The 124,951-nt window shown below is 41.4% G+C and overlaps 7 protein-coding genes across 7 annotated transcripts; 2 read left to right on the top strand and 5 right to left on the bottom strand.

The window, feature by feature from the left end:
* Positions 1–1,404: 1,404 nt before the first annotated feature.
* On the top strand, positions 1,405–3,002 carry LOC128743902 (coiled-coil domain-containing protein 63). The gene is made up of 3 exons (XM_053840590.1): positions 1,405–2,470; positions 2,530–2,701; positions 2,777–3,002. Exons 1-3 carry the CDS (start codon positions 1,405–1,407, stop codon positions 3,000–3,002), a joined length of 1,464 nt encoding a protein of 487 aa, XP_053696565.1.
* A 78-nt stretch (positions 3,003–3,080) lies between these two features.
* On the bottom strand, positions 3,081–16,563 carry LOC128742294 (protein-S-isoprenylcysteine O-methyltransferase). The gene is made up of 5 exons (XM_053838622.1): positions 16,053–16,563; positions 15,405–15,666; positions 15,225–15,334; positions 15,054–15,161; positions 3,081–4,458 (listed from the first exon to the last, which is right to left on the bottom strand). The coding sequence occupies exons 1-5, from the start codon at positions 16,248–16,250 to the stop codon at positions 4,276–4,278; spliced, it is 861 nt and encodes a 286-aa protein (XP_053694597.1). The 5' UTR covers positions 16,251–16,563; the 3' UTR covers positions 3,081–4,275.
* Positions 16,564–23,057: 6,494 nt separating this feature from the next.
* On the top strand, positions 23,058–84,138 carry LOC128744706 (G-patch domain and KOW motifs-containing protein-like). The gene is made up of 4 exons (XM_053841890.1): positions 23,058–23,343; positions 23,407–23,950; positions 83,246–83,378; positions 83,446–84,138. The coding sequence occupies exons 1-4, from the start codon at positions 23,171–23,173 to the stop codon at positions 84,069–84,071; spliced, it is 1,476 nt and encodes a 491-aa protein (XP_053697865.1). The 5' UTR covers positions 23,058–23,170; the 3' UTR covers positions 84,072–84,138.
* On the bottom strand, positions 23,985–25,273 carry LOC128744707 (uncharacterized). Its single transcript, XM_053841891.1, has one exon. The coding sequence runs from the start codon at positions 25,255–25,257 to the stop codon at positions 23,995–23,997; it is 1,263 nt and encodes a 420-aa protein (XP_053697866.1). The 5' UTR covers positions 25,258–25,273; the 3' UTR covers positions 23,985–23,994.
* On the bottom strand, positions 48,249–73,570 carry LOC128744708 (uncharacterized). The gene is made up of 3 exons (XM_053841892.1): positions 73,317–73,570; positions 48,744–49,649; positions 48,249–48,686 (listed from the first exon to the last, which is right to left on the bottom strand). The coding sequence occupies exons 2-3, from the start codon at positions 49,554–49,556 to the stop codon at positions 48,267–48,269; spliced, it is 1,233 nt and encodes a 410-aa protein (XP_053697867.1). The 5' UTR covers positions 49,557–49,649; positions 73,317–73,570; the 3' UTR covers positions 48,249–48,266.
* LOC128744709 (uncharacterized) lies at positions 74,411–75,820 on the bottom strand. The gene is made up of 2 exons (XM_053841893.1): positions 74,911–75,820; positions 74,411–74,848 (listed from the first exon to the last, which is right to left on the bottom strand). Exons 1-2 carry the CDS (start codon positions 75,703–75,705, stop codon positions 74,414–74,416), a joined length of 1,230 nt encoding a protein of 409 aa, XP_053697868.1. The 5' UTR covers positions 75,706–75,820; the 3' UTR covers positions 74,411–74,413.
* Positions 84,139–95,502: 11,364 nt separating the features above from the next.
* On the bottom strand, positions 95,503–111,701 carry LOC128742685 (sodium-coupled monocarboxylate transporter 1). Its single transcript, XM_053839121.1, has 10 exons — positions 111,499–111,701; positions 97,582–97,741; positions 97,455–97,520; positions 97,336–97,387; positions 97,200–97,267; positions 96,831–96,985; positions 96,508–96,757; positions 96,070–96,450; positions 95,831–96,012; positions 95,503–95,764 (listed from the first exon to the last, which is right to left on the bottom strand). Exons 1-10 carry the CDS (start codon positions 111,699–111,701, stop codon positions 95,503–95,505), a joined length of 1,779 nt encoding a protein of 592 aa, XP_053695096.1.
* Positions 111,702–124,951: the final 13,250 nt, after the last annotated feature.

Genomic DNA, 124,951 nt, shown 5'->3' with positions numbered 1-124,951 from the left:
ATCGGAGAGAAAAGGGAAAGAAGGGAACCAAAAACTGAATAAACAGCACCGAAAAAATAGAAAACCGAAAAAATAGAAAAAATAGAGGCACCAAAAAGAGGTAAAACGAAACAGGTGAAGATGAAAAACTATCAAGAAAAGAACATAAAAAGAGTTAAAACCAAAAACCAGAAACGAAAAAAGGAAAAAAAAAGGAAAAATGACGAAAAACGGCGAAAATAATAACAAAAAACGAATAAAACCATGAGCAGGAAACACGGAAGAGAAAAAAAAGAAAAACGGGAGAAGAAGAAGTGGCATTTTCGAGAAGGGATATATGAAAAGCAGGCTTTGTTTTTTTTTCTAGCGATGAAAACAGATAATACACATGAAGATAAAAACACATAATTGCTACGTGACAAAAAGGATTGCCGACTGGGAGCAGGCCAACAGATGGGGAGGGACGAGGAACGTGAGTATAAATGTATGTTCCGCCATAATGCCGAAACGCCTGGACAGTGCTTCATCAAACTTGGCACACATGTTCCTTAACATAAGCTGGGGGGAGCTGACAAACAGAGTTGACTCATTCAAATGAAGAAAAAGGGTTTTGTTTCTTGCATTATGAGAATTTTCGATGCACAAGTGGCTGAGAGACAAAGCAGCCCCGAGTAAGATCGGGCAATCAGCTATATAGCTTAACAAAAAAAATCTGTTTTAAGTCCGATTTCGTGTCTAATTCCAAGTAAAACTTCCAGTCCAATTTCGTATCCAAGTTCAATATGAAGTAAGGCTTCAAGCTAGAATTAGTCCAAATTCAAGTCTAATTTAATGTCCTATATCTAGGCCGATGCAAATCCAATTTCAAGTCTAAATTCTAGTCCAATTTCAACTTTGATTTTAAGTCCTTTTGCTTTCGGGTGGATCCGGAGGTTTCTACTTATTCGCCGATATTTTTGTCATAAGTAATTGATTCGCCATCCTACGATTACTCCGTTTTACCGGGTCAAAACATTCTTCTGAAATGCCACATGCCACACCCTTTGTTTATGTCTGGGAACGCCAGTGAATTCGAAGTTAATGTTAAGTCCAAGTTCAAATCCGAATCCAAACTCAAATTTAAATCCAAATTCTAATCTATTGTCTAGCCCAATTTTAAGTCGAATTTCAAATCTTGGGTTGTGTTCCGTCTTCTCTATGAACCTTTAATCTAATCAGCCGGTATTGTAATATATTACATATAAATAGAATATAAATAGGTTTCACTTTCATTGAACAGCAATACAAAGTAAAATGGATAGAAAATTCAGTTTAAATAGTTGTCTCCCAACAAGGTTTAAATCTTTTTTCCTGTTAATCTTCTCTTGATTTCAGCTGAATTCCACTAATTTCCGGATAACACTCTAAACGCCAACCCCTTCCGGAATGTCCAGCCAACCGAAGATGGCCTCGGAGGTGGGAGCCGCCGAGCAGTACGAAATGGAACAGCTAGCCGAGGCGGAAACCCAACGCCTTCAGAAACTTCTACGGACGCTGGAAAACGAACGGGCCTCCTTTCTGGACGCCAAGAACAAAGCACTGCGCAAGTACCGGGCGAACGTGCGCCTGCTGGAGAAAGAGAAACAACAACTGCAGCTGCAGTTGGACTGCGAGGAGAACGGTGTCCACTCGAAGCGTGAAACCGAGCTGGAATCGGTGCTGGAAACTAGCTACGAAAAGCAGAAGCAGGTGAATCAAGCTCTCAAGGCGAAGAAGGAAGCTCTGCGGGAATTGGAAGGGCACATCAAAAAGATTCACCGGGAAATTGCGGAGATAAGGAAAAATGAGTTAACGGACGTGCGATACAATGAGACGATTGCGAAGGCTCAACACTCGGTGAAGAAGCTGGAGAACCGGCTGGATGTGGTGAACAAGAAGGCTGGTGTTGCGATGGCAGAGAACTCCCAGCTGAGGCAAACGATTGATCACATGCTGACGGAACGGGCCACCTTTAACATTATGTGGGATAAGTTGGTTAATAAGCTGAACGAGGGCAAACGCTACATGATGGAGCTGATCGATCAGGCTTCGTCGGCGTACGATACGAGGGAGGAACTGTGCACGAAGTTGCAGATTCTGAAGGACAAGGGACAGAGCGAAAAGATGACGCACGTGCAGGAGATGCGCGAGCTGCAGCGTAAGCTCGATCACGATGCTAAGCTGCAGGAGTTTCTCGGGATCAAGGGCCAGTGTCGATCGAATGCCGAGCTGGAGGAACGCGAGGAACAGAAACGGCAGAAGATGTTGGAGAATTTGGAAAAGCAGTACGCTGAGTATGAGCAAATTATGACGCGTATTATGTCGTTTTCCGGGGAGGACGATATCGATCGGTTGGTGGCGAAGTTTATTAAAAAAGAGGAGGAGAATTTTGCGCTGTTTAACTATGTGAATGAGTTGAGTCACGAGGTGGAGACGTTGACGGAAAGCGTGCAGGTGTTGCAGGATAAAATCAGTGAGTGTTTGACGGGGAACTGAAACAGGATTGAACTAATCTTGTTTGTGTTGTTTCAGCTGAGCAAATCGCTATTAATGAATCGAAGGAACACTCGCAGGATGACAATATAGACGCGCTACGTCAAGAGGAGCTGGACAGTAAAGAGGCGGCGGACGCCGCCTTAGAAATCAAGCAAGTTTGGGCTGTCAAGCTGGATGAACTACTGCGAACAGCGGAGCGTATTTATAAGTAAATCAAACCTTAAATTTAGAGTGTCACTTATAAATCTTACCACATTTTGTGCCGTCTTTCTTTCCGAAACAGGTTACTGCACTGCGACGAAGCACCGATTCTGAATCTTCTGAACACCGAGCGCCAGGTGACGCTGAACAATGCCAAGCTCTTCCTTGGCATCATCGAGCGTCGCGTTGCCAACATGATCAGCAACGTAAACTACGTGGAACCGACCAGCAAGATCCTGGGCCGAAAGGATCGAGTGCCCAACTTTAACGTTAAGGATTCGGCAAAGATTCGGATCGAAAGAGGCTAATTCGTGTGTCACATTTTGACGAAACATTTCTCGATTTTTGTTTTAATTAAGTTATTAACGTTTTCTTCTTTTGTTTCGTTTAGTTTTACATTAACGCGGCTGTATTTTTCTATTTACTAAATATGAATAATTGAAGACGAGTTCAAAACATCTGCAAACCTCTAAGAGACGATCGACAATAACTGGTATATTAAATTATTGAATATTATTATTATTAATTTTACCGTTAAGTTCTTTTTTTCAGAATTTGTGGAAGCTTTTCGACCCTGTTCTAACTTTGATCCCGTTTTTAATACGTTTTAAATGCCTCAAAAAAGGTTTAATTCGGAATTCTTGAATATCGGTGCAAACAATACTCGTGCCTTCAGTTCTAGTAAATGCATTTAACAAACTTAACACAATGACTAGCTAGAATTACATCGAAGGATGAACTCTACTTGAAGTTGAAGTAAGCGAGCGCATGCTTCAATCATTGTTCCATCGTTCTAACAATACTATTTTACTGCTTCCTACAGCAAACCTACCGATGTGCAAAAATGGCGATAAACTTCATCACATACCTGTAAATATTACCAATAGCAGGTGATATTGGTGATATTCTGTTTCTTTCATCAGAACAACCGACCGACGGAGGGTCAAAATACTCTAGAATACTTTAGAAAGGTAAACAATTTTGACTATCCTTTATTGTGTACTACTCAATAATGACTAAGTTTTAGTAAGAAGTAATCTGTGCTACGCTGTACAGAGGGTCCAACAAATTCTTGGTGGAACAAAAGCTGTATGAGTATAAAAAATGAACAAACACATATGATAGACGCACTCAAATAGGTACGTACATTCATGCACTCCCCTCGTTTCCTAATTAAACAATCGTTGACTCATCGTACACATTATCGTAGCTCCCTGAATAAGGTCTATTGCGTCCGTGGTAGAAGCTACCAGTCATATTCCCGCGATCATCCCGGTCTCGACCATAATCGTCCTCATCGTCGTCGTCGTCGACGTCCAACTCATCATCATCATCATCATCACCAACAACCAACGTCACGCTCGTACTGTCCCTGCTGGCGCACAACTTTCGCTTGTTCCTACTACTGCTGCCACCCCTCCACTCATCAGTCTCATCAATCGCACAGTCACCGGCACCGGCCTGACTGTGACCATCAATACCGTCGTCTCTCCCACCACTACAACTGCTGTCATCGTCGTCGTCGTGCTGCGCACCGCTCCCGTCGTCCCTGTCCCTGGCAGGATGATCCCGTTCGAAATATCACAGTTCCACCTTGAAGCCCCGGATGAAGGGCAGTCCCGTCGGCACCCGCTGCTGGTACTTGTAGTAGTCTTCGCCGAAAAAGTTCAACAGTGTGATCTCCTCCATGAAGATGCGGTCGTGGAAAAACTTCCAGCTGGCGATGGTGTAGATTACGAAGCAGACCGGATTGTCCATCACCACCTGTCAGAAAGGAACATGATAGGTGATGTTAAATAAAGAAAGACAACTAAAAGCAGTAACTAACTACTAGTACCTCAGATGTAATCAATTTACCAGTAAATTTTAATTAAATCCCGAAAACAGTTTCGAAAAACAGTAATTACAACCATAGAAAGCTATGTTGTTACATGAACAAATTCTTCGTTTCATACATCCAGCAGAAAAAATGGCAAGTGCAAGTTTAATTTTCGAAAATGAAAATGCAACACAGGAAACAAAGTGGAAAGTTGGATCATGGCACCATGGTTTGTATGTAAAGCGTTGGATTGTATTTTCGACATGCTTCTAATTATTGGACCTACTCTGTTTTCGTGTTACCTGTACCTGAAGAACCAATAATTGGTTTGAATTATTCATCTCCACGAAACGAATGTGCAACCAAAGTAGTGTATATTGATGAGAACTAGTGATCATTTTCCCCCTAGGATGCGGAGTGCAGAGCGTAGGCCCAAAATAGAAACAGGCTGAAAAACTGGTGCCGCTACCCTACATTAAAAGCCGAACATGACGTCTTTCAGATTGCGACTAAAAATTAGATGAGCGAAGATGAATCCTGTATATCTAAAAGAACTGTCAAAACGTACATCCAAAAGAGCGTCATTATAAATATCCTTTGCCATTCTTGAGAATTTTACAGTGGTACTGAAATCTGATTGTAGTTTTCTCAATTGTGAGGATCTGCTGCGGCCAACACTGGATGGAATATCAGTGTCTACAAGAACAAAGATTTTCAAGATTTTGATTGTTTATATAGCCTTCATTGATAACTGCAATGATAGAATAGATATAGGAGAATTGAAGTTTAACTTTGAAATTGCCATATAAAACCTTTGTGTACATATTTAATTTATGAAACAACTTGCAAATAAAAATCTAGCGATTAAAAAAAATAGATAGTACCTGAAGAACCAATAATTGGTTTGAATTATTCATCTCCACGAAACGAATGTGCAACCAAAGTAGTGTATATTGATGAGAACTAGTGATCATTTTCCCCCTAGGATGCGGAGTGCAGAGCGTAGGCCCAAAATAGAAACAGGCTGAAAAACTGGTGCCGCTACCCTACATTAAAAGCCGAACATGACGTCTTTCAGATTGCGACTAAAAATTAAGCAAAATTAAAATCGTCTAAGCGTACAAAATAAAAAAGATAACTCTGTTTTTAGAGAAAAAGTTTCATCTCTCTTAATTATAAGTTTTGGGACCAACTTATGTAACGCGCCTGGGAGAGGGGGAGTATGTAGCGACTATAGATAGTAGAGTAAGCATAGATGAGCGAAGATGAATCCTGTATATCTAAAAGAACTGTCAAAACGTACATCCAAAAGAGCGTCATTATAAATATCCTTTGCCATTCTTGAGAATTTTACAGTGGTACTGAAATCTGATTGTAGTTTTTTCGTTGCCAGTTCTGCGAAAAACTGCATCTACTTATCTATGTTTACTCTATACTATCTATTTTTTTTAATCGCTAGATTTTTATTTGCAAGTTGTTTCATAAATTAAATATGTACACAAAGGTTTTATATGGCAATTTCAAAGTTAAACTTCAATTCTCCTATATCTATTCTATCATTGCAGTTATCAATGAAGGCTATATAAACAATCAAAATCTTGAAAATCTTTGTTCTTGTAGACACTGATATTCCATCCAGTGTTGGCCGCAGCAGATCCTCACAATTGAAGGAACATTGAGCACCAGATAGTGAGCTTAGTTTTCGTTTGAGTGTAATGAAAGCATTCCGTACTCTCGGGCAGAGGAAGTATTTGTGCTGAATGGTTCCAATGGCCGTGCTCTCACAGTGAGTGCACTGGTCTCCATCTGTGCGTCCCATAATATTCATTAGTCGTCGATGGGGGACTTTTTGGCTCACCCACATGTAGAGCGCACTGCGTTGCGAAGGCAGAAGCTTCCGAGAAGCTATATTTCTCCATATTCGGGGCCAGTAGGTTCCTGGGTTTGCTATTTCCACTTTTGGTCTATCGGTGCTTTCCAGGAAGAAACGATGGATAAGAACAGCGGTAGGGCTTTGGCGGATTTGAAAGGGAAGGTTTGAATAGTTATTTAGGATTTGCTTGAGACAGGGAAGGTCGTTGATTAAGTTCAGTCTAGTGGGATTTTCCTGGGCAATGTAGGAACTATAGTAGGGAAGAGATCTAATCTCATGTAAAGGGCGATTTATAAGTAGCGCTTTGCACTTCATCGCCGGGATATGCAGTTTAAGGCCTCCATCTTCTCTATTGCGAGCTAACTGATGCATCGGAACAGTTGCGCAAGCACCTCGGAAAAGATAAGTCCTCATAGTAGCAGTAAGTTTTGCAACGTGTGCTGCCGTTGGTTGTAAGTTTGCTGCAATATACCACATCTTGGAGGACAAGAAAGTATTGAGTAATGTAACTTTTTGATGCAGTGATAAGCAGCGTAAAATTGGTCACAAGTGCATCCCAGTTTAGCTTTACCATCACTCGCACCGAGCTGGCAAACATCACACCAAGAATTTTTATTGTATTTTCTGTGCGAAGCCACGCCACTGCTAAGGGGTTATTAGTCAGGCCGACGTCGATTGCTGTTGTTTTTGCTTCATTCAATCGTGCTCCTGCTACATGCTCAAAACATCTAAGCATGTCCCTCATTGGGCGTAATTGATTAGCATTGGTTGCAACAACACTGATATCATCGGCATACGCGACTAGGAGATCATTTTCGCATACTTATTCCGAACGACGTAAGAGAGGATGCAGGTACAGGACAAATAGGTGCATTGAAAGTGGATCTCCTTGGCGGACCGACCGCTGAATCGGAAATGGTGATGAGAGGTGTCCATTTATCAGCTAGCGGGAAGACGAAAGTGCTGCAACACGAGACAGTGGTTCAACGAGCTCTGCATTCAATCCTAGCCTTCGCATTGTGTCAAACAAAAAACGCTGATCGACACGATTAAAAGCATGATGGAGATCAAAAGAGACCAATTGACCTTTCTGACCGTTCGCTTTAAGTTGTGCAATCTTGTCCTTTATTGCGAGCGTAGCTTGAAAAATATTTCGTCCAGCATTTGAACACTTTTGCGAGCTTGTGAGGATATTGTGGGTTCGAAGAACATTTTCAAGACGCTGTTTAACACTAGATATACCAGACCAGTCATTTTGACTGGTCATGCAATTTCAATTAGAAATTTCTACAACATCTAACATTTGATTTTGGAAACGATGTTATGACTTTTGTAGCTATAAGTAGAGAATACATTTTATGAACTTAATGTTATTATATATATATATTAGTAACACATATAATTTTTGTTTTTGCCATTTATACCAGCACCAGTCAAAAAGACTGGTGCAAGATTCTATGAAGAAATGTAGCATTTCGAGAGAACGGTGAGTCCGAAGCATGACATTATTCAGTAAAATGCCGTTCCTAATGGTTCTTGGCCATTTTCGTAGAGTTTTGTCGAGAGTCGGTCCTTTTCGGCGGTTCTATTCTTCAGCTGACCGATTTCTCGCCGGATCTCTTTGAGATCGGAAGTCGAAACGCCCTTAGGCTCTCCTACGGAGTCATACGTTGACTTTTGCTCCATTTCTTTTTGCTATATCAGCAATTGAGATCCCTATCAAAGAACTGCTTCCACTCACCAACCACTATGCGCTCGTTTGTGGCCAGGTTTCCCTGCTCGTTCCTATATATATCAGGCCTTGGTATGTATCCTTTACGAGATCGGTTCACCTTCTCATAGAACTTGCGCATCTCACTAGCCTGAAATAGTGGTTCTAGCTCTCCTTCTGGCGTTTTGCGGCCTCACTGATGGACGAACGTATCCTGCTACATTTATCTTCGAGGATCGAAGCACCTGGCCACAGAGGAAGGCGCATAGTATGCGCGTAGTTCTCATCACATTCCGGGTTGTCTAATTATCGATTTTTTAATCGAGGGTGGCTTTGTCGTGAGGTATATACCGTCGATAATTTTGAGCGCACGTCTACTGCTACTAGGTAATTATCTGAGTTGATATCCGTACCCGTAGGGAGCGTACGTTGGTGATGTTCGAGAAAACCCGACCTTCGACGAGAATATGGTCGATTAGGTTCAATTTTAGTTGGTCAGGTGATCTCCTGGTGGTTTTGTAGATCTATGTGGGGAAAGAATGGGTTTCTGATCCCCAGGCCCCGGGAAGCTGCAAAGTTGATGCATCGCTGGCCGTTATCACTATACATTGCTTCCCTGTCGATCTGATCGTTCATGTCCCCAATGACGATGATATCCCGTGGCGAGCACTCGAGCAGCTATCGTATGTTACCTCCAGTTGGACATAGAACGCTTTTTTCGCGTCGTCAGGTCTACCTTCGTGTGGCCGGTGCACGTTTATGATGGTGTAGTTGAAGAAGCGGCTATCCTAAACACACATATCCTCTCCCGATCCTGCATTCTGCCCATCACTACGAAGCCCGTTCCCAGCTCGTTGGTTGCTCCACCGTTCTGGCAAAATTGGGCCTTGGCGCCACGGATCCCTCAAACCTTCCCGCCTTTGCGACAGATGTCCTGTAGTGCCACAATGTCGAACTTTTGCGGTTCTAACTGAACGAGCAACATTCTGTCGCCATCCACGAAATTTGGTTTTACAGTTCCAGGTAGGAAGCATCAATTCCAAATCCTTGTTTCATCGCCTGTCCATGCTAAATGTTTCGAGTTGAATTTTCTTGATTTTTCGTAATATTTTAGATTTAAAAAGCTTGCCTTACTAGGGCTATGCTGCCGAGTCTCATGATGAGGCTGCCATCGTATAGTGCCTCCTTCCCTGTCGGTATACGACCTTAGTTACCACCAGGGTTGGTTACCACATCTCCGCTAAGATTGCACGTATTCCGGCTGGTAGGGTAATCAACCTATTTTGGACCCCATCTGTAGCTGTACGTAATTTGGACACTTACAGCAAAATCAAATGAAAGTGTCCAAATTATGTACAGCTGCAGATGAGGTCCAAAACAGGTTGGTTACCCTACCACGAGGAGGTGGAGATAGAAGTTGCTGGATAAGAGGCTAAGTTGCACATTATTCAGTCGTTCACCAACCGTTTTTTATCCACCAGTCATTTTGACTGCTTTTGGTATAAATAGGTATATTTAAAATGCTGGTACATCTAGTGTTAAGAATTCTAGAAAGAATTTTATAGTCAGCATTGATCAGGCTAATTGGTCTGTATGATCGAGTAGTGTTTCCCCCGTCCCGTTTTTTGACCAACACAATTACTCCGTCTACAAATTGTGCCGGGATGTTTGATCTGATTGCCTCATTCATGATGAGATTTATGCCGTTTTCGTTTTTGTGGTGTAGCTACACCGTTTGGTGCTACACTTTTCGCTGGATAAACGAACGCTCTAGGTGCAGCAGCAGTGATGTTGTATGGGAGGGTTGATATTTTCCGATCTGCACCAGCTGCACTCTCTTTTAACCTTTGTTTTCTGGTGTAGCTGGTGCAGAAAAAGTGTAGCAAGGTGTAGCACAAAAATCGGAAACGAACAGTTTTGGTGCAAAAAAGCTACACCGATGTAGCCTCGGTGTAGATACACCGCAAAAACGAAAACGACATTAGTTCACGATGAATCACATTGAACGTTCGCTGATAAAACTCTTTAGGCAGGCCATCAAGACCCGGAGATTTTCTCGATGCACTCGTTCGAATGGCAGTATCTCTGTGGTGGTGATCTCACTCATGATAGCAGCGAATGCAGCGTTCGTGGTTCGGGGATAATTCTCTCGTAGTGAAAGAGGCCAGTGTCGTTCGTTTTCGTCCAGGTGCTCACGAGCGTAGAGTTGAGTGAAGTATTGCACCATTTGATCTTGAACAGCAGTATGATCGATTTCCTCATCTCTCATTTCTTAAATTTTCGATGGCGGTTCTTCGGCGAACTCGCTCACCCAGCTGATATGTAGATAAAGGCTCTCCAGCGACGTGGGTTTCGTTGATTTGTGTAAACATTTCAGAAAATCATCGTTGATCGGAGAGCTTCTCGGCTTTTATCCGATTAAGGGGACATGAACGACTAAAACTTTCAAAAATTTTATCAATTTTTTATTTCAGATTTTGATTCTGCAGTCTTTTCCGCTTATTTTGATACTAATTTTGTAATGATCCGACTACGGGAAGTAGCCGAAAAACGATCATACACATAAGCATTCCAGTGCGGCGTGGAACAACATCGACGCAATAAAACGTCGCTCTTGAAAAATCACGAAACTTTTTTTCAAACTTTATGTACCTACCTTTTTCTCAGAAACTACAGAACGTGTTGGAACAAACTTAGGCGTAGGATTTCGTCTTTTTTTACTATACTGGGACTGGGTAGCACTTTGTGAAAACGAAAATAGAAGTGTAACGTTTGAATGAAAGATTTACTAATACTAATTTAGATTTACAAATACTAATAACTACTAAACTACTGAACGAAACTGAACAATTTATATGTCGTTGGATAGATAAAATGACCAGCAATTTTATGGAGAGGGTGAGAGCAATTTTAAGGAGGCCTAAGAGGGAGGCTCCCATACAAATGAAACACAAATTTCCTCATAACTCGAAAATTAATCAAGCAAATGAAACCAAACTTAGCATGTGGGGGTTTTAGAAGGCAGGAATTTTTTTCACGGTATGCTGAAACCCATCCATCTTTTAACAGGGGGGGGGGCTCCTATACAAATGAAACAAATTTCCTCATAATTCGAGAACTATTAAGCAAATGGACTGAAGTTTTTGGAGCGTCTTAGTAGAATACGAAACCTGGAAATTAAATAAAAAGAAAACTTATCCAATTTAATTCTACTATGTATATTTTATTCTTGACAGATACGTATTTCGCATACGACTTTCAGGCTCGGTTCGGTTCGAAAACAGACACTGAGGAAGCCAGCAAGCCGTAGGTGAAATACGTATAAAGGTGCGGTTGGTAACTGTCATATGCCTGCCGTAGTAGTCCGAAGAGGCGTTGCTGCTTATAGTTAAATGCATCGAATACGATTTTGGACTTCCATCGAAAGAAGGATTTTATTTTGGGCTTAGCGTATGACAGCCACCATTCCTTCCACGATGGATAGTATCGTCGTTGACGGGTTAGATATTGCCCTCGTATTTGGAACTCATCAATGTTTTCAGTGGTGAGGAGGTGGGGTCGAAGGGACCAGAAGCGTCGCCCGTGCGCTTTGTCGGGGAGAGGTAGGCAAATCCTAGCTGTAACGGCTTTGTGATCTGAGAAGTAACACACATGGGCACATGTCGATCTCAGTTGACTGCGGACACCGTTGCTTACGTAGAAGCGATCAAGTCTAGATGATGAGTTGTATGAGATGTATGTGTACTCTATTTCGCGCAGCCGGAGAAGTGGCCACACATCGTGTAGATGGAGTTGCTGAACGGTAGCTTGAAGAGCGGGACTCGAATTGTGTCCAGTTGCGTCGCTTTGCCGAATCACACAGTTAAAGTCGGCCCCGAGAATGATGTGATCGGTACAATGACGAAGATTACATTACACATCGTTGTGGACACGAAGTGCGATCAGTCTTCCGTCAAGACTCTTTTCTACATGGGAGAACTTAATGTGCTCTTTGAGCGCGATTGCAGTTCCTCTTTTAGTGTGGTCAACGTTGCAGAGAACATTGAAACCAGGAAAGAAGAGTTCTCGGGTAATTTCTCAAATAGACCTAAGTGACAATGAGAGATTCTCTTCAATATTCCCTTTGCCAAATCAAGAATTTTCTCGCAAACTTATCTGAAAAAACGAATCTGCTAGGAACTTTGCCGCAAGTAGGAGCCTTGTAGAATTTAATTTTCGGGATTTGGTTGAAATCTACTTTCGTTTTTAATTTTGCTCGTTTCGTAAAAAGCTGATCGTACTGCTTACGAACCCGGATACTGGCCGCCGTTCATTTTTTGAGGCTTCGGTTGGGTTGTCTGCTTGATCTGACTAGTTGATCCGAGAGTGAACGAGATCCGAGTCATTCGCAGTCGATTATCAAAGGTTCCAGTCCAATGCGATGCTTGATTTGCACTTTACGGCTAGTCATGAGAAATTCTTTAAACTTTTCAATAACTCGTGTCACAAATTTTTTAGGATAATTCAGCAGTATCACCAGCTCCCGAATTGACGCTGGTGGAATCAATGGTAGTTTTAAGCTGCGAAAAAATAGACCGAGCAGAGCTTTTTTACATCAACAAAATGCTCTCTAAAGCTTATACATCCGAACACTGGGGACGCCGTTATCGCTACTTGATAAAGAGCGCCTTAAGGAGCATGTATGATTGTAGCTGTAACTTGAATAAAATGATAAACTTGGAAAGAATACAGAATACTGAATTAGGAAACAAACTTTTCGACAATAAAATATAACCCTAATAATATAAGCTTTCGGCATATTTGTTTCATTCAACTTCAATACCATGACCGTATTGCTCGTACCTTACGCTTAACTCCACCCAAAAAGTTTTGTACAACATCTGGCTGCAGCTTCTTCTGTACGGAAACACACTTTTCCTTCATGTCTTCCTCAGATTTGATCCCCGTGGGATGCTTCCGAAGTGCCTGCTTCATAATAGGCCAGTATTTTTCATTGAGCCTTAGTTCCGTTGGTGCGTTGGGGGGTTTCATGTCCTTGGATACGAAAGTAACCCCGTTGGCTTCGTACCACTCCATTTACAGTCCCGGTAATCACGAACGGCGCACTCTGTTTGCCACATGAGCAGATCGTTTGCCAAATCATGTATTTCTTGGCAAACATTGAAAGTGTCTGCATGCTTACTTCATCAAACTTGTGCTGGGCGGTATTGGGAGTACAGTAGCTGCCGGAAGTCCGACTTGATGTAAGTTTTATCATCCATGATGAGACAATGAGGCTTCGTCAACATCTGATGAGAGTGTTGAGGATTTTAAAAGTGTTTGCGCAAAATAAATTCGCGACGTTACTTTTCGGGTGACGCCATTTTGTCCAATTTGCGAAAAAAGAAAGATTTTGAGCGCTAATAGCTTAGTGGTTTCCAGATCGATTTTGAATATTTTTACGCCAATCGATCGGAAAATCTTCTACGCATCCACACCAATAATGAAACTTATTGATTTCAAAGTACGTACTATTGAAAAATTGAAAACAATGAAGCATTGTGGTTGGAAAAGACGCATCCGATTTAACGTGATTTAAGAAAAAAAATTTGAAATTTGAAAATTTGATATCTGTGCTTGGGAAGTAAGCCAAAACAAGTGTCAAACCGCGATACAACTGCAATACTAAAATTTAGATTTTCTGGTTTGTGGCTCGATAAACTATTAATTTTGCAGCGTGTTTCTGGTGAAAAATAATTGATTTGGTGAATTTTCAAATACTAAATTACTATAGTAATATATGGGCGGTTTTTGCGGTTATCTTTTGGTGATTTGGTTTAACTACCAAGATAACCGCAATCTGTAATATCCTGGTGTTGTATTCCGCACTTCGTTCTATTTGCAGTATAGCTATGGAGTGAGCGAACTACTTGTTATCTGTGCTTAAGTGTCGGTGTTTTCCAACCATTTTTTTCCTTTCATGCTTCTTACTACTTTTGAACCAATCTTGTTCCTAAAACCAGGCCGAGGAAGTTATAATTTGTCCTTGAACAAGAGGCTTCATTCGCATCTCAAGCAAGTACCGTCATCCGGGGATTCTAGCAACACTTTTAAACTTTAACTTGGCCCCTTGCCGTCCTAAGACAAAGCCTGTTGAACAACGTTTCTTCAGTTAACTCGAACTGAAAAATCGTGATCGATGCGACTATCTCTAGGACGGCGATTCGTCCAAACCTATCATATCATGAATTGCCACCGATTCTAACATCGTCACACATCGGAATCCTTCCGTAATACCAACAATCCATATAAGCGGATCGGCAATACTGCTTCTGTTCAAAATTTAACAATAAGCGCAGGCAAAGGACCGATATTTAGATGCGACAAAATCGGTTAAAGGCTGTCTAGAGTCGGTTTGTAATCGGTTTCCAGTTCAAACTTTGCACCAAAAGTACGGTAAAATTCCCTTCTTTTGACCAAAACTACTAAACACAGACGCGTGCCGTCCCCACTGTGCAGCACAGGCGTACGACGCAGGTGTGCATTCGAAATTATCTTTTTCGGCCAAGTAGGCTATGACTGCAAGTGTGATCAGGAGTCGATTTTTTTCGCGAAAGTTTTCGTTTCATGATTTTTGTTCCAAAAAGCCAAAAATCGTTTGCAAATTGCATATTTTCAGTTTAGCCAAGTGATATCGTGGAACTAGGTACAAAAGAAGCAAATATATAAATGTGAGTCGAAGAGAACCTCGTCGGAGGAATTAATTATGCTAGGTATGTATTCAAGGTTTACAAGTGTTTTGGATTGACAGGAATATTTATTTGTGAACTTCCGGAAATCGCCACTCGCCGGACAATTAGTTTCAGCTAGGCCCCTTTTATCCAGAAATGAATCACAGCTAGTTAATTCACGACTGTTTTTAAATTATGTTCTTCAACAATTTTTTACAATATGGGAAAACCCATCAGTAAACTCACCTGTGTTCCTATAGACCACCAAAACCATCCTACATACGACGGATGCCTCATCAAACTATAGACCCCAGTGGTAACCAGCTCATGCCCTTGATGTCGTTCAAACTGAACCTGAAATTATCCAATTTTTTGTAGTATTAGTAGGTTCTTAGCCCCCCGTAGCGATGTACTCACGATATGGCTAAAATTTTTGCTAGCTGTGATCATGGCTAGTTTTCGCAGGGCCTCCCCAGCCAAGCATAAACCCAGGCCAATTAGCCACAGTATTCGGTGTGTTTTCATATCTAAAACAAAAAAAAGCACAAGAATATTGCAACGTTTTCCGCCTTTATATCATCTATTACGACAACAAACCTGGAAAATAGTGCACCTCGATGAAGAACTCCAGCCAACTGGCAACCGCAGCCAGGGCATAGTGAATCGAATGATTCAGTATGAACGAATCCGGCGACAGCGTCTTCGGATTGCAGAACGCTATTCCCAGATACTCGGAATAGTGGAAGGTGGCCATCAGAGCGACATAGATTCCAAACGACTTGTACCGTTCTTCGCAGCATTGGAAAATTATGATGCCAAGCGAAAACACTGCGCCCAGGAAAGTAGCCCGCACTGCAACCTAAAACAAGATCGTGCATAAAAATGAGAAAGCGAAAGTTTTACGAGTTCAGGGTAGTTCAGAGGGAATCCGCACAGGAAGATGTGGTTCGCTAGTAAACAATCTAATTATAGAATCACATCTGTCTACCGATCGTTTATCCCCATTCTACTGCGTTGAGAGCGTGTCAATGACGCGATCAAAACGGTCATGCATGTTGTAATTGAATAGGAAATATAAACAAAGACGCATTTTGACTTGTTTTTATCGAATATATTAAGTAGTGCTACACCAAGCACAAGCAATGTGATCATCGTGCATTCCGCTTCTACGCTGGGCGGTATTTACATTGAGTCATCGTCAAACAATAAACAACTTCCGAAATTATTCCAACTGCGCAAACTTACCTGATAGTCTTTGGAGGCAAACTTCAGCCGAATCACAACGTTAAGCACCAGATAGTAGGTGGCCAGCAGAGAAGCCCGGCCCCAGAACTCGATTGGTTCGGCGAAGACTCCCAGATCAAAGAACACCCACAGCAGTGCAAGGCAGAAGACCGCACTGAGAAAGCAGTACAAGCTTAATTTGCCCTCGTAGCAAAGCATTTTTGTTTGATTTTTCCTCTGCTAAGATTGGCAATATCTCACAATGCAACTAGAAAACTTGAATTCTAAAAAACACCATGAAAAACCTCTTCATATACTGATTTTTCGAAACACTATTGACGACCTAAACAATAATTACTCATGTCGTTTGTTATGATTATACAACTCAATATTTTTGATTAACTGTCGAATTTTCCACTTCTAGCGAGCTAAACTGCAGCAATATTTCCACAACAATACAGAGTTTTCACTTGAAAACCAGCGCGAATTAAGCAGCTGTTTATCTCTTCTCTGCAGAATCCAGTTTAAATTTGGCTGACCGCGCAATCACTTCGTGACGGTGCCTGCCTGGCCTGGAATGAGAAATATTTTTTTCTGTTTCTCTTTCGCTCCGATCTTTTGATGCAATTTGACAGCTTTTTGTTTTGCTTCCTTAAATTTGCTTCTGCTTCTGCATCCAACGGCGGGCATTAATCTAAGAGGCGGGATTCGTAAATATACACGGAGAAGAAAAACTCCAGTTTGTTTCAAAATTTAATTTGTTTATTGCCAGATTGCAGGGAAATGACTAATAGCGAATTCATAAATTAACCTGGGTTCGTGCTAACTCGAACCCGAAATTTATGAACGATATGGGTAGTTTGACAGATCGACCCGTAAACCGTAATGTTAGACAGTTTTTACTTGCGCTGCAAACTGAATGCTGTGCCGAGATTGCATCTCGGTTAATTTTTGAACGCTTTGACAGCAATTCGATTAAAACTGAGTGCTAATCGACCTGAACCAGGTTAATTTATGAATTCGTTATAAGGCCGTTACCAACGCAAAGTTTCAACAATGTTATACACTGCTCGACAGTTTTATGATTTGCAACTGTCAAAAATAAAACTACATCATGTCATACGCAATGCATGTTTTATTATGGACGAATAACGAAAATGATGTTTCTTGAACAGTGGTTTATTAGTAACTAAGGAAAAATATCTAGGTAACAGACCTTAAGAACAAATGAATATTAAATCGACTGCTACTTAGATTTGTTCTTCAACACCCCCCCTCAGTTGATTTCAGCTAATCCTATTTTATCCCGCAAGTTTAGGAATTGAGGTGATGATAAAGTCTTTGTTAAGAGATCTGCTTCTTGTTGTTGTGTTGTAATGTATTGTGTTATGTTATGTATGTATATCAGTTGAATCTGCTTTTTAGCGACAGCCTCTCGTACAAAATGATATTTAACATCTATGTGTTTAGCCCTTTTTGTTTCTTCCTTCTGCGCCATTGCTATTGCACCTTGGTTGTCCTCGAAAACCGGTACGGGATATATATTTTCAGCTTCCATTGCATCGGTCATTAGTCCACACAGCCATAATGTTTCGCTTACACAGCTGCTCATAGCAATATATTCTGCTTCTTTTGACGGCATAGTACAGCGTTTTGCTTCTTCGAAGACCAAGCTACGGTAGAGTTGAAAACCTTTTTATCATTAGCAAAATGCGCATCGACGAAACCAACTACAGGTGGTGAATGGGCATTGCCTTTGTATACTAGTGTAAAACGTTTAGTATCGTGAAGGTATGGTAACACTCGTTTTGCGTGCTTCCAGTGCTCCGGTCCTGCTGCATCCTGGAATCTCGATAAATAGCCAACAATATAACATAAATCCGGCCTTGTTCCCAGCATAAGATACATCAGGCCATATCACCCAAGCAGCACCATTTGTTGCATGAAGGGTTACGCAACTCTAATTGAAACATTCAAATATGGTAAAAGTTCACATCAGTTACCTTTATCGAACTGTTATGTGAATGAAAAAGCGCAAGAGGTGGAGCCTATATGCAACCAATTGTTACACAGATGTTTTATGGAACATCAATGCGCGTTATCTATCCATTCGCGACTACGATACTAAAAGAGATTTTAAGCCTGTTCGCACTCCCACGAAATCCTATACCGCGTTGTCAAAACTTGCGTGAAAACATAAACAAAAATACTTCCTTCTCTTTTTTTCTCGCACAAAAACCAATGCGCGTTATCTAAATACAAGCAGGTATTCGCGACTACGATACTAAAAGAGATTTTATGCCTGTTCGCACTCACACGAAATCCTATGTCGCGTTATCAAAACTTGCGACTACGATACTAAAAGAGATTTTAAGCCTGTTCGCACTCCCACGAAATCCTATGCCGCGTTGTCAAAACTTGCGTGAAAACAAAAACAAAAATACTTTCTTCTCTTTTTTCCTCGCACAAAAACCAAACAATTATGAGCAACTTCATCACGAATTATGTTTAGCGGGAACCGGGATTTCCTCTCAGGGCTCCAAGACGAAAATTATTTATATTAATATTCTTAATGCGACTTTAGTTTTTTGGGCCTATTATGAGCTAATCTCCATGCCATTCAAAATTTATCGTGCAAAATATAATTTTGCTTTGTATTATTTGATGCGCCTCGTGAAAGTTATTAATTTATTTATTTTCAAGTTTAAAGAATTAACCCAGATTAAGAATTCGTTTACGATGGAAAAATGCGGTGTAAAATCGAACTACATACTGCAATCAAATAATATTTTAGTAAATGCCATGGATTCCTGATGAATGTTCGTGTAATTATTGTTAAAATAAAAACATTCCTTCGTTGAAAAATATTTTTTCATAAAAATATGGCAGAATATGATGTTACATTGGTTGTATTTGTTTGGTTACATTTTATTTAACCATATGCCGTAATCAACATGATGCAACATCATGTGACATTATTGTTTAGCAATGGCATTATAATAACACGATGTTGCGATGAAGTTTCATGTTACTAGATATAGACTAATATATTTGTGACAGCCAGTATAAGTATTGGATTACCTGAATCCAACATATTAATAACATGAAGTTGCTTATTTGTTGCGTGTTTCAATACTGTAACCGGTGAAGTTTTTTGCAATTTAAACAAGACTTAATAGCCACATGGAAGATGTTGCAAGTGCTGCTTGGGCAGCCATATCGAAACTATTCGTGAATATGCTTTTAATTTCCGCAATATTTCTGACACTCTTGGCTGCAATCAAAAGATCGTCTACATATACAACGATGTATGCAGTATCACCATCTTGCTGTCTGGTGTATAAACAATAATCGTATCGTGAACGAGTAAAACCATGGATCTCTAAGACTTCATTAAAACGACTATTCCAGCAACGTGGGGACTGTTTCACAAGCAAACCTCATTTTCATCAGCCTTTACACCATCCGGTATTGCCATGTATACTTGCTCTTCCAGCACACCGTTCAGAAACGCCGTGCGAACGTCCATTTGATGTATTTCGTAACAGCGATTATTTGCTATAGCCAATACAGTTCGAATTGTGTTCAATCTTGCAACCGGCGCGAATGTCTCTTCATAATCAACGTGTTTCCTCTGCATAAGCCCTTGGCTACCAAACGAGCTTTAAAACGCACAGGATTACCATCAGCATTTTCAACGTAAAAACCCATTTACTAGGGACTGGAACAACAGACGCAGGCTTCTTCACCAGCACCCACGTGTGATTTTTATTCAACGCCAATAGTTCTTCTTCGACTGCCTGTAGCCACTGCGCACGATCTGGATGATTGTTGATATCATCGTAACTGTTTGGTACCTGAGAAAATTCAACAGCAGAATTTGCTCCGTATGACGTTAAGAATTCTTTAAACCAACCTGGTCTCCTGCACTCTATAAAAGATCCTGCACGTAACTACAAAAGATACAGCAATACTTTTTTCAGCAAAATTGTAGATAAGAACTAGTTCTACAAATGTCCTATATATAATTTTGTCATATTTTGCTCGGCTGAGACGGTACTGTCAAATGAATCAAAATTGACTCAAAGTGATCGAACCCTCCCTGCCGCCCAGTTAACTTCAAGGTACGATGCTGGTCTAACAAGCACATCATCGTATGTTCGAATCTCGGCTAGGCGGTGCTGCAAGATAGAATTAGTAGGATTTTTGCACTAGCACCGTAACTGTCTTGTAGTCTAACAACCGGCCGCGAAGTTTGTCGATAGGGAAGGGTCAAGTTTTAGAAAGACGAAAGAAAGACTGCTTTTTTGATATCTCGGTTGTGCGGTCAGTAAACGACCCGAGCTCTATATTCGGTAGACTCCACAGAACACTGCTAGTGTACAGAGACCAGTCCCAAATTCACTATCTTAAAAGAAAAACCCAATAAAGTGATACACAGCGACAGACTTGCCTTGCAAATATTAACGGAAAATGAGCAGTCATTAATTTTTCGTCAGAAAGCACAATTTCGAAAGCAGTTTTTAGGTCCAAAACAAAGGCTCTGTTTTCAAAAATATATTCATTGCATTCTTATTGTCAATCTGAACACAGTGAATATATTTTCATGAACTGAATTTTTATTTCAAACAAAAAACTGCTTTTGAAATTTACAATAACGACTCATTTCACCTTAATGCAATGTGATGCTCCAAAGTTATGTATTTGCGAAAGAACTTCATCCTTCCGTGGGTTAACAAAGGCTCCCATACAAAAAATAACAGGAAGCTCTGAAAACTAAATTAAAGTATTTGATAAAATTTATTTAATTTAATCTCGGATTTGATTTAATCTCGGATACTTTTGACGTAGGACTACGTCTTACGGCAAGTTTTGAGATAGGGTGTCATTCCAAAAAATCGCACTTGAGCTTCGTTTTGAGCGCTAATGGCTTTCGGTTTTCCGATCGATTTTCAATATTCTTACACCAATCGATTGGAAAATCTTCTAAGAATTGGCCCAAATAAAGAAAAGTATGGATTCTTGATGTTAAACTATTGAAAAATTGAAAATAATAAACCTATGTTTTACCAGAATTCTCGCTTCGTGATTGGTTGTTGGAAATGACGTCATCAAAGCAGAAATGCATTTTCACACTTCGGCTTTTAATTCAGTCAATTTTCAATAGATTTCCAAGATATTCACACCAATTGATCGGAAAATCGATTTGGAAAATATAGCAAAGAGAACAGATTAACAGGCTCGAAGAAAGTAATCGGTCTTTTGTGTGTAAAATCCGCCGGTGGCGCCCTCCAGAAATAGTTTGCCAAACTTTTTACACACTTTTCGGCAATTGCCTGGTAGTCTGTTCAATGGCAATATAGAAAACTATTGACACAGATAAACAGACAAACTCTTGGAAAAAAATCAACAAAAATTATCGTATCACACATTTTACCTGAACACCAGTGCCATCTATGAACGATATTCCCAAATATCAAAGAGCAACAGGAGTATCCCTCGAACTAGCAAGTATTTTATGGGGGACATCCCCTTCTTTCGTTAAAAAAGCGCCACTTTGACCAAAACGGAGACATTCCCAACTAAGCCCAAATTTCAAATGACGGTTTAACCGGTTCGAAGAATGGAAAACGAGTGTTATGTCTGTTTGTCTATGCTATTGATTTTCAATGCACGTCATTGGAAAATTGAATTATTTTTTTTGGCTGCCCACGTCAGTGCTTCCATAGCACGGATGACAGGAATATATACGATATAAGCTATGGGTTAAGCTTCCTTATGATTGTATTTAATTTACGCTCTATAGAATCCGATCGAAAATTGTTGAGCTTCAGCTGTTGCTGCTTCGCCGGATAAGGCAACGAAGACTTCCAAATTCACCAAGCGAAACGCCAACAGATCGAAGAATCCATCGACTCTTCCACCAATGAACGATATGGTTTTAGCTGCTATGCCTTTTACTGCGCATCGTCAATCGGTCAGCGGCTTTCGTTGGCGACACATCAGACAGGCAGCTTTCGAGTCATATCCGTGGTATTATTTTAAAGGTTGTATTTGAAACATTGTTTGCCTTACGGTGCACATCGTCATCAGTTGGTCATTTTCATCGGCTGCTGAGGAAAGGAAAGTATGATGAGCTCAAACACAGATCTGGAGCACTAGTCTCGCTGCCGTGAAGGAATATCTGGCTGCTGAAGTTCTGGAATTGGCAGGAAATATGCTGCTTGCGACAACAAAACGACCAGAATTATGTCACGTCACTTGCAGTTGGCCACCTGGACTGGTATTTTATCGTGGCTCATGACCATACGCGAACGGCTTCGTCGATCGCAAAGCTGCTGAGCCTTTCCGGCTGGTCCGTTTCAACAAGCCGTGCCTGGTTAGCGGTTATCGGTACTTCAATTTACCGAAAAGAGAATTACGTTAGGTGCGTTAGTGCAAGTTTATTGCAATTAGAAATGATCATCAGGCTACATGTGAGGTACGATAATTTTTGTTGATTTTTCCTGCAAACAAGGGGTCGGTTACTCGGCAAAGCCGTTTTTGTGTTAGGTGAATTGAGACGAGCCGAACTGTGCCGATACTGTACCGAACGTGCCGAACTGCAATATTTGTTAAATTCGTTATAATCTGATAGATCTGGCAACCGTGCGAGATGATTTTGACAACTGGCAGTGCTCCTATTTCATATGTAAAATTGAATCGGAGGTTTGCCACTTGATATCTCTGGAGTGCCGCGGCACAATGTGCTGAGTGTCCGACCCCTTGCCTGCAAGAGTTATGCCTTTTTGTATGTGGCTAAACGTTGAGAAAAAGTCCGAAGCTTGAAGTCGTCCGAAATTTGAATCAGAACGGTACTGCATATTATTGGCCTTCTTCGGCGGGCTAACATTCAATCAATTTTCATCGATACTAAACCCACCCTGAGTGCATTCGGCTGTCAAATTGAATTGCGTTCGGTTTTTGGCTTGGTCCATGGTGTTTGTTTACGTGCTGTTTTCTGCGGTCGTCGTCGGCATTGTACGTTTATTTTCGTTCGGTTTCTTTTTTGATCCGTGCGTGCGTGCCGTTAACGCGAATCCCCGCGGATTTTCATCGCGAAAGCTTTTTTTTTATTGTGATTGCGTGTAATTGACAAAATGGCAGAAAAGAAAATCAGCTTTGGTTTCAGTAAAATTGCGAAAAAGGTAAACCTCCAAGCCGGACCAGCCGCAATTAGTTCCGATGCCGCAAGCGGCTCGGATAAGGGGAAAGACGGAGAGAAGATCGAAATGATTGCTTGCCTGGAAGGCCAAGCAATCAGAATTGTAGGGTAAGAAACCATGATTTGAGTTTTTTTACCGTTTCGCTAATAAAATTTTCAATATTCCAACAGAAAAGAAAACGGCGAAGAAGAACCGGCTCCGCTGGTTATCCCTCTGCGCGAGCAAGACAAGACAACAATCCCTGTGCGGTTAGCGAAATTGCAAAAAATTAAAGATGAACGCGAAACCGATCGAAGTGTTCCGGCCGGGGAGGAAACTCTCGAGCAGAAAGCCGCTCGGGAATTGCTGGAAGCAGCCAGGGAACATAAGAACAGTTCAGTGGCAAAAAATGACATGGTAATTGCACTAAAACCGGAAGACTTACCGCTCGAGGGTGGGCAGCCGTCTTCGTTGGCTGATTACGAGGCGATGCCACCGGAAAAGTTCGGTCTGGCCTTGCTACGCGGAATGGGTTTCAAGGAGGATCCTAATGCACCGAAACCGGTGGATAAATTGCCCGAGGTGCGACCGAAAGGTATGGGCCTAGGGGCGGAACGGGCCCCCAAAGGGGGCAGCCGACAGTTGATCCCTCCCGGCAAGGATGAAGTGCTAGTGATGGCGAAGGGTGCCTTTGTGAAGGTGTTGGCAGGGAAGCATAAGGATTCCTACGGAACGGTGAGTACATAAAAACTTTTGAATAGTGCTGGGTAGATGATTTATTATAATTCGTCAAATTTGCCACAATCTGAAATGAAATCTTTCATCATATTTGTATATACTGTAAGTTGGGGCTTAAATTCCTGTTTGTAGCGATTGTCGTTTTCGAAAAACTCCTCCGGTAGTTTAGTCATAATGGGCATAGCAAACGTTCCTAGTGCCAGAACTTGTGCACCAAACTTTTGAACATGAAGAAGTACTGTTTCCAAAGGTAACGACCGGCTCGGTTGGCCACCTAACTTTTCCAAGGTCGTGGAAAACGCTCCGTAAAAAGTTTTTATTAAATCATTAAACTTTTCTCTTCTTAAGCTAATCTGCCCGCAAAGATAGATAAAGTTCGTAAAATCTAGCGCTGGAGAACTGTAGCGAGCCATCTGCCAGTCCAACATAACGATTTCCTTTACTTTCCCGGTCGTTTGATCATATCCGTACATAACGTTGTTAATCCAACAATCTCCGTGATTCAGGGCAGCGTATGGTTCTGCCCTCTGACCTGCAATGCGAGTGCGTGTTTTGTCCCACAGTGAATCCTTCAGCGACAGAAATTTGTCTCTCCAGTATTTATCGGTTTCATTGTCACCGGTATAAATCGAGGCCGCCAGCTCGCAATTTCTGCGCGCCAACGTTTTTGTCTGCTCCGTTGTCATGACCGTACACAGAAGATCGTCAAGTTTTTTAACCTTTTCGAATATGTCTGGACGTTGCTCTTTCAATGCGAACGAACAAGCATTCAGCTTACCCAATGCAATCATCAACGTTTCAACATGCTCGTAGTCGGATGGCACATTTTTATCTTTCATCTCCAGGCCACGTGCTTTCAAATCTTCCAAAATCAATATCGACTCCTGTTGCTCCTTGTCGAACATCCCCCAATAACAGTGCGGGAAGCTCCAGAACCCCACATCATCGCCTTGCTTTAATCCATGATCCAGCTGAATTTTTGTCAACTCCGGTAGAACTTCACGATAAACGTACACTTCCCGTTCAAACAGCAACATCGAGTTAAACTTTTCCCGCTGCTGGTGATCGTCAAAGGGAAACTTGCAAATCAGCGATAACTCCTGATCGGCCTTCGCAACTCCGTCCTTACACCGTTGGCCACGGATCGTAACGCGGACAATCCGCGCTATGTAACCATCGCCATCGTTGGAACCGGGTGTACAATCTATCTGGTAGGCATCCGGTAGGAAACCATGCTCGCCGGCAATCTGTGCCAGCTTAGCAAGGGCAAATTTCGGTAACACATCTAGCAACAGCGAAGCCATTTCACAACCTGACTTAAATCGGTTAGTTTGCTAACTGCGGTAAATTCGCTTCTGGTGACTGCTGTAACTATATAGGCTGTAAACGGAATCAGCAGCGTAGTTGTGTTGAGCTTGTGCCTGTGAAAAAGCGAGATTGTGTCGATGTGTGCGGCCATGCGTTCGTTCATTCGGTTGTTCATTTCGCATGAGCCAACAGTGCCGAGTGTCGCTCTCGCTCCCAGCAGATAAACGTGCAGCAGCTTATGATCATATTTCTCTTCCACAAATGCTTCATGGTGTTATCACGTTGCATTTATATTGCGGGATCTTCCATATGCATACGTCGGAGACACGTTAGTTGGATATTACAGGTATGCGTCATTCTAGTAATTAAATCTGTCGAGAAACACCGTAATAAGCACTGGTATTAAAATACTTTAAAAATATCATGGGTAAATTCTTTTTTCCGTTAGTTCAAAACTGTTCAACAGTTATGATGGAAAATATTTTAAAAACTTCAAATTCGGTCATCCGCCTTGGAATAAAAATTGTTTAACAAAAATGGAAGCAATTTTTCACAAAATTTTCCAACACCGTCATTAGTCGTCGTAGTCTCAGAAATAAGAAATAAATCCTGTCGTAAAATTTTAATTTGTACTAAAAAGCGAGAGCGAAAAATTGAAAACTTAACATAAGGCAATTTATTTTAACTTTTGTTTGAGGTTTTCCTGCCACCGTTATTTTAAGGGAGGACCCTACTTTGGAAAGTAGGAAAAATCGAATTTAATTTATTTTTTTTGCATTTTCGAGAAGCTTATATCTTCTGCAATGTCACGTCAAAAGGATTCTTTGATATCTGATTCCTTTGAAAAGTTACGGCAAAAACTGTGGGGTCACCTCAAGGGAAGGAGCCCCCCTTAAATCGAACTGTCAAAATGCGTACCAAATCGAAGCGTGTATGAGTGTTTTATTTAATCATCAATTTTTGAAAAAAAAACTGAAATTAGAGGGATTAGAAGGCTATTTCATTTTATCGTTTCTTGATTTTTTTTTTGTGGATTCGTAATTTTTATTTTTAAAATTAGCTGGCCCGACAAACTTTGTATTGCCACAAATTAAACTGTGCTATGCATAACTCGTGAGTCTCGGATGACCTTTGTCACAATCTCGAATTTTGCAAGTTTCAGAGGAGTTCAACCTTAGGTAAATTAGGTGGCAGTTACATAACTATGGATAGCATGGCTAATATTAATACACAAATTTTCAAGTTTTCCTCACAGTGAAATAGAAAACAACTCCTCCCCATTGTTTAGCCAGATAAAATAAAGCAGATGGCATTTAAATACTCGCTGTGATTTTAAAAAATTTCGTCGAATACTATTTTGCGGAAAACCAATTCTCGTTTGATCATAACACGGAATATAGTGATGATGATGATTTAGCAGCCGAGAGAGCCGGGGTGGCTCTTGCCGTATCAAGAATTCCTCTCCATTGTACTCGGCCCTGGGCTACTTACTTTACTTTTGCGGCAACGATCCGTTACCGATCCTGTGCCGAACGAATTATGGTCCTCCAGTACCGTCGGTCCTGGGCTGCCGTTCTCCAATCCCCACGAACATCAGCTGAACGTGCATCGTCTTCGACAGCACTCACCCACCGGGTGCGGGGTCTGCCTCGGAGTCTACGGTCTCTTCCTGGTTCTCTGCTGAAAATAGTTTTGGCTACTCTTCCGTCGGGCATTCTAGCCACGTGTCCAGCCCAGTGCAGCCTGCCACATTGCACTACCTTCACTATATCAGCATATTTGTATACTTGGTACACACTCCATTTTTCTTTTTGCCACCAAGTATAAATCGCAGAATTTTACGCCCAAAATCCCCAAGTACTCACCGATCAGCTTCCTTTAGCGTCCATGATTCGTGTCCGTAAAGGGCCACCGCACCGAGAGGATTAGTGTTCTATAGAGCGCCAGTTTTGTGCGAATTTGCAAACTACGGGACTTCAGCTGGCTACGTAAACCGTAGAAAGCCCGATTCGCGGCTACAACTTGTCGTTTTACTTCGCGGCTTACATCGTTGTACGCTTACACATGTCACGAGTGTACCAAGGTATATAAATACCTCCACTACTTCATATCGTTTCCCATCTAACTCCACCTCCACCAACACCACTTGGTCTCCCACGTTCCCTTCCAGCAACCAGGTACTTCCTTTTTTCGGTATTAATGGTAAGTCCCAATCTCGCCGCTTCCCTTTTAAAACGCCTGAAGGCCTCTTCCACTGCTCTACGGTTGATTCCGATGATATCGACGTCATCCGCAAATCCAAGAAGCATGTGAGATTTCGTGATGATAGTTCCATTCCTTTCCACGTCTACCCTTCGTAATGCACCTTCCAAGGCAATGTTGAATAGCAGGTTAGAGAGTGCATCCCCTTGCTTCAGTCCATCCAACGTCACGAAAGCAGCTGAGGTCTCACCCGCTATTCTAACGCATGATTTGGATCCGTCCAGCGTCGCACGAATCAGCGTAACTAGTTTCGTCGGAAAACCATGTTCTAGCATTACCTGCCACAGCTCATTTCGTTTAACTGAGTCGTACGCCGCTTTAAAGTCCACAAACAAATGGTGTGTCTACAAGTTGTACTCCCAGAATTTGTCTAGCAACTAACGCAGGGTAAACATCTGATCCGTCGTGGAGCGACCCTCACGAAAACCCGCTTGGTACTCGCCGACGAAGGACTCCGCTAACGGTCTTAGTCTGCAGAACAGGATACAGGAAAGCACCTTGTAATCAGAATTGAGCAATGTAATTCCTCGATAGTTTTTACACTCCAGTCGATGACCCTTTTTGAAAATTGGGTAAATGAGGCCATCCAACCACTCCTCCGGCATTTGCTCTTCCTCCCAGATGCTGACAATGATCCGATGGATTGCTTCGTACAGCCGCTCGCTCCCCGCTTTTAGAAGTTCAGCTGGGATACCGTCCTTCCCAGCAGCCTCGCCGTTTTTCAGTTCACTGATTGCCTTTTTAACCTGCTCCTGTGTTGGTGGCTCCACAGCTTGACCATCGCTTACAATTCCTATCCTGTCCCTGCTAATCTCCGCATTTACGTCTCCATTCAATAGTGTCTGGAAGTGCTCCTTCCACCTAGCTGCTACCGCCGTTTTGTCGGTAAGCAGGTTGCCAGCACTATCATTGCATATCACAGGCGTGGCAATAGTTTTATAGAAACTCCGTGTGTCGTTGCTGGCGTATCGCTCCTCTGCACCGGCGAGCACGTGCTCCTCGTACTCGCGTTTCTTTAGACGATGGACTCTTTTTTCCGTAGCACTAGTGGCTAGTCTCTCTGTATCTCTCTCTGTTTTGACGCGTTGCCGCAGTGAGCATGCGACTCCTGGCCTGGTTTATTTATTTATTTACTAGCTGACCCGACAAACTTCGTATTGCCACAAATTAACCTGTGTTGTACATAAATCATGAATCTCGGATGATCTTTGTCACAATCTCGAGTTTTGCAAGCCCCCCAGTGGGCGGCGCTTCCGACGGCGGGTCACCGGCAACACTCGCGACCGTCTCGTCCTGAATGATCTAGTGTTACTATAGGTAATTTTTGTGGTCTTGTATTGACTAATGTTTTATGGAAGAGTCTCGAATTTCTCGTATTTATTTATTTATTTATTTTATTTTATACATTCATCTGACAATGTCTTAATGAAGGTCACACAAACTCTTACAAAGCATCAGTTCTTGACAATTTTTAAACAAAAATTCGAGTAGGCTCTCCAAATTCGTGCAGTTCTTCAACCCGAGTAAACATCCGGATGCATGACGTCACTGGTTCGTGGTACCCAAACGTGGTTCGGTGAAACTCCGTGTGCAATAAAGCCGTAGTTCGCAGAGATCTTTGAGATGCTCGGAAATTTACTTTTGAAAGCAGCGTCGGCGAGTCAATGTCGTTGTTCAACATTTTTGCTACAAACGTTGCATGCTAAACTTTTCTGCGCCGTTCTAGTGTGTCCAAACCGAGCAGAAGACAACGTGCACGATGAGGAGGAAGATTCTCTGGGTCTCTCCAAGGCAACTCTCTGAGGGCAATACGGATAATTGTCTTTGGATGCGTTCGATTCTTAGAATTCAGGTGAGCTGGTGTGGTTGCCAAATCACGCAGGCGTTTTCAAGCAAAGAACGGACTAGTGGTTAGTATAAAGATTTCAAGCAGTGAGGGTCCTTAAAATCTCTTCCGATTTTGGAGATAAATCCTAGCTGTCAGGATGCTTTAATAATAGCAGAACGATGAGCGTTAAACATAAGTTTAGAGTCGAGTAAGAAGCCGAAGTCGCTAACTTGCTCTACCCTCCGGAGAGTATTTCCATTTATATTGTAGTCAAAGATGATAGAGTTTTGAGTGCGATGAAACGTTATAACCTCACATTTTGCTGTGCTCACTATCAAGTAGTTGATCTTGCACCAATTCACGAAGCCATCTAACAATCTTTGGAGCCGACAACAGTCGTCGATGGAGCGCACGGTAAGAAACAGTTTAAGATTGTCAGCGTAGATAAGTGCGCATCCAGTTTCTAGTACCATAACTACATCGTTAAAAAACAATATGAACAGCAAGGGCCCATATTGCTTCCTTGAGGAACACCAGACTTATTTGTAAACACAGATGAAACAGTAGATTCTAACTTGACTTGCAAGACTCTATCGCGTAAATATGATTCAAGCCAAGCCAATAGCTGCTCTGAGGCTCCCAAACGATGCAATTTCCGCAGAAGGATGCGATGATCGATCCGGTCGAATGCAGCTTTTATGTCAGTGTAAACAGCGTCGACTTGTGCTTTTTCTTCAAGTTGCATGATGCAGAAGGAGGTAAAGTCGAGTAGATTGGTGGAAACCGATCGGCCAGGCATGAACCCTTGCTGGTGGGCAGAGATATATATTTCAAAAAGTTTGGAAGCTGCAGACAAGCTGGTAATTCCTCTGTAGTTCCTAACATCGCCACTCTTATGAACGGGAAACATAAAGGATCGTTTCCAAATACTAGGAAATTTTCCTTGTGCAAAAGACTTGTTGAAAATACAACAAAGCGGTACGGATAACTCAAATGCGCAGCGACAAAAAATAGCGGCTGGGATTCCATCAGGTCCGGGGGAATATGATTGCTTCAATCTACGAGCTGCTTCAACAATCATCACTGGAGTAATTTCGAAAGCTCGACGAGTCCTTCGGGAACATTCATTGCAGCCAAACCAGCTTCTACGTCGGAGGCGAACTCATTTGCAAATACCGAAGAGAAGAAGGATGCAAACATTTCGCAGGAGTCTGTAGTGGAGCACGATTCTGAGCCATCAAGATATACGTTGGCGGGAATAGAATTGCATTTGCGTTTCGAGTTTACAAAACTCCAAAAATCTTTCGGGTTTCTTCGCAGGTTAGTTTGCACACGGAGAACATATGACTTATACAGGGAGGCGTTGAGCTGACGATACTCGTCACTGGTACGTTTATATTCACGTTTTAATTCTGCGGGTTTACGGCGTCGGTATTTACGTACAAGTATTGCGCGAACGTTTTAAGGCTCGTAAACGATTAGTACTTCAGAGCGGTGTGGAACGTTGCCTAACAAAAGGCAAATTTGATTGAAGCCACCGGTTAATAGCGTTACAAAATAAATTGGCCATGTCATCCACTTCGCTCATTTCAAGAAGATTCTCCCAGTCATAGTTAAGTAAATGTTCAGAGAGCAGGCCAAAATCTATTTTGCGGTAGTTTAATTTTCGTCGTTCATTTTCTGAAGGTGTATGATTCTCGGAGTGGTCATTAAAAGCGGGTAACGAAATCAACAATGGGGGGTGATGAGAGTCAACAGAAAGTAATGGTGCAACGCACTCGTCAACGGATACAACGTGGTCAGCAGAATAAAAAACTAAATCAAGCACCCTTCCGAGATCATTACGTTTCAAGTTGGCTTGTTGGAGGTTGAGGCAATCCATCCCGTCAACTAAAACCGCACTCGCAGTGGGAAGCTGCGATGTATTAGTGTGATTTATCATGTCGTCATTGTATTCCCAAACAATGCGTGGTTGATTATAATCACCGCAAATGAGTATAGCATCAGTTGAGGGTTTTTTTTTCGCACAATTCACGAATAGAAGAAACGTGCGATTCAATAACAACAGGATCCTGGCTTTTGTCGGGAGGAATGTACACAGCACCAAATAAAATTTTCAACCCATGAATATTCGCGGTAATACAGACTTGCTCTAACCTACTTGCTTGTGCTGACGTGAGGGCAACGCATGGGTACTGCCGGGCGACAGCGATCAATACACCTCCAAAGCTCCGCTTATCACTATTACGGGACGAACGGTCGCAGCGAAAAACGTTGAACCTTTCGCCGAACAGCTGCACAGAATTAATGGAGTCGTTGAGTCCGGTTTCCGTCAATATGATGACATCAAAACAGCAATCACGAGAAGCCAAGAAGATATCGTGGTTCTTTTCATCTGTCACTCTCTGGCATTCGGCATCAAACCTGCTGTTACGCTGTCTTCCACGCGTCGTGCCTACCACCTCTCTCGCAGCTGTTTCGATGGCACCATGGATGTTTCTCCACAGCCCATTTATATCTTCTCCTTCTACCTGCTGTTCTGCGATTCGTTGGTCAAGATTCCCAAAATACAGTTTATAAAAACCGATTTCTCGAAAGCCGCTTCCCCGGAAAGCATGTTTTTAAAACTAAGCCATTACTTCAACTGTGCAGCATTATAGAATGCGTGATGCAGTTTCATGCTGCAAATCTGATAAGTTTAAAGTTCAGTTGAAGTTGGTGATTGTTTCAATTGCCGACGGCAGAAAGTCAGGCACGATTTGTCGTCATTGACTAGGTTACCTTCAATATGCGTTGCATTCTAGGAAATGTTACTCAAATTCAATTTATTTGTACTCAAAGTTGCTGGCCTTCTTCTGAATATTTGATAAAAAGTACAGATGAAAAGTTGAAACCGATAGTCATGACGAAGTGAAATCCGTTTCGCTGACGCTAACTGAAGCCAGTTTGAAACTGAAGAGGTGCTGCTTCTGTTGAAACCGAAGCTCATTAGACCGCTCATTAGACGACGCACAACTTCTTCAATTACGGTCTAGGCCAGCAAAGTTGCTGATGACTGCTTCCTTCTCTCATCTTCAGTCATAGAATTTAACTCTTGCAGTAGGGAAATATCGAGTGTATGTCAAAACATTTGTAGCCTTCGGTCTACTTAAGTAATTCTCACGTAACCTTTCAAAAGGACCTATCTAACAAAAAGCTTTTCGGGAGTCAAGTGTGCGCGAAGATTGATGAAATATTATTTGAAATTGTTTAAAACTGAAGCATTTTTTTTTCTATTCTGTCCTCTCCACAGTCAGGATGCATAAGTGTACTTTGTAATAATAATGAGATCTTGCATTTTTAAGCAGAATTTACATTGAATAAGCCCAAAAAGTTACATAGGACATTTTTTCAACCGGAATGTACGTTGGACATATTACATAGGTCATTTTGATTAAGTTATTGTTGGATTGGTCATTTTGAATTTTCTTATTTCATCGTCCCCGTAATGCGATATTTCTATAATACGATTTCAATATCACGATATTTAGCAAAGTATGGACCAATAACTGATTCAGGTGATGTGACGGGCTACAGAGAATCCAGGTAAAGCTAACAAAGAAAAAGGCAAGAGAAAGGTAAGCGAACCAGCGATATTCATAATTTATAATGTTTTCTAATAGGTTTAAATATTACTAAGTTTATTATTATTTCTTTAGCGAAAAACATAACATAGTTGCATACTAAATGAGAATTTGCCTAGAAGCGGGTGTTAGATTGGTCGACAGTAACTCAAAAATTCATTAATACATTTGTCAATCAATTGAGTTTTATTAAAGTTTTCAGAAGTATTAAGCGAACAAAGTTTAGATTTACGTGAATGCAATGCATATACTGCCATTATGCACATATCAAGTATGTACACTGTTGATGGAGATATGCGCATGATGTTAGTAGAACAATATTTTAGTGGGTGACATTACCTCTAAAGACTCAAAAAGACAAGATTTAAAAATTCTGAAATCCTACAAAGTATCTTAAAATTGATGAGGCACTACCAAATTCAAATCCGTTTCCCGACTTGTTTCTTAGTTAAGAAAGGAGAAACGTTCGACGTGACGTACCTACTCATCTGACCTTATCACTCGTCTTCAGACTCATATTCAGCCACCATGCACAACTACATCGCACTACAGTAAACTTATTTTATTTTCGAAACCTATCTAAAGACAGTACTGGCCAACCAGTGTTCAACCGGCCAACATAGGCTAGTCCGTCTGGAGTACTGCTCTGCAAGATAGAAGTTAAAATTTAGTTTTTGGGTTGAGCCTTGAAAATCAAGCTGCCAGGCAGCTCCACCTCAACACCCCACAAAAAAAAAAAAAAAAAAAAAATATCACGATATTTAGCAAAGTGACTGCTTCTAGCGTCCAAGAACATAGGACATTCGGTCAAATCGCTATGTGTAATCAATAAATAATTTGTCATCTTCTGACGATTAGTTAAACATTCTTTACAGATCTGATTTTTATGTTTAACAGATCTGATTCATTAGTCGACTGCACAAACAAATTTAACAGATACCGGCCAACTATCAGTTGTGTGTTGTGCGCTATTCTCAATGTAAGCAACATTGGTACCCTTTTGCTCGCCGCTAGGAAAGATGTTACTCTGTAATCGACTGCTGAGAGATCAAATTCTTGTGATTAGACCGCAGATCCACTGTTTGCCATAAGCTATACAGATCACGACTTGTACAGTTGGCGATATCGTCCAATATCGTTCATTTTCCATCCCTCCATACGATATAGCAAAACATATAGGGGAATGTCCCCGGTTGTGAAAGAGGTTTTGTTTTTTGGTCGTAGTTTTTTAATCGGATCATCCCATCTCGAATCTTTTTAAAGCATTTGAAAGTCTTAAGACATACGTATCCTTTTGCTAAAGACCGCGTATTTTTTCGCTTAAAACAAAAAAAGTTATAGTAAAATTAGCAAACAGGGTATTTTTTGGCCAACAAAAGCGTCCCCGATTGTAAAACACTTTGCGAAATCCATTAAACATAAAAGAAAACAAAGGAATACAGATGGAAAATATTATATAAAAATCATTTATTAACGAAAACTCCCTAAATACATTCATAAATAAGTCATTTATCAGTTTCTTAATTTAACTCATCCAAATCTGAATTGCGCTTAATGTATGTAAAAACAGGAAGATCAAGATTCCAAATAAACAAATTTCGTAAATCGTATGTCTGATTAGTATTTCAAATATGATTATGATGGTTGAAGTATTAAATAATTTATTTTCTGGGTATTTTAGAATAGGAGAACTTTACTGTTTCACACCTGGAGCCCTTTCACAACTGGGGTCAATCATATTCAATCATCATTTTCTTTAATTTAGCAAAGTGAAACGATCAACATCTGGATGAGTTAGGTTTGTTCAAGGTCCTTGACTCAGAAGGATTCCGTAAGCTGAAGAGTATATTAAAATTAGTTTATAAGTCATAATACATCACTATTATATTTCACATAATTACCGTTCAATTGGTTAAACAGCGCTTGTTGTTTGCTTATTATATGAATAATAAACACTAACTGAAGAACCAATGGGCATCCTTTTGAATAAGCAACCGCCTTCGGTGCCTTCAAGATCAGATTTTTGGAATTTCATGTGCAATACACGTAACACAATACAAATACAAATAACAACCAAAGTACAGATTGAAGTTTTTTGATTTGTTTTGTTACTTTGGGTGTTGTCTTGGTTACCAAAGCAAATGTCCAATGTAACAGTGGAACATGAATAAATCAAAATTGTACAATAGCAGAGCGTAATGAAACTATTTTAGCTTCACATTACTTTTAAAGGGAGTACTCTTAAAGAACACAGAAGCTCATCTTTGCGTAAGTTTCATATCCTGTCAAAATACATTCATTATACTTAGCTAGAAGATAGAACTTGCTTCCTTGTACGGTTTTCGGAAACCAAACTTTGCCTCAGCGTCCTGTTGGGTTAGATTCTAGGACTCCTTTAGACTGCCCTAACGATCGTCGCAAACATTGGTTTTTAACTTTAGTGGGAATAATTTATTCATTGTATTTGAATTTTTCATTACTGAATAAGCGTTGTTTTCCTATCAAAACCCTATCATTGGGTTATCGTAACGACAACTAGAGGCTCTACTGTAATGACACTCTGCTATGTGTATTTCACGGACCCATTAGATAGAGTGGTGTTTTCGTGATTTCATTTTAAGCTGTTCGCCGAATTGGATTACTATTAAGCTTCGATATCAAGTTCAACTTTGGCGCAATAGTCTTAAGAATGGTTCATCACCGGGTAAATCACATTCGTTCGTTTACAGTTTCAAATGAATTGAAACGCGTTTTGGCGCTATTGCTTCTTCATCCGCAAGACTGGAACAAGCTACCGGAACTTTATTTTTTGTCTGATTTTTTAATATTTTAATAAGTTTGGTTTTTATGAAAGTTATTTTCATGGTACCAGATTTTACGACAAATTTATTTGCAACCAAAATAAGCAACAATTATCAATAAGTTACAGCCAAAACGAACAAATTAACATCACAGACGTGACATCGGGCAATGATTTGGAACCCAACATAAACATCTGAACGTCTTTAGTCATGGAAACAAACTTGACAATTAAATAGTATTTCGAATGAGATTTTTTTTTTTTTAGCATTTTATGCAAGGTTTATCTCTAGAAGAGAAAATTTCATAGTCTAAAGAAAATTGGTTTACTGGATAATGAATCTGTTTTGATTGGAAATGGAAGCTATGCAATGCAGAACTCTAAACTCAAAAAAAAAGTCGAATTCCATATAACCCATCACTTCGTATGAGTTTAGTTAACGTAAAATGAAATTAAAAATAGTTTCGCATCCAGGCAAATTCACAGAAAAAAGACAATCTTTAATAATGCATTCATTCGATGAAAGACGAACAGTTTTGGACAAATTGAGCGAGACAGTCATCAAATCTTTCTTTTTCATCTCTTTGACCAATATTCATTTAAATAACGAAACTTTCAACATATCAACTCAATGAATCAATATTTATATCTCGGCAGGTTTACACTTTGCTTCGTACAAGCATAGCATATTTTTCGAACGCTATTGTTTTTCTTTTCCTCGAATTTTTGCCATAATCAAACCCCCATCGCCTACAGATAACCGTATCTTATCACGTCCCTAATGACGGCGCTCATACGTTTTCGCAGCTTGACTTCGGCCCGTTCGTTCACGACAAACATCATATCGACCTTTTGGGTTTCCTTGAACTTTTCCGCCTCGACGTTCAAATCGGGCAGGTCCTGATTTTCGATGCACATCATCGGCACCAGGAACGTAGCCATCAGCAAACCGAACTTGCCGAACATTTTCAGCTGTCTCAGCAGCGCGGTGTAGGGAAACTGGCGGCTAGCGTCGCCGCCTAGCTTTTCCAGAAGTTTTTTCAGCGAATCGTAGTAGATGCGAATCATCTCGTCGTAGTGTGCAGCTCGGAACTCACCGTCCGTGCAGCAGAACATAAAGTACAGCAGGTCCAGTACCGGCGATGTGTAGCGACAAATCTGCCAATCCAGTAGAATTATTTCCGATGGAACGCCGTTCTGTAATAGTATAAGATAATGACTTAATTAAATAGGTACTTTCTAAGTGACGCTGGGACTGACCTTGTAGGCATAGATAAAGTTGTTAATCCAACAATCGCCATGGCCTAAAACAGCGTACGGCTCCGCCTTTGCTGACTGAGTAAGAGCGGGCAAATCCTCAATCATAGTGCTTTTTAGTTTCAACATTTTTTGTCGCAATTTTTCTTCTTCAGGTTCGAGAGTCTGGATAGCCCGATCCATAGTCATGTTCATCATTTCCACAAACGGATTGTTGTTCATGAACGAATCAGCCATCGGATCGCGAACCTTGAACATTTCGAACACTTCCGGCCGCTGTTCTTTCAACGCAAAAGAAACTGCGTGTAATCTTCCCAGCTGGATCATCAGCAGTTTGCTGTGTTCGTAGTTAACCGGAATTAGCTTGTTCCACATGCGATAGTTCTTCAAACGCAGATCTTCCATCACAATGACCGATTGCTCTTTGGCCGCGTCAATTTGTGCTGAGTAGCACTTCGGAGTATTGAAAAACCCAATCCCAAGCTCTTCCGTTACTCCTTTCTCACGCTGAAACTCATACATCGTCGGAAGAAATTTTGCATAAGCCATCACTTCTCTTTCAAATATCATCATTGAGTTAAACTGCTGACGACGGGCATCGTTGGTGGGAGGAATTTTGCACAGAACTATCAATTCTCTGCTGCCTTCCGTAATTTTGGCACGAAACATTTCCCCCACGAAACCATCACCTTTGGCAGATCCGACTTCGAAAGTTATTTGAAATTGACCCGGTGTGAAACCTTCCTGCGGTGCAATTCCAGCGATTGCATCGTGCAGATATTGTGGAGCTCCGCTGGATGCTGCTGCCTCAGCAATTCTTGACGCCGTTTCAACCGAGGCCGACGAGGGTGGATCAGCAGGTTTCACAGCCGCTGCGTCAATCACAACCTCCCGTGTGGCTTCTTCCAGTTCGGAATTTTGCACCTGCGTTTCGGCACCCATGGCGATGGTTTTTTTCCTTCTTCTGCTATCCGATTAGAGCTTCGAACGCGACTAACGCACGAACGGCGCAAGACCATTGTTTTCCGTAATGATGGGATCATTACGCCCGCTTGCGGTTATCTAATCATCGAAGAATAGGGTCCCTTATCATTGGGGACCGATTTCTTAGTGTAGCCGCAATAGGCTGCGGATGTGCTGCCTGATGACGCTGCGCTCTTCTGTGGAATATTGACGGCATGTTTATCGGGGCAATAAGATTTCGAGCAATCAATAACTGACGTTACCCGCAAGTCATTGGCATCATCTGAGAATTCCGGGAAAATCTGCTGGATTTAGGCGAGTCACGTAGCTTAAAAAATTAGAGCATGATTTTTAAGCTACGTGACTCGCATGAATCCAGTAGATTTTGCCAGAATTGGTTAACCCTTAATAAGCCCCATGATGAATTCAGAGGTGAAAAAAATTAAAACAGTGTCAAAATTGGGAATTTGCTCTATTTTTTTTTTTGTTGAACATTTCCGTTGTGATGAAAAATTGCGTGAGATTCTCCGCAATCATCCACGATACACCAAATCTTGAAACAATATTGATCACTATGCTCGTTTAGACAGACCCAGCACAATTTCGATGATCGTATCGTTGGCACGCTCTACACAGCTTCTGCTTGTTTCGATCGTTCCGACCGTTGCACAATGGGTAAAAATGAGCTCGTAATTCCAATAATTAGAAGCTGCTGATATAAAATCTTACAAGATATCTATCCCTAAGTAAAAAAGGCAAAGAATCGATTGGTGATAGTCCTATTTTATGCAGATCTTGGAAAGATGTCCATTTTACCCTATTATCCCCAAAAATAATTAAACCGTAAAAAACTTATTTGTCGCCCGTGGAATGAACTCAAATAACTTTTTTAAATGTTGTCAAAACATTAGAAAAACCAAATCCCATCGATTTCATACTGTGCGAAATGCAATAATAGTCCATTCTGCCCAATTCACCCCTAAATACACAGTGAAACCTAATTAAAGCGATTAAAACTCGATCCAATTTATTTATTGAAAAACAGTCTTCAGAAAAAATGTGTATTTTAACATACGGAATAACTTTGGAGAACAGTTGAAAACAATAGTAAATTTGGATGCAAAGTTATTGTACAGAATTGATTTTGAAGTGTCATTTTTAAACAAATTATATCTCGCAACTAGTAGAAGATTTATAGTTACTATATTCAGCAAAGTAGCCCATTTTTGTGTTCTAGAATTTTTCTGAAGAAATATTTTGTTTGTTCAAAAAGAATAAAAGTTTGTATCACCTTAATAGGTGAATTTATTATCCCCCTAATAGTGTAAGAAGATGCGCTCTATTTTATTAATAAACTTCTCCAAAGACACCATCGTTGAAAAATTACGGATTTTTTGTACAATAGGAAATGAACGTGGTTTTGCGAATCTAGAAGAGAACCAGGCAAAATGGGCCGTTTGTGAATTCTTCACGGTACGAAATCGATGACATTCAACTCTCCAAACTGGTTTTTCAACCAGTTCAGATGCTATTCTTGTGCTGATTTGACTCAAGCACATTTACCTTCCGATCCGTGCACTTTGAATTCACTAAAAAGCGATTAGTAAAGCATTTTATTGAAATTACGCAACTGACTTTATTTCTTAAAATCGTTGTACCGTTTTAAAATCCGTCCATCATCATCATCAAATTTTTCATCGTCCGAACTAAAAATCACAATAATGTTTACGAAGCTTGCGCGCATGGCTTTGTGTAGGACGGCATGACAAATGTTATTCTGCAAAATTTCTGCAGGTCAGGCAAGTTTTCCTGGCTGTAGAATAACAACAATGCCTTGCGTGAGTTACTATTTTCATTTATGAATGACGGAAATTGAAACGATTAGTCGACATTTTCTTCTTCGTAGCACGAAAAAACGTAGGAAATTTGGCTGCTAGGAATTCTTTAATGAAAAAAAAAAGCATTTTAATAAAACTCAGCTCACTTCGATTGATCGCGTATGATAGTCAACAAACTAAAATATTAGGGAATAACTAATTTTGCATTGTGTGTCATAAAAATCGCAGATATTTTCACGAATTTGTGTTGGATAGGACGGGAATAGGCAATTACGACGAAACAGCAACATACCCTATTTGAGTTCATTTCATGTTGCCGCCCATAAGTTTTTATACTGTTTAATCACTTTTTGCCATGATTTTTGGGGATAATGAGGCAAAATGGACATTTTCCCAGGGTCTGCACGAGATTAGACTATCGCCAATCGGTTCCATGTATTTTTTTTTGCATTGAAGTAGCTATCTTGTAAGATTCCAAACCAGTACACAGTGGGCTGAGTCGACCGAAAAACAGAACTTTTTGTCGCTGATGTTTTAGGGGGTAAAAAGTGACTTTTCGTATTGAAAAAATCACGAGAAATCGATTGGTGATGGTCTCTACGCGCGGAAATGACGAGAAGTAGCCCCTTTTGGCTCATTCACTCCTATTTTTTAATAGTTTTGGAAGAATCATGTTCAAACTCTCTCTAATTTGAGATTCTATGGTAAGGAAAGAAGATGAATTTTAAGAAAAAGGTATATGAATAATTTTATTTTAATATAACATATTCTAGAAGTCTTTTTTTACGAGTTGGGAAATCTGCTGAGCACCTTAGAAGACACGGTACTATCAGACACCTGAGCAGATAACTCAGGGAGTGAGGTTTAGGTATCCCGACCCACTAAAACCCTACTCGAGTCTCCAGCCTCAATCCCCCCTGGCACCACCTTATCGGTATTACTTCAGGGAGGGGCTATTGTGCTTAATGCACTCGCTTAGATAACTACTGGACTATGGCAGTTAGGCTGTTTATTCGCCGTTGATCGGCTCTCCAGTGCACTATGGGCCAGAAATTGTAATTTCGGGACAAATATATTTGCGGTTAAACGGCGTGTCTCAGCTCAATGTAGTCTTCGGCAACTTTTTGAATGAAAAAATGATGCATCTTTTGAAAGGGTCGTCCAATATTTACGTGTTACTTTAATAACAATTTAAGTAATAACTTTTTGAGTAAATTTTTTTTCACCTTTTTGGTTTCAGAATATTAAAGATAAACCAATCTCAAGTATTTTTTCTGAAGATATCAAACTTCTACCTTTTACCCATTTTCAGCAATAGACCTTTGTTTATAAACGACCCCTCAAGTCACATTTCTTCTTGACACATGTTTATTTCAACAGACAGCTCAATGTGATGTTCTAGACAACATTTCGCACATTAAAGAGGCATATTTTTGTTGGAGACTGTTTCGCTATTTCTGCATTAATTAATAAGATATAACTGTTTTTAGGCTAAAAACCGTTTGATGAAAAATGTGTATTTTTTCAAGGGTGGTGTCTTCGGAGAAGTAAAATAGTAAAATATAGCGCATCTTCCTGCACTATTACGGTGACCATGAATTCATCTATTAGGGTGATACAAACTTTTGTTTTCTTAAATAATTAAAAAAATGGTTTTTTTCTCTAAAAGTTGCAGAAAATACTAAAATAAGCAACTTTGCTGAATAAAGTAACTATCTATCTCTTACCTGTTACGAAATATAATGATGTGTTAAAAAAGAGCATTTAAAAATCAATTACACTCAATAACTTTGCACACGATTATTTTATTGCTTACAAATGTTATACAAAGTTATTTAGTATGTTGAAATACATATTTTCTGTGAAGACTGTTTGACGCTGGAACGCATATTTATTTAGTTATAAAATGTATGAAAAAAAATCCGCACTATTCCCAGGTATTTCCAGCCATGGTATTCCCAGGTATTCTCTGAAATACACATTTGGGCAGATAGCTTTAATAATTCCCTACAAATTGGTATGCAAACTAATTGCAGATACTTGCAGATGGCTAAGATATTCGGATTTTTCATCAAACGGTTTTTAACCTAAAATCAGTTATATCTTATTAATTAATGCATATAAAGTAAAACAGTCTTCAGCAAAAATATTCCTCTTTTATGTGCAAAATATTTTCTAGAACATCACATTGAGCTGTCTGTTGAAATAAACATGATACAAGAAGAATTGTGATTTGAGGGGTCGTTTATAAACAAAGGTCTATTGCTGAAAATGGGTAAAAGGTAGAAGTTTGATATCTTCACAAAAATTACTTGAAATTGGTTTATCTTTATTATTTTGAAACCAAAAAGGTAAAAAAAAGTTTACTCAAAAAGTTATTACTTAAATTGTTGTTTAAGTAACGTTCAAATATTGGACGACCCCTTCAACCCCTGAACCCTGACCATCTTGATACGTGAGTCTAACTTTGAAATTGGATGGATTAATAACGTTTAATCTCACTGACTTGGTCGTCGCGACGTTGAATATGAGACCGACTATCTTGGAGTTGTCATCAAGGTTATTCTGCATATTATATTGTCGTCAGCAGAGCAAGAGAATGTCGTCGGCCAAAGTCAAAAGTCCAGGGTAATCCTCGGTTCACTGTCAATGGTTCCAATTAAAATATCGTCCATCACAACGAGGAACAGTTGCAGTTGACAGTACATATGTAGCCTTATATCATTCCTGCAGTAACACATATGGGTCCGATAGGAGGCCATCATGCAGCATTTGCACTAAAACAATGAGATAGACTACTTTATCAGGAACTCTTCTACACCTTAGTGCGCCCCAGATGTTTTCGTGTTTCAGTCGATGCTTTCTCGAAATCAACAAGTACCAGAAGAGAACAGGTCGGAATTTCGATGACTTGCTCCAACATAATACGGAGAGTCATGTTATGATCCACACATCGATTGGCAGGGAAACTAGTTTACTATTGTCGGAGAGCAGCGTTGATTTTCTCCCGGATCCGGTTGCGGATTACCTTACAGAGTACTTTGAGAGTAATGCAAAGCAACGTGATGCCACGCAAGTTACCGCATTCAGTTCTTTTTTAGGGACTTCGACCAATATACCTTGCATCCAGTCCATCGGAAAAGTTGCGGTTTCCTTATTGCTAAAAAGTTGATGCATCATCTGGGCTGACAAAGACGGGTCTGCCACTAGCAGAAGGCTGCAAAAAGTAACGTCGTCATTCATCAGCTATATGGTTGACCCTGGCTCTCTAGTCCTGCTTACAAGACTTCTTAACAGCCCTCCCCAGCTTGGCGTATCGTTGACGGGCTGCTGTCTGAGCTGATCATTGTTTCGCTAAACTGTCAGCAAGCTCATTACTCTCGTTTCCGCAGGGTCCAGGCACCCTGAATAATGAAACTTTGTTTTGGCGGGAAAGTTCTCTTAGTTGTGCTGCACTCTTGAACTAATTTGGATGGACAGTGGATTTGAGAGCCAGTCGTGCCCAGGCTGTCCATAGAGATACCTGCTTTTCGGCTACTACATTATTTGAACTTCCACTTCTGTTTCGTGGCAGAATCGACGAATGCACTCCGTGGACTCATAGTAGAGTGATAGTTTCGATCCTTGAACTTTGCTCTGCAATATACACAGCATATGTTACCTTTATTTTAAAACGGAAAAACGAAGGAACTTTCTGTCGGGAAAAACTTGAATCCGGTCGGGAAAATATCGGGAAAAAGCCGGGAATTTTTTTCAAGAAATTCTGTGGCCACCCTGCACATTGCTCACTGTGCTCGTTCAGACAGATCCAGCACAATCTTCATCCTGTCTGTTTTTGAAGTCCTGGCTGAATCTTAGCCGATGACCGTCTCGTTGGCACACTCTACACGGCTTTTCCACCGCATTTCCGAAAGGGATGAAACTGGCCAACCGATCGGCACTCAAGGAATCCAGCTTCCTAATTCTCGCGGGATGGCTTTGCAGCAGTTTCTCAGGTCGGCCGTAAAGTTGTCGGAGCGTACTGATAACCCTAGGAACCGGTTTCTATGTCCGAATAGCCGCACGCTTCATAGAATGCTTGGAATTCTCCGAAGAACATTGGTGCTTCTTCCGGCTTTCTTGTAACTATTAACTGGGCCTCCCTCGACCCGACAAGCTGATGTCCTTACGCGTTTTGAGAGCTAATATGGCTTTTATTTACGTGGTCGTTGTCGTCTCCGTCAGCCGTTTTTCCATTGTCGCTGGCATCGGACTCACCATCGGAGCTCTCGTCTTCTTCATCTTCAAAGCGATCGAGATTCTCCTTCGTCAGCTTGGCCGGTCTTCATTCCTTCACCTAGGCACGACAAGTGAGCCAATACACTACGGTGCCAACTCGGTTGGACAGTAGAGATGGTCGGGTATGAAAATTTGAATACCCGAATCCGACCCGTACCCGACCCGAACCCGCAAGTTTTTTTTATACCCGAACCCGATCGGAACCCGTCGGGAACGGACCCTGGTACACGACCATCTTTAGTATTAAATGTGGTCAATAGAGATGCCCGACCCGACCCAAAACAAAAATTAAGTACCCGTACCCAAACCGAACCGGCAATTTTTTTTTTCAATACTCGAACCCGACACGAACAGGGTACAGGTACGGGTGTGGGTTTCGGGTAAATTTTCCACTACCTGACCATCTCTACTGGATAGTGACGAGCCACAATAATCATGTCATGACTCGCAGGGCAATTATTTAGGCTACCACCACCAGCTCTCCAACGTAGATCTTCATGATCACCGAACCATTACGCACTCAAAGAATCTGTATTCCGAGTGCAACAGGAATCGGCCGAAGACAAGAAGACTTGGTCGATCCTAGCGCGGACTACGAGACGCGTAAGGGGCCATTTCGAGACGGGACTCCTCTGGATTAACCGCCCAGTTAGCTTCGAGGTACGATGCTGGTCTAACAAAAGCCAGTCGTCGTATGTTCGAATCTCGGCTAGGCGGTGCTACTAGCATTAGTAGGATTGTTGCACTAGCCCCGTAATTGTCCTATACTCTAACACTCTGCTGTGAAGTTTGTCGATAAAGAAGTATCGAGTCTTAGAAAGATGAAGGCTTTGCTTTCATCTTCTGGATCAAGGACGATATAAGCTTCCCGAACAGTTACCCCATGACGCTGAAGCGGCTCAATCAGTTGAAGATCAAAGATTACCAAGTGAAAGGATATGCCCATGAAGTCACCGAAGAAGAGATACGCACTTTGAATTTCGATAAGTTGTGGTATCTTCCGCTAAATGTGGTGCTAAATCCGAAGACATCTGACAAAGTCAGACTCATCTGAGACACTGCTGTGGTGGTCCAAGGAATCTCCCTTAACTCGATGTTGCTGAAGGGGTTGGACCTACTGGTGCCGCTGGTGCCAGTAGTTCTCAACTTCCGGTAGCGGCGGGTTGCTTTCGGTGGTAACTTCCGCGAGATGTATCACCAAATGAAAATGATTGCCAAGGAAAAATCCGCCCAATGTGGTTTCTGTTCCGGAAAAACAGCACAGAAAATCCGAAAGTACTCACCCGCATCCGCACAGTACGTCAAGCACCAGATTACGGAGAAGCATACCGGGTAGTTCCCGGAAGCAGCGGTGGCCTTCATCAAATGGCACTATGTCGATGACTACTTCGACAGTGACGACACGGTTCAGAAACGTAGAGGTAGAACGAGCGAAACAGGTAGGGTTTATCCATAAGCAAGCCGGGTTTGACATTCTAAACTACGGTATCAAATTCGCCGGAAGTTTCAACAGCGTTAGGGGGCACCAAACCTAGCGTTGAGAAAACTATCATTAACTACTGATAGTTATCAGTAAGCAATAATATCACTAAGTATCAGTATGGTTTCGCTGTTATTGATTTTTACCGATATAGTTACGACGTCCCGTTAGAAAAACCAGCTAGATCAAACTTATTGGTCGGTAGTTGCGCACAGTAGACGAGAATGACACAATATGTCGCCGTTGCCGGCTGCCTAGAGCCGGGGTGGCTCGTGCTGTTTCAAGCAGTCGTCTTCATTCAACTTGATCTTGGACCACTCGTCGGCGTCATTTCCCAGTCGCCTCAGACATCGCAAATTACTTTCGACTTGGTCGAGCCATCTTGCACGTTGAGGTGAGCCCCTCTGTTCCCGGCGCCCAAGGGGTTGTTAAAGACAACTGGTTTCTCGTCGCACTGTTGTCCAGTAACCTTACGACGTGCCCGGCCCACCGTAGCCTACCGACTTTTGCCAGATGTACGATGGGAATCTCTCCAGGCAGTATGAGTAGATCGTGATTCACACGCCTCCGCCACTCTCCGCTTTCAGTTTGTGCTCCGCCAAATAACGTCCGCAGTACCTTCTGCTCGAACACGCCTTCAAGTCCATAAAGAACTACTAGACTAATAAGGGTTTCGTACATTGTAAGCTTCATGCGCCGCTGGATCTCCTTACTAGTACATGAACTCGTTTACCACTTCTACTTCGTCGCCGTCAATGGTTACCGTCTGTAGGAGGCATGCGTTTGTTTTGAGCCTCGTCCATTCATGTATTTTGTCTTCGATGCATTTATTTTTAACCCAATCCATCTAGACTCCGCTTTCAGTGTGGCGTAGATTGCCTCCGCCGTCGCAAGGCTCCTGGTTATGATATTAAAGTCATCTGCAAGCTTAGCAGTTTACTACCCTTGATTAAAATCACGCCTCTAGTTTCGATGCCCACTCGTCGGATCACTGCCTCAAGTGCGATGTTGAACAGCTTGCTGGATAAGCCGTCGCCTTGTCTCAATCCTCGCCGCGTCTTGAAGGGACTCGAATGTGTCTCAAGGGACTCGTGAAACGTTCTCCCTGGTTCTAATGTAGCTCTGATCAGTCCCGTCAGTTTATCCGGAAAACCGGTTTCGTGCATTATATGCCACAGCTGGTCTCGATCGACGGTATCATATGCTGCTTTGAAATCAATAAAAATGTGATTCGTGGGCACGTTGTACTCTCGAATCTGGTAAATCTGGTCCGTATAGTGTATAGTTTCCTGGATAATTCTGGAGCTCGTGTACGGCTTCCACTCTTGTTAACTGTTTACGAAGTTTTTTGCTTCTGTTTTCGCGGATAAAACCGCGTCCGATGCCTGGTTGATCCGTTCTGTTCGAGTTTACTTCGACGTGTATTTTGCAATTGAAGAAAGGAAACAGGTTAATGTCATCTAGACCGATCTAAAAGCGGTTTTCGGTCGGATTGACCATGCAATGCTTTTGCGAAAACTTCAATGACTTGATACATCCCAGGAAATAATTGATTGGCTTCACTCATATGTTATCAATAGCACACTTCGCGTGAAATTAGGATTCAGTACATCGTCAGTGTTTAGCAAGTTCCCCAAGGTAGTAACTTAGGGCCTTTCCTATTCTCATTGTTCTTTAGTGATGTTGCGATTCTGCTGGAACTCGGCTGCAAGTTAGTTCATATTGATAATCTGAAACTATTTACTACGATAGGTAATGAAGACGACTCTCGCCGCTTGCAGGATTTGCTCAATTTATTTGCCGAATGGTGCAGAATGAATCGGCTTATTATAAGCATAGTAAAGTGTGAAGTTATTAACTTTCACTGGATTAAAAACCTAATTTGCTTCAATTATACAATCGATGATATTGAACTACGCAAAGCGTGCGAGTGTTTTGCTGGACACTAAATTGACTTCCAATTTCCACCGTGAATCAATTATTTCTAAGACGACGAGACAACTTGGGTTTATTGCTAAGATTGGGCGTCACTTTAGAGATGTTCACTGCCTTAAAACATTGTATTGCGCCTTGGTGGCTCGACGATTCGATCAGCTCAGTGCCAAGACTGCAACATAAAAGAGTGGTTGAAGCTCTCGAAAAGGTTCTACGTTTGACACATAATTGAAAAGTGACGGTTCCGTGACTTCAAAAATCAAGAACCAGTAAAACCAGTAAAGCAGTATCCGGCTGGCTTTATGGGAGCCCATACTACTACGGATACAATTTTCACTAACGACAAATCCTTTAGAAATGTCGGGAGTAAAACATGGCTACGCGTCAAATTTCCGTGGGTTTCAAGACAGCATACGATACAGTCGAACGTGAATAGCTATGGCAGATAACGCACGAGAACGGGTTTCTCGATACACTGACGTAGTTGTGACCGTGGCCTTAAATTTCTACATCTGAATCATATAATCGTGAGCTTTTCTCGTAAATAATTCGTAAAGAATGTTTCGACATAGTTTCTACTACTGCTTTCAATGAATTTGAAAACCAAAAATTGAATCAAAAAATCCCAAACCCTTCCTAACTAGAGCTCGATAAAAACCCCTAAGTTATCAGCCTGAAGCATAAAAATTAAAAGTCACGAGTTTTATTACTCAATAAGCATTTATTTCAATTGCCACTTATCTATAGATAACCGTATTCTATCGCGTCGTGAATCAATCCTAGCATTCGGCCGGCGTACCTTCGCTGCGCTGCCGGGGAGGTCGCAAAAGCTTCCGAAATGTCCCCACCCAGGTCGGGCATATCAGCTGGATCGGTGCACAGAATGGGAATATCAAACGAGCCCATGATTAGGATAAACTTTCCGAACCGAACCAGCTGCTCCTCGAGGGCAGCGAAAGGAAATAATTTGGCGGCATCACAACCGAGTCGTTCGAGCATTATCGTCAAAGATGTATGATAAATGCGTAACATTTCACCGTAGTGTTTCTGTCGGAATGATTGATCGCTGCAGCAGAACAGAAAGTACAGCACGTCCAAGGCGGGCGACACGTAGCGGGCCAACTGCCAGTCTATGAGGACCAATTCGTTCGGTGAATCGCCCTAAAATTAAGTTCTAATAATTTCAAACGAAATCAATCACATTCTAAAAGCAGTTACCTTATATCCGTACAAAATGTTATTGACCCAACAATCTCCGTGATTCAGCACAGTGTACGGCTCCGCTTGGTTCCCGTCAAGGCAAGTCTCCACTACGGACATATAATTTTGCTTCAGTTTGTCCATTTTCGACCTAGCCTCTGTCTCGTGCAAATCCAGCAAAGAAGCAGCGTTATCGAGTGCAGCTTCAAACATTCCAACCATCTGCTCGTTCTCCTTAACAGCCGCAAGCATAACGTCCGGCAGTTTAAACTGCTCGAACAGTTCCGGTTGCTGATCCTTCAAGGCTAGTGAAATTGCGTGAAAGCGTCCCAGTGCGATCATCAACAAACGAGCGTGATCATAATCGATGGGCTCCAGTTTGTTCCACGAACGAAGATTTCTAGTCCGTAGGTTCTCCATTAAAACTAACGAATTTTCCGTTTCCATATCCAGATAGGTGGAATAGCACTTAGCAATACTGTAGAAACCATCCTCTTCCGAAACACCCTTTTCCCGTTGAAATTCCAACATTGCCGGTAGGACGGTGGAATACAATTTCACCTCCCGTTGGAACAACCCCATCGAATTGAACTGCTCGCGGCGTGCCGGATCAAGCGGTGGAATTTTACAGAAAAGTACCACCTCGCGGGCACCTTCCGTCACGGTTGCCTGGTAGATTTCACCGATCAACCCATCGCAGCTGGATCCGGGTTCGAAGCTGACCGTAAACTGGCCGGCAGTGAATCCCAACTCGCGTGCTGTCTTCGCAACCGCTGCTTCGACAAACTCCGGGAGCCCGGCGCTTGGTTCGGCCGGTGGCTTTTGGCTCATTCTTTATTATGGTGATGATGAAATCCGCTGAGGCAGAGGAACGTTGTCTAATGTGACTTACCGTGTGCAGCGTGTACGATGGGACTGTTGTTACTAGAAAAACAAAGAAGAAAAGAAAGCGGTGTAAAATCAGCTAATGCTTATCTAATCAGTTCGCTTCGAATGGGAGCAAATTAGTGAATGGGTGTCAAGCCAACTTTAGAATTTGATTTTGATAAGTTTGATAGCGTGGGAGCTTTTTTCGAAGGTGCCATAAAGTGCCATCTGTTGCGGAAATGAGAATTTCGAAATTATCCAACCATCCCTAAAATCACACCTAATCTTATTCTATAGTCCAAAAAGAAGTCATGACGATTGAGCATTTTCAAAGACCAGAATGAAAATTCCAATATAGTCCAAAATGTCTAAGAAGCGAACCAGCTGCTGGTTGAAAGCCTTTCAAATAAAGAATGAAATCGATTCTTAAAAAATAGTTCAAAATTGTGCTTAAAGTCACGGAAACACATTTTCTGGAGCTAAAAACAAAAATAAACTAAATTTATTTCGATTGTTCGAAAAGATTAAGGTTCAAAAGACAGAAGTGTGACGGTTAGACGTAATGGTTTTTCAACACTTTTTGAAACTTTCCTTCATAAAAACTTTGGGCCTATTGCGCAGAGTCTGTTAAGCTGACCTAGAATGAAAGTTTTTGTGGAAAAAATCTATTCTCTATTCTCGATTCTATAAAATACACAGTAAATGTTAAGTTTTGATTGTTAAACGTTTTTAGCTAGTTAACCTTCTCTAAAAATACAAAAATAAAAGCATCTAAAAAGTCGATCTCAAAATGTTTGTGTTTGTACGGAGGGCTGAGTAAAAAAAGCTCTCTTATTCTCTATAACTTGTCCATACTATTCCAGTTAGCACTGTAAGCAAAAAGCGGCGAATGCGTGTCATTTCTGTACTGTGACATTTTCTGCGACTGGTCACAGTGCAAATAAGAATGTTTGCTTACTATCATGTACGTAATCGAAAAATAGCCTCTCTCGATACAGAAACAACGAAGAAGCGACGGTATTGGCTGAGATTCTGACATGCCACTGCATATTGGCAAATGTATAGAAAAAATGTAACCGTTTTGGTCTCTGTTTCCTCCTATCAAGATATAGTGTCCTATACGCTTCAAACGGAAATCGATTTTGTAAAGTCGAAAAACTCCATTCCTATACCCCCTAAAAGAAAGACGAAGATAAGTAGAGCTCGGAGGGTGTGACCTAGAGAGAGCAGGCTTCATTTTGCTCATCTCATGCATGCAGAGGCAGAGCAATCTGCTTCTCACAACGATCAAGTTGCTTTCGTTTTCTCTTCAACCGCTTCCTCTCCCTTCGGACGATGCCTGAATACTGTTTTCTCCTACGACCACTCATCATGCGCAGAAGGAGCACAACGACAAGCCGAGCTAATATTTTCGTCGCACACTGGAGACCCGAGACTATTCGCTCCGTGTCACAAAGAGAATATGCGATAGGCAATTTTTTTGGACTGGAACGATTTGCTCCGTGACCTTGAGAGCATACATTCGGTAGCGCTCCGGCAGAAAAAGAAAGAAAGAAATTAAGAGACCAAACTGATGCTCACTCGCCGACAGAGCAAAGCAGCAAAGCACTGCAAAACAACACTCGTCGCGTCGGAGAAGATAACAAATGCTTAATACGAGAAATGTAGATTCAGGTAAACTGAAAATTCTTGATATTAGGCTAAAAATATAGACTTAGCGAAGGTGAGAGTCGAACTCACAGCTCCCAATCTCTAGTTGAGCGTAAGACCACAGAGTATAGACGGCTTAGTGGTGTAATTGGTTAAACAACACGCTCAACTAGAGATTGGGAGCTGTGAGTTCGACTCTCACCTTCGCTAAGTCTATATTTTTGGCCTAATATCAAGAATTTTCAGTTTGCCTGAATCTACATTTCTCGCATTAAGCATTTATTCTTCCCCAACAGAAAAGTAAAGCCGACTGCTATACGTCGTTGAAAAGAAAAGAAAAAAGGAGAAGATAACATCCGACTGAGAAAGAGAGGAAATAGATTCGTCTTCTGTGCTTTGCCAATAAAACGCCGAGAATTGAGATATTTTGCAGAGCACGACAGAAGCCTGAGAGAAAGAGAGAGAACGAGAGACAGAATGACAGAGAACAATAGACAGAATGAGAGAGAACGAGAAATAGAATGAGAGGTAATGAGAGACAGAGGTAGGGAGAACGAGAGATAGAATGAGAGGGAACGAGAGATAGAATATGGGGATATGTGGTGGGACCATCATCACCATCATCTTGGTAGAGAACGAGAGAGAGAGACGACATCGAAATTGCAAGATTGAAAAATTGACAAAGTGATCGAAAGATTAACGGCGAAATTGAAAGGTTGAAAGTTCAGATCGAGGGAGAGATTGAAAAATCGACAAAATCGTAATATCGAAGGCAAGATCAAAAGTTCAAGGGCGAGAGCAAAAGTTCAATGATGCATGCGAAAGATCGAGGACGAGAATATTATATTAAACAAAATATTAAAGTCAAAAAATTTAAAGCCGAGATTTAAAGTTAGGTCGCAGGCACGATCGATAAATCAGCTGCGATATCGAAAGACCGATGACGAGAACGAAAAATCGACGGTGAGGTTGAAGGATTGATTACAAGTTCGAATAATAGATAGCGAGATCGAAACATCGACACGAAAGACCGACACGAGATTGAAAGACCGACAACGCGATCGAAAGATCGACGGCAAGATTGAAAGGTCGACGAAGAGATCTAAAGATAGACGGCTAAATCGAATGATAGACGCGACTTCGAAAAGTCGACGGCTTAATCCAAAAATCGGAACCGAGATTGAAAGCTCAATTGTTTGATCAAAGGATCGGGAGCGAGATCAAAACAAAAGATCGAAAAATAGAGTGTGAGATCGAAAACTCGAACGATCGGTGAATCGGAATTCCTGTCGTGAAAATCGGAATTGAGGAAGAACTCGAAAGATCGAGGAAATCCAGATCAGGAGATCGGAAGTATAACCTTTACGTCCCCGACATCAAAAATGATGGTACTTGCAGTTACACTTTTGGCTCTATCTCCACTTATTTTCATTCGATTTTTATGCAATTAGTCTTAAAAGAACCACATTAGATTGGCCTTTAATTAAAAAATAAGTTAATAAATTTTGGTTCCATTTCCCCGGACATATTCCAGATCGCAGTGGGATTTTTTGACATCATAAGTACCATGAGAAATAAAGCTCTGAAATCTGCTTAACAGAGTGTACAAAAGTTATCCATTTCATTTGTGGTCAATAAGAATGAATCTTACGCTATCCTGTAGAGCGCAAGCTCATGTTCCACATTCCGGAACATCCGGAATCGTTCGAAACCATCTTATGACTCTGGCTGTTTGCAACATTTATGTAATCTGATTAGAGTAAAATATTGCTTAGAAAATTCTTGATCGTTTGCTGTCATAAACTCATTTTTTTAAATTTTTCGACTTGGTCCGGTCTGATTTTTTTTAATTATTATTCAGTCTTCGACTCAAGTTTGTCATACAGACAGTTCGTATCTTAAAAGTCTTAATCTAAACACTGACTTTACACCGACCATATGATATCGCGACAAGCAATCGAGTTGAGCAGGTGAGTCGAGCAGTTAAATCAAACTGTTCAGTCAAGCAGTCAATTCGAGCAGTCGAATCAAGCAGTTTAGTCGAGCAATCAGGTCAAGTGTTTCAGTCGAGCAGTTAAGTTTCGCAGTGAAATCGAGCAGTTGAGTAGCAGAATCGTACAGTTCAGTCGAGCAGTGGAATCGAGCAGTTCAGTCGCGTAGTCCAGTCAAGCAGCTGAATAATCGAGCAGTTGAATCGAGCAATCGAGTACAGCAGTTGAGTCGAGCAGTCAATCCGAATAGTCCAATCGAGTAGTTGAGTCAAGCAGTTGAGTTGAGTCGAGTAGTCCAGTCTGTCTAGCTGTGTAGTCGAGCAGTCAGGTCGAGTGTTTAAGTCGAGCAGTGAAATCAAGCTACTCAGTCGAGCAGTCCAGTAGAACAGTTTAATCGAGCAGTTGAGTCGAGTAGTCCAGTCGAGTAATCCAGTCGAGCAGTTGAATCGAGTAGTTTAGTCGAGCAGTTGAGTCGAGCAGTCGAGTCATCTAGTTCAGTCAACCAGTCTAGGCGGGCAGTCGGGTCAAGTGGCTCAGTCGAGCAGTTAAGTCTCGCAGTGAAATCGAGCAGTTAAGCAGTAAAATCGAGCAGTTTAGTCGAGCGGTAAAATAGAGCAGCTGAGTCGAATCGAGCAGTAAAGTCAAGCAGTTGAGGTCGAGTGGCTAAGTCTAGCAGTTAAGTCGGACAGTCTAGTTGAGCAGATGAATTAAGCTGTCCAGTCGTCAGTTGAATCGAGCTGTCAGGTCGAGCAGTTAAATCGAGTAGTCTAGTCGAGCAGTTTAATCCAGCAATCGAACTGAGCAGTTGAGTCGAGCAGCCGATTCGAATAGTCGAGTCGAGTTGTTGAGTCGAGTAGTTTAGTCAGGCAGTTGAGTCAAGTAGTCTAGTCTAGCAGTTGAATCGAGCAGTTGAGTCGAGCAGTCGAGTCGAACAGTTAAGTTAAGCAGTTGAGTCGAGCAATCAGGTCGAGTGTTTAAGTCGAACAGTTGAGTCGAGCATTTAAAAATCAAGCAGTCCAGTCAAGCAGTCCACTCGAGCAGTCGAGTGGAGCTGTCAAGTCGAGCAATCGAATCGAATAGTCCAGTCGAGCAGTTCAATCGTGCAGTTAAATCGAGTAGTATGTCGAACAAATGTTTCAAGCAGTCGAATCGAGCATTCAAGTCGAGTAGTCCACTCGAGCAGTTAAATTGAGCTCTTCAGTCAAGCAGTCAAGTCGATTTGTCCAATCAAGCAGTTGATTCGAGCAGTCGGATCTAAGGGTTCAGTCGAACAGTTTAGTCGAGCAATCAGATCGAGCAGTCAATCGACCAGTCCAGTCGAACAGTCTAGTCAACCAGTTGAGCAATCTAGCAATCCAGCAGTCGACCAGTGAGGTGACAGAGAATAGAACTCATTGCTACGAAAACATGATGTCTTGTCAGGGGCCCGTTTTTAATTACCGAATCGCCTCGAATGACGTCCTGTCAAAGACCTGGTTTTGTGGTCTTCTTTAATCACCGTACGTTATTCTTTTTGGATTTAAATTGATTTTCCTCGGTGAACCCATTAAATTATAACATCGTTAACGTTTCAGCTTACTCTATTCAGCCATCCTAATTTATTTAAAAAGAAAGTACAATTAACAATCTTGGCATAAAATTCAAATTACAAAATTCACTTACAAATAAGTTATAAACATTCAAATTCAAACTCAAACCATTTGTTGCCGTTGTCAGTTCACTGTTTCAGCCAAGATTGTTAATTGTACTTTCTTTTTAAATAAATTAGTTTGGAGCGAACCAACCAACGGCCCCATCTATTAGTAAAGAATAATAATAATAAATAATTTAGTTCTGAGGATGGCTGAATACAGTAAGCTGAAACGTTAACGATAAGTTATAATTTAATGGTTTCACCGAGAAAAATCAATTTAAACCCGAAAAGAAGACCTGGTTTTGGGTACATACAAGCCTCCTATATAAATAGATTAATTCCAGATTTCTTCTAACTTCTATTCTTTTTATGAAAAAAAAAATTGTCCACGTGGACATTTTCAATACCCCCCTTCCGTGGACAAGCGTGGACATTTTCATATCCCCCACCCCCTTCCAAGCCGTCCACGTGGTATATGGATGGCCCCCTATAAAATTCACAGTAAATATTAAGTTTTGATTATTAATCGTTTTTTAGCTAGTTAACCTTCTTTAAAAATACAAAAGTTAAAACATTTAAAAAGTCGATTTCGAATGTGTTTGTGCTGAGAAAAAAGCTATTGAAACTTGTATTCACTCACGCCACGATCGGCACAGACCACTGCCACTTCTTTAATTTTTCGAATTTATCCTAACGGCAACAGAAACACATTCATTAACATGTTATGTTAATCTTTTGAAATGATGCAAAAGAGAATCGATTTTGTAAAGCCGAAAAACTCCCCTCCTAGGTTCCATAAGAGAATGACACTGATTAGGAGAGCACGGGAGATAAAGAGAACGACGGAGTTCGAGAGGGCGACGAAGATCGAGGGATCGACGGAAATCGGAGCTGTGACCTAGATCGTGGGTTTGGATTGGATCGAGAGTGTGACCAAGATCGAGAGTGGCGAGATCAAAAAAGTGGTTGTGTAATCGAAATAAAATTTCAAAAATCGACGCGAAAAATCCACGATCTTATCGCGAGATTGACGCCAGATCAAAAGACAGAGATCGAAAGTTGAATTGTGCGATTGAAGAGTGGTTGTGTAATCGAAATCAAATTTCAAAAATTGACGGCTAGATCGCAAGATCGGTGCCAGATCAAAGAAAGACAATGAAATTTAATGATAGAGACGTCGTTGAAAGACCGAGTGCTAGATCCAAAAATTGAGGTGGAGATTTAAAAATCACTGGCGTATTCGAAATATACGCTGCAAAATCGAAAGATCGTACGAGAGATCGAAAGGTCACTGGAGAGATCGGCAAATCGATTGCGAGATCAAAAGCCCCACTTTGCCACCTTGGAAAATATTTAAGCTCAAAGAAGTACTGTTTTTTACCAAAATAGCTCAAAATCTCCGAAACTTTATAAAATAACATATAATAATGTTCTACAGAAACGTTCATTTTAGCAAGATAAACAACTTTCTAGAACACTATGAACACGTAAAAATTGACCAGAATAAGTAAGGGTTTAAAAACTTTTTTAAAGGGTTTGTCCACAAATAACGCTTTATAGATAATTTCCATGAAGAGATAGAAGTATAGTGTCTTTGACAAAGTTGTGTGTATTGATATTTACTACAACTTTGCTGAAAGTACGTATCTCACTTTTAAGGGAATTAATCACCCAAAGATTTCTCTCACAAGAAGGGGCTTGTTATATCAAGAAATATTCCTAAAGACACAATATGCGAAAAACTTCATGTTTCGGCGCTATATCAAACGATGACGTATTTTGCTGTTTGGACCACTGTGCACCGAATGTCGACCTATTTTGAGCCTCACGTGTCTTTCCTTTTTGTTCATGCACTAAGCATACATGCAAAATAGGCAACACTGGAAGAAAATATACTCCTTGTTTTCGCGCTTTTCTTTCTACATCCTTCACACTTCTGCCCTATTTGCCTCCCACAGAAGCCGAATGTTTTCAAAGTTAGTCAGTATAAGTTGATTCGTTTTGATATTCAACAAGAATAAGAAGTGCCATTGTAGCGGCCGACACCTTATACTTACCATTGTGGCCAACCCATCTGGCGGGCCAACGAATCTGAAAAATAGAAATACTTACCTTGATGGTCAACCACGTTGGTTGACCAATGCATAGCACCAATCAGACACCCGATCAGACGGGCATCCTAGAGCAGACTAAATTTCAATACCAAGCCGCTATCAAGCGGCGATCAGATAGATCCCTTTGTCTATTACTTGCTATAAAATTCATCCGATCAGGCGATTTCCCATTTGGGGAGAAACAATAAGACACCCAACAATCGAATCAATAGTCTATTGTCAAAAATTATTAGGCTGTGTGCTGTACGTTATTCGGCAGCGCGAATCTATTGTGATTTGCACACGGCACTACAATAAGCTGACCTATAAATAGGGCCAGCAGTTCGATCCCGAGGATCAGTTTTGAAAATAAATTCAAAGTGAAATAATCTCCCGCGTTTTTTTCTAATTCGATTATCGTTATTTTGAACCACGTGGTTCCCGCGAAAACATTTTGGCGCTGTAGACAGGATACCAGTGATCCACGATAGACTATGGATAGATTTGTACGACGACGGTCCGCCACAGAAGGACGGATGAACGCCATTGTGATTCGAGTCAATCAACTAGACGTAGCCACCGTGCGGATAGACGAGCTGGATATTGAAATGGACAGTTTACTAGAAGCTTGGCAGGAGTTTCGGACGGTACACCACGAGAGTCTGGACGCTTTGGAAGACAACGACGCTGCGAAACTGGCTATCCAACAAGCAAACGAGTTAGAAGGCTTGTACAACCGTGCTAGAGCTGCAATTTCGGACTTCCGTCGTAAAATCGTCAGACGGGACAGTGTCATCATGGGAACACCATCAACGACGGCCTCTCAGCCAGGGCCAGACGCTGCATACCCTAGTGCAACTGTTCCAGAACTGCAGTTACCCAAAGGAATTCTTCCAACCTTCTCGGGCGACTACGGAGAGTGGAATTCCTTCTACGATCTTTTTTTGAGCTCGGTTCACAACAACACTCGCCTGACGAAGGCTCAGAAACTATTCTACTTAAAAACCTACACCACCGGACGTGCAGCAGCAGTGCTCAAACACATGAAAGTGGAGGATAGTGCTTACGACGGAGCGTTAGAAGCGTTACGGAAACGTTTCGATAGAAAGGACCAGATAGTTAATCATCACTTACAACGTTTTCTCGACATCCCATCGATTCCCGCTGCATCGGCTGGTGCCCTTCGACGAGTATACGAAACGGCCGACGACGTGGTGCGAGCTTTGCGTGCACTGCAACGAGAGGAACGAGACTGCTGGCTAATTTATTTGCTACTCACTCGAATCGATCCGGATACTCGTCAACAGTGGTTCAATCAAGCAACCACGCTCGAGGAACAACCTACCTTCGAAATGTTTCTCACATTCCTGGAACAGCGATCATATGCCATGGAAACGTCTCACTCTTCCCTGGCAAACAATGGTCAACGAACAAACAGAGCAGGACTACAAAGGAACTGTAACAGCTTTGTGTCCGTGAATTCTATCGAACACAATAGATGCCAAATCTGCAACGAACATACGCATCCCGTATTCTTCTGTAAATGTTTTAAAGAAGCGACACCGGCTGAGCGTCTTCAATTAGTGGAAAAGCATCAAATCTGCAAGAACTGCCTTCGATCCAAACATGGCGATTGTCAAGCTGGCTCTTGCAAAACTTGTAAAGAACGACATCACACGCTGCTTCATGAAGGACTGAAGGGCAACGCTCGTCTTTCTTTCCCGATTATCAGCAATCTTTCTATCAACGAAGCTTTTTCATCGGTCTTCCTTGCCACTGCAGTCGTCAACGTGCGCGACATTCGAGGCAAGCTGCATTCGGCGCGAGCACTACTAGACTCAGCCTCACAAGCAAGCTTCATCACATCCGATCTCTCAAAGCTACTCGGATTAATCCCACAAGCCGTGCACATGCCACTGCGCGGGATATCCGGACTTACCACGGACATCAATAACGCCGTCGAGATCACCTTCCAATCCAGGAAATCCAGTTTTATAAAACAAGTAAATTGTGCCATCTTACCAAAAATCTCAGAACGCTTACCACATGCCTTTGTGGATACTTCGTCTTGGAGATTACAGGAAGACTTTCCGCTGGCGGACGAACGCTTTAATTCTCCGGGAGAAATCGATTTGCTCTTGGGAGCGAGTATTTTCTACCAACTGCTCAATCCAGAGCAAATCTCACTGGGACCAGCTAAACCTGTTCTTCAAAGCACTACTCTCGGATGGGTGGTGGCTGGTTTTTGCGACACAGCTGTGGACAACAAAGGTGAAGCTACATGTTTCTACAGCAGCTTAGTAGTAGAAGCAGCCGGAGGTGAAAGTTCTCTCAATCAACTAGTTAGTAAATTCTGGGAATTGGAAAACGTTACACCCATCAAGCATCTCACCGAGGAGGAACAATTATGCGAAAAGCACTATCGGAATACCACCACGCGCGATACATGTGGTCGGTACATCGTCAAGCTACCATTTCGTCAAGATCCTGCCACTCTGGGAGAAACCGGATACACAGCGTTGCACCAATTCAATTCCCTACAAAGACGAATGCAAAGGAATCCAGACCAATGGAACCGTTATTCAGACTACATTTCACAGTATATCCAAGCGGGATACGCATCTTGCATAGCACCTGCCAAGGATCCAGAGAAAATAATATATCTCCCGCATCACGGCGTTCTTAAGGAAGACAGCAGCACAACTAAACTTCGGGTCGTGTTCAATGCCTCGCAGAAGTCTACCAACGGCTTGGCACTCAACGATATCCTGATGACTGGACCAGTAGTTCAGGATACTTTGTACAATATTCTTTTGAACTTCCGAACGCATTGCATTGCGTTGACAGGGGATATCGAGAAAATGTACCTTCAAATAAAGGTCACCAGTGAGGACAGCAAACTCATTCGGATGCTGTGGCAGGAACCGGGTCAACCGGTGGCAGAGTATGGTATGAACACCGTTACGTTTGGTACCACTTGTGCCCCTTATCTGGCTACCCGAACCTTGCAACAGTTAGCAGAGGATGAGGGAAGCGAGCTTCTCATAGCGAAAGAATCCATCAAGGATTTTTATGTCGACGATTGCCTGACTGGGGCCAACAGCGTCGAGGAGGCAATAACAAAACGGCGGCAGATTACAGCGTTGATGCAGAAAGGATGTTTCAAAATCCGAAAGTGGGCATCCAACAACCGGACTGTTATGGCGGACATTCCAGCAGCTGAACGAGCACTAGAACGAGTTCATTATTTCGATCCAGAGTCAACATTAAAAACCCTTGGCGTGAGGTGGCAGGTAGTAGAGGACTTGTTCACATTCAACGTAGATGTTGACCCTACGCAGACATGCTTCATCAAGCGAGCGGTACTTTCTACGATTGCAAAAATTTTCGATCCTCTTGGACTGATCGGTCCTGTTTCGGTCATGGCAAAGGTATTCATGCAAGAGCTATGGAAAATCGATATCGACTGGGATGAAGCTCTTCCGGAAACGTTCAACCAACGTTGGCGAACCTTTCTGGTGCATCTGCAAGAATCCTGGCGCATCAAAATTCCGCGTCGTTGCATCGGACTGGACAATCCAACACGTATCTATTTGCATGGTTATTGTGACGCTTCCGAACTTGCATACGGTGCAGTTCTCTACCTGCGGGCCATCGACGATACCGGTAAGACTAGCTCTCGACTTCTGTGCTCCAAGGCAAGGGTAGCACCTATTAATCGGCCCACGATACCCAGACTGGAATTATGCGCAGCTGCGTTGCTTGCCCAACTAGTGAAAACGGTGAAGGCAACACTACGAGTAAACCTGCGAGGAACGGTGGCATGGAGCGATTCGACTACTACTCTAGCATGGATTGCAGGAGATCCGAGCAGATGGAAAACTTTCGTTGCCAACAAAGTGGCAGAAATTAACACCGTAATCCCTGCGGTTAATTGGAGGCACATTGCAAGTGAGATGAATCCGGCAGATCTGCTCAGTCGAGGAGCAGCTCCTTCAACACTAGCATCTTGTCAGCTATGGTGGAATGGACCAAATTGGAATCCTGGCGAGACAAACGAGCAGTCAGAATCAACATTATCAGTGGCAGAATCTCACATAGTGAAAAAGGAGCAACGAAAGCCAGCGTTATCAGCTTATCCGGTCATCATCGAAAACAAATTGGACATGGCATTTTTGTTGGACAAGATCTCATCATTCCCGCGTATGATCCGAGTACTGGCATGGATTGTGCGATTTATCTCAAACTGCCAACTGAGAAGGAGTGAGCGACGTCGCGGATACCTTGTACCGATTGAGCTGACTGCGGCGCAAAATTTACTAGTCCGGGACGCGCAACAAACGTACGGAGCAGAAATTAATGCCATTCAGCACGCATGTGCCCTGCCGTCCAAAAGTTCGCTTCTACCGTTATCTCCATTTATAGATGGCGATCTCCTCAGGGTGGGCGGCAGGTTGGCGTTATCCAATTTGGAGTACGAAGCAAGGCATCCTATCATCTTACCAGCGGACAGTCGGTTGGCTGAATTATTATTTCGCTACGAACATATCAGAAATCATCATTTAGGCGCCCAATCGCTGTTAGCTACAGTTAGGCGTACTTATTGGATTCCACGTGGCAGGAATTTGGCTCGAAAAACGGTTTGGAATTGTGTTCCGTGTCATAGAGCAAATCCAAACAGAGGAATGCTTCAGCAAATTATGGGGCATCTTCCCGTCGAAAGAACGCAACCATCACCTCCATTTTACATTACTGGTGTGGACTACGGAGGACCCATCACGCTAGTACAACGAAGAGCACCGGGTTCACCGACAACAAAGGGCTACATAGCATTATTCATTTGCTTCGCAACACGGGCAGTCCATTTGGAAGCAGTTAGCCAGCTGACCACTAAGGCGTTTCTAGCTGCTTTGAGACGGTTCGTCTCTCGGCGAGGCCATTGCGGACATATTTATAGCGACAATGGCACCAATTTTGTCGGAGCGGCGCAGGAGATGAAGCAGTGGTTTCAAAAGGCACGAACAAACGACCACAACAGGCGAGTTTCGGACTACTTGGCAATGGGCGGAACGTGCTGGCATTTCAACCCACCAGGTACACCACACATGGGTGGCCTGTGGGAAGCCGCTATAAAATCAGCGAAAAAACATTTGACGACTATTACCCAAGGAGCAAAACTGACGTTTGAAGAATTCGCAACGCTATTGGCGGAAATTGAGGCAGTACTCAACTCTCGCCCCATCTCTCCAGAATCTAGTGATCCGAATGATTTGCGGCCATTGACTCCCGGACATTTCCTCGTAGGAAGACCTCTAACGACGAAAAATAGTGCAGACTACACACCAAGCGAAGATCACCCGTATGAAGTGCGATTCAAATATCTTCACGAGCTAAAACAACACTTTTGGGACCGATGGCGACGAGAATACCTACCAGAGTAGGGATGCTATACCGGTTTTACTGAAACCGGTTTTACCGGTATTACCGGGCTATTTTCCAATACCGAATTACCGGTTTTTCCTCGATCAAAAACCGGTATTTTCGGTATTTTTTTTGCATGATCAAATAATAACTCAAGAAGCCTAAATCGCTGGTAAAACTTTTGAAACAAAGGGTAAACTTAATTTCATGATTGAAGATTCTACAAATAATAACTCAATTATGTAGTTCTTCCAAAGGGAACATCCCGAAATACCTCACCGCTGCTAGCATAGAACCAGAGTGCCTTGTTTTTCAAGCAGTCGTCTACATTCAACTCGTTCCACTTCATGGGCTACTCGTCGCCAATTTCCCATTTGTCTCAGAAGTCGCAAATTTGATCGAGCCATCTTGCACGTTGAGCCCCTCTGTTCCTGGTGCCGATAGCGTCGTTGAAGAGAACTGTCTTCTGGCATCTTCGACGTGTCCATCCCACCGTAGCCTACCGACTTTCGTCAGCTGTATAATGAATCTCCCCGAGCAATGCCTTTAGTACGTGATTTATGCGCCTCTGCCACTCTCTGCTTTCAGTTTGTACTCCACCAAATATCTTCTGTAGCATCTTCCGTTCAAACACGACAAAGGCGTGCATTTCCACCGTGAACGATGTCACAGCTTCAAGTCCGTAAAGAACTACCGGTTAAATAAGGGTTTTGTACATTGTCTACTTCGTACGGCGGCATATGCTCCTTGATCGTAGCGTTTTGCGAAGAGCAAAGTAGGTCCGATTTCTTGCTTGTATGCGTCAAATAATTAAGAATATTGCGTGACAGAAGAAATGTGCGATATCAGTGAAGCTGTTCAGAAAATCTTCAGTGAAAATACTCTGTTAACTCTAGAGAAACGTCAGAACACAACACGGAAAAGAAATTCTTTCGGTTGCTAGGACAAACTGGAATAGAAATAACTTTATGTTTAGTTAGAATAACCTGTTAGCAGGGCTGAGACAATTCTGCGGGCTTCAATCATCGCTTCGATCGTTTCTGTCCGATCTGAGAAGCAACGATACGCTTTACTTAAGCGATAAGGAATTCATGAAGAAAGAAGATTTTGTCGCAGTGCCTGGTTCTAGTCTGCTGCTGTCGAATTGCTGTACCGGAAAAATTGCAAACTTTACGAACTACGAACTCTAAAATTACTCTCGGAACACCTTTCAGTTACCGCACAACTGCTGTTCGAGTTACTGTATCGGAATAATTTCAGAGAGAGCTCGTATATTTAAATTTATTCGTTTTATAATTAACCACACTATTCGGGATGACTTTCTAATATTCTTCAAGGCTTCAAGGATGTTTTGAAAACAACATTCTGCAAGATTTTATTATTTTAAAAGTCAATGGAATAAATTCAGAAACCGAGTAGGCAGAGGAACCAGGTCAACTGAACTTTCAGTTATAATTTATCATAAATGTCAGTATTCAGTAACCTCTTGAACAAGGGTTTTCCTAGACACATTTCTAATTTACCACTAGGAATGGTTCTTTCTTTCTCTGTGGACACCGAATGAAGATTCTCTGCCTCCGGAAGATTTTCATTAAAATTTGTTCTCGTTTAAAAGATGACACGGTAAATGCTCTTCGCATTGTTAAATATTATTATTTTAATGAACTAGCTCAATTAAAATAATTGAGTACCATTGATAATGGAAAGATTCTCTTCAAATCATATAATTTTTAAATGCTGTTTTCAAATGTTAACTTTCACCGGTTTTTTACCGGTTTTACCGGTATTGCATTTATCAATACCGAAAAACCGGTTTTCAAAATACCCCCCGGTATTGGCATTTCTATACCAGAGCAACAGATCCGGGGAAAATGGCACACCACTTCCAAGGACCTGCAGCTAAACGACATGGTGCTGATCAGAAAGCAAAAACTTCCCGGGTACCAATGGACGGTAGGGCGAATCATCAAAATACACAGCAGCCCAGATGGGCATTCCAGACTAGCAACTGTTAAGACACAACAAAGTGAACTCGTACAATCAGTACCTAATCTCAGTAAACTGCCTATTTAAACAAAATTTATAAAAATATAAATCTGTAGAAATAAAATTGAATATACAATTTGGTGGGCGGAATGTAGCGGCCGACACCTTATACTTACCATTGTGGCCAACCCATCTGGCGGGCCAACGAATCTGAAAAATAGAAATACTTACCTTGATGGTCAACCACGTTGGTTGACCAATGCATAGCACCAATCAGACACCCGATCAGACGGGCATCCTAGAGCAGACTAAATTTCAATACCAAGCCGCTATCAAGCGGCGATCAGATAGATCCCTTTGTCTATTACTTGCTATAAAATTCATCCGATCAGGCGATTTCCCATTTGGGGAGAAACAATAAGACACCCAACAATCGAATCAATAGTCTATTGTCAAAAATTATTAGGCTGTGTGCTGTACGTTATTCGGCAGCGCGAATCTATTGTGATTTGCACACGGCACTACAATAAGCTGACCTATAAATAGGGCCAGCAGTTCGATCCCGAGGATCAGTTTTGAAAATAAATTCAAAGTGAAATAATCTCCCGCGTTTTTTTCTAATTCGATTATCGTTATTTTGAACCACGTGGTTCCCGCGAAAACAGCCATATTATTGCAAATTCTCAATTGCTTGTAAATTTTTTACGGGATCAGAGGGTTTTGTTTATGAATAAAGGAATTAATTTGCATAACTCTATACAGGCTGTTATTGAATAGGATTAGATTGTGTACTATACGTAATCCGTGATCCAAATTCACCATCAAATAGCGTAAGCAAACAATGAGTCATAAACTAAAATAAAACAGCCTTACTCTTCCGTTCGCTATATTCCAACTTAAGCTCTTAGGAGTTTTCAATCGCGACCCCCTAGGTCTTTCGATTCGTGGGTTGTCGCCTGTTGATGGCTTCCAGAATGTGGTAATCCCTTAGATCTTTCGACTCATGGGCTATCACTCGAAGGCTTAAGCCCCACCCTACGCTTAAGGCCAATAGTTGGCTAAGTAAGTCCGCGCGTATGTTAATATTTTATGATACGAAGCAAAACACAAGTTCCATTAGAATTGCGTACATTTTCCCTGGCAATTTCGTTGAAAATAGATGACTGGCAGTGCCAACTCTCTACTATATCCGGCAGTTTACGCCCAGGCTGGCGGGGAAGCACAAAGAGCAAAAATCCGCAAATTCCACCGGCATCGGTTGGTTTTGGTTGGTTGGTTGGCTGGTTGTTGCATTTACATGTGTGTCCATGATTGTTATCGCCTGCAAGCGGTGATTAGATACCGAAATCGCAAATCGCATCAGGCTTCGGGTGGGTATTATCGGGATTTTAACTTTAAGAATCTAGCTCGCGTCATTTGCTGGCCTCAGTCGTGCGAAATTTGTGACATTTGTCGGTTAAGACAGAGTTCATTCGAGAGCGATGGCCGAAACAACCGCGGTGCCCATAATGGCAATGGAACCAACCTCGATGGTTTCGTCGGAAGTTCAACCACCGGAGTGGGATGCACCGGATGCCACGAGTGGATCGTTCGATTTGAACCCCGAAGCGGACGCCCCTTCGGCAACTGGTTCCTTTGTGCTGACTGAAGAGGTTCCAATAGTCGATACGGACGGCGGAAATGGATCGTTCGTGCTCAAAGAAGAGGTTCCAATAGTCGATACGGACAGCGGAAATGGATCGTTCGTGCTTAAGGAAGAAGTTCCGATTGTCGATACGGATCCCGTGGCCATTCCAAGGTTCGTCGAAATATGCGTTGCCAGTATTGCCCCAGAACAGGGATTTACTCCTGGTCAGTTTGAGATAGTAATCGACAAGAATTCCGATTGTGAGGGGTTGATTGGTGAGATTCACAAAGCTACCATTATGGAGGGGGAGCGGGAGCTAAGTCTTCTCTGCAAGATTCCCCCGTTAGATCTGGTTCGGAGAATGCAGTTCAACTCTATTAACCTGTTCGCCAGGGAGATAGATGTTTACGCCAACCTTTTGCCGACCATGTTCGAATTCCAACGGCAGAAAGGTGTAACGGACGAACTGGACACCGGTTTCTTCAATGTGCCCAGATGTTTGTTGACACGCTTCGACAGTGCCAGCGAAGAAGCATTGATCCTCATGGAAGACTTACGCACTCGAGAATTCGTACGCTGGGCCAAGCTCGAACCTGTCAACTACGAACACGTACGACTGCTGATGATACAGTTGGGTCGCTTCCATGCTCTTTCACTGGCAATGAAAGACCAGCGACCGGATTTGTTTGAGATGTGCAAGGTCCCGGATCAAATGGTACCGGCAATGCAGGAAAACGAACAACTTAGGGAGATGTTCGCAACTGCACTGGATGCTGCTATTTCTGTTTTGGATCCGGAGGATGCGAAAGCTAACTTTAAAATGAGTGGACTGCGGAACGATTTTCTGGCGGTTCTGCAAAACTGTGTGGACGCTGAACGAGCTGAACCTTATGCCGTGTTAAATCACGGCGATTGCTGGATAAATAATCTTCTCTTCAGATATCGGGTAAAACACAAGTTAGACTGTTTTCGTTTTTGTTGGATAACTTCTTGATTTGTATTTTTTAGGATGGTGTTCCACGGGACGTTATTCTGTTGGACTGGCAGTTAGCTCGATACGGATCTCCGGCATTGGATTTGCTGTACTTCCTGTTCTGCTGCACCGACAAACCATTCCGTGACAATCACTACGACGAAATGGTACGGATTTACTACACCGCACTGAAAGACCTTCTGGAGGAACTGGGCAGCGAAGCGACGGATGTCTTCCCGCTGACGGCACTGCTGAGACAGCTGAAAACTTTCGGCAAGTTTGCCGTTATAATGACTGCATTGGATATACCGATTCTGTGTACCGATCCGGATGATGTACACAGCCACGGTGATGCGGCGGCTGCTTTCTCCTCGTCGACGGAGGCCCAGCAGCGGTACGCCGATCGGATGGGCGGCGTGATAAAGGATGCGATTAAATATGGCTATCTGTAGAATCGCGGTTGGACACGAGGAGACAGACAGTTGTTAACCTTTGAGCAACTTTCGGTGCATTATCTGCCGATGCTATCTAATCAACATAGTTTTAGATTCTCGGCTTTACCGGGTAGTCCGCTGATAGAATCGATTTGCGACATACCTTGCTATGATTAAGAGACGAAATAAAAATAGAAGTGATAGATAAACACTCGACGGACGGGTATATTGTGGGACTAGATTTTCTTTGTTCAAAACTCTATCACTCTGCCTTCAAATTTGATTTTCTAAAAGTGGCAGTTACTTTTAGCTTAGATTTAGCTTCCGTTGGTTTTTTGTCCTTGCAGTTCAAACAAATAAAAACCCGAATTAATCCACCTAGCGGTGTGACATAGCCTTTCTACTGCAACAATAAAAGAAAACTTTCCAATTAAATTCTACTGTTTATTAGTAGTAGTAGATAGTAGAATTTAATTGGAAAATTTTCTTTTTAATTTAATTTCAGGCTTCGTATTCTACTAAGACGCTCCAAAAACTTCAGTTGATCACAGCGTTTTTACGATGTTGCCCGTTAGAGGGTTAATAAAACGAGATTAGGTCAAAGAAATAGTGCAAAAGCAGCTCCATAAGTATGCTTGAGTTTGGGAAATATGATAATTTTTCAGCGCTTGTCTTTTTCAATCCAACCATGCGCAAAATTGGGAAAATCAACTCATTACCATTTTAAATCCTATACACCACTATACCTATATGCTCAAATCAACTGGTTTTCTTCGCTATTCTGCTTTTCTTGTCTGATTGGGAGTATCAGCAAGTGAAGAAAATTACTATGAAATAATAAAATGTTTCTCACTTTTTCTTGTATTTCAAGCGAGTTGCCATTGTCCGTCAAATACAAATTTCCTCATAACTCAAGAAGTAATCAAGCAAAATGGAAGCAAATTTGGTATGTGGAGGTTTTAGGAGACAGAAATTCAATCGACCCTTGATTAATATATTTTGGTTTTACACGTTTTGAGCGGTTTAATGCAAGGTACTTAAATGTTTAAGTTTGAATAACGTTTGAACAAATCGTCCGATTTTCAACAACTCGGTTTTGTTTGACAGATCTTAATATGGGCTTAGCGGCGGAGGGTTCAGAGAAATCTGGGAACGTTTCTGGGAACCAACGTTTTGCTTATCCGCTTTTATTCCCCACGGCCATCTAATGGTGGAAGCTAATTCGGCCCACTTCTGAAGTTGTGGTAGCGGAAATTTTGAACAGAAAACACTATGGAGGACGAAAAACTAAATAACGGAAACACTCTTAGCATGCAAACTGAACTTTATTGCGTCCTCCTCCAACAATGGCACAATACGGAATTAATCTTTCATGTCCTATCATGTCGGTTATAATAATCTTTCGTACACACACACACTGAAGAATTTTGGCGCGTACTGATATGACAAGTTAGGCAGTGCGCCCAAAATAACGGAAATATGTCTAACGGAACATGAGTGAAGCGGAATAGGGTAGACAAACATATTACATAACGTTACGTAACCTAAATCATACTACAGTTCAAGATATTAACTTTGACCCTAAGAAAGAAAGAAAGATTCGGAAAAAATCTAATCGATCTGTTTTTGCCCAAAGCTTAGATGTTACATATAACAAAATTACAGCCATGTAAACATAACGTGCCTTGTTAATTCAGCGAAGGCGAAATCGCTGTAAACGAGACCTCTCCGGAACGACAAATCTATGTAAAAACTGCATACCACCCCCTACTCTTTGCAAGTCTCTGCGCTTGGATTTTTTCAGCGTACCGTTGCGGGACATAGAGACGAAATGAAAAATTGAAATTAAATTAAAAATACATCTCTGCGGTTTATTCTTAGTTGATCTAAAACAAAACTTTCTTACAAGTTTCAGCTTTTTATCTCTGCTGGAAAATGTGAGGAGCTTAATGGGTAAAAAAATTAAAAAAATGTCGCTTGAGACTTGGTCAAGCCATTTCGCTCGTTAAACCTCTCTATTTTGCGTAACCACGGAGTTGTTGAATAGAACTGAAAACGGCTCTGCGACCTGTTCACCGTAGCTAACCGGCTTCTGCCAAATGTACGTTGGTAATCTCCCCAAGCTGTGAATATTACCCTTGATTTATGTTACCCGCCACCACTCCACTATGGGCCAGAAATTGAAATTTCGGGACAAAAATATTTGCGGGTAAACGGCATGTCTCAGCTCAATGTGATCTTCTGCAACTTTTTGAATAAAAAATTGATGCATATTTTGAAGGGGTCGTCCAATATTTAAGCGTTACTTTAACAACAATTTAAGTAATAACTTTTTGAGTAAACTTTTTTTCACCTTTTTGGTTTCAAAATATTAAAGACAAACCTTTTTCTAGTATTTTTTCTGAAGATATCAAACTTCTACCTTTTACCCATTTTCAGCCATAGACCTTTGTTTATAAACGACCCCTCAAATCACATTTCTTCTTGTAACATGTTTAGTTCAACAGACAGCTCAATGTGATGTTCTAGAAAATATTTTGCTCATAAAAAAGGAATATTTTTGCTGAAGACTGTTTTGCTTTATATGCATTAATTAATACGATATAACTGATTTTAGAGTAAAAACCATCTGATGAAAAATCTGAATATCTTTGCCATCTGCAAGTATCTGTAACTATTTTGAATACCAATTTGTAGGGAGTTATTAAATTTATCTGCCCAAATATGTATTTCAGAGAATGCCTGGGAAAACCATGGCTGGGAATACCTAGGAATAGTACGGATTTTTATTCATACATTTTATAACTTAATAAATATGCGTCCTAGCGTCAAACAGTCTTCACAGAAAATATGTATTTCAACATACTGAATAACTTTGTAGAACACTTGAAAGCAATAAAATAATCGTGTGCAAAGTTATTGAGTGTAATTGATTTTTAAGTGCTCTTTTTTAACACATCATTATATTTCGCAACCGGTAAGAGATAGATAGTTACTTTATTCAGCAAAGTTGCTTATTTTTGTATGTTCTGCAACTTTTGGAGAAAATTTTTTTTTAGAATCATTTAATCAACAAAAGTTTGTATCATCCTAATAGGTGAATTCATAGTCACCCTAATAGTGCAGGATGATGCGCTATATTTTATTATTTTACTTCTCCAAAGACACCGCCCTTGAAAAAATACACATTTTTCGTCAGACGGGTTTAGCCTAATAACAGTTATATCTTATTAATTAATGCAGAAAAAGCAAAATAGTCTTCAGCAAAAATATTCGTCTTTTATGTGCAAAATGTTGTCTAGAACATCACATTGAGCTGTCTGTTGAAATGTTACACGAAACATGTTACAAGAAGAAATGTGATTTGAGGGGTAGTTATAAGGTCTATTGCTGAAAATGGGTAAAAGGTAGAAGTTTGATATCTTCAGAAAAATTACTTGAAATTGATTTACCTTTAATAATTTGAAACCAAAAAGATGAAAAAAAGTTTACTCAAAATATTATTACTTAAATTGTTGTTTGAGTAACGCTTAAATATTGGATGTCTCCTTCAAAATATGCATCAATTTTTTATTCAAAAAGTTGCCGAAGACTACATTGTGCTGAGACATGCCGTTTAACCGTAAATATTTTTGTCACGAAATTTTAATTTCTGGCCCATAGTGACAGAGGGCTTGTTGTTGAAGAAACGAGAAAGAGAATGATGTCCTTCTGCGTCCATAATTTTGGCTGGTCTTTCACTACCTTGCTTGCGAATAGTAGTTAGGCATCTTAGGATATGGTAAACAGTCGAAATCGCGATTTATTTGCTACGGTGGTTTTACAATTGATCAAGGGACGATTGGGGAAAGTAATGAATTTTTTTGGAAAATGGAGGCGAAAGATTGGAAATGTTTGTGGAAGTGGGCTTGAATCCGGTTATAATCTTTGATTATAGCTTGGTTCGACCCATGCACCTTCCAGCATTGGACAAAAGATAGGAGTCACAACGGCAACTTGTTAAGCGCAGCTACCTATTACCTTCCCCCCCCCCTTTCCTCTACACTCCCCTCCATTTTCCAGAAAAATTTCATTACTTTCCCGTACCATCCCTTCATCAGTTGTAGAACCACCGTTTCAAAAAATATTAATAAAATATATTTGACCGCATTTTTCATTTCGCTGCGCATCTGATAAAAAGATTGACACGGTAGAAACAATGCACTTAGAACTTTCTCCATGCAAATTTTCAGTTTATTTTACCCAAAGGTTCAAAAGTTAGAGTAATTTAAGTTAAACCGCTTAGCTAGTTTCGAGGTACGATGCTGGTCTAACAAGCCAGTCGTCGTATTTTCAAATCTCGGCTAAGCGGTGCTGCTAGATAGAGTCAGTAGGATTGTTGCACTAGCCTCGTAATTATTCTGTACTCTAATAGCCGACTGTGAAGTCTGTCGATAAAGAAGGGTCAGCTCGTAGAAAAACGTACGCATAAATCATAAACGAACCAATAGATAAGACAAATTTCGGAGCATTAGTGGTTATCAACTTATCAGGGCAAATTTAACCTTTCATCCTCTTAGCATTCATGCACTGTCCCACGATACAAAGTAAATTGAGCGCAGCACAAGCTGGACATTCGCGATAGTCGACAGAAGTTTCAAAATATTTGACTCGCCCGCCTTCCAACCCTCGAGACCAAAGAGCTAGTGCTGTAAAGCTCTGGGCTTAAACGTCTCTCTAAGACTCGACCCCTTCCCATCGACAGACCCCGCGGGCGGCCATCAGAGCACAGGACAGCCACGGGGCCAATGTAAACATCCCACTCTATCTAGCAGCACCGCCTAGCCGAAACTCGGACTAAGAAGTGCTATTACCCGTAATCATTACAGAGTGCTCCTTCGGCATCCAACCGGATCTGGCATCCCGCTTACATCCCCTTACTAACCCTAAGCCCCCGACCAACTCAATCAATCCGACATTTTTCGGAGATATTTGTGACAGTTGTGATAAATAGGGATGAATCCCAGAAAACTTCATCTATTAATTATCAGAGATCCCCATACTGGCCTAATTCTTAAACGGAATAAAAGCACTTTCTGAACAACGCAACAATCACATTTGGTAAATTTTTACCCCGATCATCACGAATCACATAAGTATTTTGATATATACCCACATTCAGAAGTAAACGTGACCGCTGTTCATTTACTGATTAGTTAAAAAGCCCTACACCACGATAAGGTTCAGTTTTATCCTAGGGAGATAAAAACAGACACATTTTCGGGATATAATTCAACTGTTAGACAACGCTGTGCTAGTTGGTTCATATCGCTTCTACCAACAGATAAAAAGATATAAAGAATTTATTATACCTTTCATTTGGTATCAAAATCATGAAAATCGGTTCAGTCGTTCAAAAGTTTTGTAAGCTTTGGTAGCATTTAGCACAGACACGGTTGCTGTGAGCGGCTGGAATGACGTGAAAGTTTGAATCAACTGATAATTCAAAACAAGTACACGTGCGCACTGTATCAACAAGCCGGACAAACAATGAACGTTGCCGCTTTCATGTTTCTCGAGGCAATACTCATGTAACTTTTCCATCTGCTTTATCTGTTTGTCTGTTTTCTTGCTAAAAAATGAAAGTTTCACTAAAATGTAAGGTTAAATCACACAGCTCTGCTGAAATGCAGATAGTTTTTTGACAGTTTTGTTAAATAAAGTTGAGTTTCTAAAAATGTTTATTTTCGTTTTTGAACTAGTAGTGTAGTCTTACTCCATTTCTCGACTAAATTTTATATTTGCGCAAATGAATAAATTAACAACACTGACACCAAACTGTTCCATCGAACTCTAAAGCTACCACTCACTTTGTTTATCACAAAAACCAAATCATAACAAAATCATAAGTCGATGATAATTATATGTTACACCTACGTTTTACACCTGCTTATTATTGGAGGCTTCGATCACTACCGCGGCGAGCTTCTGTATTTCACACCCCTTCACGGCCGACTGCGTCGTTTCTGGCTGGGGGCCCGTTAAATGGTTCAATGTGTCAGCAACGGCGCGGAAAGCGTAAATTAGGCATAACCTGTTAACAAAGTGCCTACAACATAAGTCAACCGCATTACAATTTATGACTGACAAGACGCGTCGTTTCCACCGTTCGTTCTAAGCGATACTGGCCGGGCGTACGGTGGCGTACTTCCAATCCAATCTCTCCAGCCAGCGCACTGGAGCATGATGATGATTACCACCGTTTTCGTACAATTAGCCCCGCGGTTGGGATGTTCAAATTGTCTCAGTGAAGTTTTGTTTCCGCAACATAGTTTTGAAAAATTTCTCGGTATGATCGTAATTTTAAATTAATAAATTGTGATTGGAACATCCCTAGTACGCAAAAGGAAAACAATCCCCATCAGTGCAGTGGTGTAGCGTGTGCGGCCTTCCTACGCTTGCTTTGTCTCTTGGTTTCGATCTTCTCTTCAATTGACGACGCGAGGAAGCTTTCTTCGAGCAAATTTGCCAATTGACGATTGGTCTATTTGAGGCGGTTTGTTGCTTGGTTGCCGAAGCCTGTACTCAACGTTCCCCACAGTGCGTTCAAGTACACTCCAGTTGACGGTGTAAAATTAGAACACCGTTTGTTCGTTCGTTTGAACGATCTACATAGGTACACTTGTTGATAGTCACCTCTATTACGCACGATAGAGCCGTGTAGTGAATGGGAATTTATTTCCAACGGCATTGTGTGTAATTTGATTCACTGCTCGCTCCAATTGGATGGGGCAATGTCAGAGATCAGAGCAAGAATAGGAGAAATTCTATTGACACGATTGGTTGAAGGTTGACAGCCAATCAATGGGCGCCTTGTCGTGAGGCGATGATTTTCTCGATCGATCAATTGATATCCGAGGCAGGATGCAAAAATAGAAATCGAAAACTATCTTAACAACCTTTAGAGCTGAGCCTGAGTTTTTCTATTTGGAATTAAATCAATTGAAACCACTCATTGATATACTAAGTTTATTCTACATATAGCCCAATCGGAAAATGTCTTTCAATAAACCGTGCATCCGTTCCTGATACACGGCATCGTACGATCCACTGCCCCGGGTTCCATTTTCCCTGGCAACCTTTCCGTCGGGGGCTTCCTCCTCTTCCTCACCGGCACAGGTTATCATGAGCGGTATGTGCAACACTGCCAGCGTCACAGCATACTTGGCCTGTGATCGAATCAATCGCATCAGCGTCGTCAGCGGAAACCGTTCCGTCGCGTTGTCTCCCCCAAGGCGTTCCATATGGTCGCGTAGTGCATTCTGGTAGGTCTGTAGCATGTTGTCGTAGTGAAGTCTTCGAAACGATTCGTCCGTGCTGATAAACATGTAGTGTAGAAAGTCCAAGGCCGGCGAACCATACTTCGCCAGCTGCCAGTCCAGCATGACCAATCTGTGCGGAAATCCTCCCTGCGAACGTAAATAATACCTTGTAAACCAATTACCACTATCCAAAATTTCCCAAAACCTACATTATAGCTGTACATAATATTACTCGCACTGTAGTCTCCATGACAGATGACGCAAAACGGTTCCGACAGCTCACTATCCGCAATTGTTTTCAACTCTTCCACGAACGTATCCTTCAGCTTGTTCAACTTTTCCTTCTTCACCGTTTCGTGCACGCTCAGCGTCCCAATCGCATGCCGAAACGAAAGATCCATCGTTTCCCTAAATCCGTCGGACGCCATCACCCGATCACCCGTAACATCCTCCAGCCGCTGGAAGCGTTCGAAAATCTCCGGATGTTGTTCCCTCATAGCAAGCGAAACGGCATGAAACCGGCCGAGCTGAATCATCGCCAGCCGGCCATGATCGTAGTCAATCGGCTTGTACTTGTTCCGGTTGCCAAACATCCGCCTACCGGCATCCTCCATAATCAGTATACCCTCACGTTTTCGCGTATCACAGTAGGCATAATAGCAAACCGGTGCAAACACAAACTCCGCCGAAGCAGGCGCGATGTCACGTTCCTGCTGAAACTGTGCAAACGTTGGCAACAGCTGCTGGTAGAGGAACACTTCTCGCTCGAACAGCGCCAGCAGCGTATCGTCCGCATCCGGTGGCGGCACCTTGCAGAGCAGTGTCAATTCGCGAAGCTCCTCCCGCAGGGTAATCTGGTAGCGCGCGGAAACGGCAGCCGAACTGTAATGACTGTCGCTGCGGAAATCGTAGTCTACGGTGAACTGGTTTCCGAACTGCAGGATACGGGCCACCTTACGGATGCCGTCCTGCACGTAGCCGGGAATGTCGCGATTCGGTTTCATCGCCGCTGCACTGCCGCCGTCGACCAGTGACGGTGAAAAATATACTGATATGATTAATGTTCGATAAAAGTACACCCGCTTTGCCGCTGCCAACGCCGCCGTGCGATAAGATTGTAATGCCTCGAAACGCATAAAAGATAACGAGTGATTAGCACAATTTTAGTAGTCAGATGTGTTTTCGTGATGGTTCTGCGAAAGAAATTTATTGTCGTGTCTAATTGCTGGGAAAGTGTTCTTATTCTCAATGAATTCAAATGCACCTCTCATTAGCATAGCATGCCATGATTTTTATCATTATTACAGTTGTCATTTTTAATCACAAAACTGTTGTTTTTCCCAAAACCTTTTTTTAACGGAGTATACTGAATCGACGCTGAAAACATGGTTACACGTGCCATTTTACAATATCTGATAAACAAAGAGCAGCTGATTCAGAGCATTTAGTCGATAGCTATCCGGTGCGCACAGTTGCTCAGTTGTTGGTCGATGCATACTATTGCAGCAGGGTAATTACCCAGAATTAAATGCAACAGAGCCTTTGTCAGCAGCGCGTTTTGAAACGAATTATGAATAATTTGCAGGGGATCATCAGAAAAGAACTGAACGCAAATAAGAATAATCAAAAGAGCTGTATTCTGCTGATCCCGTAAAAATGCTTTAGTTTCGTTGGTATTGCTTACCCAAAATTGCATTCATTTGTTGACTTTGAGGCTCTTATTTTGATTCTATGAGAAGTTTATTTTACTGAAAGATAACCCTAATCATCATGTAAGACTAGTATTACTTGACCAATCGGAAGATCCGAGACTTGTTTGAAAGTGATTAAAGGCCAAATAGCCCAGATCGGTAGTGCACATTGATAAACAACTACATCAAATATGTAAACTGAATCACCGACCATTGTTTACTATGCATACAAATCCCGCGTAACTTTTCAAAAGGTCCAATCTAACGAAATACAATTCATTGTGTCGCAGAAGGGTTCGATCTACTATGAGCAGCTCAAACCTGGCGTTACTAGTAAACGCTACCAACAACAAATGATCAATTTTAATTGTGCTTTTTGGTAAAAAACGACCAGATTACATGCAGAATGTAATCAAAAAAGACTACAACAAATTTTGTTGCACGATAATGCTTCATCACACACCGCAAAATCGGTGAAACAATCGATTTCAGTATGCGTTAACAAATGGACTAATTTTGGAACCTCAGCCTTTGCCGATGAAAGGATAGATGCCAGCACGTTCTTTAGATTTTTCGTGACCTTGTCCATTAATTGCTTCTCGGTTTCGGCCACGAAATTATTGGACTAGATCCTCCGTATGAGGTTCGTCAAAAAAAATTCTATCGATCGTAGAACGTTTATCTTCAACCGGTTCGTCTCCTCCAGGGACCACATAAGACCACACCCCTCTTACCGTGATATTTCTTGTTGGAAGCGGCAACTTCCGGCTAGCACTTCGTACTGTATATCTCCCCATTCACCACAAGCCCCAAGGGAATGAACAATGGAATAAACATTCTCTTCTCGCTGATTGTCAGCCAAAGAAGGACCTCCTTACCTTCTTAGTGGAGGACGTAAAAAAGTACCCGGTTCCCTGCCAGTCCTAACCATTTAGCGTCTAGCAGGACTCATCAGGGCCCGACAACGTCAACTTCAATTGCATAGCGTCACTCAACAATGAAGCAGTGAAGCTTCGGTTTCAACAGAAGCAGCACCGTTTCAGTTTCCAACTGGCTTCAGTCATCGTCAGCGAAACGGGTTTCACTTCACCATGACTATCGGTTTCAACTTTTCATTTGTACTTTTCTCTTAAATATTCAGAAGAAGGTCAGCAACTTTGAATGCAAATAAATTGAATTTGAGTAACATTTCCTAGTCAATGTCGACTCGACAAATCGTACCTGACACTCTGCCGTCGTCAATTGAAACAACCACCAACTTCAACTGAAGCTTGCTTAAAACGTTGTGTTCAACAAATGAAGCAAGTCACTTCATGTATGAAGCGAAGGTAAGAGAAAGTCAGTTTCATTTATTTGTTTCGACGATGCCAGGTCCTGGGACTGATCATCCATTATGACCATGACGTAGCACTTCGCTGGAAAAATGTTTTTCACCAGCATCTTTAGCAGCTCTTTCTTTATGATTGCCTGCTGCTCAGACACGGTCGGCCTTTTTACTTTTTCACCGATTGGCCGATTGCTCCGATCTCTCGGGCCAAGAGGCGGAGCGATAAGACCACCCTGCTCTCGGTCTTCAGTTTCAGTAGCACAGCACCGTCGGGCGGCCGGAGCCAGGCTTACGTTTAACGCTGTCATCTTTTTCTGGAAGGGAGATAATGTCGTAAATGCCTTTCATTACTTTACTTTTTCGGCGACAATCCGCTTATCGAATCCGTTACGAATTCAGGAGCCGTCTCCACGTTTGTCGGTCTTGGGTTGCCGCTCTCCAGTCGCCCAAATACCCGCTGCTTTAGTACCCAAGTAACAATTTGGGTTTTATTACAGTCTTATGATGGCACTTAAGACCAAAATTGGTCTTGAAAACCGTCATAAGAGTACAATAAAACTCCCATTGTTACTTGGGTATCCTCGTATCCATCTGCCGGTCAGCGAGTCTGCCTCGAAGTTGTCGGGTTCTCTGCTAAATATTGTTTCCGCTGGTCTATTAGGCGATTGTCGTTTATGGTAGGGCTTTCTCTTCCAATAACGAAACGAAAGGACTCTTCACGTCCGACCTGTGCATTTGCAGCCCCGATTACATAACGCTAAGCATTTTCGAATGCACTGCAATCAGTTTTCATCGTAAAAAGCAGCCTATGGGGTATGACTATCGCATTGACGGGATACCTCTGCAATGCTGCGAAATATAGAATCCATTTTACGATAATTGAATAAAGCTAATCGATCGCGTACAGAAACACTTAGCTTTGTTTCAAGGATTTGCCGTACACTACCGTGAAGAAATTATGATAACTTACCTCCCTATGCTGACCTATGCCTCCTAATAGGAATTACACTTCTCGAACAGTGACGTAAAGATGTAAACATTGTCCTCTACGCCCACAACGCCATCAACGCCTTCTTCGATTGAACGCGCATCGCGCAAATTACGGTCAGCAATGAACCCATTCGTCGATTGGCTCTAAAGGGTGTTAGACATAAAATTGCACCACGGAAGAAACGCTGTAGAAAATTACCTAATTGATAGATCGTTTTCAAACTTAACTTTCAGACAATAAAATCTAAAGCATTAGTAAGTTTTTGGCATATTTAGTTTATTCATCTTCAATACCATAACTGTATGCTTGTACCTTACACTTAACTCCACTCATAAGGCTCTGTACAACATTTGGCTGCAGCTTCTTCTGTACGAAATCCCACTTTTTCTTCATGTCTTCCTCAGATTTGACATCCTTAAGATGCTTCCGTAGTGCCTGCTTCATAATAGCCCAGTATTTTGCAATGAGCCTAAGTTCGGGTACGGTGGGGGGGGGGGGGTTCATGTTGTTGGGTACAAAAGTAACCCCGTTGGTTTCGTACCACTTCAAGACATCCTTTGAATAGTGCCACGAAGCTAGATTCGGCCAGAAGATCGTAGGGCCCTCGTGTTGCTTCAAGACAGGAAGTAGACGCTTCTGTGGACACTTCTTGAGGTAGATCCGCCCGTTTACAGTCCCGGTAGCCACGAACGGTGCACTCCGTTTGCCACATGAGCAGATCGCTTGCCAAATCATGTATTTCTCGGCAAACTTTGAAAGTTTCTACATCCTTATCTCCTCTGGAACACCAAACTTGTGCTGGGCGGTGAAGTACAGTAGCCCCAGAAGCTGCCGGAAGTCCGCCTTGGCGTAAGTCTCATCATCCATGATGGGACAATGAGGCTTCGTCAGCATCGGGGTGTACAGTTTCCGGTCCCGTGACTTTCCCACTGTATTTTGCCGTTCGACACGATTTGGAGTCTTCTGCACTTTGTATGTATGCAGTCCCTCCCGGTCTTTGGCTCTCTGAACGAAAGACTTGAAGAGATTCAACTTTTTCGCAACATCCCTGACCATTGGGATCCCCCCCAAAACGCTTCGACACCACGCTTGTAATCCTGATCACTAACAGAACACACGACTCACCATTAACTGCATGATTCCGAGTTGTTTTCCTATGTCCCGATGAAATAGTTGAGGATTTTCCAGGTGCTTGCGCAAAATAAATTCGCAACGTTGCTTTTCGGGTGACGCCATTTTTTGCAATTTTCGAAAAACTGACCGCGATAAAACTATGGTGTAAACGATACACTCTAAACTACTTCTACCCAAATTTTCAAGAGAAAATATCCAAAGGGTAATTTTCTAGTGTTTCCTCCGTGGTGCAATTTGATGTGGGACACCCTTTACAACCAGGCTGACTTTAACTTTTAATGTTTGAATTTCGGTGGATTTAGTTAATGCTCAAAAATTGCAACTTTCTGTTGAGTGTTGAGTATTGAGTATTTTTTCATCGTTTTGCCCTTTTTTATTGTCTTTTCGACCCTTCTTTGCCATTTTTACGGCCTCCTTTGCTATCAAAACAAGAAAAATATTACATCCCAAGTAACAATCTGGGTTTTATTACACTCTTATGGTGGCATTTAAAGCCCAAATTAGTCTTGAAGACCACCATAAGAGTATAATAAAACTCACATTGTTGCTTGGGATTTACTTTTAAACCATAGGTAAAACAAAGTACAACAGAGAGATAACAAATACGAATAAAGACAACAAAAAGATGATAAAAAGACAACGAAAGTGCGCCGAAACAACCGGAACAATGCAAATAGAGCATACAGCCGACAGAGAGCTATCCTGCAAGAACAATTTTTTTGAGAATTCGTGGATAAAATTCGAATTAAAATCTCCCAATATACTAGCATCACCACTACTATAGTTTTCCAATTAAATGATTCTTTCCTTGACTAAATGATTTGCTCACTGACAGCAGCTTGCCTCTGGCGCTAGTATATATGGACTACAAACAATACACTAGTGCCTGACGCTAGGTGTTGTGAGTTTATTTTAGAATTTCATGCGTCTTTAGCGACATCATCTGCGTAGTTTCCCAACTAATTTTCTTTAGGTTCTATCCTAAGTTCTTTCTTTTCTCAGTAAACTTACAAATCAGCTCTTAAACAATAATGTTGCCGTATATATCCAGGACGCATTGTCTGCTACTGCGAGGGAGTCCCTGAGCCACCCAACCAAATGGCACTTCCTGATGGTTCCTGTCAATATAATCGTCCCGCTTCTCGTGTTCGTTCCTGCCAACAAAGCCGTCCTGGCGCTTCGGTCGTGGTTGAAGACGGGATCTCCCGTAAACCTTTCTCAGACAAGTATCTGATTTCCGATACCGTCCACCTGCCTGATTTCTTCTTAAGTTACAGCTGTAACGAACCTGTAATTAGTGAAGTTCACAGTTCACATTGCCCACAGTACTAAGGGAGTCCCTGAGTCACCCGATCAAGTCGAGCTTCCTGATACTTCCTGTCTGCATATTCATCAAGTTCCGGATGGTTCCTGCTAACAGAGTCGACGGAATCTCCCGACAACCACCCTCAGGCAAGTAGGGTGCCGTTTTGAACGTGATTCCTCCTGATCTTTCGAACGCTTTCAGCTCGTCTCAACTATCTCCTGGACGATCATTACCTGAAGGTCATGCGAGGCGCATTAAAGCTGACATTATAGAAGCCTTCGAGTTCCGGCCCGCGTTTAGCAGTCGTATTGTTTGTTTTACTATTTAGGAACTCTCAAAACACACCAGTTACACGGATGGCAAGTTGTCTCGAACAAGTCTGCGTTTCTGCTGTTATCAGAGGCACAAAGTTTTTGCTTGTAGCAGTTTACATCCCTCCCGATAGAAGCAAGGTAGTCAGGTTCGTAGACGAGCATATTCACTCGATCCGTGAGCTACGTGAGAAAGAGGTTTCTGACCACAGAACTATAGAGGCATTACAACTCTTTCTGTTGGATCAAAGCTTTTTGAAATCATCGTCAGTAGTGTAATCCTGAACCGCACCAGAAACTATATTTCAGTTGACCAGCATGGATGTATGCCGGTCCGTTCTGGGTCGACTAACTTGATCGAATTCACCAGTACCTGCATCTCACAAATGGAAGCCGGAACGCAAATCGATGCTGTGTACACAGATAATAGGGCCGCATTCGACACAGTAGATCATCAAATACTCTTGCACAAGCTCTCTAAACTGCGTGTTTCTGATGGACTGACTTCGTGGTTGAGCTCATATCTTAGAGATCGTACTTTACGTGTCAAGCTGAATTCGACAGTTTCGCGAGAATTTTGTAATTCTTCTGGCGTCCCACAAGGTAATAACTTGAGGCCTTTGCTTTTCGTCTTGTACTTTAACGGTATTGCTATTCTGCTGGGTTCCGGATGCGTACTGGTATATGTCGACGATCTAAAGATCTATCTAGTTGAGAAATCTGTTGACGATTGCCGCCGATTGCAACCACTACTGGACATCATCGCTGATTGGTGTAACAGAAACAAGCTAACAGTAAGCATTGCTAAATGGGTTGCTATATTATTTCATCGTTGTAATGTGCCTATCTCATTTGACTATCAGATAAACGGAGTTGTTCTAGAACGCGTCGATCAGATTACTGATCTTGGAGTTCTGTTGGATAACAAGCTCACATCTCAAGAGCTTCGCAGCAACTGGGATTCATCACAAAAATCGCACGTGACTTTAAAGATCCGCATTGCTTGAAAGCATTGTGCTGCGCATTAGTGCGACCAATACTTGAAAACGCCTGTATCATCTGTAATCCCCATAACTTGTGCTGGACAGCTAGAATAGAACGTGTGCAATGAAGATTTGTCCGTATGTTCTAAGATATTTACCGTGGCGTCTTCCTTGCTACCGTTAGACCGTTGCCAGCTTTTAGATTTGGGTACGCTAGAGAGCTGACTTCAATCGTGTTGACCACGCAATATTGTTGAATCGGATGGAGAATCTTGGGAATTAGTGTTTGGAAAACCGTCTTTGGCCTTTCCTAAAGCAACACGATTGTTCCGTGCTGTTTTGGCCGGGACGAGTAGGCATCCTCCTCCCAACGCCTCAGAACTCCGCCCAGCGAGAAGCAAACTTTAACGCAAACTGGCATTCTGCGACGAATACGGAGGATGAGAAGGTTGTCGTACAGAATCGGATGACAGGAGTTGAACGGAAGACCCGGCAATTCAGATTCAGGCAAATGAAAACTTTGCTGAATATTTTTTCTGTGTCTTGTACCAGTTAAACTTCAAAAACAACATTATTTTTATTTTGTTCTTCAGCGTTTGAACATAACTATTATTTGGGAAGTTTTCACTAAAGAAAAAGTCAGAAATACTATGTCCTATTATAGGTATTATAATAATACCTCATCTAGAATTTCTTTAGTTGCTAGTCTTTCAGTGCTTAAAAACTTCACCGATATGATAATTTTATTATAATGCAATAAATTCAGATATTAATATTCACTTTTTTCTGTTCTCCTTTCAGGTCGAAAGCCTCAACGAAGACACATCGCGTGTACTGATTCGCTTCGCACTTGGCGGCAACCAGGAATCGCTAAACGAGTACCTGCTCCAGCTTGTCTCGAAAGCAGAATACAGCAAATACTCCAAAGTGTTGAGTAAGTTCATCCGCTGCTTCTTCTTTGAAGATAATCAAAATCTAAAGCATATAATTTCTCTCTGCAGATAACGCTAAATATGAAGAATTCAAGAATCGTGCTTCCGCCACCAACCCCACTGCTTCTATCAAAAAGGAAGAAGAACGCGACGAACGGAAGATAAAACGTGAACCGTCGGATTCGCCTCCTCCAAAGCCGCAGTCTTCCGCGTCCTCCAATCGACAAAAGACGGAAGAGTACAGCCAACACCGGCACCGGCATCGTGATAAATCTCCATCACCGTCTCGACACGACCATCGAGACAGAAGGGACGATCGCGGCAATAATCGCGATTCACGGCGCTACGAACGCAGCGATCGGAGTGACAAACGAGATCGCTACGAATCGCGCCGGGCGCGACCCGCAGACAGCAGTCAAAGCGAGCACCGCTCGACGGACGATAACTCGCCGGCGGATCGCAACCGATCGCGGCACCGGCATAAATCGTCCTCCTCCTCGTACGGGGGAAGAACCTCCTCCGGTACGAAAAAGAAATCCCACAAGTACAAGCAACGCCGAGACCATTCCCGGGAACGGCTGGCGGCGGCGGCGGCCGGTGGCGGTCATTCCGGGTCCGACGAGGACGATCGGCATCACAAGAAGAAAACGAAGAAAAGCAAGAAACAACGCAGCCGATCACGCAGCCGACGGTAGGACGTTCGTTTCCGTTTTTTCGGTGTTAAATTTGACTGTGTGTCGAGTTTCGTGATAGCAAGCTGTAAGAGAGATGTAATGATATTGAATTTGAATGCAAGTGACGAATTATTTCCAAACACTCTGAACGAAAGTTATGTCATCCGAAAATTTTCGCTCTCTACTGTGTACAGCATGCTTGGGCTTGTTGAGAGGGTATTCGATTTGCCAAAATCGGCTAATTAGCATAGTTGGCAGCTTTCCAATTCGATGGAATGTGATGGAAATTCCGTTTGATCGATTAAGTCATTTAATTGGCAGGTCAACATCTGTAGATTTTTTTTTAGCATATGTTTATCTAGAGTCATGTGCTCAGCAGCACCGCCACTGGCGTGCCTAGGTTGGGACACGTGCCCCACCTTCTGTTTTTGTCTGGTGGGTAGCTTTTTCTGAAGTCTACCAACTGGACACTATTTTTTAAAATTATGCTACAGTTTGGATCGAAAGATCAAAGAAAGCTGAGAAAATTTTGTACTAAAGATGGCCCTTCATTTACTTACTTCATGAAATTTAGTAACTTTCCACAAGCAATAAACTAAGACAAGTATTTCTCAAGGCGTTTTCATCAAATTTCTCCTGAAAATAATGTTGATTGCTTTTATCTACCAATTAAGAGCTTTGGTGTCGTTTTACAATTCGTTCTTTGGCATGAAATAGCCGTTTTGAACGTATCGTTTTGAGTGTTAGATTAGTATTTGTAAACTACACGAATTTATATACCACGCATAGCACACTAGATCACCGCGTGCGATCTGACACGGTCTGAGGCGTATGGAAAACAACAACGAAAAAGACTTCTCGGGTCTCTCTAGGACATTTCTAAAAACGATTGCAGCATTAAAATATATTCTTCGGAAGAAATCGCATTCACCTTTATTATGGCGTAGCTAATTGTTAAGCAACGACAGCCTAGCAGGAGTATGGTTGCAGAGTTTCTAACCGTCGACTACCTATAATGCAAGTGTGTAAACACAAATCCAGATCTGTTCGTTTTATTACACAAGCATTTTAATTCAGGAGCTGCTACGACAACGCGTCGTCTCTTCCGAGAAGGAACGTTGTTTTCAACGATGCTTCGAGGAGAGCAGCTTCAGCAAGTGTCGTCAGCGATTGACCATGAAATTTTGCGGATTGCGGAAAATTATCCCAGTACAAACATATAGGTACCAAGTTGCGCCACGGCATCGCGTCACACTGGAAGGTATGGAGCGTACTGATCCGGTATAAATGCATCCTTCCCACTCTATAGATTCTAGATCTGCTCTCAGCAGAATTGTTGCCAGTTCACGCCAATAAATGGTACCAGAGCTTCAAATCACAGAGAAATCGACTTTATAACTCTTTTAAAGGAAATTTGCTAAAAATTCCGGTACGAAATTTTCTCAGCTTTCGAATGAAAGTAACGGAATTGAGCTAACTAGCATACTTTTTGCACTAGAGCTCATTTAAGGCAAACAGCACCGAAAACTAAAAATGTTTAATAAGCCTGTAATGATTCAGATTTGACCATATGCGTAGAAGGATTTTTTCGTCAAATGTGGTGCTCTATCACCCCCTTAAAATATTTGCTACCTATTACTTTGTATAGGGTAAAAAAATAATAGAAAAATGATTTAAAAACAATACATGAATCTAAGATTAAAAAAAAGAATTTTTTCTAAATTAAATTTCACTATTAATATTTACTCGCGACAGATACGTATTTCGCCTACGACTTGCAGGCTTCATCAGAGTCTGTTTTCGAACTTCAGTCTTCAGTCAATACATAAATTATACAAAAATGACATAAAGTGGTGAGGGCTATTTTGATCAAGCTATTGTATAGTTCTAGAAAAAGTCAATTTTTAGTTGGTCATAATAAAGTACGCACTACTAATATAATGACTGCACAACGCCGCCTACTGCATACGAATAGTTTCCTCGCCATCACACTGCAGCGAAGTGTCAAAACAAATTGTTTGTGATTGATTCTTCATTACTGGTGCGCGTTTTTATCTGGTACGATGGCAAAAAAGCAAATTTGTGAAGATATCCGTAAACTTATCGTTAAAAATCGTAAGAAAGGTTTCTCGAATAGAGAAATTGCTCGAAGATATGAAATTAGTGAGGCATGAGTACGAAAAACATTGAAAAAATATGAGGAACTTGGAAGCGTGAAAGACCGGACTGAAAGAGGAAGAAAGCGGAGGACTACAACCAGTGATGATCGCCTGATTCGTCGAAAAGTGGCTAAAGATCCGTTCTCTACCAGCCGAGTAATCCGAGAAAATACGAACTTAAATATTTCCGAACGAACTGTTCGTAGAAGACTGAAGGAAATATAATTTAAAAATGGATTTGCTCAACGAAGGCCATTTATCCGAAATGTTACAGGTTTGTTTATTTCATATTCAATATTTGTTTCTAAGTAATATTAATTTGTATAGGATCAAACGTATTAAATTTGCTCAAAAATATATCGACAAACCTGTGGAGTATAAAGCCTCTGTATAAAACATCTTCTGAAAGTACATCCCCAAGAAACATTTATGCGCTGAATAAACTTTTTAGCAACCATAATTATTCAGCCATAGCTGAATATGCTTCGCATAAAATTTATGTAAACAACTGTACAATACTTATTCAGCCGAAATTGGAGAACTTATTCAACCTATTTTATTCGAGGCGGAAAAAACACTTGTTCAGCCGTTATATCGCCTCTGTGCACCTTGTTTCCAGCTTTGCGCAAATTGGTTATTTAAAAACGCGCATAAGCTTCTATTAAGCTACATTACAGCTTCAAAGCAGCTATTAGCAAGCCCGAAGCTTGACTTAGATGTTTAAGAGCTGAAAAAAGGTTTTTATTTCTAATGCTAAACCATAGTTCAGCCACAGGTTGAATAAATTCAGCTAAAAACGTTTGATCAGCCTGGAATTGTTACTTGGGTAGATGCTTTCAAAGCTGCAATGGAGCTTAATAGAGGCTTTTGCGTGTTTTTAAATAACCAATTTGCGCAATGCTGTCAATTCTATTTTTAGAACGAGAAATAGTTTTACAATTCTTTTTTAGTCGCTTAATCAACGTCTTATCAACCTTTAGGCAGCCAAAAAATGATCTATTTTCAAATTTAAAAAAGAATAAAACGCGTCATATTTATTTTGCTATGGCGTCGTATGCTATGTTTTAAATTTCGAATAACTTGAATTCGTCTATGCAAGCTAATTAAAATTGCATGTCGTCATCTTTCGGGAATTGAACCGCCATCTTCTGATCCATAAGCATTCATCGTATGATCCGCCCCATCTGCATCTGAGGAACAGGCAGTGAAAATATCTTTACACTTGAAGCAGTCGATAATGTTGATAACTGACATATTTTTGCTGCCAGTCGAATTGCAAAACTCTATGATCTGACAGTATGTGTGCTGTGAACCGAATGAAAGCTTGGTATTAGTTTGTAAAGCCACTGTAACACCCTTAAACTGCTTTAAAGAAGTTTGAAAGCTGTGAGCCTAATGAAAGCGTCTACTGGTTTATAAAGCCACTTTAACACCTTTAAGCAACCGTAAAACGGTTCTATGTTTATGGCTGTTTAGAAGCGGATTGATTAGCAGAAAAATCCGCTATTAAGCTTGTTTATCAGCTTTGGAGGAAAGCGGGTTTGGAAATTCAAAGTAGCTTAAACATCGCTTGGTCAAACACCATTTGAGTGCTTACTTTATGCAGCTTGGACCGCCTTAAACCAACTCGTAAACAGCAATTTCTCTTGCTATTTACGGGTTGGTTTAGGCGATCCAGTGTACAAGATTTTTCGAAAACAGACACTGGTGAAGCCTGCATGTCGTAGGCGAAATACGAATGAATATAAATAGCAGAATTTAATTGATAAGTTTTTAATTTCAGAAGATGGTTCAATTCCCGAAAGATGACGGCTTGCATTTTAATTAGCTTGCATATACGAATTCAAGTTATTCGAAATTTAAAATATAGCTTATGACGCCAAAGCAAAATAAATTTAGATAAAAATAAAAATAGATCATTTTTTGGCTGCATAAAGGTTGATGAGACGTTGATTAAGCGGCTGAAAAAGCATTGCAAAACTATTTCTCGTTCTAAAAATAGAATTGACAGCATTGCGCAAATTGGTTATTTAAAAACACGCAAAAGCCTCTATTAAGCTCCATTGCAGCTTTGAAAGCAGCTACCCAAGTAACAATTCCAGGCTGATCAAACGTTTTTTAGCTGAATTTATTCAACCTGTGGCTGAGCTATGGTTTAGTATTAGAAATTAAAGCCTTTTTTTAGCTCTTAAACATCTAAGTCAAGCTTCGGGCTTACTAATAGCTGCTTTGAAGTTGTAATGTAGCTTAATAGAGGCTTATGCGCGTTTTTAAATAACCAATTTGCGCAAAGCTGGAAGCAAGGCGCACAGAGGCGATATAACGGCTAAATAAGTGTTTTATTCCGCCTCGAATAAAATAGGTTGAATAAGTTCTCCAATTTCGGCTGAATAAGTATTGTACAGTTGTTTACATAAATTTTATTCGAAGCATATTTAGCTATGGCTAAATAATAATGGCTGCTAAAATCTTTAATCAGCGCATAAATGTTTCGTGGGAGGGCTGTTTATTAAAATGGCAAATCGCTTATTCAGCTAGTATAGCACAATTATTGAGAATATTGACGGGTTGTGGAGAGGTTGAAGATGCGCCTAATCTGCTTGTAACACTATTATGTGAAGCAGCTGATTTACAGCGCATTCGTTCGCTGCTTAATCACTTATAGAATACAGAGGCCTTTACTTCAATTTATTCAGCGTCTACCACCTGTATTCAGAGTTAAATCAGCTGTGACCAAATCAGTAGCATTTTAATTCAGCTTCGGTGTTTGTTGGGTCTATAAAGCTAATTTTTGTTTGATCACTATGAATACCCAGATAACCAATAAGCATTTCCAATGCAATTTAAAAGCAAGCCAATAAGCATTTAAGTTGCCTTAAATGCTACTTAAATGCTATTTTGGCAAAATATGCGACTACTTTACTGCTAGTCCTCTTCTAGTGCTGACAATGCTTATTTGCAGCTAGTTACCAACAAGAAGAATTTAAATAGAATTGTGGATGCCAATTTACAACAGTTATGCAGTCAAAAAGCTGATAAACAACAACCTGCAGTATAAAACGCCAGGGATGCTAATAAACGACTGATTTACTGCTTATTTTAATGCTTATTGGTTACCTGGGTAGTTATCTACTATAAATAATGAGAAAAGCATGAAAGTTTCAAGATGTGGTAAGTGCGTACTTTATTTTGTCCAGTACTGTATATAAATGGGAATGTTATGCGAGTAGCGGCACCGTAATTGTACTCTATTTCTGTACTCTAACAACCTTCTGCGAAGTCTGTCGATAGGGAAGGGTCAAGTATTAAAGAAGGTTCCCAAGGCTTTGTTTTAATGTTTCTTTGACATTTTTCGGCATCTTTTCATCGTTTTTTGTTATATTACCTCATTTTTCTTCGTCTGTTCGACTACTTACCCGTATTAACTGGAACCATATTCAATCTAGAACCATTTGTGAAATGTTTGGGTTTCGTATCCAAACTGTTGCCTGGTATAATAGTATATTAGTTATGGTTGTTTTTCAGGTAACCATTAAAACAATGGGTCGTTGAGCATGTTCACCATACAAAATCGAGCGACTTTCCACACATATTTTTGAAGGGACATGATGAACATAATGATAATGGTTAAACCATAATATAGATGGTAAAACTGTTGAAAAATTCTGGTTTTGGAATGTATTGTAACCTTTGATCTTATGACTTCGCTTATCTTATCTTATCTTAAAGATTATAATAGTGATATGATTCTGACTATTTACGCAATTGTTTTCATTTATGCAGGTACTTCCTTATCGTGGTGCGATGACCTTGACGATTTCACCTGCATAACAATGTTCCATCAACAAACTCAATGGCTGTCCGTCTCCAACTTCTCGAATGTTCCACATTTTCCAGGTCTTGCTCCACTTGGTCTAACCGATATTCGAGGTGAACACTATTTACATCACCAAAGATGGCCCTAAGTACGCAACGTTTAAAACCGGCCAGTGCTTTAAAGTCCCCGTTGAGCGTTGTCCTCGTTTCGTGCCCGTAGAGGACTACCGGTTTTATTAGCATATTATACATGATACGGGAGTGAAGCTTCCCAAGTAGCACACTGTAGGTCCATTCAGTTGAAGCAACCGAATTACAACTGAAATTAGTCATATTTCGGTTACCACAACAACTTTGTGACAACCGTACTAGTAGGGTTATCATACGTTAGAGTCTTGTGGAGTCCGTGGTAAGCACAATTTCCGGCAAGAATACGTCTGGTTGTTTCTCTGCTGCAGTTGTCACCCTACCTCATCAATAAACCAAGGTATAAAAATTCGTCCATCACCTCGAACTCTTCCCTGTCGACTACCACACTTTTGCCTATGCGAGCTCGATTGCGCTCGGTTCCTCCTGCTAACAGGTATTTGGTTTTGGATGTCGTCATCGTTGTCAGCAGCATAGAGCTGGGGTGCTCGCAAATCGCTTTCGACATGGTCGAGCCACCTTACACGTTGAGCCCCTCTGTTCCTGGCAGCGGTGAGATTGTTGAAGATAACTGTATTCATCGCAGTGTCATCCAGCATCCTTACAACGTGTCCACCTCCGTATGTCCTCCGTAAGTAGTGTTACAGCTTCAAGTCCATATAGAACTGCCGTTCTGATAATGGTTTTGTAGATTGCCAGTTTCGTACAGCGGCAGGATAAGCTGTCACCTTGTTTCAATGTTTCATTAAAGGTGTGATGCGTGGGCACGTTGTACTCCCGACATTTCTGCAAGATCTGTCGGATGGTGAAAATTTAGTCCGAAATGGCGCGAGCCCAAATGAAGCCGGCGTAGCAGGAATTGGGGGAGAACCTACTTTGTAGACGGCGCTTACTAGTGTTATGCCGGGCTAGGAGTGTAGAGTCGTTGCCAGCACTTCTTGGCCATGTTTATAAAGCTCTGCCGATTTCTCGTTTGACTTCTTGGGGATCAGGTGCTAGGACATTAGTATCGTCCATGGGTACTCCTAGTTTAAATTCTGTTCCACCTCTTTCTGCAACTTCGTCATTGAGGTGTTCATCGAAGAACCGCTTCCACCTGACGATCGCTTCGCGCTCGTTTGTGATTAGATCCCGTCCCTCGTCCGTACACATGTCAGATTTCGGTGTGTAGCACTGTAGCCTTTACGAGATTGGTTCACTTGCGTAAAACTTACGCGTGTCATTAGCACGAAATAGTTGTTCTAATTCTTCACGATCTCTGTCCTCCTTTTGGCACTTTTTACTCCTCAGAATCGTGATCAACTGGTTTCTTGCTCGTCGGTAATTCGCCAAATCCTCCCTAGTGACAATGGTCAGATAACTTTTCCAAGAAATTTTCTTCCTCTTCACCGCTTGTTGACATTACCCGTCAAACCAATCATTCTGTCTTCTCCGGGGGAACTCTTTACCTACTGCTCCGATGCCCGAGCGCTCGCCTCAACCAGCATTTGCACGTCGTTCTCGGTAGATTGCGCGCTATCTAGCTGCCTGATATGCAGCCGAGGACGACGACTTTGGCGTGTCTGGTATAGTGTTCACAATTGTGAGCGCTCATATACTGTTACTAGCTCAGTTGATGGTCAGATTAAATATCCGCACCCCGCAAGGAACGTATTTTCGTGATGTTAAAGAAGAACCGGTCTTCTACAAGAACGTGATCAATCTGGATCATTGTGCGTTGGTTAGGTGATCTCCAAGTGCTTCGGATCCAATGTGCTTCGGATCACCAGGCCTCGGAAAGCTGCGAAGTGTATACATCGTTGGCCGTTATCGTTCGTGTCGGTGTGCAGGCTATGGGGTCGGTCCATATGTTTCTTCCGAGCAGCTGCCGTACGTTGCCTACAGCCTCGCGTAGAAAGCTTCCTTCTCGTTGTCGGGTCTTCGTGCCGGTAGTGCACGTTAATGATGCTGTAATTGAAGAAACGGCCCTTTGTCCTAGACACATTCTTTCGTTGATCGCCTTCCAAACTATCACGCGATCCTGCATTCTGCTAAACACTACATTGCCTATAAATGGAAGACAGTCACATCTGCAACAACGTGCAACTACGAAAAACGCTGTTGAACCCACGACAATTTTTCTTTAATATTGAATCGATTTTGGAAACAAATCGTCATAAAATCACTTGAAAGTACATAACAGAATACTTTTACAAGCAATTTGTTCACAAGTGACCTAAAATTTGTTCCAAAACTTAGAAAAACTGCCGAAGTTACTGATATGCGTTTATTTGTGCTAAAATAAGCAAGAATAAACGCAAAACCGTCACAGGCACAGCATGCCTTGATCCTTGCGTTGTCGGTGACTCGGCAGTATTTTCAAGACCACGTGTCGTTGTTGTTTTGATAATTCACGCGCTCGTTCAATTCAATTGTTCAAAATGTCCTTTTTGACTCAAATCTCTTCCTGGCCTTTTCCCCTTTTTATTGTAATTTGTTCTATTGAGTTTATAGTGAGGTCGCATGATGGGGTTTGTTTGATTCAGAAGCTGGTCGCTTTCCTGTGTGTCCGGAACACTCCCAGAACGTGTGCGAGTATGACCAATGTGAACCTGGACACTATATGTGACAACAAATGAACTATTTTAAACTAGTTTTGCAATTTCGAGTACCGACTTAGAGATGTCCCATGTTGTATTTTAGTTAAATTCAGAAACTGATCCCCGGCGTAGAGGAATCCGGAACATTCACGGACATGTTTAGTACCAATAGTCTTGATTTGCAAATCCGTGTATTTATAGGTGTCACATGATGGGTTTGTTGTGATTCAAGGCGCTACTATGTTCAAGTCTCATATATTCCGGAACTTGTTCCCACTGTAACTTCGGAATCGTACATCCGATCCAAATTTTCCTCAATAGTGTTCTTCTAGGCCATAAAATCTTCCGTTTGGTAGTTGCTACAAGCGAATCGGCTCAGGCATTTCTCAAAAACAGATGCTTATTGATATATTTTTACTATTGTGACTGTTATGCGTTTATTTGTAATATGGAACTGACATAGTTTGGTATTTTTTTCAACATCTTGAGAACAAACATAACTTTTCTGTTTGAAATATTGAAAGAACAGTTAATTTAAAGATAGTTCTCAGGTTTATCTCAAAAATGATGAAAAATCAGATGGGACTGTTATGCATTTATGGGCAGTACAAAACTCATTCCGAATTCGTCGGTTGCTGCTCCGCTCCGGTAAAACTGGGCATTTCCTCCGCGGATCTTCCGAGTTTACGGGATTCAAGCTATTCGAGCAGCACCGGTCGCCTCCTGCGAAATTTAGCGAACTGCAGTTCCATGTACCGAATTTGCATTCGCCGTCCTTGCTTCGTCGCCTAGGTCGATGCCGAATGTTCCGTTCCGTATTCACTTGAATTTCCGTAGTAGCATGACTTAGGTAGGTTGCCTCACTAGGGCCACGCTACCGAGTCTCCGAGAGGAGGTAGGGATAGGAGTTGCCGGATAAGAAGCTAAGGACCAATATGACGTCTGTGTTACGCATTATCTAGCCATTCACCAACAAACCTGATTTAAGACGTACAGCTAACGTCTGGAACGACCTTCCGACAACGTCCACGTCGCCAGAAAAACAGAAAAATTGTTAGATTTTCTGAAGATCGTGCCGCGCATGTTAAAACCCGGACGTTTCATAACACCTTCCAGTGCGACGCTGAACAGGAGACATGAAATACCGACGCCTTGTTGAAGTCCCCTACGTGTTTCAAACGGGCTTGATAACGCGATACGATATTCTTGCCCAGCACTGTACACCATCCATCGTGGCCTTAATCAGTTTTGTCAGCTTCCCGGGAAAACCGTTTTCGTCCATAATTTTCCATAGCTCTTCACAGTCGATATCGTAGGCGGCCTTGAAATCTATGAATAGGTGGTGCGTAGCGACTTGGTATTCGCGACACTTTTGAAGGATCTGTCACAGCACAAACATTTGGTCCGTTGTCGATTGCCCGTCTATAAAACCGGCTTGATAACTTCCCACGAATCTACATGCTAGCGGAGATAGATGGCGAAAGATGATCTGAGAAAACACTTTATAGGCGGCGGAATGGTGATCGCTCGATAGCTCTCACATTCCAACTTGTCATCCTTCTTCTATATTAGGCATATTACATCCTCCTTCCACTCCTCCGGCGGCTATTCTGTTTTCCAGATCCTGACTATCAGCCGGTGCAGACAGGTAACTAACTTATGCTGGCCCATATTGATAACTTATGATAAGCTCCGCTGCGGTGCCATATTTGCCAGCTGCCGGCCCTGTTGTTCTTGAGCTTCGATCACTTCACCAATTTTGGGGGGCGGCACATGTAGTCATTCTTCCTGCTGACTTGGTGTTTCGTCTCCACGTGCCTTTCAGGTGCTCATTGATCCACCTTTCGATCACCTCATGTTCATCCGACAAGATGCTTCCATTTTTTGTCTATTCGACTATTTGTCATAATTTTTTCGTCGTCTTTTCGCAGCCTGTTCGTCGTTTATTTGCTGCCTGTTAGTCGTTCTTTCGTAGTTCTTCGTCATCTTATCGTTACCTTTTCGTCGCCTCTTGCTCAACTCTATATCATATTTTTGAAAGAGTATTTTCGTCTTTTAGTCATTTTCTCTTCATCTTTTGTCGTCGTTTTGCCGTTTTTGTTGTTGTTGTTGTTTTTGCGTCACTTTTTTGCGATTTTTACGTCGCCTTGTGTTGTCAGAAATGTTGTCCTTTTGCTGTTTTTTCTTTGTCTTTCTCGCGCATTTTCATTATCTTGTCGTTTTATGCCTTCTCTTCGTTTTTTGGTCTTTATTATGACATCTTTCTGTCGTCTTTTCATGTTATTTGCATCGTATTTTTGTCGCCTTACGTCGTCTTTGTTAGGCCCAACTGTTTATCATATTTTATTGTTTACAAATTAAACAAAATCGATTCAAATTTATAAAACAATTGGAAAATTACACAAACTTATACGGAATTGAAATACTCTTTAGTTCAAACTAAACTCAGTAGAAACAACTCGAGAAAATGAAATTGAGATAAAAAGAAGACGATTTAGAAAACAAAATCAAAAAACACTAAATCTAAATTTAAGTCCAATTATATTAAATAATACAATTATCAAAACGTGTCTACGGTACTTCGTATGGTAAAAGTTTTGTACCCCACCTGCTATTGTGGTCTGGGCACGCTACTGATCGTTTTTGTGTGATACGTACTAGCGGCGTTAGACTTTTTGCGCTTACAATTTATTTTATTAATAATAGGAACACTTGAATTGATTGTAATCCAACATACTCTAGCATCATCACTTACAGCTGTGATTCTTTCAGAATCTCGTCCGTACCATTGTTAGTGTTGTTCAGCTTCAGTTTTTCCTTAGGCGCCTTTTCGCCGCTTTCGCTTCCTCCGTGTACAAATCTTCGCACAAACCCTGCCAGCAGGTCCGGTGAAACCGCTTTGGGGTCGTTCGTTCCATACACCAATGTACACCCCAAGGAAACCACAATAGTAACTGCGGCACCCAAAAAGGTGTACCACATGTAGGATATTCGGAACAGGGGAAAAATTTCACTGAAATTTAAATTCAGAGAAGATTAAAATCGAACGGTTTTGAACGGTCGTTGGTGGGGCACTTACTCAGCAGTGATTAGGCTAGTCGTCGTGGCGTTGATCACAGATCTGTCGAAGTTGTAGCTGCATTCCTCCACGGACATTTGTTTGTGAGGGAACACTATCGCTCCGGTAGCCACGGCGTACTGTGCCTTCAAACTCAGCCAAGACATGAACAGCACACCAACGATTCCACCGGTGAGGGCACTCTGAAAAATGTGTTTTAGTTAAGCGTATTCTTTCTACATTTTGATTGAGTTCTTCACCTTTGACTCAACCCACGGCACAAGAATTCCCAGGGTAAACGTCCCCAGCAGGGGACCATTGGTGATGGCCTCCAGGCTCATGGTTAGCTGCAAAACAGTTCCCATTTTTTCCACCACGAAAACAAGTGCCGCACACAGGGCACCCACACCGACTACCACCGATCGCATGATCCAATTGACCGCTCTGCGGGAAAGAGGTTTCTTCACGAAGGGTTTCACGAAATCTTCCAAAATGACCGCCGACATGGAGTTCAAACATGTCGACAGAGAGCTCAACGCCGCGCTGAATACTCCAGCGACGAAAAGGCCCGGCAAGCCGGGCAACTCTCCCAAGATATCCATAACGAACAGTGGAAGGAGTTGATCTTTTGCTTTTGCCAACTAGAATAGGAGAATTTTGAATGGTCAGAGAACCAATCACAAATGAGTGAGTAATACCTTGGTGGTCAATGGATCGCACTTCTGATAGGTAGCGTAGATCAGCAAACCGCAGTAACTGCAAAGCGACATGAGCAAACACACTCCAACCACGAAAATCCACAGCGCCTTCCGGCCAGCCCTGACCGACGGCAGCGACAGATAACGCTGGATCATATTCTGGCTAACGGCATTCGTCTGCAGCCAATAGACAAAACCTCCGATCAGCTGCGACCAGAAGGTATGCCGCGTGATGGGATTAATGTCGAAGCTGCAACCCAAAACTAACACAGTCAACAACGTACAAAGTTTGCTCCAGTTTGAAAAATAAAAACCGAACTTACTTAGGCCTCTCCAAGCGGTCCGTGTCCCAGGCCCGGCGAAACACGGTTTCAGCACCGCCCAAATCGAGCGTTCCTTTCACCGCTACCAGCACCAGGGCGCCGAACATGGAAAACGTTTGAACCACATCCGTCCAGACTACCGCCTTAAGGCCCCCCTGTGAAAAGTAGGCAATCGTTGTCATTTTTATCCCCGCTGAAATGAACTGGAAACTACAACAAGATTGATACAAAACACGTGCAGAGCAGGCCATGCTTCGAAACTGATGTGATGTGATGATGCGCAAATCACGTGCTTCTTGCAGGTTAGAACAATCATGATAATGTCAGTACACTAGCGCAGCACTAAGCGAAACAGGAAGTCAACCATACCACACAGGTGTAAAACACGCACACAATACACACGATGGGCGTAATCACGTGGATGTTCACTCCCGTCACTGCCGGAAAGGAAGGTTTTGGATTAATAAATCGAACAAGTGTGATAACCGACCGCAACCTAACCTACCTTGGTTGAATGCGAGAGCAGGGACGTATATGACGATCGGCAGATAACCAATCTGGAATTCGGTAATTGCTCGGTTAAGAACTCATTTGTGCCTTTGTAGAATGCAGCCAGGTACTTACATTCATAATAGTGAACATTATCGATCCGAACATCCGCAATCGACGATCGAAACGTGTTTCCAGGTACTGAAAATCAAACGTGGCACAAATTATTTGACATGTTTAAGTAGCTTACAGAGAAGTTTACCTCATAAGTGGATGTAATGTTAAGCTTGTGAAACACTGGCAGATAAATGTACCCCATAACAAGACCCATGGTGGCCACGCCCAGCGCAACGTACACATACTGAATGCCGAAGGAGTACACTTCCGTGGGTAGTCCGAGCAGGGTGATACCGGATATGAAACTGAAATGTTAAAACCCAAAGCTAAAAACAAAGACACTCAAAAATCGCTGTTTTAAATGTGTTTTCCGCTTTAATTCTAGTTATTTTATTATTTCAACCGAGAAGCATGTCAAACAAGAAAAGTTTATCACTAATTATGTGTGTTTGATCTACTCTGGATGAATCAAAGTTTTTCAAGACTTGAACTTGTCTTCATTGTACTCGGTCCTGTCGGCTACCTGTTTCAACCTGATCGACCCATTGGGACGCTTTGTTACTGGTGTCGGCAGCATTCTTGATGAAAACAGATTTCACTACATAGTCGTCCGGTATCCTTGCGACATGGCCGGCCCATCGTAATTTTCTTTAGACTTTCATTAGACGTACGCTGGAAATCTATCCAAGTAGTGCCTGCAGCTCGTGGTTCGTTTGTACTCCGCCAAATGTAGTCCGCAACAGGCTTCGTTCAAATACGGCTAGTGCACGTATGTTTTCCGGTTACAGTCTCAAGCCCGCAGCTAGAATGCGTCGTTGAATCTCATTACTCCCATTATATGAACTCTTCAACCACTTCCAGTTAATCGCCGTCAATAGTCACTGTCTGTAGGAGACGAACTTTGTTTCCTTTGGAGCCCTTTTCCTACCATCCCTTTTGTTACCATCCTCCTAACATTTCACATTTTCAACAGTGATTTGTGTTCAACAGTGAGTTAAACAACATACAGCACAATCCGTCCCCTTGCCATAACCCTTTGCGCGATTTTAAGGTACACGAGAGTGACGTCAAAGAATCACCCGTAGGACACTTTGATACTTTACCGTTTACCGTTGCTAGCGGCAGGGGTGGACTGGCCCACCGGGCAACCGGGCAAATGCCCGGTGGGTCCCAGTAAAAATTTCGTTGTTACACAAAATGAGATTTTCCAAAATTTTTATTTCAGTTAAACTTTTTCTACGACTCACGAATGTTCGTTTGCTGGGGCCCCATGATTCATGAAATCATTTAAGTTGAGCTGTTGGGGTCCAAGCTCCGAAAATATTACCAGCTTCAATTCTGAGTGTCTAAAAGTAGAATTAGTATTTCATCCGCAGTTATTTGACTACTTATAAATATTGAACTGTCGGCTTAAGCTCCATGCTCAGTTTACTTCAGTGGTGACGGTCCGTTATCGATCCTGCGCCGAATGAATTATGGTCCTCCAGTACTCAATCCTGGGCTATCTTTCTTCAAACCCCTCGAAAACCAGCTGAACGTGCATCTTCCTCGATAGCGCTCATCTATCAGTGCGATGTCTACTCCGAAGTCTACAGCCTCTTCTTGATTCTCTGCTTAAAATGATTTTGGCTACTCTTTCGTCGGGCATTCTAGACACGTGACCAGCCCAGCGCAGACTGCCACACTGTACTATCTTCATTATAACAGCATATTTGCCAAATTTTACGCTAAAACCCCAAGCATTCGTCGATCAGCTTCTTTTAGCATCCATGATTCATGTCCGTAAAGGGCCACCGCGAGGATTAGTGTTCTCTAGAGCGTCAGTTTTATGCGCATTTGCAAGCTACGGGACTTCAGCTACAAAATGTAATGCCTGCGTAAAGGCCAATTTGCAGCTGCAATTAGTCGTTTTATTTTGCGACTTACATCGTTGTCACATGTCACGAGCATACCAAAATATATTCAGTTCCTCTTCGATACCAACACCATTTGGATTTCCACGCCATGTACTTCGTTTTGGTGGTGTTAATGGTAAGTCCCAATTTCTCAATAAATGACCTAAAGGCTTCTTTCGCTGCTCTACTTTTGATTTCGGTGATATCGACGTCATCCGCAAAATGAAAAAGCACGTGAGGTCTCATCTGCTATTCTGACTCATAATTTTTACTCATTCAGCATCACACGAATCAGGGATGATTCCTCCTCAGAATAAAAAAGAGAAGAGAAAAATTCACACTTTGCTCAGTCGTGATTTATGTTGCTCCGTTTTGTTTGAACTTTTCTCTTTTTTACTGATCGCGATTGCTCAGCAACCTGCTCATTGTTCTTCTCATTGAGGAATAAACTGAACAACAAAGTGCAAATTTTTGGCTGCCCATATGGCACAAAAAAACTGTTTAGACTTCTCGCAGCGGTAACAGTAAAAAAAATGTTGCATATGACGATGGTGGCTGATAGGTATGGCAACAATGTAATTCCCGTGCCGTTACTTGCTGCAGTACGAGCGATTTCGAAAGTTTCTCATTTTTCGCACAATGACAATCTAAAGTTTGTTTCTATTTCTCTTTATTTTTGGTCTGTTTCTCATTGCGTGGATGTATTTCTCATTTGTGGCAGCAGTTCTGCTCATTGCGTTGAATGAAAAAAGTTGCACTTTTTGCACAATGAGTGAGGAAATGGCAAGCCTACCTAGCGTTAACTGTCACAGCTCATTTCGTTTGACTGAATCGTATGCCGCCTTGAAATCCATAAAAATAGGATGAGTCTGCAAGTTGTACTCCCGGAACTCGTCAGTTACTAGACGCAGGGTAAATATTTGATCCATCGTGAAGCGACCCTCATGAAAACCAGCTTGATACTCGCCGACGAAGAACTAAGCTAACGGACTCAGTCTAAAACACAGGATAGGGAGAGCACCTTATAGGCAAAATTGAGCAACGTAACGCCTCGATAGTTTTGACGTAGGACTACGTCTTACGGCAAGTTTTGAGACAGGGTGTCATTCCAAAAAATCAAAAAATGCGAGCGTCACGAAAAATGAAAGGTTTCGAGCGCTAACAGCTCAGCGGTTTTCCGATCGATTTTCAATATTCTTACACCAATCGATCGGAAAATCTTCTAAGAATTGACCCAAATGAAGAAAAGTATGGATTCTTGATGTTGAACTATTGAAAAATTTAAAATAATGAACCTATGTTTTACCAGAATTCTCGCTTTGTGATTGGTTGGAAGCTTCTTTACGATGATCTAAACCTATACCAATCTGATATCTGTGCTTGGGAAGTAAGCCAAAACAAGTGACAAAGTCTCCTCATTTCAACAAGATTTCTTAACACTGCGGTTAAACCTAGACCATTTTGATGTCCTTGTTTGGGAAGTATGCCAGAAAGAGTGACAAGGCCCCCTCGCATCAACAAATTTCTTACGAAGGCGATTAAACCTAGTCCAATTTGATGTCTGTGTTAGGGAAGTGTGCCAGAAAAAATGACACAATTCATTGTCCCAACAGATCGCAAATTCTTTACTGCAAGACGATTAAACCTCGGCGAATTTGATGTCTGTGTTGGAAAAATGTACTACAGCTGTTGTAGTGTTCGGTTATAATACGACTCTGTATGAATACGCATGTTTGCCGTTCCATTAGAAGTGTATTGAAAAGATGTGCTGTTGATAAAACAGGATTGAATTGTTAAAATCCCTTCAACGTGGGGAACCATGGGTAATAAAAACAATCTTTAATTTCAGTAAGGTAGCAGGAAAGCAATAGTTTGTGTTCTTGATTTTGTTAAATTGTTTTCAAATGCACAATCTTTTGAGAATTGAACGTATACAATGTTACTACTTTGATAAATGTTATATACAACGCATGGAGCATGTATATATGTTGCATATAGCATGTATCGAATGATTACAAGCATGAATACATGCTACTATCACTACAAAGACACTTACGTAGTCCTGCGTCACCTATATATGCGGTCGTGTCTTGTACACAACCCTCTGATTTTTACTCTCAAGTCGATGTCCGTTTTTAAAATTATGGGAAATGAGGCCAATCAACCACTCCTCCGATATTTATTTTCCTCCCATATTCCTCCAATCAGGTGGCGAATTGTTTCGTACAGCTACTCGCTCCCCGCTTTTAGAAGTTTAGCCAGGATACCATCCTTTACAGCAACCTTACCGTTTTTCAGCTCACTGATTGCTCCTTTGGCCTGTGTTGATGGCTCCACAGTTTGGCCGTCGCTCAAAATTCTTATCCTGTACCTGCTGATCTTCGTGTTTACTTCTCTATTCAACAGCGTCTGGAAATACTCTTCCACCTGGCTGCTACCGTCGTTTTGTCAGTAAGCAGGTTGCCAGCACTATCATTGCACATCACAGGCATGGCAAAATTCTTGCACCTGGCCGTTTTGTAGAAACTCCGTGTGTCGTTACTGACGAACCCTCCTCTGGACTGGCGAGCACGTGCTCTTCGTACTGGCATTTTTAGACGGTGGGTTCTTTTTTCCGCAGCTCTACCAGGACGAACCAAAAAGATTCGCGCAGAGTCTCGGGCATTCCTCACATTGGAATCGTGTGAAGAAATTCTACAGAGGATTCGCACAGAACACCTATCTTATAGAAGCAGGATTCTTATAGGAGAATCCAAGAGTTTAATCCCAGGGATAGCTATAACTCGGCACGGGAATCGCCTGCACTATGAACTGTTCTGTTCTGAAGTGTAGACGCGGTAAGCTACTCATATATATTGAACTATTGACATTCTATCAGTTATAAAATCAGCTTATTTGATACTTGCAATTTTGCATGTCATTAACCCTATTACTTAAAATCTGCAGAAATATAAATGGGTGATAGATGAAGAAAACGTTGCATTGCTGCAAAGATGCACGGTGGCACTCATCAGAATGTGGAAAGTTCTCTTCCGGGTTCGCTGAAGGACGGGCAGTAAAGAATCATATATTCACGCTGCGGCAGATCCTCCAAAAAGTCCATGAATACAGAATTCAACGCACAATTATTTCATTGATTTCAAAGTTGCGTATGCTACCATCGACCGTAAAATCATGGCCATTCTAACCTCACAGGGGACTTTATCAATGTGATGGTCCCTCATATGGACTGTTCAACATGCCGTTACAGGATGTTATGAAAGGAGCAGCACACAGGCACAATCTTCAGCAAATCTAGTTAGTTCGTCTACTTTCCTAAGGAAATTGATATTGTCGATAGAACCGCATCTGTGGTGGTGGCTGAACAAACTAAAACTCAAAGTAGCGAAGATTGGGCTGAAGAAAAATGCGTCCAAACTAAAGTACCGTGAACCGCTAATATGACGCACACGCTAAAAGCTGGTAACTCGGTCCTGAGACTGAGTTTGTTTTGTTTCGAGCATCGAGCCGCTATGCTGCCCGTTCTCCCGATACTCGACATTCGACAGTGCCTGAGTCGAGTCGAGTTGCACGACATGACTTACAAAATAGAGCCCATATTCATTCGATTAATGTCCTTGTAACGCAGATGTCTTTTGAGTAGATGTCGTTTTTTGTGTTAATTTACTATCATGAGAATATTGCAAACTGGGGCCTCTAATCTCAAAGGCCCGGTGGGCCCTTTGGCTCCCAGTCCGCGCCTGGCTAGTGGTTCTTTGCCACTTTTGTAGAGTTCTACCAGGAGTCGGTACTTTCCAGTACCGGGACGCTGTTACCGTTTGTAGACACCCTAGGTTAACTTCCGTTCCGTCTTCTTCTGTTATAGCACCCTCTTCCGATTGGTTCACCCTCTCGTCGAACTTGCGTATCTCATTGGCCCGGAATATTTATTTTAGCTCTTCACAAGCTCTGAGCTCTGAAGCTCTGAGCGTGTAAAAATTAGTTTTTCGTAGCAATTTGAGGAAACAGCATTTTTTGATGGTCTGTTCAACCGACAAAACATTGTGTTGAGTGCTGATCTTCAAGGTACAATTTCACGTATAGCAATTAGCTCGAAGGCCACTTGCCAGAAAATGAACCATTTCCCAGAATGAACCATATCGCTTAAGTTTTTTGAATGTTCGGATGTTCGGCCTACTCAATTGTTGGATATGGGTTGTCGATACTCACTGCCACTTGTTCGGACTTGGGTAAGCGGGCTAGTCAATAAAGTTTATTTAAGCTTTATTTTTCCCTAACTTCACGAGCCTAAAGCGATAACTTTGTAAGGAAAGGTCCTAGAGATTTGCAACCTTCTACAAAAACGTGTATTTTGAGTCCTTCAATAATCGCCTAGAACCATATATTCTTGTAAAATGCAACCAACATAAGCTAAGTATGAAAAACTAATTTTTGAAGAATTTCCAAGGAAAATGCTCTTTAGCTCTGCACTCGATAGAGACACAAACTACTACTAACACAAAAAAATGGACGTGTATCGAGCATTTAGCGAACGCGAAACACATAAAACGTATGCTTGCCGTACTCTCATTTGGGTGGTTGGGGACAAGCGGAATCCATACAAGTTCATAGTACTCGACTTAAGCTTTAAAATGAAGCGCTGATTTTATAAATCCACTTACCCCATTTTACCCCAAAGGTTCATGAAGCTACAGAAATTTAAAGCTTGAATATATGATAACTTAGAAAGTAAAAGTCCCAGCGTTTTGCGGTCTTCTGCAAAAACGTGTATTTTAAGAGCTTCGATAATTGCCCAAAACATTATATTGTTGTAAAATGCGACTGAGAAAAACTAAGCATGAAAAACCAATTTTTAAATTAGTTTTAAAGAATATGCGCTATAGTTCAGCACTCGATAAATATAGAAATTTTATTTCTTCAGCAAAGTTGCTTGTTTTTACAGTATTTAAAACTTTGCCGAATAAACTATGTAGACCATAAATGATAAACTGAAAACATAAGATACTAGGAAAAACGTTCCACTTTTCGTCCTTTTGGACTACTGCGTACTGGTTGTACACGGTCATTGTCAGACCAATACTGGAGTATGGTTGTCTTGTATGGGGGTAGAAAGGGGACGTTGTGACTGTTCAGACAAAGTTAAACCATCTTCAAAGGATGTGTTTAATGGCAATGTCTGGTGCATTTACTACAACTCCTGCTGCCGCTCTAGAAGCTATTTTCAATGTTAAACCTCTACACTTCCACCTGAAGTAAGAGGCACTGATATGTGCTTATCGACTACACGCGATTGGCCTTTGGCAGTCTGTGGACTGTTCGACTGGTCATATTCGATTGTGGTCGCAAATTGTTGCTGCGGACAAGTTTCGGCGGATTGCAGTACTTCAACAGCCGACCAAAAGGGAGCCAGATGGTTTATGTATTGATGTTTTTCAAGTACTGCCAAGATACCGGTAATATAATTAATTTGGTATGGATTTTTATTCAATATGCTAGAAGCGTTCTTTGCGCCTTTGCCTTGCGCATTTGTAGTAGTGTAAATAATCCACGTCTGATTGTTTAGTCCCGGTTTAAAATCGAGTTTTTGTGTTCCTCCTTGATGAAATCAAGTATAGGACTTTCTCAAGTGACTTTCCTCCTAGAGAGGAGTGGATGTCAGGCTACATGGAAAGGAAAATTTCCGACTATGTGGTATGTTATACCAATGGTTCCTTGTACGAAGGTCGCGCGGGTGCTGGTGTTTACTGCCGTGAGCTGGAATTGGAGGAATCCTATTCGTTGGGTAGTTACTGCACCGTTTTTCAAGCTGAAATCTTAGCAATTATGTGCGGAGCTCAGTTTGCACTTCAGAAAGAACTGATAGGCAAGATTATCTACTTCTGTTCTGACAGTCAAGCCGCTATAAAAGCCCTTTGTGCGGCTAATTCTAAATCTAAAACAGTCATCGCCTACCACACCCAATTAGAAGAACTAAGCATTCTAAATGCCGTTCATCTGGTTTGGGTTCCTGGCCATTCTGGTATAACCGGAAATGAATGGGCTGATGAACTAGCAAGATCTGGAGCAGAAAAGTCGGTTTTCGGACCGGAACCTGCTTTACCAATTGCGGCATGTTGGATAAAACAAAAGATTCGATCTTGGTTTTCATCTGAACATGAACGTTATTGGGAGAATCTTGAAACTTGTCGTCAAACGAAAAGTTTCATTGTTAAGCCTTATGAATGAGAAGGTTGCGAGATTTGGTTCACCGAGCTGAATCGTTTCATTGTAATTTATGTGAATCCGACTACGGTACACCATATCACGTAATTTGCAACTGCTCTGCAGTAGCACAATTGCGTCATAGGATCTTTGGATCCTACGTCTTAAATGAATCGGATTTTAGGAAACTAAAATTACGAGACATTTTGATGTTTCTTACCGAAAGCGGTATTGAGCTATAAGCTCTTAGTTATCATGAGTATACCCCCCAGGGGGTGTACTTTTGATAAGTTAACTACCAAGGATTGCAGTATCCTTCGGGGGTACAAAAATCTCTCAGTATATATATGTTTGTGTTTGTCCAAATTCCTCATCCACCCCTTCCTATTCCTCCTGTTTTCCTTCCCGTCCTCATCAGGTAAATGATGACACGGGCAAGGGCAAGGCACAAATCTTTCACATGATTGTGAGGAACGTGCTGCTCGAGCCAAAGATGCTGATACCTGATACCTGATAGATCTGTTTACCTATGTTTATAACCACATTTGCAAGGGGGACAAATTGGCCTGCTTTTATTTATTTGAAAAAATATTGAATGCCAAAGCAAATCAAGCGTTTCATACCATTATTTTTGGCAGGGATGGCTTTTTGAAGTTCACTTCACGCAATCGAATTGCAACAACCGGTTATTTACAGATTTTGACAAGAAAATAGCTTATGGAAACGACGCCAAAAATTACTTCAGAAGCTGCAAAAACAAATTTATTTTTGTTTTATTTTTACAGCATGTGACAGCTGTCATACTTGCATAGTAGGCTAGTTCCGTCAAATACTATGGTTTCTGGGTGGTTTTGCATTTTAATTTCGCTTGTTTAGGGAAAAACGTTGGGGGGCACATTGGCCAGGGGGGGCACGTTATACACAATTCCCCTACCCATATAGTTTACCATCTAGTTCGGAAATTTAGGATGGCTACATTTTATTACCTACGACCTAGGCAAATACGACGAGGCAGGCTAGGACTTTTTTCGAAAGAATAGGACTAATTTTCAGGTAGAGGTTAGGCTAGGGTAGTTTTGAGTTAGACAGTGTATTTTTTAGGGAAATAGAAGGTAGTCGGCGTTTAGCCCGCAACGGGTAAGGCGTGTTTTTTCCATAATTCGGTGTCACAAAAAACCCTACCTCTCATTTGCGGTAAACTAGCGGAAAAGACAAAACCGCTCGGACGCGCTGTGGTTAGCCATTACGATTAAGTGAACTAGGACAGAACAGTTGTTGAAATCTGTTAACACTCCGATGTTGAAGGTGAAACTCGTGTTTAAAAAAAAAATTTCAAACGGAAGCAGAAACGCTAATAATTTGTGAAGTGCTGAGTATTGCGAGGGAGATATTTACACCACTCGGAACTAGTTGGAAGTGACCAGAAAAAAAGCAGTGGAAATCCGCTAAGCCTAGGACTGCAATTTCTCATTCTGCAGTAAAGTGCGTAAAGAGTGTTGGAAGGAAGAAACTTTAGTAGGACAGCTGGCAGGAAGAAGCTCAAGTGAAGTGACAAAAAAAGCGACTTGTCTGTGGTGTAATCCAAGCCCAGTAATTTTCCGTTTAATATTGCTCTACCACTGAACTACAGTAAATTTACAAAAATTCTATACGTTTCGCAATAATTCTTCTAATTGACTCTACGTGTTTCTTTAGTATCAAAAGGGTACAAACGCCATAAAAAATATGGAATCAGTTGATTGCGAGAAAGAAGTAGCACACGAGTGCATTGAATACTTAGAAAACGAGTATCAAAAGTGGTTAAAATTCAATAGCGACCAACAAGTTATTGGAAAGTTAGAATCGAGAGCGAAACAACGATTGGCAAAATCTGTATATGATTGTGGCGTGATAGCATGCCAAGCTATTGGTTGCGAGGAAATTAGAATTAATTTAAATTTCGCCTTTCAAAATTTGGTTGCGGAAATTGAGATTAACACGTGGACTCGCGAGGTTAATGAACAACAAGAACTTTTAGAGGCAGAACTCGACAACCTAGATTGGCCAGAACAAGTAGGGAATTGGTCAGACGACGAGGAAGATAGTGACGAGGGCTTCCGGAGCGACGAGGAGGAAGAACAGGATTAAGTTTTTGTTAATTATCTGAAATTTCCGCCAAATTTAAAGTTATTTTAGTTCTGCTAATTATTTCTGCCAATCATTTTTTTGTCTCTTAGTAAATTAAATGACTGACCGAATAATTCGATTACGAAATCGGGAAGTCATCACTTCAATTTCTTCACCAGTAGAAGGTTCATCAGTTAGTGAGCCTTGTGGTATCGTACCTTTTATACACAGTACATTGAATGAGATTAACAGTGTAAAACGAGAATAAACGTGTGATCGATTGAACGAACGATAGCGCATTATATATTGAAAGAGATATCCGAAATCCAAGACGTAACACTGGCGACGAGTATGAAAGTCGTAAGTCGTAAATTTAACATATTACGAAGTATTAATTTAGTGCAAAACGTGAAAAAAGCAACACATTATTCATATGATCTGCTAGCGTTATGCCCCAAAGTTATTTTGCATACAGCAAATTGAAAAATGGCCGCCAAGAAAAGCTAGTGAAAGGTCTTTTTATTACCGTAGAACTACGTTTTTGTTTTCTATTCTATATTGGGGTGCACTTTAGAAATTCGAGAAATGTGCATGTAACGAAAAGTGGTTATGGTTTGCGCGCTTATAACTCAGCCATTTTTCAATGGATTTTCGAGATATTTGCATCAATCGATCAGTAATTTTTCTAAAAATTGATAAATAAAGCAATAATAAAAATAATTTGTCAAATTACTATTAAAAAAAAGCATAAATAGTAGGTATTGTCGAAATCAGCCAATCACATAGAAGCACTCTTTTGCGTCCCAGGCCCGGTACGACAATTTTATGCACCTGCGGCTTCGTTTATTTTTCTAGATTCTAGAAAAAATGTAACCGAACTCTTGCCTTCCAATAGGACAAGAATTATTCATTACCAGCTAAGCTGGACAAAATTGAAGTCCTGAAGGTAAACAACTTTTGTAAAAATTCGAAACTACCCACACTCTTTGATCGATGATATTATTTAAACATAGAACCTAGACGAATTCGATGTCCTGAAAGTAAACAAGTTTGTAAGAGTGTAAAATTATCCTTCCAATTATGCCTACTCTTCGATCGATCTAATCATTTGAACATTAACTTTAATCAAAGTTGATGTCCTGAAAGTAAACCGTTGAAAAAAAGAACGCATCTACCTCTTCTCTTCAACCGATTATATTATATTCTCGTTACGTTATATCGAAGTAAAAATCAGAGGGGTTGTGTACAAGACACGACCGCATATATAGGTGACGCAGGACTACGTAAGTCTCTTTGTAGTGATAATAGCATGTATTCATGCTTGTAATCATTCGATTCTTCATGTATACATGCTATATGCAACATATATACATGCTACATGCGTTGTATGTAACATTTATCAAAGTAGTAACATTGCATACGTTCAATTCTCAAAAGATTGTGCATTTGAAAACAATTTAACAAAATAAAGAACACAAACTATTGCTTTCCTACTACCTTACTGAAATTAAAGATTGTTTTTATTATCCATGGTTTGCCACGTTGAAGGGATTTTACCAATTCAATCCTATTTTATCAACAACACATCTTTCCACTACACTTCTAACGAAACGGCAAGCATGCGTATTCATACAGAGCCGTATTATAACCGAACACTACAGCTGTAGCACATTTTTCCAACACAGATATCAAGTTCGCCGAGGTTTAGTCGTCTCGCAGTAAAGAATTTGCGATCTATTGGGACAACGAACTTGTGTCATTTTTTCTGGCACACTACCCTAACACAGACATCAAATTGGACTAGGTTTAATCGCGTTTGTAAGAAATCTGTTGGCACGAGGGTTTTTTTTACTCTCTCTGGCGTACTTCCCAAGCAAGGACATCAAAATGGTCTAGGTTGAACCGCGGTGTTAAATCTTGTTGAAATAAGGAAACTTGGTCACTTGTTTTGGCTTACTTCTCAAGCACAGGTATCAAATTGGTATAGGTTTAGATCATCGTAAAGAATTTTCCAACCAATCACGAAGCGAGAATTCTGGTAAAACATAGGTTCATTATTTCTTTTGTGGTTACTATATTGCGCGCGGAGAAAAACTATAAATTAAAAGGGTACAAACGCCATAAGAAAGATGGAAGCAGTTGATTGCGAGAAAGAAGTAGCACACGAGCGCATTGAATTCTTAGAAAACGAATATCAAAAGTGGTTAAAATTCAATAGCGACCAACAAGTTATTGGAAAGTTAGAATCTAGAGCGAAACAGCGATTAGCAAAATCTGTATACGATTGTGGCGTGATAGCATGCCAGGCTATTGTTTGTGAGGAAATTATAATTAATTTAAGTTTCGCCTTTCAAAATTCGGTTGCGGAAATTGAGATTAACACGTGGACTCGCGAGGTTAATGAACAACAAGAACTTTTAGAGGCAGAACTCGACAACCTAGATTGGCCAGAACAAGTAGGGAATTGATCAGACGACGAGGGCTTCCGGAGCGACGAGGAGGAAGAACAGGATTAAGTTTACGTTAGGAATCTGAAATTTCCGCCAAATTGAAAGTTATTTTATTTCTGCTAATTATCTTTTTTTTGTCTCTTATTAAATTAAATGACTGACCGAATAATTCGATTACGAAATCGGGAAGTCATCACTTCAATTTCTTCACCAGTAGAAGGTTCATCAGTTAGTGAGCCTATTTTATCGTCTACTATAATTGTCGAGAATTTAAGCAATAGTGACGAAGAGAGCTCAGATTCTGAAAATCATTTAAATCAATTAAGAAAGCGGTTTGTGGAAATCAGCAAAAAATTTGAAGATTCAATTTGTAGATTTAAAATTGGAAAATACCAAATCAGAAACCATGGCTTTTCCGTTATCACTAGCCCACCAATTTATCCCTGACTATTCAGGACAAGTGGAGGAGCTTGAGGGATTTATCGGGCAAGTAGATTATTTTGCGACTCTTATTCCAGAGGGTGAGTCACAATAATAATAATCGAATAATAATACGCCGTCACACGCAGTACCTTGCAAGTCGTAAGGGCCTGCATAGTGTCGTCGTCCTGAAAGTAAAAACACGTTAGATTAAAACTTCTCGGTCGGTGGTTTCTACAGTAGGTGGAGGAAGAGGCACAATTTGTGTCTAAAAATAGACCAACCCATGTCGCTATGGTTAATAAGGGGGGTTGTGCAGACTTCTTTTGTCCGTTTTGTTTGTTTGGCATTTCAAGGTCATGACTAAAATCACGAGTTTGGTCAAGTTAATGCATGGTTATTGTCTGGCATCGTTATCGGCGAGAGCGGAAAGCCGAGAAAATCAAACAAATATTATCGTAAAAACCGGGAAATAAAAAAAATCATTTTGAGTGGCTATCCTGTTGCCAAGTACATACACTCGCCGTCGCCGGCCTGGGAAGCAAAATCATGCTTATATGTGATTGGTTGATTCGTTATTTCTTGACAGTGATTGATATTTATGTCTATTTCAAGAGTGCGTTGACAAATTTCTATTATATTTGCTGTATCAATCAATGCTTAGAAAAATATCTATAAAATCTATTGAAAAATGGCTGAGTTATTAGCGTGCAAAACGTAACCACTTTTCGTACCGACATTCTATTGAAGATGCATTTGAATTTTCTTTCCACTGAATTCTTTGCAAATCAAGTTACTAAAGTTTGATCAAGACTAACTTAAAATGTTCATTTAAGCTTGTGTTTCGAGCAGTTTTTTAAAATTCAATTCAAGGTATCCAATTCTACTATTTCCCTCTGCAGTTTCAGCTTAGTTAGCCTAAAAATATTAGGTAAGGACTTCACTTTTTCACTGTTTGATTTCGTCGGTTCTGCACTAAGCTAAACCTACCTAGCGATTAGCGACAGCGCAATGGGAAACACCAGCATGGTTCGGCCTCCCATTAGATACTCCACTTCCGTGCTCGGTTTCCGTTGCATAAATCCAAAGTAAATTCCAATCAAGATGCACAGAAACAGCATGGTCACAAACACCAGGTAATCCGGCCAGGAAAACCTCCTCATGTGCTCAACAATATCCTCTAATTCACCCATTTTTCCTTTTTCCTAAAAAACGCTCTTCTTATGTGCACACACCGGATACAGGTCCCCTCGGAAAGGACGAAACCGACTTTAACCTCGAACTTGTACTACACGTCCGATCCGAACCACCACCAACCAAAAACTGTCTCCAGCTCGAAAGCGCGATGATCACGATCATGGTCGTTAATCCAAAATAAAAAAAAACCTCACTCTTACACAGCTCCGACTGGATGCTCTCCCGCAAAACCGAGATTAGTTTAAACTGAATTACCAGCAAATTACATTCAATTTAAAGTTTTTTTACCCTGCCGTTTCTAGATCCTACCGTTGACGTTGCTACCCGTAGCAACGGTTCAATTCAGTTCTGCGGTATGAATATACACGCCTGCTACGGTGATGGATTAGCTGGGTGCAAATCTTCGCTTCAAACACGCTTCAGAATTGACGGCGCGCCGCCGCTTCGCCCGGCCGTGCGGATTATCCGCGCACTTGACACACAGCGCGGCAATGATGACGACGACGACGACGACAACGGACTTCCAGTAGGGTATGCTGGCACGTGGTTGACCCAGTTCCTCTTGCAACATAGTGTTTGCCTACATATGTGCGTACCCGTACATACATGATACAGCTCTAGAGGAAAAGAGAGACGAAGCCGGGATGATCGGCGATGATTGGATGATTGCCAGAAGAAATGGTGAAAATTTTACCAGCTCCAGCCAGCCAGAGGCTCGGTCTTGATTCGGCCAATTGAACGGATCTTGTTTCAACTGATCTATATTATAGCCGCGCCGTGATTGGCAGTGGTCGACAAATTAGAGGTACTAATCTGCTTTATTTTTAGAACTTTCCCTGTCTCGTCTTCATCCCAAATAATGTAAAGTAACGTTTTAATTTGTCTAAAAAATCGTTAGATTGTCCCAAACACTGTTTAACTATTTTTTTCGGTTTTGAATGAATGAATTTCGTCACACTAGGAACTTTTTTTTCGAGCAGAATGTAAAATTCAAGGTCAATACTACATGATAATTGTATCATCATTAATTGTCAGATCATTACCCACAACTTTCCCTGCGTTCGTTGACTTTCGATGGCTACGACAACTTCGAATCGGGATTATCAGAGTCGGGAAAATACATTGTCCGCTCCCCCGCCGTCCCGTTGCTTACTTACTTTTACTTTTTCGGCGACAATTTGCTTATCGAATCCATGCCTAATTTAGGAGCCGTCTCTACATTACTCGGTCTTGGGCTGCCACACTCCAGTCGCCCCTAACATCCGCAGTTCTAGCATCCTCATCAACAGCGCTCATTCAACGGGTACGGGGTCTGCCACGAAGTCGTCGGCCTCTGTCAGGTTCTCTGCTAAACAGGGGCCGACTGGGAGCCAAAGGGCCCACTGGGCTTTTGAGATTAGGGGCCCCAGTTTGCAATATTCTCATGATAGTAAATTAACACAAAAAACAACATCTACTCAAAAGACATCAGCGTTACAAGGACAGTAAATCGAATGAATATGGGCTCTATTTTGTAAGTCATGTCGTGCAAGTCGACTCGACTCAGGCGCTGTCGAGTGTCGAGTATCGGGAGAATGGGCAGCATAGCGGCCCGATGCTCGAAACAAAACAAACTTAGAAATACTCAGAGGTGAGAGATACGCGGAAGCAGCCATCTTGGGAGCCAATCGAGCAGCGAGAATTGTCAAAAGGGAGCCAATCGAACACGCATACTGTTTGCTTAAATATTTGATTAACAAGTATTGAAATAGTTATGAAATCTACTTAAGCTATTGGCACGCACCTTGAATATTATACTCGGACACAGCTTTGCAATGCATTTTACAGTGATTAAGTTGAAAGATATATCGCTCTATTGTGCACAATTGATGTAAATAAAACTGAAACGGATCATGTTGAAAACAATCAAGTCACACTGCTACAGCATATTGCTCCGTAGTAAGTGCTGTCAGTTTTTGTACACTGATGCCAAATCGTTGGCTTTAGTTTCCGTGTATCTCTTCCTGTGAGTATTTCTAAACAAACTCAGTCGTTATTAGGACCGAGTTACCAGCTTTTATCGTGTGCGTCATATTAGCGGTTCACGGTACTTTAGTTTGGACGCATTTTTCTTCAGCCCAATCTTCGCTACTTTGAGTTTTAGTTTGTTCAGCCACCACCACAGATGCAGTTCTATCGACAATATCAATTTCCTTAGGAAAGTAGACGAACTAACTAGTTTTGCTGAAGATCGTGCCTGTGTGTGGCTCCTTTCATAACATCCTGTAACGGCATGTTGAACAGCCCACATGAGGGACCATCACGTTGATAAAGTCCCCTGCGAGGTTAGAATGGCCATGATGTTACGGTCGATGGTATCATACGCAACTTTGAAATCAATGAAATAATTGTGCATTGAATTCTGTATTCATGGACTTTTTGAAGGATCTGTCGCAAGGTATTCTGTGCGAATTATCTGTAGAATTTCTTTACACGATTCCAATGTGAGGAATACCCGAGACTCTGCGCGAATCTTTTTGGTTCGTCCTGGTAGAGCTGCAGAAAAAAGAACCCACCGTCTAAAAACGCCAATACGAAGAGCACGTGCTCGCCAGTACAGATGAGAGGTTCGTCAGCAATGACACACGGAATTTCTACAAAACGGTCAGGTGCAAGAATTTTGCCATGCCTGTGATGTGCAATGATAGTGCTGGCAATCTGCTTACTGACAAAACGACGGTAGCAGCCAGGTGGAAGAGTATTTCCAGACGCTGTTGAATAGAGAAGTAAACACGAAGATCAGTAGGTACAGGATAAGAATTTTGAGCGACGGCCGAACTGTGGAGCCACCAACACAGGAGGAGGTCAAAAGAGCAATCAGTGAGCTGAAAAACGGTAAGGTTGCTGTAAAGGATGGTATCCTGGCTGAACTTCTAAAAACAGGAAGTAAGCAGTTGTACGAAACAATTCACCACCTCATTGTCAAGAACAGAATATGGGAGGAAAATAAATATCGCAGGAGTGGTTGATTGGCCTCATTTCCCATAATTTTAATAACGGACATCGACTTGAGAGTAAAAACTATCGAGGCATTACGTTGCTCAATTTTACCTATAAGGTGCTCTCCCTATCCTGTGTTTTAGACTGAGTCCGTTAGCTGAATTCTTCGTCAGCGAGTATCAAGCTGGTTTCCATGAGGGTCGCTTCACGATTGATCAGATATTTACCCTGCGTCTAGTAACTGACGAGTTCCGGGAGTACAATTTGGAGACTCATCATATTTTTATGGATTTCAAGGCGGCATTCGATTCAGTCAAACGAAATGAGCTGTGACAGTTAACGCTAGGACATGGTTTTCCCACAGAACTAGTTACGTTGATTCGTGTAACGCTGGATGAGAAAAAATTATGAGTCAGAATAGCAGATGAGACCTCACGTGCTTTTTGATTTTCCGAATGACGTCGATATCACCGAAATCAAAAGTAAAGCAGCGAAAGAAGCCTTTAAGTCATTTATTGAGAAATTGGGACTTACCATTAACACCGCCAAAACGAAGTACATGGCGTGGAAATCCAAATGGTGTTGGTGTCGAAGAGGAACTGAATATATTTTGGTATGCTCGTGACATGTGACAACGATGTAAGTCGCAAAATAAAACGACTAATTGCAGCTGCGAATTAGCCTTTACGCCGGCATTACATTTTGTAGCTGAAGTCCCGTAGCTTGCAAATTCGCATAAAATTGACGCTCTAGAGAACACTAATCCCTTTACAGACATGAATCATGGACGCTAATAGAAGCTGATCGACGAATGCTTGGGGTTTTAGCGTAAAATTTGGCAAAATCGAAAATTGAGTGTAGCGCAGACGCATGAACCACGAGCTATATTAAGAATGCAAATTTGCTGTTATAATGAAGATAGTACAGTGTGGCAGCCTGCGCTGGGCTGGTCACGTGTCTAGAATGCCCGACGAAAGAGTAGCCAAAATTATTTCAAGCAGAGAATCAAGAAGAGGCCGTAGACTTCGGAGTATACATCGCACTGATAGATGTGCGCTATCGAGGATGATGCACGTTCAGCTGGTGTTCGAGGTGTTTGAAGAAAGGTAGCCCAGGAATGAGTACTGGAGGACCATAATTCATTCGGCGCAGGATCGATAACGGACCGTCGCCACTGAAGTAAACTGAGTATGGAGCTTAAGCCGACAGGTCAATATTTATAAGTAGTCAAATAAATGCGGATGATATACTAATTCTACTTTTAAATACTCAGAATTGAAGCTGGTAATATTTTCGGAGCTTGGACCCCAACAGCTCAAATTAAATGATTTCATGAATCATGGGGCCCTAGTAATCGAACATTCGTGAGTCGTAGAAAGAGTTTAACTGAAATAAAAATTTTGAAAATTCTTATTTTGTTTGCAAGTTCCTTGTATTTCGCGTTTTTGATGCAATTTGCAATAATATATTACGCCCTATTAAATCTCTACAAATGTATAACTTTATAGGGCTTTAGGTTATATTATGGGTGGGAAAGGTCAATATATTAAGGTTGAAAAAATATTTCCATAGGGAAACGTAATATATTTTCAACAGTGTCTTGCCCCTCGGGTAAAACAAAACAAAACATTCCCTTACATGACATTTTTTGTGAAAAACTTGATCGTCGTTCGATCTTCTAACTTTTTCAACTTGCCCAATACGGCATTCATTCTTGAAAATCTCTGGTAAAAGTATCGAATTCACATTTTACCTGTAGTACAAAAACCTTGATTTTTTACATAAGAAAAGTCACTTTTTACCCCTTAAAAACAGCGGCAACAAAAAGTTCCGTTTTTTGATCGATTTTGCCCGCTGGGCAATGTTTGTAATATATTCAAAATATTTTTCACGTCGAAATTATAGGAAAAGTTATGTGAATATTTTCCATCCAACTTTTCCTGAATTTCACGTAGTTCGCACGCATACTAATGCGTTAACGTGAGAATCAGGTGGATTTATTATTTTTTCCAATAACAATCAGCTGAAAACAGGGTGGCGATTATCCGGTGAAAATAAAATTCCCCGACTTTTCCAGGTGTTTCCAGGTGTGTTTCGATAAAATCCAGTTGCAAAATATCTCACTAATTTCTCTTTTCAAAGTGTTTATTAGGCTAAATTGGTTGTTAACTCTTTAATTACTATTTCTTAATGAATCCATTTGTCTTTTTCAATTCAAATTTATTTTTTTGCGATGCAGCTTCGTTCTATTACAGGAATACCTCGATATAAGACAACCTCGTTATAAAACAACCTCGATATAAGACAATTTTTACCTCGATATAAGACGAATCCCTTTAACATAGTTGATGACGATACCAGAGATAATTTTCCGTTCCAAAATCGGCGCCATGGAGATGTTCATTTTTTCAAAATACAGTGGTTTACCGATTTTATCTACCCATCCGAAAATTTTTGGTAGATATATTTGGAAAGTAGACAAATTTGGGGAAAAATAAGCTGCTCCAAAATAATTAAAATAAACAAAAAATATTGTTAATATTGATGATTTTCTTCAATTATGTATTATTTTAGCGTAATTTTACGCATAGGGCTCATTTTATTCATATCAACCATTAGCCATAATGTATGTCAACTCAACAATATTATGAAAAAAGACATATCGAAATGCAAAATTACTCCGATTTTATTCAAATTTTGTGTATTTATTCCTTTGCAGTAAATTGGAGGTCCGTATTTTTATTTGGTACTTAAGGTTCTCTTTTCTGAGTCAGTGTGGTCCCAAAAGTTACCATTTTTCCACCCTTTTTTTCTTTGAAAATTCATAACTTTTGATCCATTGAACCGATTTCAATGATGTTAATACCAAATGGAAAGTGTTTTAATGAGTTTTTCAGAAAAAAATATTGGACTAAAGCCCAAACTTTTTTTTATTATCGCAAAAACATTGAAAACATTCACTTTTTACGTTTCCATGGTGTGTAGACCAAAGAAATTCTAAGTTTTCATTTTATTTTTTATTTTGTTCTTTTCATCTGACCTTCATAGGTCTACATGAAGTATGACGGGGGTGGGGAAAAGCTCACTCGAGGTGGTCACAATAGAACCTTCCTCGAATGTGCATAAAAACCCCACCATCTTTTATAATGCATTACATAATATTATATCACTTCATCACAGATTATAATAAGATTATGTTATCATTGCTAAAAAGCTACATAAAAAGACATGCTACAATATACTGCTATCTAGTAGTCTGCGGCGATATACGGATGAGCTCTCGTTAAAATCGAATAGGTCAGCAAACTGATTAAACTGCATACTGGGTTGACTGAAATTCTACCTGAAGCATGGTTCGCGGCCGTAATACTCTAGAAGGGGCGTAGAATCCGATGGGTGCTAGAAGATCTGGAGCATCGTACTCGGCAGTTATCAGTTTGACTATGAACACAGCTTGTGCAGCACGTCGACGTTGATCTAAGGTCTTGAGGTCCAATAAGCGACAGCGATCTTCATAGGAAGGCAGATTGTGAGGATCGTTCCAATGAAGATTGCGCAAGGCGTAACGAACGAACTTGCGCTGAATTCTGTCTAGCCTCTCAATCCAAATTTCCTGATACGGGCACCAAACGATACTGGCAAATTCTAGTTTCGAACGGACTACCGAACAATACAAAGCTTAGAAGCATAGCGGGTCGTTAAACTCGCGAGCAATTTTAAAGATAAATCCCAGTTGACGGCTTGCTTTTTCGATAGTCGTTGAGATTTGTGCCCCGAAAGTTAGTTTCTCATCCAGTATCACACCTAAATCTTTCACCTGTTGCACTCTGCTGAGTTTGGTGCCGGAAATATTGTAATCAAATTGGATAACAAGTTTTGTACGATGGTAGCTGATGACGAAACATTTTTGCACACTTAATGACAGTCGATTCCTCGCACACCAGTCGCTAAATATATTTAAGGAATTCTGCAGCTCTACGCAATCTTCCATTTGCCGGATAACGACGTATATCTTCAAATCGTCAGCAAAAAATTGTCGATTGACCAAACTCGTGACATTAGTCATGACCTTGAAATGCGGTCAGTCATATATTAATATTTTTTGAAACGATGGTTCTACAATTGATGAAGGGACGGTAAGGGAAAGTAATGAAGAAGGACTTTTTTCCGGGAATGAAGGGGAAGGGTGGAAAGGAGGGGGGGTAATAGGTAGCTATGATTAACAAGTTGTCGTTGTGACTCCTATCTTTTGTCCAATGCTGGAAGGTGCATGAGTCGAACCAAGCTGTAATCAGAAATTATAACCGGATTTGAACCCACAACACCTGCCAGGGCGTGTCGCTCACTGGTACCCGTGTACCTTTGAACCACAGAGGCGCTCGACCAGCCTGACAGACACTGGCATTCTATATATATTAATTATACTGTAGAAACATATCCACCAGTGGTACCAGTGGTACCAGTGAGCGACACGCCCTGGCAGGTGTTGTGGGTTCAAATCCGGTTATAATTTCTGATTACAGCTTGGTTCGACTCATGCACCTTCCAGCATTGGACAAAAGATAGGAGTCACAACGACAACTTGTTAATCATAGCTACCTATTACCCCCCCCCCCCTCCTTTCCACCCTTCCCCTTCATTCCCGGAAAAAAGTCCTTCATTACTTTCCCTTACCGTCCCTTCATCAATTGTAGAACCATCGTTTCAAAAAATATTAAAAAATTGTCGTCCGACTCGATCAAGAATCAGCGCTGCATCATTTACGAATATTGAGAATAACAGAGGACCCAGGTTACTACCCTGCGGTACACCTGACTGGTTCGTAAATGTAACAGACTGGTTATTTCCAATCCGTACGTAGAGCTTCCTATCAACAAGATATGATTCTAACCAGTTACAGATCCTCTCAGTACAACCTCGTCTCTTCAGCTTGCCCAGAAGTATTTCGTGGCTGACAGTGTCGAAGGCGGCTTTTAGGTCAGTACATATTGTGTCAACCTGCGCTTTGGAACTTATACTTTTGATGCAAAAAGAAACGAAATTGACGAGGTTTGTTTCCACTGCACGTCCCCGAAAAAACCCGTGTTGCACTGTACTGATATAATTCCGACAGGCAGCAAATAATGTCTTATTCACGATAGTTTCGAAGACCTTAGACTCTGTACACAAAGAAGTTATTCCTCTGTAATTTGCGACATTACATTTATCACCTTTTTTGAACACCGGAAACATGCAGGATTTTTTCCAAGCACTAGGGAACCTTTGCTGTTGGAGAGACAGGTTGAATAAAAATGTTAACGGAGCTGCCAAGATATCTGAACATTTTTTCATAAGTGCTGGTGGAATTACACCAGGTCCGGGCGAAAAGGACGGCTTCAGATTACTAACAGCAGACATTACAGTCTGTTCATATATGCAAAAACTGTCCATTTCAAGTACAGCAGAGGGAACGTCGAATAAAGCCTGCTCTATCTGCGTAGCAGTGATCGAGTCGCAGTTGAATACGATTGAAAAGTGTTGCGCAAATATATTGCACTTCTCAGCAGCCGAGGAAGCATTAACACCGTTAAGAGACATAGTCGAAGGAAATCCGCTTTCTTTCCTCTTGGTGTTAACAAAACTCCAAAACTTATTCGGTTTCCGACGCAAATTGTCCTGAACGCGACAGACATAACGGTTGTAAAGGAACCTGTTGTAGCGACGATACTTGTTACTGGCAATGGTAAAGTTGTGCTTCATGATCGGAGAGCGACGTGAGGTGTATGCACGGAGGGCCTTCGCTCTAGCTCTTTTCATTCGACGAAGCTTACATAAAGTATCGAGAATACAATGGAGACGCATGGTTTTTGTTTTTATTTGTAATAAAAGGGGGTTTTTGACTAAGAAATGCGTCTCTAAAATAACATGACATGCGAATCCATTGCATTTTCGCATCTTTATTTCTTAAAAAAGAGTATTTCAAAAACTAAAAATGTCAGGTATCTGTTTTTTGATATCGTATGTAAAAAACTAGCTTGCCATTGAAAATATAATGAAAAAATAAAACCTTCTTTCCATTTCCGGGTTTTCGAGTCATTGCTATACCTTTATACTATATATTTATATTATTCTACTATAATAGTAGAAAGGCAAAAACGAATATTTTAAATATTTTAAGTGATTTTAAGTGTTTCAAGGCTCCCACAAAAATGTTTTTGCAATCATCAAAAACTTTGAAAGTCAGTTTATTGTTTTTTTTCTGAAAAGCTCATAAAAATTCCTTTTATTTGGAAATAAAATTATTAAAACCGGTTCAATGGTTCAAAAGATTAGAATTTTTAAGGAAAGAAAGGTGATAACCATAGTTTCTAGCGCAGACGGGGTGTGCCCGTTAGCGTTACGGTATAGAAAAAGGATCACAAAGGATCATTATGGAATGTTAAAAATATGCGTTACAAAATAAATGGAAGTTACTTTGCGTATTTGGCTTCAGCATTATAATACTAATTCTGTGTATAATTACATACCACAGATGCCATATAGTAAACTATAAAATACAGAGAAATATTCCCTGTTATGCATAAATTTATGAAATCTTCCAAATTTTCATGCCGAAATGACAATTTAAAAAAAGGTAGATAAAACCGGGTCTAAATGGTAGACAAAATCGGGGGTACCTAAATTCGGGTGTAGATTAAACCAGGTGTAGATATAATCGGAATACCACTGTAACCCTAAAAATTATAAAAAACTGATAGCCCAAACAATAATAAATAGTTCAAAACACGTAAACACACAACACAGAGTAAAATTGGCGACTGCTAATCCAAAAATTGTTTGAAAAAATCATGTTTCGATATAAGACAACTTTTTGAAAAAAAATAATTGTCTTATATCGAGGTATCCCTGTATTTGAATCCAGATCTTCTGTTTTTATTCAATCTACTTGCAGCTAGCTTTTAATATTCAGGATAACTTTGGGTTTGCGATTCTGTTGACTCTGTGCTCACAGTTGAATTTCAAACATATGACTGATTTGTTTGACTAAATCAAGATTTTGAGGCTGAAATGCTCTATCCTCCGAAAACGAATTAATCGTAGGTTTTCACTAGTGATCGACATCAGAATAAAAATTAAAGTCCGGGTTCTGGCACAAATGGGTTAAATGTCGTAGCTAATTATCAAAGGCTGATTTTGGTTCAGTTTGATTCGTTCTTGTTTCGGTTATATTCTGATTTCGGTCCGAAAGTCTGACATTATCTAGATGCATAATTTCTTTGTTTTAAAAGTTGGACTTTTTCTAAATGTCACCTCCCATGACCCAATGAATAGTTGTTGTTCTTGAGGGCGTAGAATAGTGTTTAAAGAATCTTGCTCATTGACCGCAGAGAAAGCAGAAAAATTCAACAATAGTGATGCACCGACTAAAAATATGCGCTGTGCATGTCAACACCCACTAGCCTAGCATGGACTTTTTATGTCACTTTCTATGCAAAATAAACAAATTTAGCACAGAAGTTGTGCATAAAACTGCTGTGCTAATTATCCAATCAATATCGGAGAATCCAATAAATATTGATAGAGATCAATTTAGGTGGTGAGCCCTTCCGAAAGTCGATCAAATCGGTCCAACCGTTGTTGAGAAACGAAACGTAAAGTGCGGGTCAGTCGCACAGTCATGAAATTCTAAATCTCAAAACTCTGTGAAACTTCTACGCAACAGATTGGTGGCACGTGAGTCAATATAACGTGCCATCTTTCATTTCATTTGTGCACACGTGATGACATTGAATAAAAATGTGCCAGCTACTTGAAATAAATGTTATCCTTGCGAAGGCATAGCCATTTCGGTATTCCCGTGTTAAAAATCCTTGACTCCAAATGAAATTCCCTGACTTTTTCAGGTTGAACCGAATTTCCCTGACATTTCCAGGTTTTCCCTGATTTTCCAGGTAATCGACATCCTGTGAAAATCACGTAACTCCCTGTAGAGAAATCTACGGGATTTTTCAAGTGGAAAGGACGTGTGGATTATTTTGAGTGTATAATCTATACCTATAAAGAAGGATTTCTGTCTGTCTGTCTGTCTGTCTGTCTGTCTGTCTGTCTGTCTGTCTGTCTGTCTGTCTGTCTGTCTGTCTGTCTGTCTGTCTGTCTGTCTGTCTGTCTGTCTGTCTGTCTGTCTGTCTGTCTGTCTGTCTGTCTGTCTGTCTGTCTGTCTGTCTGTCTGTCTGTCTGTCTGTCTGTCTGTCTGTCTGTCTGTCTGTCTGTCTGTCTGTCTGTCTGTCTGTCTGTCTGTCTGTCTGTCTGTCTGTCTGTCTGTCTGTCTGTCTGTCTGTCTGTCTGTCTGTCTGTCTGTCTGTCTGTCTGTCTGTCTGTCTGTCTGTCTGTCTGTCTGTCTGTCTGTCTGTCTGTCTGTCTGTCTGTCTGTCTGTCTGTCTGTCTGTCTGTCTGTCCGTCCGTCCGTCCGTCCGTCCGTCCGTCCGTCCGTCCGTCCGTCCGTCCGTCCGTCCGTCCGTCCGTCCGTCCGTCCGTCCGTCCGTCCGTCCGTCCGTCCGTCCGTCCGTCCGTCCGTCCGTCCGTCCGTCCGTCCGTCCGTCCGTCCGTCCGTCCGTCCGTCCGTCCGTCCGTCCGTCCGTCCGTCCGTCCGTCCGTCCGTCCGTCCGTCCGTCCGTCCGTCCGTCCGTCCGTCCGTCCGTCCGTCCGTCCGTCCGTCCGTCCGTCCGTCCGTCCGTCCGTCCGTCCGTCCGTCCGTCCGTCCGTCCGTCCGTCCGTCCGTCCGTCCGTCCGTCCGTCCGTCCGTCCGTATGTTCCTTATAGAATCGAAAACTACTGAACCAATCGGCATGAAAATATGCATGTAGAGGTTTTTTGGGGCCAGAAAAGGTTTTGGTGATAGTTAGAAACCCCTCCCCCCACTAAGAGGGGGGCTCCCATACAAATGAAACACAAATTTCTGCATAACTCGACAACTAATCAAGCAAATAGAACAAAATTTGGCATGTGGGTGTTTTCGGTGACAAGAATTTATTCTATGGTAAATTGAGACCCCTCCCCTCTTTATAAGGGGAATTATAACTCCTCTCCTCTTTAAAAGGGGGGGCTTCCATACAAATTTCCTCATAACTCGAGAACTAATCAAGCAAATGGAACCAAATTTGGCATGTGAAGGTTTTCGAGGGCAAGAATATTTTCTATAGTAGATTAGGACTCCTCCCCACTTTAAGAGGGGGGCTCCTGTACCAAAGAAACACAATTTTCCTCTTAACTCGAGAAGTAATTAAGCAAATGGAACCAAATTTGGCATGTGGGTGTTTTTGGAGACAAAAATTTTTTCTATGATGAATTGGGACCCCTCCCCGTTTTAGGAGGGGGGGATCCTGTACACATGAAATACAAATTTCCTCATAACTGAAGAACTAATCAAGCAAATGGAACAAAATTTGGCATGTGAAAGTTTTCGGGGGCAAGAATATTTTCTATGGTGAATAAGGACCCCTCCCCACTTTAAGAGGGGGGGGCTCCTATACAAACGAAATACAAATTTCCTCATAACTTGAGAACTAATCAAGCAAATGGAACAAAATTTGGCACGTGGGCGTTTTCGGAGACAAAATTTTTTTCTATGATGAATTGGGACCCCTCCCCACTTTAGGAAGGGGGGCTCCTATACAAACGAAATACAAATTTCCTCATAACTCGAGAAATAATCAAGCAAATGGAACCAAATTTGACACGTGGGTGTTTTTGGAGACAAAATTTTTTTCTATGATGAACTGGGACCCCTCCTCACTTTAGGAGGGGGGGCTCCTACACAAATGACATACAAATTTTCTCATAACTCGAGAGCTAATCAAGCAAATGAAACCAAATTTGGCATGTGAAAGTTTTCGAGGGCAAGAATATTTTCTATGGTGAATTAGGACCCCTCCCAACTTTAAGAGGGGGTGCTTCTACACAAACGAAATACAAATTTCCTCATAACTCGAAAACTAATCAAGCAAATGGAACCAAATTTATCATGTGGGTGTTTTTGTAGGCAAGAATGTTTAAGAGGGTGGGCTTCCATACAAATGAAATGCAAATTTCCTCTTATCTCAAGAACTAATCAATCAAGTGGAACCAAATTTGGCATGTGGGAGTTTTAGATGGCAGAATTTTTTTCTATGGTGAATTACGACCCCTTCCCCTTTTAAGAGGGGAGCTCCCATACAAATGAAATTCAAATTTCCTTATAACTTGAGAACTAATCAAGTAAATGGAACCAAATTTGGCATGTGGGAGATTT

The sequence above is a fragment of the Sabethes cyaneus genome, chromosome 3, assembly GCF_943734655.1.
Source record: "Sabethes cyaneus chromosome 3, idSabCyanKW18_F2, whole genome shotgun sequence".
In the NCBI taxonomy this organism is placed as follows: domain Eukaryota; kingdom Metazoa; phylum Arthropoda; class Insecta; order Diptera; family Culicidae; genus Sabethes; species Sabethes cyaneus.
The sequence above is the reverse complement of the archived record's forward strand: the minus strand, read 5'-3'. Positions and strand labels throughout refer to the sequence as shown.

What these genes read in the sequence shown, in the direction of transcription:
- LOC128743902 (XM_053840590.1), top strand. Translation starts at nt 1,405, where the DNA reads ATGTCCAGCCAACCGAAGATGGCCTCGGAGGTGGGAGCCGCCGAGCAG. An exon ending in GGTGTTGCAGGATAAAATCA is followed by an intron (nt 2,471 to 2,529) that starts GTGAGTGTTTGA and finishes GTGTTGTTTCAG; the next exon opens with CTGAGCAAATCGCTATTAAT. An exon ending in ACAGCGGAGCGTATTTATAA is followed by an intron (nt 2,702 to 2,776) that starts GTAAATCAAACC and finishes TTTCCGAAACAG; the next exon opens with GTTACTGCACTGCGACGAAG.
- LOC128742294 (XM_053838622.1), bottom strand. Translation starts at nt 16,250, where the DNA reads ATGCTTTGCTACGAGGGCAAATTAAGCTTGTACTGCTTTCTCAGTGCG. An exon ending in TTGCCTCCAAAGACTATCAG is followed by an intron (nt 15,667 to 16,052) that starts GTAAGTTTGCGC and finishes ATCTTGTTTTAG; the next exon opens with GTTGCAGTGCGGGCTACTTT. An exon ending in CGAGGTGCACTATTTTCCAG is followed by an intron (nt 15,335 to 15,404) that starts GTTTGTTGTCGT and finishes TTTTTGTTTTAG; the next exon opens with ATATGAAAACACACCGAATA.
- LOC128744706 (XM_053841890.1), top strand. Translation starts at nt 23,171, where the DNA reads ATGGCAGAAAAGAAAATCAGCTTTGGTTTCAGTAAAATTGCGAAAAAG. An exon ending in CAAGCAATCAGAATTGTAGG is followed by an intron (nt 23,344 to 23,406) that starts GTAAGAAACCAT and finishes ATATTCCAACAG; the next exon opens with AAAAGAAAACGGCGAAGAAG. An exon ending in ATAAGGATTCCTACGGAACG is followed by an intron (nt 23,951 to 83,245) that starts GTGAGTACATAA and finishes TTCTCCTTTCAG; the next exon opens with GTCGAAAGCCTCAACGAAGA.
- LOC128744707 (XM_053841891.1), bottom strand. Translation starts at nt 25,257, where the DNA reads ATGGCTTCGCTGTTGCTAGATGTGTTACCGAAATTTGCCCTTGCTAAG.
- LOC128744708 (XM_053841892.1), bottom strand. Translation starts at nt 49,556, where the DNA reads ATGAGCCAAAAGCCACCGGCCGAACCAAGCGCCGGGCTCCCGGAGTTT. An exon ending in ACATTTTGTACGGATATAAG is followed by an intron (nt 48,687 to 48,743) that starts GTAACTGCTTTT and finishes ACTTAATTTTAG; the next exon opens with GGCGATTCACCGAACGAATT.
- LOC128744709 (XM_053841893.1), bottom strand. Translation starts at nt 75,705, where the DNA reads ATGAAACCGAATCGCGACATTCCCGGCTACGTGCAGGACGGCATCCGT. An exon ending in ATATTATGTACAGCTATAAT is followed by an intron (nt 74,849 to 74,910) that starts GTAGGTTTTGGG and finishes TTACGTTCGCAG; the next exon opens with GGAGGATTTCCGCACAGATT.
- LOC128742685 (XM_053839121.1), bottom strand. Translation starts at nt 111,701, where the DNA reads ATGGGTGAATTAGAGGATATTGTTGAGCACATGAGGAGGTTTTCCTGG. An exon ending in GACCGCTTGGAGAGGCCTAA is followed by an intron (nt 96,758 to 96,830) that starts GTAAGTTCGGTT and finishes TTTGGGTTGCAG; the next exon opens with CTTCGACATTAATCCCATCA. An exon ending in TGCCGTGGGTTGAGTCAAAG is followed by an intron (nt 96,013 to 96,069) that starts GTGAAGAACTCA and finishes CACATTTTTCAG; the next exon opens with AGTGCCCTCACCGGTGGAAT.